The sequence below is a fragment of the Musa acuminata genome, chromosome BXJ2-10 (assembly GCF_036884655.1).
Source record: "Musa acuminata AAA Group cultivar baxijiao chromosome BXJ2-10, Cavendish_Baxijiao_AAA, whole genome shotgun sequence".
In the NCBI taxonomy this organism is placed as follows: Eukaryota; Viridiplantae; Streptophyta; class Magnoliopsida; order Zingiberales; family Musaceae; genus Musa; species Musa acuminata.
The window spans coordinates 21372310-21511248 of NC_088347.1; the positions used below are offsets into that span (position 1 = coordinate 21372310).

General features: G+C 42.5%; 16 protein-coding genes, 1 long non-coding RNA gene, 1 other non-coding gene and 3 pseudogenes across 23 annotated transcripts in view; 12 read left to right on the plus strand and 9 right to left on the minus strand.

The window, feature by feature from the left end:
* The first annotated feature begins 16701 nt into the window (after nucleotides 1-16701).
* On the plus strand, nucleotides 16702-19093 carry LOC104000133 (pentatricopeptide repeat-containing protein At5g66631). Its single transcript, XM_009422094.3, has one exon. The coding sequence runs from the start codon at nucleotides 16750-16752 to the stop codon at nucleotides 18751-18753; it is 2004 nt and encodes a 667-aa protein (XP_009420369.2). The 5' UTR covers nucleotides 16702-16749; the 3' UTR covers nucleotides 18754-19093.
* Nucleotides 19094-19107: 14 nt separating this feature from the next.
* Nucleotides 19108-23046, minus strand: LOC135626043 (homogentisate geranylgeranyltransferase, chloroplastic-like). Its single transcript, XM_065131232.1, has 14 exons — nucleotides 22974-23046; nucleotides 22788-22869; nucleotides 22652-22696; nucleotides 21530-21746; nucleotides 21359-21442; nucleotides 21200-21274; nucleotides 20980-21063; nucleotides 20747-20836; nucleotides 20234-20335; nucleotides 20027-20122; nucleotides 19626-19697; nucleotides 19460-19555; nucleotides 19259-19363; nucleotides 19108-19149 (listed from the first exon to the last, which is right to left on the minus strand). Exons 1-14 carry the CDS (start codon nucleotides 23044-23046, stop codon nucleotides 19108-19110), a joined length of 1263 nt encoding a protein of 420 aa, XP_064987304.1.
* Nucleotides 23047-23429: 383 nt separating this feature from the next.
* On the plus strand, nucleotides 23430-26592 carry LOC135625832 (uncharacterized). Of its 3 annotated transcripts, none has more exons than XM_065130923.1 (4): nucleotides 23430-23603; nucleotides 23702-24042; nucleotides 24130-24312; nucleotides 26250-26592. In XM_065130923.1, the coding sequence occupies exons 1-3, from the start codon at nucleotides 23457-23459 to the stop codon at nucleotides 24287-24289; spliced, it is 648 nt and encodes a 215-aa protein (XP_064986995.1). In that variant the 5' UTR covers nucleotides 23430-23456; the 3' UTR covers nucleotides 24290-24312; nucleotides 26250-26592. The 3 variants fall into 3 exon arrangements, with proteins under 3 accessions (XP_064986995.1, XP_064986996.1, XP_064986994.1); XM_065130924.1 differs by having other exon boundaries at nucleotides 24130-24293; XM_065130922.1 differs by lacking the exon at nucleotides 26250-26592 and having other exon boundaries at nucleotides 24130-24426.
* A 6567-nt stretch (nucleotides 26593-33159) lies between these two features.
* On the minus strand, nucleotides 33160-35527 carry LOC135624459 (aquaporin PIP1-2-like). 2 transcript variants are annotated; one of them, XM_065128084.1, is made up of 5 exons: nucleotides 34564-35303; nucleotides 34444-34486; nucleotides 33867-34155; nucleotides 33525-33665; nucleotides 33160-33424 (listed from the first exon to the last, which is right to left on the minus strand). In XM_065128084.1, exons 1-5 carry the CDS (start codon nucleotides 34892-34894, stop codon nucleotides 33329-33331), a joined length of 900 nt encoding a protein of 299 aa, XP_064984156.1. In that variant the 5' UTR covers nucleotides 34895-35303; the 3' UTR covers nucleotides 33160-33328. The 2 variants fall into 2 exon arrangements, with proteins under 2 accessions (XP_064984156.1, XP_064984155.1); XM_065128083.1 differs by lacking the exons at nucleotides 33160-33424; nucleotides 33525-33665 and having other exon boundaries at nucleotides 33873-34162; nucleotides 34240-34486; nucleotides 34564-35527.
* On the minus strand, nucleotides 33539-43924 carry LOC135624458 (signal peptide peptidase-like 4; annotated as a pseudogene).
* A 5053-nt stretch (nucleotides 43925-48977) lies between these two features.
* Nucleotides 48978-54244, plus strand: LOC135624460 (two-component response regulator ORR24-like). Of its 2 annotated transcripts, none has more exons than XM_065128086.1 (6): nucleotides 48978-49699; nucleotides 50012-50164; nucleotides 50419-50817; nucleotides 50966-51042; nucleotides 51408-52655; nucleotides 53140-53970. In XM_065128086.1, the coding sequence occupies exons 1-6, from the start codon at nucleotides 49573-49575 to the stop codon at nucleotides 53167-53169; spliced, it is 2034 nt and encodes a 677-aa protein (XP_064984158.1). In that variant the 5' UTR covers nucleotides 48978-49572; the 3' UTR covers nucleotides 53170-53970. The 2 variants fall into 2 exon arrangements, with proteins under 2 accessions (XP_064984158.1, XP_064984157.1); XM_065128085.1 differs by lacking the exon at nucleotides 53140-53970 and adding an exon at nucleotides 53987-54244 and having other exon boundaries at nucleotides 48979-49699.
* An 873-nt stretch (nucleotides 54245-55117) lies between these two features.
* Nucleotides 55118-56530, minus strand: LOC104000137 (WRKY transcription factor WRKY71-like). 2 transcript variants are annotated; one of them, XM_009422104.3, is made up of 4 exons: nucleotides 56229-56512; nucleotides 55794-56156; nucleotides 55601-55717; nucleotides 55118-55514 (listed from the first exon to the last, which is right to left on the minus strand). In XM_009422104.3, the coding sequence occupies exons 1-4, from the start codon at nucleotides 56322-56324 to the stop codon at nucleotides 55224-55226; spliced, it is 867 nt and encodes a 288-aa protein (XP_009420379.2). In that variant the 5' UTR covers nucleotides 56325-56512; the 3' UTR covers nucleotides 55118-55223. The 2 variants fall into 2 exon arrangements, with proteins under 2 accessions (XP_009420379.2, XP_064984161.1); XM_065128089.1 differs by having other exon boundaries at nucleotides 55794-56530.
* A 2620-nt stretch (nucleotides 56531-59150) lies between these two features.
* LOC135624462 (cytochrome b561, DM13 and DOMON domain-containing protein At5g54830-like) lies at nucleotides 59151-60192 on the plus strand (annotated as a pseudogene).
* A 2053-nt stretch (nucleotides 60193-62245) lies between these two features.
* Nucleotides 62246-67561, plus strand: LOC135582037 (probable WRKY transcription factor 4). The gene is made up of 5 exons (XM_065128087.1): nucleotides 62246-62638; nucleotides 63917-64093; nucleotides 64169-64593; nucleotides 64669-64821; nucleotides 66744-67561. Exons 1-5 carry the CDS (start codon nucleotides 62342-62344, stop codon nucleotides 67186-67188), a joined length of 1497 nt encoding a protein of 498 aa, XP_064984159.1. The 5' UTR covers nucleotides 62246-62341; the 3' UTR covers nucleotides 67189-67561.
* Nucleotides 67562-68590: 1029 nt separating this feature from the next.
* On the minus strand, nucleotides 68591-71952 carry LOC135624461 (uncharacterized). The gene is made up of 6 exons (XM_065128088.1): nucleotides 71799-71952; nucleotides 70847-71408; nucleotides 69815-69872; nucleotides 69633-69716; nucleotides 69411-69552; nucleotides 68591-69123 (listed from the first exon to the last, which is right to left on the minus strand). The coding sequence occupies exons 2-6, from the start codon at nucleotides 71343-71345 to the stop codon at nucleotides 68740-68742; spliced, it is 1167 nt and encodes a 388-aa protein (XP_064984160.1). The 5' UTR covers nucleotides 71346-71408; nucleotides 71799-71952; the 3' UTR covers nucleotides 68591-68739.
* Nucleotides 71953-75731: 3779 nt separating this feature from the next.
* On the plus strand, nucleotides 75732-79241 carry LOC135624464 (transmembrane 9 superfamily member 8-like). The gene is made up of 7 exons (XM_065128092.1): nucleotides 75732-75963; nucleotides 76669-76833; nucleotides 76920-77029; nucleotides 77121-77229; nucleotides 77317-77429; nucleotides 77513-77666; nucleotides 77824-79241. The coding sequence occupies exons 1-7, from the start codon at nucleotides 75862-75864 to the stop codon at nucleotides 78979-78981; spliced, it is 1911 nt and encodes a 636-aa protein (XP_064984164.1). The 5' UTR covers nucleotides 75732-75861; the 3' UTR covers nucleotides 78982-79241.
* Nucleotides 79242-80191: 950 nt separating this feature from the next.
* On the plus strand, nucleotides 80192-82426 carry LOC135624463 (putative receptor-like protein kinase At1g80870). Its single transcript, XM_065128090.1, has one exon. The coding sequence runs from the start codon at nucleotides 80321-80323 to the stop codon at nucleotides 82328-82330; it is 2010 nt and encodes a 669-aa protein (XP_064984162.1). The 5' UTR covers nucleotides 80192-80320; the 3' UTR covers nucleotides 82331-82426.
* Nucleotides 82427-87403: 4977 nt separating this feature from the next.
* On the plus strand, nucleotides 87404-89411 carry LOC135624465 (uncharacterized). The gene is made up of 2 exons (XM_065128093.1): nucleotides 87404-87709; nucleotides 87832-89411. Exon 2 carries the CDS (start codon nucleotides 87851-87853, stop codon nucleotides 89156-89158), a length of 1308 nt encoding a protein of 435 aa, XP_064984165.1. The 5' UTR covers nucleotides 87404-87709; nucleotides 87832-87850; the 3' UTR covers nucleotides 89159-89411.
* Nucleotides 89412-91340: 1929 nt separating this feature from the next.
* On the minus strand, nucleotides 91341-92992 carry LOC135624466 (uncharacterized). The gene is made up of 5 exons (XM_065128094.1): nucleotides 92655-92992; nucleotides 92336-92553; nucleotides 91887-92015; nucleotides 91664-91795; nucleotides 91341-91577 (listed from the first exon to the last, which is right to left on the minus strand). The coding sequence occupies exons 1-5, from the start codon at nucleotides 92950-92952 to the stop codon at nucleotides 91464-91466; spliced, it is 891 nt and encodes a 296-aa protein (XP_064984166.1). The 5' UTR covers nucleotides 92953-92992; the 3' UTR covers nucleotides 91341-91463.
* Nucleotides 92993-102795: 9803 nt separating this feature from the next.
* LOC104000152 (probable GDP-L-fucose synthase 1) lies at nucleotides 102796-103948 on the minus strand (annotated as a pseudogene).
* Nucleotides 103949-104996: 1048 nt separating this feature from the next.
* On the plus strand, nucleotides 104997-105069 carry TRNAE-CUC (transfer RNA glutamic acid (anticodon CUC)). The gene has a single exon. It is a non-coding gene; the product is annotated as a tRNA-Glu (tRNA).
* Nucleotides 105070-105485: 416 nt separating this feature from the next.
* LOC104000146 (transcription factor IBH1-like 1) lies at nucleotides 105486-107030 on the minus strand. Its single transcript, XM_009422116.3, has 2 exons — nucleotides 105964-107030; nucleotides 105486-105873 (listed from the first exon to the last, which is right to left on the minus strand). Exons 1-2 carry the CDS (start codon nucleotides 106590-106592, stop codon nucleotides 105819-105821), a joined length of 684 nt encoding a protein of 227 aa, XP_009420391.2. The 5' UTR covers nucleotides 106593-107030; the 3' UTR covers nucleotides 105486-105818.
* Nucleotides 107031-113520: 6490 nt separating this feature from the next.
* LOC135625658 (RING-H2 finger protein ATL56-like) lies at nucleotides 113521-114099 on the plus strand. The gene has a single exon (XM_065130739.1). The coding sequence runs from the start codon at nucleotides 113521-113523 to the stop codon at nucleotides 114097-114099; it is 579 nt and encodes a 192-aa protein (XP_064986811.1).
* A 2618-nt stretch (nucleotides 114100-116717) lies between these two features.
* LOC108951516 (uncharacterized) lies at nucleotides 116718-117990 on the plus strand. The gene is made up of 3 exons (XR_001975952.2): nucleotides 116718-116868; nucleotides 116976-117038; nucleotides 117902-117990. It is a non-coding gene; the product is annotated as an uncharacterized LOC108951516 (long non-coding RNA).
* Nucleotides 117991-132718: 14728 nt separating this feature from the next.
* On the plus strand, nucleotides 132719-133268 carry LOC135624269 (protein GLUTAMINE DUMPER 3-like). Its single transcript, XM_065127699.1, has one exon. It carries the CDS (start codon nucleotides 132773-132775, stop codon nucleotides 133202-133204), a length of 432 nt encoding a protein of 143 aa, XP_064983771.1. The 5' UTR covers nucleotides 132719-132772; the 3' UTR covers nucleotides 133205-133268.
* A 1142-nt stretch (nucleotides 133269-134410) lies between these two features.
* Nucleotides 134411-138939, minus strand: part of LOC104000148 (ADP-ribosylation factor 1) — a 7217-nt gene continuing 2688 nt past the window's right edge. The window contains exons 4-8 of the mRNA XM_009422118.3: nucleotides 138810-138828; nucleotides 136837-136948; nucleotides 135966-136013; nucleotides 135353-135483; nucleotides 134411-134795 (exon numbers count right to left, since the gene is read on the minus strand). Coding sequence (XP_009420393.1) covers nucleotides 134762-134795; nucleotides 135353-135483; nucleotides 135966-136013; nucleotides 136837-136948; nucleotides 138810-138828 — 344 coding nt within the window. The 3' untranslated portion in view covers nucleotides 134411-134761. The remainder of the gene's footprint in view (nucleotides 134796-135352; nucleotides 135484-135965; nucleotides 136014-136836; nucleotides 136949-138809; nucleotides 138829-138939) is intronic.

The following is a 138939-nucleotide window of genomic DNA, read 5'->3' on the forward strand; positions in this document are numbered from 1 at the left end:
AGTGGTAGTCGACCTTACGAGGGCTATTGAGTGTCGATAGAGGATCATCCACTCTCGGTATCATGAGAGGAATATCCCATGTGTTCTTGCTCAGACAAATCCCTGGCCAGGGTCATTCGGGTTGAGAGAGAAAGAGTTCTCCGGGAGAATCCGATTAGAGCGAGACTCGAGTAGAAACCGTATGGGTCTGACAGCACCATGCTCGATATACGGTCTCTGGGATATTAGATGGATGAGGGACTATAGGTACATGGTAACTGAGGACAGACAGGTCCAATGGATTGGATTCCCCTGTATCGTCTGGGGACTACGGCGTAGTGGCCTAGTACTTCCGTAGTCGATGAGTCGAGTGAATTATTACAGAGATAATAATTCACTGAGTTAGAAGGAGTTCTGACAGGTATGACTCACGGCCAGCTCGATATTGGGCCTAGAGGGTCACACACATATGGTAGGCATTGCGATGAGTAGAGGTTCGGATATGAGATATCCGACGGAGCCCTTGTCTTATTGGATGCAGATCCAATACCCACTAGGGAAGGACCCATTAGGGTTTTGACACGGGATCTCTATAAATAGGAGGGATTCACAACCTCATAGGCTAGAGTCTTTGCTTGCCCTTCCTATTCTCCTCTCCCTCTCCACCTCAGAGTAGGCCTGGAGTTTTGAGGAGCGTCGTCGCAACCCTGCTGTGTGGATCACCGCTAGAGAGGAGGACGCTTGACCTCCTTCACCCTCTCCTAAGGATCTGCAAGGAAACAGGGATATACGATCTCCCTAGGTAACACAATCTCTATACGCAGTTTTGTGTTTTGCGGATTTTTGCGCACCAATCTTCGCACGACGATGAACATCTTTTTGGGAATCGGGGATTTTTGTTTTCTTGTTCTTCCGCTGCGCATATGATGTCGCCCCCCCTATGATTTCCCAACAGTGGTATCAGAGCCAGGTTGTTCGTGCGAATGATTGGTTTTGAACTGCGTGTATTGTGTTTAGGAAGAATTTTGACGTCAAAATCGTTGACGCAAAAGCGAGGAAGGGCAGCAACAGTTGCTGCCCTCGATCTGCATGCCTGCAGCCACCTGCAGCGGCAGCCGCAGTCGCAGCCAGGCAGCACAGCGCCGGCGCATGCGCAAGCGCTGTGTCTGCAGCAGCCGGCCGGCGGCCTGCTTGCAGCAGGCTTGCTGCCGGCGGGGCTGGCAGCTCGCGGGTAGAGGCGCCTGCAGCCGCTGAGCCCGCGGGCAGAGGCGCCGCGGGGCAGCAGCGAGGGCTGAGGCACCGCAGGGCAGCGGCGCCTGTGGCCGCTGCTCCCACTGGCAAAAACCCCGCAGGGGCGGCCGCCAGCAAGGCAGCACCTCCTGCGGGCGCTGCCTCGCGGGCAGAACCGCCCGCGGGGGCGCCCACCTGCAGCGGCAGCGCCCCCAGCGGGCGTGCCGCCTGCAGGCGAGGGCAGTGCCCTCGCCCCGCCGCACAGGCCGCCGCCGGCAGGGTGGCGGCGGCGGCAGCAGCGAAAGGAGAAAGGGCATTAGGGTTTTCTGATCAAAAGACAGTTTTGCCCCTCGGAATTTGAGAAATTCTAGTTTCTGTCTTTTGTCTAAATTACGAAAATACCCCTATAAATTCAGAAATTCCCTACATGTCCCTGATTTCAGAAAATATTAATTAATTAAAAGGTTTAGTTGATTATTATTTTTATTATTATCTAGTAGTCCTACATGATGATGATTATTTATACATGTGATGTATGATGTGTGGACGGATGATCATGGACCGTGTGATGTGTGTACTTGTGATTATTATTATTGAGGTCTGCGAACCTCCATTATATTTCTCGTTTATTGTCGGGCCTGCGTGCCTATGATTAAGTTGTAATCACATGAGGAGGCGCAGCGGGAGCGTGGATGCCATAGCGGGACCCACGAGACGGACGATCGTGATGCATGGAGATGCATCAAGATGTCGACGGAACCGACGAGGACGAGATGGACGATCACAAGGCATGGAGATGCACCGTTGCACACATAGATCTTGATGTGAGTGATTAGGCCTACTGGCTCGGGCCTAATCATATTAGGTTGTGGTCCATGATCATCTGGTGTGATTGCTTATACACATACTAGATATGTATATATATTTGCATGCGATGTAGATATATATTAAATATGCATATGTGTGACATGTCATATTAGGAGACCAAATCATAGAAACATCTCTCGATAATATTAAGTCGGTAAACGTGAGGCAATTAGATTGACCCACGTGGCCTTCCATCGTTATGAGTAGGAACCGAATCCCGGTGTAGGTTGAGTTGGTCGAGTCCCTCGAGACTCACCTATATCGCGATTCGCTATCTTGCTTACGACATAGAGATGTCACCGGTGACCTAAGGGCATGATATGCTTGGTCGAGTCCCTCGAGGGTATATCATCAAATCAGACTCATCTTGTAACGAAGGTGTTGACTTAACCGAGCATCATGGTTGGTCGAGTCCCTCGAGGCCATGGTGATTCGGAGGCCGAACAGGACGGGAATCACAAGGAGTTGTGATCGACAAGAGTTGTCTACCTTTTAGGCTTAGTGTGATTGGTCGAGTCCCTCGAGGTTACACTAAGACGCTGATTGGATCCTGATCCCCACTAGAAGTCTGCCGGAGACTTCCGTTTCACGTGCTGAGGGTGTCGCGTGACTCGTTAGTAAAATAGTGGGAGCATATTAAGATAGAAGTCCATATCTTGATAGTTTATTTCTTGCAAAATCTGCATGTTATTCATTTTTGCTACATCTTTATTTTCAGAAAATGTCGTTTTCAAATCCCTTACGTGGCATACTTGATGTCAACCGCCTCACTGGTCCAAATTATACGGATTGGCTCCGTAACTTGAGAATTGTTCTCACAGCGGAGAAAATCGTGTACGTCCTTGATACAGTGATGCCTACGCCCGAAGAAGGGGCAAGCGAGGATGAGATCGCTCGCTACGTGAAGTACATTGATGACTCCACTCTTGCTCAGTGCTATATGTTGGGCTCTATGACTTCAGAGTTACAGAGACAACATGAAAAGATGGATGCCAGATCCATTCTCCTACATGTCCGAAAATTGTTTGAGGAACAGGGAAGGACTCAACGATATGAGATATCCAAGAGCCTTTTCCGCGCTAGGATGACTGAGGGGACACCGGTTCAGAACCATGTCCTAAAGATGATTGAGTGGATAGAGAAACTCACAGGTCTAGGAATGGTCCTAGAGGATAACTTGTGTGTGGACATTGTGCTTCAGTCCCTACCAGATTCCTTTTCACAGTTCATAATGAATTTTAATATGAACAAGCTTGAGGTGACTCTCCCAGAGCTCCTCAATATGTTGAGGGAGGCAGAGAGTACTATTAAGAAAGAGAAGCCAGTTCTCTACACTGGTAAGACCAGAAAGAAAAGAAAAGCAGAAAGGTCCCTTAAGAAGGGAAAGAGCAAGGGCAAACAAGGTAAAGCAAAGGTTGCTAAGAAAGACCCAACAAAGGAAAAAGGCCAGTGCTTCCACTGTGGTAAAGATGGGCACTGGAAGAGAAACTGCAAAGAGTACCTTGCAGAAAGGGCGAAACAAAAGCTTGATGAAGCTTCAGGTACATTCATGATCAGTCTCCATTTGTCAGACTCTTATGATAACACATGGGTATTAGATACCGGTAGTGCTTATCATATATGCAATTCGTTGCAGGTTCTGGCAAGGCCTAGGAGACTAGAGAGAGGCGAGATGGACCTAAAGATGGGTAATGGAGCAAAAGTTGCTGTATTAGCTGTTGGCGAGGTCGCTCTACATCTGCCTAGTGGAGCTTTTATTGCATTAGATGCATGTTATTTTGTTCCTTCTATTATCAAAGACATTATTTCCATTTCATAGTGGATATAAATTTGTTTTTGAGAACAATGGTTGTTCGATATTATTAGATGATAAGATCATCACCAAAGGAACATTGCATAATGGTTTATTTATGTTAGACACCACTCCACATATCATGAATGTAAATGTGTCCAAAAGGAAACGAGATGAGTTGAACAGTGCATACCTGTGGCATTGTAGGCTAGGTCACATCCATGAAAGAAGGATTCAAAAGTTGCTAAATGATGGATATCTAGATCCATTCGACTATGTGTCATATGCAACTTGTGAGCCTTGCATTCGTGGAAAACTGACCAACTCTCCATTTAGTGGAACTGGAGAGAGAGCCACTGAGTTGTTGGAACTGATACATAGTGATGTATGTGGACCCATGTCAACTCATGCCATTGGAGGTTACTCCTACTTCATTACATTTACTGATGATTTCTCAAGGTATGGATATGTGTACTTAATGAAGTACAAGTCCGAGGCCTTTGAGAAATTCAGAGAGTATAAGAATGAGGTGGAGAACCAGACTGGAAAGAGTATCAAAACTCTTCGATCAGATCGAGGAGGTGAGTACTTAAGTACAGAGTTTACTCACTTCCTCAAGGACCATGGGACATTATCCCAATGGACACCTCCTTATACACCTCAGCTCAATGGTGTCTCTGAAAGGAGAAATCGTACATTATTAGATATGGTACGGTCCATGATGAGTTTCGCTGACCTACCCATCTCATTCTGGGGATATGCCCTAGAAACCGTAGCTTACCTTCTGAACAGAGTTCCAACTAAGTCGGTGGTGTCTACACCATATGAGATATGGAAAGGGAAGAAGCCTAATCTTAAGGTTGTTAAGATTTGGGGCTGCTCTGCCCATGTTAAAAGACACAACCCCGATAAGTTAGAATCAAGGACAGGGCGATGTAAATTTGTGGGATACCCCAAGGAAACTTGTGGGTATTACTTCTATCATCTCGAGGACCAAAAGGTCTTTGTAGCTAAGAGAGCAGTGTTCCTTGAGAAGGAACACATTCTTGACAGAGATAGTGGGAGAATGATAGAATTGAGCGAGGTTGGAGAACCAAGCTCAAGCACCACTCTACAGCCCGAGTCTGTTCAGGTATCTAATACACAAGTTTCAACTTTACGCAGGTCTGATAGAGTATCCCATCCTCCTGAGAGATATGTGGGACATATTAGAGCAGAGGATGTAGAGGATATTGATCCTCAGACCTACGAGGAGGCTATTATGAGTATAGACTCCGGGAAGTGGAAAGAAGCCATGAATTCTGAGATGGATTCTATGTACTCCAATAAGGTTTGGAACCTAGTTGATGCACCCGAAGGTATTGTACCCATCGGTTGCAAGTGGATCTTTAAGAAAAAGATCGGAGTAGATGGAAAGGTAGAGACCTATAAAGCAAGGCTAGTGGCTAAGGGGTATCGTCAAAGGCAAGGTGTTGACTACGACGAAACTTTCTCACCCGTAGCAATGCTAAAATCCATCAGAATTCTATTGGCTATTGCAGCACACTATGATTGTGAGATCTGGCAGATGGATGTGAAAACTGCATTCCTCAATGGGAACCTCGAGGAGGAGGTGTATATGATGCAACCTGAGGGATTCGTGTCCAAGAATTGCCCAGATAAGGTGTGTAGGTTGCTTAGATCCATTTATGGACTAAAGCAAGCTTCCCGAAGTTGGAACATAAGATTTGATGAGGCAATCAGATCTTATGACTTCGTTAAGAACGAAGATGAGCCTTGTGTATACAGAAAGGTAAGTGGGAGCGCTATTAGCTTTTTGGTGTTATATGTGGATGACATCCTCATCATTGGGAATGACATAGGAATGCTATCCACAGTAAAGGCTTGGTTATCTAGACACTTCTCCATAAAGGACTTAGGGGAAGCATCCTATATCTTGGGGATTAGAATCTATAGAGATAGATCCAAGAGGATGCTTGGCTTGTCCCAGTCCAGGTACATAGAAACCATTGTCAAAAGGTTTGGCATGGAAAATTCCAAGAGAGGTCTCATACCGATGAGACATGGGATATCGCTTTCTACGAGTATGTCCCCAAAGACTCCAGAAGAAAGGGCGAACATGGATATGATACCTTATGCCTCAGCAATAGGGTCTATCATGTATGCCATGCTATGTACTAGGCCTGATATAGCGCATGCTCTGAGTGTCACGAGCAGGTATCAGGCGGATCCAGGCTTGGAGCACTGAAAAGCAGTAAAGTGTATCCTTAAGTACTTGAGAAGGACTAAGGATCTTTTACTAGTATATGGAGGTAATAGCCTTAAGGTTGAAGGCTACACTGACTCAAGTTTTCAGTCTGATATCGATGATAGCAAGTCGAATTCAGGGTATGTGTACACCTTGAATGGAGGAGCAGTGTGCTGGAAGAGTTCCAAGCAAGATACCACTGCTGACTCGACCACAGAGGCGGAGTACATTGCTGCATCAGATGCAGCAAAGGAGGGAGTCTGAGTGAAGAAGTTCATCACAGATTTGGGAGTCGATACAGATAGCGACAAGTCGACTTCCTTATATTGCGACAACTATGGGGTGATTACTCAAATAAGGGAACCCGGGTCTCATCAGAAGTGTTCTGAGGAGGTTCCAGCTTATAAGAGAGATTGTAACCCGAGGAGATGTAGTAGTGGAAAGAGTTCCATCCGAAGATAACATTGCAGATCCACTGACAAAGCCGTTGTCTCAGATTGTCTATGAGCGTCACAAGAGTCTGATGGGGATCAGACACATAGGTGATTGGCTTTAGGTCAAGTGGGAGATTGCTAGTCATAGGTGCCCAGCAAGCCAATCACGTGAGTGATGGCACGTGTGACTTGATATATAATCTTTTTGCTTATTATATTTTGGCGTATATCACTTTATAACTATTGCATAAATGCATATATATTGTGATGTCCTTGGATTTGTGCAATGGGAATCGGATCGTGATGAGATCACGATAATGAGATCGATTCACCTTTAAACACATATCCTAAATAATCCCGGTCATAGGTTACTCGAGAGAGACATCGTGATAACCGGATAGACTGGTGTGCTGTATACCCGTTCATATGATGGATGCAGCTGATCTCATAGCTGCTCGTGTAGGGACACTAGGGATACAGTACAAGTGCTCATTGGAGAATGAGTTCACTGATTGATCTGCTTACGGAATACTGGATGGTTGATGATGCCTTAGTGTCAGACAACGATTCCGTAGTCCTAGTGGTGTATCTGGTTCTTAGACTTGAGACACCAAGGATGTCCTGTATGAGTGCTCCACTCTTTGATACCAGACTTATAGGTTTGGCTATTCCCAGATCTAGTACAGTTGGTCATTGGGAGTGGTAGTCGACCTTACGAGGGCTATTGAGTGTCGATAGAGGATCATCCACTCTCGGTATCATGAGAGGAATATCCCATGTGTTCTTGCTCAGACAAATCCCTGGCCAGGGTCATTCGGGTTGAGAGAGAAAGAGTTCTCCGGGAGAATCCGATTAGAGCGAGACTCGAGTAGAAACCGTATGGGTCTGACAGCACCATGCTCGATATACGGTCTCTGGGATATTAGATGGATGAGGGACTATAGGTACATGGTAACTGAGGACAGACAGGTCCAATGGATTGGATTCCCCTGTATCGTCTGGGGACTACGGCGTAGTGGCCTAGTACTTCCGTAGTCGATGAGTCGAGTGAATTATTACAGAGATAATAATTCACTGAGTTAGAAGGAGTTCTGACAGGTATGACTCACGGCCAGCTCGATATTGGGCCTAGAGGGTCACACACATATGGTAGGCATTGTGATGAGTAGAGGTTCGGATATGAGATATCCGACGGAGCCCTTGTCTTATTGGATGCAGATCCAATACCCACTAGGGAAGGACCCATTAGGGTTTTGACACGGGATCTCTATAAATAGGAGGGATTCACAGCCTCATAGGCTAGAGTCTTTGCTTGCCCTTCCTATTCTCCTCTCCCTCTCCACCTCAGAGTAGGCCTGGAGTTTTGAGGAGCGTCGTCGCAACCCTGCTGTGTGGATCACCGCTAGAGAGGAGGACGCTTGACCTCCTTCACCTTCTCCTAAGGATCTGCAAGGAAACAGGGATATACGATCTCCCTAGGTAACACAATCTCTATACGCAGTTTTGTGTTTTGCGGATTTTTGCGCACCAATCTTCGCACGACGATGAACATCTTTTTGGGAATCGGGGATTTTTGTTTTCTTGTTCTTCCGCTGCGCATATGATGTCGCCCCCCCTATGATTTCCCAACACCTGGGTGGTGCCATCGCTTGGCAAGGCTCCAAGTGGCCGAGTGGGCCTTCCATCCGACCCAACTCAGTCCTGTCTTGGGCCTAGTTGGCCCTTAATTGAGTTAGTAGGATTTCTCCCAAACCTAACTCAAATTAAACCCCTAACTACGATAATTAAAGGTATAGATAATTAAAACGTAAGTAATCTTCATTGTTTGTCATGTCAATTGTTCATCTGAACTCTCGATGAGACTTTTGGTGAACTTCCAACAATCTTCCGGCGAACTTCTATCGATCTTCCGGTGAGCTTTTGTTGCATCATCCGATCCTTCGGTGTATCTCCTGATTTATCCGGCTCGATGCTTAATCATTAACTCCGACCCAATTTCAATTCTTCTTTAATTACTTTACATTTCTCACAATCTTAGTTAGTTCTGCATCACTTATCTCAACATATGGATTAGATCATTAATTTACTAATTGATGTCATCATCAAAATTCGAGATTCAACAATCTCCTCATTTTTTATGATGACAACTAATTGATGACGGAGTTAACCTTAACTCCCCCTATCTATATGTCATATTGAGATAAAGCAAACTTGAATTCAAAAGAAATCATAACCTTTGAATATAAGTTAAACACTTTCAATCATGGTGATCAAATGTAATATATCATATCAAAATTTTAATATGTTGTGCATTATTAGAATATGCACAATTTTGAAACTGTACATTTCATCCCCACTTCATGCATGATACCAAAAATAAATCAACATTACTTTGGGCATATCATACATGATACTATGATACCAAAATTAACATTATTTTGGTCATGACATTCATGATGCTAAGATATTCATGATATATCATTTTGGGTATATCATATATGATACTAAAGCATTCATGATACATCATTCATACATGATGCGAAGACATTAAAATTACATGCATTAAATCAATATTTTGAACATGATACCATTCATCATTTCATGATACCCAACATTCATCATTTTCATAACATGCATGATGCTAAAACTTCATGCATTAAATGAACATTTTGATTATGATATCATTTATCATTTCATGATACCAAATATTCATCATTTCTCCCCCTTTGTCATCAATAAAAAGGAAAATCATTCAACAATACAAGTGTTTTAAACTAAGTAAGTTTTATACTAATTTATCTAAGCTAGTAAGAAAAATAAGAAGTTAAGCAAAAACTTTGCATGATAAAGTAAGGTGTATAAGTTTCTTCCTTTGTCATAAAAATAAGAAGAAGAGGAAGAAGAGTAAGGGAGGAATTCATTCAAAAAAAAAAAATCAAGAACCAAATTCATGAAAGGATTTGAACCAAGTCAAATCCATAATAAATAAGTTTCATTGTATCACGCTTCTATTTTAGCAAAGAGAAAGAATTCATTAAAAGAATCAAGATATCCATACAAAAAAACAATCAAATCCCTATTCTTGCAAATGATCATCACATACTAGGTCCATGAATAAAAATTCTTCTTTCGTGAGAGAATTCATGGGGAAGGATCATTAAATGAAGGATAAAAAATCCATGAATAAAACTTCATAAATCAAATCCCTTTTCTTGTAAATAGAAGGAAGAATGATTCATAGAAATTGATAAAAGATCAAGTCATTAATCCAAAAATCCATGAATCAAGACTCTTCTTTTGCAAATAGAAAGATAATCTCAATTTAAAATAAAATTTTAAGTTATGAAAAACCTAGAAATCTAAAAAATGAATTCATGCATTTGGAAGATTTAATATGCCTAATTCTCTTCTAATGAAATCAAATTGTTCCTCATTCAATGGTTTTGTAAAAATATCTGCTAATTGATGTTTTGTATTAATAAAGTCTAAAGATATATCATGATTATTAATATGATCTCTAATAAAATGATGTCTAATGTCAATATATTTAGTTCTAGAGTGTTGTATGAGATTCTTGGTTAAACATATTGCACTAATGTTATTGCATTTTATAGGAATATTTTTTAAATAAATTTCATAATTTTTTAAAGTATTTTTCATCCATATAGCTTGTGCACAACATGCATCTACTATTATATACTCAGCTTCGATTGTAGATAATGCAACTAAGTTTTATTTCTTAGAAGATCAAAAGACAAGTGCATGACCTAAGAGTTGACATGTTCCATATATAAATTTTCTATCTATTCTACATCCACCAAAGCCAACATCGGCATAAGCCATTAATTTAAAATTTTTTGATTTTGGATACCATAATCCTATATTAGAAGTTCCTTTTAAATGTCTTAAAATTCTCTTTATAGCTTTTAGGTGAGATTGCTTGGGTTTTGATTAAAATCTAGCACATAGTCCAATACTAAACATGATATCGGATCTAGTTGCTATGAGGTATAATAATAAACTACCTATCATACCCCTATGTCTTTTGATCAAAACGTTCTCCATTAATATCCATATTTAATTTTGTAGAAGTACTAATTGGTGTATTAATAGCTTTAGTACTATCCATATTAAATCATTTTAAGAAATCTAACGCGCACTTAGTTTGAGTAACAAATGTTCCATCACTAAGTTATTTGATTTGTAAACCTAGAAAAAAAGGTTAATTCTTCTATTAAACTCATTTTGAACTCTTGGCTCATACATTTGGCAAAAGACTCACATAAAGACTCATTTGAAGAACAAAAAATGATATCATCAACATAAATTTGAACTATAAGAAAATTATTTTAAAAATATTTAATAAACAATATAGTATCGACCTTGCCTTTTATAAAATTATTCTTAATTGGAAAGAAACTAAGTCGCTCGTACCAAGCTCTTGAACTTATTTCAACCCATAAAGAGCCTTAGATAATTTAAAAACATGATTCGAAAACGTAATATTCTCAAATACGGGTGGTTATTCAATATAAACTTCTTTGAAAATAAAATCATTAAGAAAAGTCTTTTTAACATTCATTTGAAATAACTTAAATTATTACAATTAGTATGACAAGAAGAATCCTTATGACTTCAAGTCTAACCATAAGAGTGAAGGTTTCTTTATAATCGATGCCTTCTTCTTGGTTGAAATCTTTGGCCACTAATCTAGCCTTGTTTCTTATCATGATACAAAGTTTATCTTGCTTGTTTCTAAAGACCCATTTAGTACCAATTACCAAATGGTCATTTTGTCTAGTTACAAGCTTTCATACCTTATTTCTCTCAAATTGATTTAATTCCTTATATAATGTGATAACCCATGAATCATTTTTCAAAGCTTCGTCAATACATTTAAATTCAATTTGAGATAAAAAAAAGTTATATTCGCATAAAAAATTTTAAAAGAAGAACAAGTTTGAACACTTTTTGAAATGTCTCCAATGATTAGCTCCTTAGAATGAGTATCTAAATACTTTCAATCCTTAAGTAAGAGTTATTTGGAAGAAGTTGCATCCAAGTTGCTAGTGGGGGGAGATGGTTTATTCAAATTTAAACTATCAAAATCAAAATCATCATTAAAATCATTTTTCTTGGATTCGGAAACCTCATTAAAAACAACATGAATAGATTCTTCTATAACTAAAGTTCTTTTATTAAACACATGAAATAATTTAGAAGTAGAAAAAAAACTAAGAAAAATACCTTTATCGGATTTTACATCAAAATTTTCTAAGGCATCTTTTTTGTTTAAAATAAAATATTGACAACCGAAAACTTTAAAATACGAAACATTAGATTTTTTGTTATTCCACAACTCATAAGTAGTTTTGGAAAGTAATGATCTTACTAGAACTCTATTCATGACATAGCATGCCGTGTTAACGGCTTTGACCCAAAAATATTTGGGTAGATTATATTCGTTTAACATGGTTCTTGTCATTTTTTTGTAAGTTTCTATTTTTTTTTTCAACTACTCTATTTCGTTGTGGGTTCCTTGGAGTAGAAAAATTATGATTGTACCTATTTGATTTACAAAAGCTTTGAAAATCATAGTTTAGAAACTCATCACCATGATCACTATGTATAGATGCAATCATAAAGCCTTTTTCATTTTGAACAAGTTTATAAAATTTAAAAAATACTTAAAACAATCACTTTTGTGTGTCAAAAAGTATGTCCAAGTGTATCTACTATAATCATCAACAATTATAAAGGTGTATTTACTACCTCCTAGGCTTGTTGTATCAATTAGTCCAAATAAATCTATATGGATCAACTGTAATGGCCTAGATGTGCTTATTGACTTGAAACTACCTTTTATTTATTTTTCTAGTTGATATGCATCGTACACTTTGTGATAAACTTGATGTTAGAGATTCCTCTTACAAGTTTTCTCGATGAAATTTAGGAGATTAGTTTCATGCTAGCAAGACCTAACCTCATATGCCAAAGCCAAGCATCATTATTTAAAATCTAAAATCAAGTTTCATTACAAAACTCATCAAGATCAATGGTATAGACATTGTTAGTCTCTAAGGTAATCAAAGATCTATTTATGTATGGTAGTTTTATAATGCAAATATTAGATTCAAATTTGATATTGTAACCTTTATCACATAATTAATTAATGCTTAACAAGTTATGCTTTAAACCATTTACTAATAAAATATTTTCAATTAAAAGGTTTGATTTGTTGCCTATATTTCTTTTTTCAAAAAAATTTCCTTTGTCGTTGTCTCCGAAGGTGACAAATCCTTCGTGTTTGCTAGTGAGCTTAGAGAAGTATGTTGGATCTCCGATCATGTGCCTTGAGCATCCACTATCAAGATACCATCTTTTACTGCTAGCTTATGGTTGTAGACATATCTACAAGAAATGAGGTTTTCATTTAGGTACATATTTAACCTTGGGTTCCTTATAAATAGATCTACCTAACTTATCATTTTACATTGAGTCATTTAAGATTCCTTTAGGGACCCAAATTAACTTACGTGGACTATACCTCTTAAATGGACATTTATGAGCATAATGTCTAAATTTGTAACAAAAATTATATTTATTTCGGGGTGAAACATAAGTTGGGCCTTTAACAAAGATAATTAGCTTTTGGTGAGTGTTACTCAAAAAGTCAATTCCATCTCTTCTACAAACATGATCCCTTTTTGCAACGATCATGTTTAAGGATTTGTTTCTTATTTTAATTTTTTCTAAAATTTCATATAGTAGCAAATTCTCCTTTTTAAGCATCTCCAATTCTTCACATTTTATACAAGGAGACAGTATTACACTATCATGCTCAATGTTCAATCTATTGAATTCACTAACGCATGCTCTTTTTTTAATAATTTATACTTTTTACTAACTATTTTGTATTCATCAAATAAATCATGAAAATCATTTAACAATTCATTAAAGGATAAATGAGCTTCGATTGAGTTACTTAACTTGTTGTCAAGTGTCATTAAAGTGTAGTTAGCAACTTCTTTGTTGATTGGCTCCTCGGATGCGCTCGATTTATCCCAAGTAGCTTTTAGCGTCTTCTTTTTCTTCGATTGCTTCTTCACTTGAGGGTATTCATTTTTGAAGTGTTCTGACTTTTTACATTCATAGTAAAGTATTGATCCTTTTTAAATTTATTTTTATTTTTAAAGTCATGTTTAGTTTTGTCTCTTTTATATTTTTTTTTCTTTTTTTGTTAGAAGTGTCAAGTCATCGTCGTCATCATCATCATCATCATCATTATCATCATCATCGCCACTTGTGTTTTCTCTCAAGTGGTCTTCTTGAGTTCTAAGTGTCAAATCCTTCATGTTCTTTGGAAGGTTATTCTCAAGTTCTTTATGTGCATTGCATGTTATTTCGTATGTCATTAAAGACCTAATAAGTTCTTCGAGTGGAAAGTTATTCAATTCCTTAGCTTCATGAATTATGGTTACTTTAGGATCTCAATTCTTTGGAAGGGATCTCAATATCTTGTTAACAAGTTTAAAATTAGAAAAACTTTTACCAAGTGCTTTTAGACCATTAACGACAACCGTAAATTAGGTGTACATATATCCAATGGTCTCGCTTGGTTTCATACGAAACAATTCATAACTATAAACTAAAAGATTGATTTTTGACTCCTTTAACTCTTCTTGTATCTTCGTGCGTGATTTCAGGTGTATGTCAAATATCATAAGTCGTTTCATAAATAGAAACTGGATTGAATTCATTTTTATCCAAAGCACAAGATAAAGCATTCATAGCTTTGGCGTTCAAAGAGAAAGTCTTCTCCAAATCATTTCAATCGTTTATTAGAAGAGAAGACTTTTGAAATCTATTTTCGACGATATTCCATAACTCGAAATCCATAGAAATTAAGAAAATCCTCATTCTAGTTTTTCAATAAGTGTAATCTGTTCCATTGAACATGGGAGGACGTGTGATAGAATGACCCTCATGATTGTCGGCAAAAGTCATCTCTCTTGTGTTTTAAACCAAATTGAGAGTAATCTTGCTCTGAAACCAATTGTTAGGATCAATACGACACTAAGAGGGGAGAGAGAGAGAGAGGGGGGGGGGGTGGGTGAATTAGTGCTTACTTAAAATTACGTCAGTTTTAAAAACTTCGTATGATGAAAATGTATCGGAAAGACACTTGACTTGAAAGCGTATTCGTAAGCGTAGTGAAAGCAATAAGAAAGTAAATCTATTTGTAATATAAATAAAAAGAATGAAATAAATGCCAATATTTATAGGCCTCAAAGGTCTTAGAATTGGAGTAAAAAAGTGTCTCTTCCTGGATTTTCGAGGTACTAGCAGTTCCACCATTATTATTGGCTGATACTACTGCTTGATACTCTAACACTAGGCGGTACCACTGCCCAGTCTAGCGGTATTATCATCTAATAAAGCCTCGAAGACTAGGCTCTAGCGGTACCACCGCCTGATAGGATTTTATCATAGTCTGACAGCATTAATTGTTGGCGATACCATCGTCCAGACCACCTGTGAGATTGAGCCTCAAGCGGTTCCACCACCTAGCAAGACTCCAAGTGGTTGAGTGAGTCTTCCATCTGGCCTAACTCTGCCTTATCTTGCGCTCAGTTGGCTTCTAATTAAGTTAGTAGGATTTCTCTCAAACCTAACTCAAATTGAACCCCTAACTACGATAATTAAAGGCATAGACAATTAAAACGTAAGCAATCTTCATTGTTCGTCATGTCAATTATTCATCCGAACTCTCAGCGAGACTTTTAGTGAACTTCCGACAATCTTTCGACGAACTCCTGTTGATCTTCCGACAAGCTCCCAATCTTCCGACAAGCTTTCGTTGCATTGTCCGATCCTTTGGTGTATCTCTCGATTCATCCGGGCTGATGCTTAATCATTGACTCCGGCCCAACTTCGATTCTTCTTTAATCGTTATACCTTTATCACAATCATAGTTAGTCATGCAGCACTTATCTCAACATAATATATGGATTAATCATTAATTCACTAATTGATGTCATCGTTAAAATTCGAGATTCAATAGAATATGACATTGTATTAAATATCTTGGAGTTTTAATTTGATCTCAGTCCAAATATGTTTACTCATTAGTCATTATAGATATTACTTATCGGATTTTTTTTTTTTTACTAACTTTCTTTTCTGTATTTTTCGTGTTACAGGCTGGTTTTGTTTTATTGCAACCTTATAAATCTCAGTATGTCAAATATCTTGGAAGTTTTAAGTTGATCTCAGTCCCTTCTTACGTTTATCGATGTCAAATACGTTCACTCATTATACATATTGATCTTTTGTTACTAACTCTTTTTTTTTTCCGTATTTTTCGTGTTAAAGTTTCAAGCTAGTTTTGTTTTACTGCAACCTTGGATATCTCACCGGCAAGAACCAGTTCATGGTCTTTGGGTTCCTTTGCATCGGATTCTTCTAGTTTGGGATTGTATTCTACCTTATCTTCTTTTTGTTCTGTTATTTATCAAAATAGAGGTGTATGTTTTATCCAAAAATTATTCCACAACCTGCACTTATGATTGAATCTTTTTCTGGTAAATCTCATCTTCTGTTCTTCCTCCTCAGATTGGCACTTCCTTTCTTTTCCATTGCTTTGGGTGAATTAATCTTTAGCTGGCACTACTTTACTGTAACTTGGTTTCCTAAGTACTGCATTGCATTACAGTATTTGTGGAAGCGCTGATTAACTTATCTGATATAAAATTTGACATATTATCTTTCAAATTTTGTTTTCATCACTTATTTTTTTTAAAAATAAATTTTTTAATTTTATCTTAGTGGAAGTATGTGACCACATTTATTCACTACCTATAATTTTTTTAATTAGATTTAGAATATATTAAAAGATGATAAGGGATAATTTTCGTTGGTGTGCCCGTAAGCTGTTGATAAGCTGGTGAGGAATTGTTCGTTTTGGACGACGAACGTACTCACAAGGGAGACCCGACGAACTTATGAGCCCTTAGTTCCTATACTCCTCGACCGATAAGCTCATCACTAATATTTTAAACATAAATAATTAATATAAGATATAATTATATAATATGTTATCTTAAAAATCAAAAATAATATTTAGTATGCATAGAACCACAAAGTACAGGGGATCTCAACTATGCATAAATCCGTTAATAGATCCTTAGCCGCCGGCGATGAAAGAGCGGAGAGTGGGAGCGATGCGTTGCTTCCGCCGCCTCTTGTCTTCATGTCAACCCCATCAGACCATAACCCTAACCTCCTCCTTTTCGGCTGCGATCCTTCGCCGCCCCTTTTCTTCCTCGGATGAACCATCAGAAGGCGGCCGAGTGGCCCTCTACTTCCGCCGCGCCCGCCTCATCGACGCCTTGCGACTCCGTCTACGCTCGGCCGACCCTTCTCCGCCTCCCCTCCCCCCTGACTCCTTCGTTGCTGTCCAGGCCCTCCGGTCCGCCCCCTCGCCGGACTCCGCTCTCTCCCTCTTCCGCTCCCTCCGCTCCCCCTCCACCCCGCTCCTCCACGCCCTCGCCAAGCGCCTTGCTCTCGCTCGCCGCCTCCCCGACCTCCGCTCCCTCCTTGACGCCGCCGACGCCGGCTCGTACCCCTCCTCCATCCCCCCGTCCCCCTTCGACCGTCTCCGCTGGTTCGCAGCCGCCGGCGACCTCCCCTCCGCCCTTCAAATCTGGTCCTCCATCCGCTCCTCGGCCGACCCCAACCGCCATTCCCGCCGCCGAAGCCACCCGTCGACCGAGTCATACAACCTCGTCATGAGCCTCCACGCCGATGCCGGCGCCCACTCCGCTGCCGTCGCGACCTTCTCCCAGATGATCCAGGAAGGAGCCAATCCCAACTCCCGCACCTACACTGTCATCATCCGCCACCTCGTTCGCTCCGGGCATCTCGACGCGGCCACCGAGATCTTCCATCTCCTGCCGTCTATGAGGACCCCCCACACGTCGAAGCAGTACGAGGTGCTCGCCGAGGCGTACTCGTCGGCCGGACTGTTCGATGAGCTCGGGCGGCTAGTAAAGGAGATGAATTCCGACGGAATTCTCCCAGGCCCTGCAATGCGGGCTGCCATGGCAAAGATGCGGGCGGCGGGGCATATCGTGGGTACCGAAGAGTTCGTCCAAGAACTGTTCCCTAATGATCGAATCGCAGACATCGTTTCCGATTCTGGTGATGAAGAAGGTTGCGAGGAGGAAGACAGTCGCGACAAAGACGATGACATCGAAGGCGACCGAATCCGGTTGAAGCCCTGGCTGGAACCGACCGCTCTCGCGAGAGCACTGGAGGATTGGGACCCTAACGAGGTAGCCGAACTGGAGGCGGCGAGGCTGGTTTGGACCCCGCGGCTGGTATGCAAACTCTTGAGGGCCTTCAAGAAAGCCGAGACGGCGTGGGCCTTCTTCTGCTGGGTGGCGCATCAGCCGGGCGACTTCGTGCACGACCGCCGGACCGTGTCAAGGATGATCTCGATCCTCGCTCGGCAGGGTCACGCCGAATTGGTTGGCCGCCTCTTGTCCAAGGTCAGGTCGGAGGGCATCTCTCTCCCTTTCGCCACTGTCCGACTAGTGATCGACTTCCACGGCCTGTCGAAGAAAGCCACCGTGGCCTTCGAGGTCTACCGCGAGGCGGACTCGATCTGCGGCGCGTTGTCGGGGTCGCAGCGCTTGTTGCTCTGCTCGTCGTTGCTCCGCGCCATGGTCAAGTGTAAGAGAGGCAGCGACGCCTTGGATCTCCTGGAAGAGACGATGTTGGAGGGCGTTCTCCCCGACATACAGACCTTCTCTGGTTTGATGCAGCACTTCGCCGGAGCAGGGGATCTGAGGAGCGTGCACAAGCTGTTCGGGATGGTGAGGCAGTGCGGGCTGGCGCCCGATGCCTACATGTACAAGATCCTGATCCAGGCCCACTGCAAGCAGGAGAGGGCGGCTCTCGCGCTGAGGCTGTTCGATGAAATGACGAGCTCAGGTCTCGCGCCGGACCGAGCCACCAAAACTTTGCTCATGAAGAGCCTGTGGAATGAAGGGAAGCACCGGGAGGCAGCGCTGGTGGAGGAGCGGTGTGGTGATGAGGCCGACACAAGGCTTCCGGTGGCTTCGCCGGGCCATGAGTGGACCGTGAGCGCCGCGGATTTTCGACGGGTTTATGATATCTATTCTGCCTGTTTTGCTTAAAACGAAGGAGCTCATGGTGTTTGTAGAAATGCCTCGAAGATGGAATCTGACCGAAAAGAAGCATTTCTCGTAGTAATCGATGGCGACAAACGATCGGAGCGAAGTGCACTTTGAAGAAAACCACGGATGGGCAATTAAGTGAACACATTGTCCGCAAACTATTGTTTCCGACAGAGATCAGCACATCCACACAGAATAGTTGGAAGTTTGCAAGAACACCAATTCCGTTTCAGTACACAGCATAGCAGGAAAATTAGGAGCGAACTAAGCTTCAGTTTTGGGATCTACCATCTTCTGATGTATATGTATAAGGAGCTGCAAACATTGTATATGTTTTCTTCCTGAGGTCCATACTTACTGCATGAAAGGAATTAACAAGTATTCCGCATAGAAAAGCTGCAGAAGCAATTGCGAAAACTCATTAGATCGACGATGGTTCTGCTGATGAACTTCTTAACGAGATCTATGCTATGCGAATCATAGTAAGCACGAGTCCTCAACTTGCCTTCCAGATGAACATGTAGAATGAGGTAACGGATACCTTGTTCTCGACATCGAGTGATTGTGCGCGAAACCAAAGGATGAAAGCAAGGAAACCATGGCCAATCACCTACGTCGATACGAAAAATCGGCGATATTTAAACTTCTCGACGAAAAGCAAACCTTGTGATGATAGATAGATAGAAATGGGAGCTACAGAACTCACAGTTACTATTTTCCGGTATGTGTTTGATGATGAAGCTCCTACCGCAAGGGCTGTGGTATATGCTGTTAGAAGTAACTTGATGCACAGCCAAAACACCTGTTTTAGAAGCATTAGAACGCAGTGTGCTGAATCTTCAAGCAAACCATTGCTTGTTCATCTGACTTACTTTCTCTTGGCCCAGACGAACGCTGAAAGAATGGATGCCAAAATCTCTATCCCCATCGACATCCGGGATATCCTATTAATGTATAGCCTGCAGGTTAATACAGACACCAAAGCTACTCTAACAACTTGGATGATAAGAAATTCGAGTTCTACAATCGCGAATAAGAAAGAGTATGCCAGGATAGATTTTTTTTTCCTTAGGTTAAAAAAAAAAAGAGTCAAAGAGTGATCTTTGCAAAATTTTAGCTGCACAAAACTATATAGATTCCAAAGTAGAGTCAATTTATCTGATGGCTATTTGCTTACTGTAAGCAATTTGACCTCAAGTGAAGTCCAGAAGCTCAACCATAGGAAACTAGCAAACCTTGAGCTTTCTATGCCAAGAGAAGATGATGGCATTACCTTGAACAAAGCTATGACAGCTGAGAAGAAACACATGAAGGCCGTCGCGAAGACCACTGATTTTGTTAGAGCGATCGGCCTTCCTAATACATATCTCTGTAGAAATTATTGCAGAAATAGTTAAACAAGGTAAACATGTGAATTAAAAGCATGTTCATGATGAACAATTCAAACTCTATACACAAGTAAATAATCACTGCTTATTACCTGCATGTGTATGAAGAAGGCTAGCTGGACCACAATGGCCCTGACACACAGAATGCAAGAAGCAGCAAGAAAGGCATGCTGTTTCCATCTAAGAAATGGAAGCTAAGTAAATGATAGAAATCAGATGGTTAGTCAGAAAGCAGGGAATCATAGATTTAGCAGCTTCAAAGCCTAGATTACAGTTCTACTCCAACTCCCGGTTGCTAGGAAGTCGATCTTTACTATGTCGGTTAAGAATTTTATTCTGAAGATCCAAAATAAGAAGAAGAAAACAAATACTAATTATGCCTATGGTCATGTAACTACTGGAGGCCATCACAGTACAATGCAAGATCACTCCAAAAACATCGAAAATATTCAGCAAATAGAATGCTGTATCTAATCTCTGCCGGTCTAATTGTCTCGAATATTAAGTAGAGTTGACTAAGTTTAACAGCCAATGGACCAAGCTTTATGATAACATTGTTATTTTATCCCTTTTTTTTTGGCATTTTTGATCATTTGAGATCTTACATTGATGGAATATGCACTTCCAAGGAAAAAGCTGATGAGCAAGGCACTTAGTATGGCAGGGGACTGAGACTTCACTCCCAAAACAAAACTCTGTTAAGAAAGAATGAATTTTATAAAAGTATGTCAATTTGATACAATAAAACACAAATTAGTACTTCTATGAATTTTTTGAATATTCATAGTTTAATTTAAAGGAAAAATCCACTAAAATAAAATATTAAGAAATAGCATACCAGGACACAGCAAAGAGCTACTATCGCTATTCCAATTTCCAGGGAGAATTCCCCAGAAGCTAGCGGAAGTCTTGGTTTATTAACCTGAATCGATGAACGTAAATGAATATGTAAGTCGTAAAGTATTATATGGTGTTCAATTATTTTTATGCTAGACAAAATTAAATTAGTCTAAAAAAGCTCTAAATAAACTGAGAAATCTTCAAAATCTGTGCTCGACCTTATCGATTTCAATGTCGAACAACTGATTCAGCCCCACAACATAAATATTCATGAAGATAGCTGGAAGCAATGCCTGAATTATCCAAAAACCAACAATATCAGGAGACAACTATATTTAGTGATCGAAGATGGAAGTCTGATACATCCCCTGGATTACCTTCAGCAGTCCATCAAAAAATATCAGAGATATATCAGAGATACTTTCTACTGGAAGAAGAGAGACTGATACTATACCTAGGACCTGGAGATGAAAAGCAGACATCTTTAAGATTCTTGAAGCCTAAATAGTCATCTATAAGGAAGATGATAAAAGCAAATTTCAGCTTACCGTGCCAATCACAGTATGGGGTCTAGAAAATCGACAAAAGGCGTCGACATGCTTAGAAACTGCATTCAAGAGGCCTTCACACTGACCAGCCTCATTTTCAGGTACACATGCATTGCTAAGAGCAGCAAAAGTGAAGCTGTTCTTTGTCACACCAATGTGGACATAAGTCCTGGATCCGATGTCGGGGGCACTAGCTGATTGTTCTTGTGATCTACATCTGATTATCAAGTTTGCGCAGGAGCTCTGAGTTCTGCAATTAGAGTTCTTTTTTACTAATGTCATAGTGAAATATACACATATTTTAAGAAAATGTACGAATAATTGTAGGATTTGAGGATCTCTGTATAAGCCAACTTGTTTTCATGGCATATATTTATGAATGATGAACTAAGATTTTGTGAGTGATAACCTTTACTCTGTATTGAGTAAGAATTGGATGTAACCAACTACCTGTTTTTGAATCTCTATAGAACAATTCAAGACATTTCAGCCTTTCCATACCATGGTGCAGGAATTGCTTGAACACATCAGGACTATTGAATCCATATAAAGAAAATATATAAGGAATGATGGCTGTGCGATGTCTGTATTATCCTTTTATGAAACAGAGAGGACTTTGAACAGGATTTGATTGGCTTGATGAGCATGAGAAGTGCTTAGATTAGAACATGATCAAGATTATACCGATTAACATATGTCGGAGGTCCAATAATCCCTTAGATTTCGGGATCAGAAAAGATTTTGGACGGAAAATCTGCAACAAATTCCTATATATCCAACAACAATTTGGTATTCGAATCAAAGATAATTAACTCAGTTCACAGAGAGCGAGCGAGAGAGAGAGAGAGAGTACTGGGTTTCTGACACAAGGGCTTTAGAAATCGTGCTTGACCAATATCTACATGGGAATGTGTATATTGGACGATCTGCATGCCTTTTTATCTTAGCTTCGAGTGTTCTTCCTCTCTCTCCACCTGCAATTTAACCAAAGAAAACTTAGTTAATCAAACTTCCTCTCTTTCTCTGTCTCTCTTCTCACCAGAAAGGAAGAAATTTGGAGAAAGATCTCTCTCTCTCTCTCTCTCTCTCTCTCTCTCTCTCTCTCTCCCTCTCTCCTCTTACCTGTCCCTCGTGCATGACTCACAAATCTTCTTCTTCCTATCCCCTCTACAATACAGAACAAAATGTTTGAACATTGTTGAAACTTCTCTTCTTCTTGTCCAAGATAGGAAGAGGAGAACATGAGCACAGTACATACCTGAAGACATGAATGCCAACCTCGAAGAGTGCCTGGGAGGAATCGCCTGGCTGTAGATCATCTTTCTTCTCTCGTCTTATGCCTTCAGGGAACAGAACAGGGAGGTAAGAGGAGGAGCAGGAACAGAGGAATAAATCTGCCTACGTAAATGATCTGCGACCAAGGATGGAAACCAATTATGATCACTTGTGTTGCCTATGAACCGAAAGAATCCAACAAATAAAGCCCATGCAACGGAAATCAAGCTGTCGTTTGCCATTTCAAGCACCCTCGCGCATCCTCCATTGGTTGCCGGAGCACAGAGACCCTGTGTGCTGCCATTTATCTTGCATCAGTGGGCGGGCCGGGCCTTACACGGCCCAAATTAATATCACCAATTTGCCATTCTGTATATTATCTTGACAACCTTTTTTTTTTTCCCCTTCAATATAATAAAATTGATTTAATCTATTTAAATCATATATAAATTATTAATGATTTTATTATTAGTAATTATGATTTCCAAATGATTTATTTATTTTTTTTATTGGTGGTTAATAAAAAAAATAGTATCATAAAATAATAATGGTAAATATGATAATTAGATAAACTACAAGGCTAGATATGTCAAAATGCCACTAACGCACAGCACAAAACCCACACCCTAACAAACACCGACGCCCACGCGAAATGGCTCGCTTCCTTAAACCCTTACCCCTTCTTCGCCGCTCCTTCCTTTCCGTTCCCGGCAGCCACCCCTCCGCCTTCGACGAGAACCTCCTCCGCCTCCTACGCAACGAGATCTCCTACCTCTCCGCCTACCTCCGCCCTCGCCCGGTATCTCAATTCCGTCCCCCTTTCTTCACTTGCGTAGCTCTCCCTTTTTGATCCTTTGATCTGACCGATTCACCTGTTACTCTGTCGCTTCTACATAGCCGCCGCAGCGCTTCAGGTCGTTCTCCATCGAGGACCGCCCCGGCGAGCAGTGGATCCGCCTCCGGAGCAAGCACGGTGATGAGGACGTCAAGGTCGACGTCACCATGTTCGACGGCGCCGCGCCCGTCCCCTCCGCTCCGATCGCCGAGAAGGTGAAGGCTTTGGAGCGTGGTCCCCGCCTCCACATCAGCCTCATCGTTGAGGTCTCCCGGGGCGAGGCCTCCGACTCCGTCCTCGAACTCATCTGCTCCGCTTGGCCCGATTCGCTCGTCGTTGAGACGCTCTTCCCTCTGCACCGGAAGGTCGCTGTCTTTCGCCCATACTTTGGTCGCAACTTCAAGTACCCCTCTGATTCCAAGATTCGATTTTTCTCTCTTTTCCCTCTACATATATTGCGGTGATTATGCTGTTGGGACCGATTCGGCAGGAATTTGGAGAAGGAGGTGCGGAGGCAGGTGATCTCGTATCTGGAGGAGCGGGGGGTGGACGACGATCTCGCGGAGTTCTTGCATGAGTATATGACCAACAAGGACAAAGTGGAGCTCCTTCGATGGTTGAGGATCGTCGAGTCTTATGTCCTGAAGTAGAGAGGTTGAACACCTATTTATTGGTCCGAACTCTTTTCCCTCCTGTTAATTAATACTTTACTCTGATTCCTGATTTTTTCTCATAGTTTTCTTCGTGTAGACGACTCATACCATTTAATGATATTATTATTTGATCTCTTACAGTGTAATCTCTGTAAAATTATGTTTACATTAGAGGTGATTTATTTGTGTCTGATATTGGATCGTGTGAATAACCTACCACAGTTTCATCTCCTATGTCATTTCAAAGAACGTTATTGAATGTTCCAGTCCTGAACCAGTAGTGGCACGACAAGAATAGGACTACATTTCTGGTTTAACTTATAGGAATTTTGTTTACTTACTGACTTCTAAATGTTAAGCATGCATATAAGTTCTTCGATGGTAGTCTCCAGTTTTCAGCCCTTGAGTAAATTAGTTCGGTACTAAAAAGGATATGGCTTGGTTGCAGATTTAAGCAGGTTCCATTTTTTTAGCAGTGGAAATGTAGTGTATAATGATAATAGATCTTTACCAGCAGCAGTTTGATAAATTAAGGTTGTTTTGCAGATATGCTAAAACATGTGATCTAATAAAGAACGGCGTGCAACTTCAATATCAGAAACGTTAATTAGTATCATGAACTTAAAGTACATCACATGGTCACCTTTTATTCCAATTTACATCATGCGATGCCATAGAACCATACAATTAGATAATAAGGTTGTTTGATAAATAGAACTGTATAGTGATAATATATCTTTACCAGCAGCAGTTTGATAAATTAAGGTCATTTTGCAGATATGCTAAGACATGTGATCTAATAAAGAACGGCGTGCAACTTCATTATCAGAAACGTTAATTAGTATTATGAACTTAAGTACATCGCATGGACACCTATTATTCCAATTTACATCATGCGATGCCATAGAACCATACAATTAGATAATAAGCAGGTATGAAGAATTAATTTTAGAGTGATATTGTTCAGAATTCAGATGAACAATACTCCATTCTTTTCGGTTCTGTTTTAGGGTTAGTTCGACAAAGCTTGGATTAGGGGCTTGAAGAAGCAAGGGCCCATGTCTTTGCCACATAAATTACAGTATCATGGCAAAAAAATACCAGGCCCTATTATTTATCTTAAAAGTTTCAGAAGAATTGAGTCAAGGTTTATCATATTCTTAAAGAAAGGTCTTGGTTGAGCTACCAGAAGTGACTTTTTGCAACTGAGCACAACATAACAAACTGAATTTATCTTTTCTTAACCGATACTATGAACAATTATGGCCTGTTAATATATTAAGCCAATGTGACTTCTCTCTGATTGTAATCACTTTTAAGGGCAATTCTTATGCTATGAATTCATTTTGTGCTAATTTTGCCTGAAAACATATTTCTTTTCTATATGCATGACTTTTTCATAAATTTATTTCAGTCAGGCTCCTACTAGGTTGGTCTCTTTACCATTTCTCTGTCTTCATCTATTTTCCTTGTGAAAATAGAGCAAGCATTGCTCACTTATAATGTTAAGACTACTTCCTATTTCTTCAGATGATTGTTATGAATCATATGATTTGTCTGCTAAATTTATCTCAATCTATTAGGAGATCTAATCCACCAATTTGTGAAAATAGATCACATCTTTTCATGATACATTATCACCTTGCTGCATAATATAACATCTTGTTGATCCCATCTTCTGATTTCTTCTAACAAAAAATAAGTATTTTTTGAATGGAAGTTACATGGAACCAATCGAGATTGACACAAATGATCTGGTCCTGCAATTTTTATTTTTCATATTGGCATGGTGGTACCTGTGAAACTTAGATTGCAAACTTGGTCGATGCTAACCACTTCATGCACTTGTCTTACTGATAGCAATAAACTTTATACTTTTGAAGAGGTAGTTTTTGCGCTTGAATCAAATTCTTTGTGGCCACATGAGATCTACTTCAGCATTTGTCACATTTTGCAGATCTTCTTCTTGCGACTGCACCTAACAATTACCTCTATTATTCTGTACAAAATCTCACTGGCCTATGTTAACCAGTTAAAGAAGTTGTCTTGAGACACCATTCCATGGGTGAGTTTGTCTTTTGGATCACTAAGTTGCTCAGAGGGACTGAAGTACTTTAAATAATGTTGAAGATTATGTTATTGTCTTGACTCTGGGATTTTGGTGAGTAGAATGATCCATGTCAAACATTTGTTTCTGCCCTTGTCAAGTGGGACTCCAGTTCTGTATGCATGTTTAGGAAGTGTACATTTTGCTATATGCTTAATAAATGTTGGGCGTTTTGGTCATAAGCAATTACAAAGGACTAACCACACATCTCATAGAGAATTCAGTAGTTGGGGGATTATAATATCTCTCACAACTCTTCTTCCTAACCAAATCTAAGTGGTTTTGTGAAAGGATAGAAAGAAAAAAAAATATCTAATTCTCTTTGTAGATTGACAGCGATCTCGGATATAAAGATGATGCCTTTTTAGATAGCATCTAAAGGTACGTATCATAAAATCAGATCTAATTTTATTTAATTTCAATCATGACATAAAAGATTATTTTTGTATTTAATACAGCATATTACATATTTTATGTTAACATTATTCTCGTAGGACAACCTCTAGCATCCTCGCCTTCGTCGTTACTTGTTTAAGGTTTGAAAACTGGATGGATTTACTTTTTGTCATTGTTTGTTCATTAGTAGTTAAGAGTGTCGATGTAGAGTCAGAAGTATTGTTACTGTAGATTGAGTCTATCCTATGCTTCGATGGATTCAATTCAAAGAGGAGAGTGATTAATAAAGTTATGCTGTTGTTTAATCATTTGTAAGGAGGCGAATCCCAATTTGAGTTAGTTTCTTTTGATAGAATGGAATGGAATTTCTAGAATCTAGATAGTTACTATAGTATCGAATGTCGTAATAGGAGAGGAGTAGCAAGTAATCAAACTTGAAAGATGTTAATTCCCTGGTAGCTTAGATATTCCCCCCTGCTTGCTTGTTTCTCCCAACTCACTAAAGCACCCCCTTGCTTTAAGATATGGGGTATGTATTAAGAATGGAGTGTGCACCTCCTCTTGTGTCATTTAGTAATTGAACTCCTGACTCTATAGCCTTTCCCCATAAAATGCATTGCTATTACCATCACTAGTGTTACGGTGAGTAACTTTTTAAGCCGTTGCCTCGGGGCCGATGTGGCTCGGTTCTGGGGTCCGGATGTCGGGGATCTCGGGAGACGTCCCTCGGGGTCTTCTGGCGGTCGAGCGCTGTGGTTCGGGTCGGCAGGTCGGGTCGGGATGAAGCTCCGCCGCAGCGCCGGGAAGAGGCGACACCGTCTCGCACCTGCACACAGGTCGGGCCGGGGGCTCGGCCCGACCCCTCCGACGATCAAGTTAGAGAAAGATGTGGAGGGGGTTTAGGAGGAGGAGAAACCTCCGTGTGCTGAGTGTGTCCTCCCCTTTGCTTAGGACTCAGGGGTATTTATAGAGGAGGTTTGATGTTACCTAACGTAGCTGTCTGTAGGGCAGGACTGTACCTTTGGTGGCGTCTGACATTGCCACTGGGGCTGCGTGGGAGGCCGAGCTGCTGCAGGGTATGGCGAGCCTCGGTCAACGTGCTTCTTTGCCTCGGTCAAGTGCACGGAGTCAAAGCTGAGGTGGTTGGTTGAGGGCTGGTGATGTCGGCGTACGTCGAGTCGGCGTCAATGCTTGCCTCCTCGGGCAGTGTGTTCACTTGGCGTGCTGACGTGGCACGCTGCCATTTTTGCCCCTATCATATGCCCCCCCCCCCCGAAAGGAGCTATGCGTCGGTTTTTGCATGCAGGGAGTCCGATGCATGGCTTCTTACTTCAGGTAGGTTGTTCATGCGAATCCGAGGGGCATGACGCAGACGAGCTGGTCGCGCGAACGCGTCTCAAGCAGCACGAGGTCGAGGTGCGCAACTTAGTCAGGAAGCCGAGCAGAGTTGGACTCGGGGGCAATGGAGCCGAGGAGCACAGCGCAGGCGGGGTGACCGCGCAGGTGTGGTTTCGGGAGTCGTAGAGCGGACGCATTTCGGGGAGAACGGAGTCGCGAGGGCGAGGAGCACGACGCAGGCGGGCTAGCCACGCAGGCGTGTCCTGGGTGGCGCAGAGTCGAAGAGCCGAGGAGCACGACGCAGGCTGGCTGGCCGCGCAGGCATGTCCTGGGTGGCGTAGAGCCGAAGAGCCGAGGAGCACGACGCAGGCGGGCTGGCCGCGCAGGCGTGTCCTGGGTGGCGTAGAGCCGAAGAGCCGAGGAGTGGCCAAGTATGTCTTGGGTGCCGTAAAGCCGAAGAGCCGAGGGCCGAGGAGCACAATGCAGGCGGGTGAACCGCGCAGGTGTGATCTCGGGAGTCGTAAGGCCGAGGGCCGAGGGTCGAGGGGCACAACACAGGCGGGTGAACCGTGCAGGTGTGATCTCGGGAGGCGTAAGGCCGAGGGCCGAGGGCCGAGGAGCACAACGCAGGCGGGTGAACCGTGCAGGTGTGATCTCGGGAGGCGTAAGGCCGAGGGCCGAGGGCCGAGGGGCACAACACAGGCGGGGTGACCGCACAGGTGTGATCTCGGGAGGCGTAAAGCCGAGGGCCGAGGAGCACAACGCAGGCGGGTGGACCGTGAAGGTGTGATCTCGGGAGGCGTAAGGCCGAGGGCCGAGGGCCGAGGGGCACAACACAGGCGGGGTGACCGCGCAGGTGTGATCCCGGGAGGCGTAACGCCGAGGGCCGAGGAGCACAACGCAGGCGGGTGAACCGTGCAGGTGTGATCTCGGGAGGCGTAAGGCCGAGGGCCGAGGAGCACAACACAGGCGGGGTGACCGCGCAGGTGTGGTCTTGGGATGGCGCAGAGCCGAGGGCCGAGGAGCACAACGCAGGCGGGGTGACCGCGCAGGTGTGGTCTCGGGATGGCGTGGAGCCGAGGGCCGAGGAGCACAATGCAGGCGGGGTGACCGCGCATGTGTGGTCTCGGGATGGCGCAGAGCCGAGGGCCGAGGAGCACAACGCAGGCGGGGTGACCGCGCGTGTGGTCTCGGGATGGCGTGGAGCCGAGGGCCGAGGAGCACAATGCCGGCGGGGTGACCGCGCATGTGTGGTCTCGGGATGGCGCAGAGCCGAGGGCCGAGGAGCACAACGCAAGCGGGGTGACCGCGCGTGTGGTCTCGGGATGGCGTGGAGCCGAGGGCCGAGGAGCACAATGCAGGCGGGGTGACCGCGAATGTGTGGTCTCGAGATGGCGCAGAGCCGAGGGCCGAGGAGCACAGCGCAGGCGGGGTGACCGCGCGTGTGGTCTCGGGATGGCATGGAGCCGAGGGCCGAGGAGCACAATGCAGGTGGGGTGACCGCGCATGTGTGGTCTCGGGATGGCGCAGAGCCGAGGGCCGAGGAGCACAACGCAGGCAGGACGCGAGGACGCGACCTCGGGCACCACGCGGCCGAGGAACACGACAGGCGGTCGGGCCGCGCCGAGGTGGATCTTGGCAACGAGCGGCAGAGGTGCTCGGTGCAGGCAGGCTGCGACCGAGGGGCGAGACCCAGGTGGGTAAGCTGCCCTGAGACAGACTCGACAGTGAATATGGCCGAGTAGCTCGGCGTAGGCAGGCTGGCCGCGCAGATGTGTCTCGGGGTTTATGGAGTCGAGGGGCACGATGCGGGCGTACTGGCGGCACTGGTCTGTCTCGGGAACATGGAGCCAAGGAGCACGACGCAGGCGGGGTGACCGCGCAGGCGTGGTCGCGAGGGCCACGCGACCGAGTAGCACGACACAAGCGGGCAGGACACGAGGACGTGGTCTCGGGCACCATGCGGCCGAGGTACACGACTGAGGCGGACAGGCCGCGCCGAGGTAGATCTCGGCAGCAAGTGACTGAGGTGCTCGTCGCAGGCAAGCTGCGACCGAGGGGCACAGCTCAGGCGCGGGAGCCGCGCTGAGGTAGGCTCGGCGCAAGCAGGCTGCGACCAAGCGGGTGCTGCACAGGCGGGCAGGACACGAGGACGTGGTCTCGGGCACCATGCGGCCGAGGTACACGACAGAGGCGGACAGCCCGCTCGCGTCGGCGCCCCGCGCGCGGTCGAACCGCCCGCGTCGGCCCCACGCGCGCGAACAGCCCGCCCGCGTCGGCACCCCGCACGCGAACAGCCCGCCCGCGTCGGCGCCCCGCGCGCGAAAAGCCAGCGCAGCTTGCTGCCTCGGCCCCGTGCGCAGCCACACGTTGCCTCGGCCCCCCGGCCCGACCTGTGTGCAGGTGCGAGACGGTGTCGCCTCTTCCCGACGCTGCGGCGGAGCTTCATCCCGACCCGACCAGCCGACCCGACCTGCCTACCCGAACCACAGCGCTCGGCCGCCAGAAGACCCCGAGGGACGTCTCCCGAGATCCCCGACATCCGGACCCCAGAACCGAGCCGCGTCGGCCCCGAGGCCACGGCTTAAAAAGTTACTCACCGTAACAACTATTACACTACCTTAATTCTTGTCCGTCCCCTATGAGACCCCCTAACAATTATCCCAACTTCTTTTATATATTATAGTTAAGAAGCATCTTTATTATCTCTAACCTTAAAAACAAACGCTTTAAAGGAAGAAGACAAGCCTTGCGTTCTTCCTCGTGCACATCAACCAGTCGTATAGAATAAACCTAATAAATGAGAACGGTTACCTTTCAAATTTAATGATATCGGTTACTCGTATAGAAGAAGACGAGCCCCGGCGACAAGCCTTGCGTTGTTCCTCGTGCACACCAACCCTTCATGACAAATCCCCCCCCCCACAGTCACTCCGGAGCTCACTCGGACTCGCCATGGCTCGGTTGAACGAGGAACGTGGAAGCGCGGCGCTACCATCGAAGGATGACGAGGAGGCGTTCCGCACGCCGACCTCCGAAGAGAGTAAGCTCCCGTCTGTTGCATCAAGCTGCCCGCCCGCGCCGAGGAAGACGAGGCGGGTGTTGCAGTGCAAGCGGAAGCTATGGCCGGGACCGGAGTCGGTGGTTGCAGGAGAAGCGCAGCTGCTCGGAAAGAAGAGGTGTGTTAGCATCACAGCTGACTGATGTGTTTCTGTTCATAGTCATCTCTTGTTTCTTCCTTCTGCAGCGGTTGTGCTTTGGTAATGTGTTTAAGTTGCAGCATTGAGATGATTTTAAGTATGTCATAAGTTATCTATCACATGATAATTTTAGAACATTTTTAAATTTATTTTTTATATTGATTATGAGAATGAAAAAGAAAATAAATAAATAAATAAATAAAAGATGGAATGAACCATTTAGTTACAAGAAAAGAAAATTATCAAGTGAAAAAAAATAAGAGTATTTGACAAGACTAATTTGGAAAATTCTCTTCTCCATAGGAAAAATAATAATATATTTGATTATCTTAATATGATTGTATTTTCTTTCTTATTACTTTTCCCCAATCTCAAAAGATTATAATTTGTTAAGTTTGTTTACTATACATATTATGTATATCATGTGGAAGATGTCTAAGATCACATATCTTTTGTCTATGATATGATTCCAAAGTCTACGAATCAATGGAGGTTCGAGAGTCCGAGTATTTTATTTTTTTTTAGTATCTTTGTGGTTGTTACCTTATTGCTATAAATATAAAAGACTTAACCAAAGCAATACGGTCTCTAATGGTTCTCTAAAACATGAAATTATATTCTTAATAGCATATAATAATGATAATAACAAATTATAATGCCTCGATCATCCTGAATCAACTATATAAATCTTTTACCATTATAATAGCACACAATAACAACAATAAGATATTATGTTCCAGATATTATGTTCCAATTATTTGAGATCAATTATATGAATCTTTTAACGCTTAATGATCTGAACCTTATTCTTAATAACATACTATGCACATAGTTTTTGTTACAAATGCTTCATGAAAACTCACATTTGAGTTCAAAAGTCTACCTTAACATTTCTAATCTTTCTTATGAGCTCCTTTATGAAAGCAAAATTTGAGATTTGGATTTGCTAGCCTTATACTTACATCTGTATCAAAAGAAATAACATTAGATGTGCTATGCTATATCAATAGGGTCTCTCTCTCTCTCTCTCTCTCTCTCTCTCTCTCTCTCTCTTTATCAATTCATCTATCTCAATAGTGTTCTATTCTTCTTCACAAGCAACAGGAGGGTTTCACTGTATCTACTTTCTAGATAATAGGTGAGATCAAACTACATTATTGTAGCCAAATTAATCTCTGGGTAGAACCAAATCATATTTAGACTAACTAACCAATCAGCTCCTCAGAAAAGAGATAACCCAACAAGATGGATCAATGAACTCTCACCATCTTGCCATATGAATCATCTTCTCCCACACATTGTTAGATGTTATTACTTCACCCCACCTTCTCTGGATTAGGTTTCCATGGATCAATTGGCTTATCATAATGTTACACTATTATTGACTTGCAGTGCATGAAATAGCATATTATTAATTAGCCTTAGCATACAAGAAAAAAAATGGCATGTATATTTTCAACTCTGAATTATTTTATCATGACCCACCCAGTGGATGTCACTATATCACTTCCACTCTCAAGAGAGACAAACAAAAACGACTATTGAATGACTCCAAGAGATATAATAAAAGTGTGCTCATCAACCTTCTTTCGAGTAGATGGGGTGAGGATGACAGCTTACAAAGTTTGCAGAGAAGTGCAATGCCAGGCTGCAAAAGAATCATAAAAAGTTCTCATTGTTCTTCCACTCCACCATCAACTGCCACAATTGTTTTGGATTTATTTCTTTCTTTACCAAAACTTCCCCATGATAATGCTGAAGAACCTGGAGATATATATATATATATATATATATATAACAACATTTCAAGTGATGAAGGATGAATATTCTAAGAGAAGAATATGCTTCAGAAGTAGGAATCTGCCAGAAATACACTGAGTACAGCAACAACAATAAAGCAATGTCCAGTTCACACATTTAAGACAACCACAGTGCTGCAACACATTGACAGAGACAGAGAGACATGACAGAAACCACAGCATCTTTTCAGGAAGCTCATGACCTGCTCTTGAATGGGATTGCCCTGATGACTACCTGGTGGTACAAGGCAGCAAGAGCAGCTCCAATGAATGGCCCAACCCAGAATATCCACTGAGGATAAGGAATCATAATTTAGTCAAATAAGTGAAAGATTAAAGAAGATAATGTGAAGGGAGATGAGAGCACTTGATCACTTCCTCCTTAGACTTACATGGTCATCCCAAGCATGGCCCTTGTTGTAGATGATTGCAGCTCCAAGACTCCTGGCAGGATTGATACCTGTGCCAGTGATGGGGATGGTAGCCAGGTGAACCAGGAACACTGCAAAGCCAATAGGCAGCGGAGCAAGGATCTGCACGGATTCACAGGAGTCTTTAGCGCAAAACCTCAAGAACTCTCTTACAGACAGGAAAATGGCAGCCGTGGAGGAATTGTGGAAGTTGATCAACACATTAAGCACAACATCAAGCTCGAACATACAAATTTAGCACAGGAGAGAGAGAGAGAGATTATTGTTTGACAGGTGATATAGTCATAAACAAGAACAGCTTACAGGCACATGAGAGTCCCGAGCACTCCTCTTGGCATCAGTGGCAGAGAAGACAGTGTAGACGAGGATGAAGGTGACCACGATCTCAGCACCCAAGCCATCACCCTTGGTGTAGCCAGGAGCCACCACGTTTGCCCCACCACCGTTGTTCTCATAGAGCCCCTTTTGGAACCCCTTGACCACACCAGCCCCGCAGATGGCACCCAGGCACTGCATCACCATGTAGAACAGAGCCCTGGTGAGGGAAAGCTTCCTCGCCAGGAACAACCCGAAGGTCACCGCCGGGTTGATATGACCACCTGACACGGGTCACACAAAACTCGGTTACCGCTGCGAACCGAAGCCAAGCTCTTGACACAGGGATCGGGTGGTTTACCTGAGATCCCAGCGGTGCAGTAGACCAGGGCAAAGATCATGCCGCCAAAGGCCCAGGCGATACCCTGAATGCCCACGGTCGAGCACCAGGGCGTTGTTCTCATAGAGCCCCTTTTGGAACCCCTTGACCACACCAGCCCCGCAGATGGCACCCAGGCACTGCATCACCATGTAGAACAGAGCCCTGGTGAGGGAGAGCTTCCTCGCCAGGAACAACCCGAAGGTCACCGCCGGGTTGATATGACCACCTGACACGGGTCACACAAAACTCGGTTACCGCTGCGAACCGAAGCCAAGCTCTTGACACAGGGATCGGGTGGTTCACCTGAGATCCCAGCGGTGCAGTAGACCAGGGCAAAGATCATGCCGCCAAAGGCCCAGGCGATACCCTGGATACCCACGGTCGAGCACTTGGTGCTGGACTTGACCACCCCCATGACGGTGAGGATGGTGATGTAGAGGAAGAGGAAGGTGGCCATGAACTCCGCTATCCCAGCCCTGTAGAAGGACCAGGAGCTGAGCTCGCCTGGCTCAAACAGTGGAGCCGGTGGTGGCTCCTTGTAGTCCTTGTCCTGGCTCTGCGCGGCTGTCCCTATCGGCTGCCGCTCCGTGAACTTGTTTGCTCCAAGCCTCACATCCTCCTCTTTCCCCTCCATCTCTCTCACTCTCTCTCTCCCCTCTCACAGGCACACTGATCTCCAAAGATCTCAACCCAGTCAGTGTTCGTGCCTTGAGGAAGCAGGGAAAGGTTGCATTTTTATAGATAGAGATAGAAGATAAAGGTGTTTTGGGTCTATGATGATTCAAATGCCATACCATATCATGGCACATACAATTATGCACTGATACAGATGGTTCTGGAAATGTCAAGAGTTATGGATAGGTGTCGTCGTCTCTTTCTTTGATTCGTTCTGTAACCATTTCTAACCTTTCACTAATATAAAATTCCTAAGAGAACTAAAGTCACATTAGATAATTAGAGCAATTAATGCACCTATAATTATTATGATTATATAACTATATCTCCACTATTATTAAAATTACACCAAGGTTTTTTTTATTTAATTTAGAAAATCAACTCTTAGTTTCATAAAAAATAATTAATATATGAGACGCATAGCCTAAACGATTGCCGATGCCATGTGTGACTGCTGTGTGACACATTAATATATGCATGATATAAACTGCAAACAACCTTGGCGAATCATTCGCGTACTCGCAAGCTGAACCATAAGTCACCATTGACTAGAGAAAGTAACCGGCTTGAAGGTTCTTCCTTGCAGCCCAATCGTACCTGATAACATTTTCAGGAAAAGATAAATTATCGATTTATCAAGAGTAAAAACATGGATTTCGTAAAGAGGATGTAACGACCGACCTTAATGAAAAGGCAATTAACAGCCCAGGAAGAAGGATATCACCAAAACCTATAATGTTGTATCCACCCCAGGGATCAAACATGCGTGGGATCTTAAGAAGCATAGGAACACCATCCTCTGCGGTCCTATCCCCTCGAACGACTACGAAGAAAACATGAGAAAATTAGTCCTTTGTATTTCAGACTAAATCCAACAAAGTGATAATTATGTAATACATACCACAATCATTACGCTTTCATGAAACCACCTTTTTGATACAAAAACCCAAAAGATATCGTACAGGAAGGCGGCGTAACTAAGGAGAACCATGCCCACCTAATTAACATCAGAAGTTTAAAATGAAAATTTTGTGGCTTATGCAAGTAGATAACCAACGAAATTAGATGATATATGTGGAATTGAGACAACATAAATTTACAAACGAAATATCTATGGAAAAGATAATGCAAGTACAATATAATACAATTTGTAAACAGATTTCTATTGCATTGACAATAAGGTAGAGTATCATAAGTAAATTTCAACAAATGTTCACAATTATGCCAAATGAAATAATTTGATGAAATTATGCCCATCTTTTACATTGTTCACAGTAAAAGGTAGCACCGACTCTGAAGCATGGAATGATTGTTTAACGTGATGTACGAGAGCACCACAAAGAAAGGTCAGTCAGTTGTAGAAGTGCAACATAGATATTGAATTGACACAAAATGGATGATAAATGGCAGTTTATGAAAAGCATGACCCTTCATGGAGAGAAATGGTAAGAAATGATTTCTTGGCAGACTAAAGAATCAATTATATGCTCTGCTTCTGAGCCACTAATGACCACTGACTTCTTACTCGTGCATAAATAAAAAAGCTGCTTTACTGAGAGAAGCTGACGTTTTCTCTTGACTGTCAAATTTCAAAGAAAAAAAAAAGAGCAATGTCTTTTTTTGGATCCACAGACAACACATCCATAGACCTTCAAATACGAGGCTAATTCTGCACAGGTTAGATATAAAACATTTCTTAGACCTGTTTAGCACCAGAAAAAGCCAAACATTAACATGGATATGGCAAAATTTTGTATTTAGTAATTGTTCTGTAACTGCATCATATTAGCCTCTAAAGATGCAACCCCATGATGTAGCATGAAAAGATATGTGATATAACCCAGTACATATTATGAGAGAACAAGAGATTACTGCACTCTGACATAAAATTATACAGGACAAGATCATCACCGTAGCAAGTGCAACAGTGCCAACGCTGTCAAAAAGTCCAAACTTAGGTTTAAGCTGAATAGTTATCATGCTATACCACTTTCAGACCTAACAACGCCACAACAACCTAACAGATCATTTTAAATCCAATAGCTGTTCTGCCACCTAAAAACCAGAGAGCATGAGCACTAGTTATTACCCACTAAGTAACTTCTGAAAGAATATTATCTTCATTACAATTGACGAAATATTTAAACAACATATCTTCTTCCACAATGCACACCAACAAGGTAGTAAGTTCTTGATAAATCTTGCACTGTCTAGTGATTTATACAAACATCAATATCCTTTAAGTTCAGATTGCTCCAGACAAACATTTAAACACTGAACTTTTACTTATTAGTTGATGCTTCAAATACTGTCTTGCAGCCAAGTCCATCAAAGTCACCTTTCAAACCGCATTTCTAGTATAAGCATTATTCAACTCATCTCATCAACTCTAAACTACTGCAGCTACTTAGGCACATACTTTTTTGTCGTATTACCATTTTTTCCATCTCACCTTTTCATTGATGGCTTTGGTGGCAGAACAGATCTGTCTAACACAATCGTGGCATATACAACTTTTATTCACCATATCAGGCACAGATGGCCACCGGCAGAATCCAAGAGCCTTGAATCTGATCAACCATAAGGTATCAACCGCCAATTTTACTTGTACAAACAGGAAAGTTTAGTTTCATTAACTTGGTTTCATTTTGATGTGGCTGCAGAAAAGAATAATTACAATAAAATTTGAGAGCTGGTTCCAACAGTGGCAGGTGCACCTTGACAAAAGGTGGACCTATGTTTTAAATGTATCCTTTGTATAAAGCAAGAAGCTTATATCCAAAATTTCTAGTCAGTTATACAGAGATCGCATGATCATAGACAAAAAAAAGTTACAATAAAACGACACAAGTTAAATCAATTTCTAGACTATTGATTATGACCTTGGTATAAGTCTTCCAGCAAAATGAAGTGATATAAAGTGTTTTTGATGATATCACAGACATTTAGAAATGGCTTGTAAAAATGTGCCTCGCTCAATATGTCAATTGTTGGACAAAAAATCCAGTCATAGCCTGGAAACCCAGTGCACTCAAATGTGAAGTCTTACCTTAAGATTGGGTACTCGGACAATTTGGAGAACTGTAATAATCAACGCAATGCCCTAAGAAAGAAAACGAAAACGTTAATGCACATTAATTCAAATTCTAACTAAGATGTACATCATAAACCTGTTATTTGCAGGCACCAACGTGAAAGCAGGAACTGACAATGTTAAAAAAAACAAGTATATAAGTTATTGCCTTCTGAATATGGTAATTAATTGGCTCAACATCATTTATTCAGTATGACTTGCACTGAATGAGTTCAGTCTTGTTCAGCGTAACTGAAGAAAGATTGTAATATTGACAAATGCTAGTACAAAAACAAGAAGTAACCAGAATCAAAGATATGAACAGAACCCGAATAGGATCTTATTTGCACTGTCCTCTATTCAACATCAAAGGATCCTTGTGAAGTTTCAAGCATTGGATCCCAATAGGAATTCAACTTTGCACTACAACTTACAATTTCAAGGACAAAGAAGAGGCAAGTGATGTGATAATGCCTTCACTTTTGTATGTGTGTGTGCCTTTCTCCCTCCTTTTTTTGGTAGGACAAGGCACCAGATTTAGAAGAATATTTAGGTAGAGAATGTCAAATGTATTAGTGAAGTTTCAGCTTCAACAGGTACCAGCAGCTTAAACACCTAAGCTGTTTGATAAATAATGTTCAAAACAGTTGTCTCAATATTTGAAGGTATCATCTAGCCTAGCTGGTTAAAAGTTTGACAGCTTATCACACGGTCGTGGCTCGAATTCCGCCCTTGCCACTTACCCTTTGCAAAGAAAAAAAAGAAGAGTTAATATTGGGCATCAACTCCATTTCCTTTTCTTTTCACTGTAAGGTTTGCTGGTTACATGTCTCTTTTCTGCCTTCATATGAAATTGTGATGTTCGTGTTGTTTCCATTTAGTGTATTTCCAAGAACTTTGGTCTTCTGAACTTTATAAGGTGAAGGTCTCAAACTTCTAATGAATCATGGTGCCAGCATATTCAAATTTAATATGACTTGGTCTGTTCTTTTTGTTAACTTAACATCGTAAGCATGCAACAATATGATGCCTGCCTTTGATTTTGTTAAAAGTACTAGATGTTAAACTAAATAAAGCTAAATATGAAACAAGTATCCAGACAGTTGCAAGTTGCATGTGAGTGAAGAAGAAGAGTGATCTCAATTAATATATTGTTTGACTTAATTAAAAATTGTACATCAACACCATGATTAAGCTGAAATTAGTAAATTTACTATCTGCTAAACTTTGAAGATAGAACTAACCACGACCAATTGATTCACGGCTGATAAGATATTTCAACAAGCTAGAAAATCAAATGGTCACGATAATAAACGTTATTACATGAACACGATAATAAATATCTTATCACGGCTGATAAGATATTTCAACAAGCTACATTAGAACAACGATCTTGTGCCATATAATCAACAACAGTAGGTTCGTACCAGGACATCTTGGCCAATCCAGGCAAAGGATACGCGTCGGTACACAGCCCAAAGGACGGCAAAAGCAACACAAAATGGAGAGACGGCCAGTGTAAGATACGAGACAGCTCCAAAGAAGGGCACTTTGATGAAAGTTTCTCCAGCATGTTTGAACCAACTAGGCCAATCATATGATAGTTAGTAGAGCTTTATAATAAGAACCATGACTCAAATATTCACTGTTGAGAGTTAAAGATTTCAAACACTCTTTAGCTTTATAACTAATTAAGAACCACAACAGTAACTGCAGAAAAGTGGGCATGAAAATCTTGTGGTACCGTGATAACATAGCCACCAAGCAAGTTTGTAGGCCCTGAAGAAATAAAAGGAACACAATTAAATTAAATAGAAAACAAGAAACCATGTAAGTAGCCTAAAACATCTGCTGAACATTTTAAGGACAAAGTTGATATATGGTATACTTCTGTTACCAAATGTCTACAGCTTCTACATAATTTTTCTTAAACAGTAACCAATATCGTAAAGACATGAATAGAAGAAGCCACTGGACTAAGATAACACCGCCAATGCATGTGAAAGACAGTGCATATTGTGTTACAGCAAAATCCAACAACTTTATGTAACTAAAGATTAAATAATAAAGTAAACATCTTCCAGAGTGACTAGAATACAAAAACATTATGCAAACAGGAGAAAGCAAAAAACAGCGTTGAGATTTGTGCTGCTTTTAGAGTGGGTTCAACCACAGGGATCAGACATTATTATTTTTTCACTTGTATAAAGGTCCAACTATTAGTTAAATGGCACAAGCCAGGTCAGGTGTATCAGTCATAAATAAGTCTTCCTAAATTTCAGGTAGGCCAAACTTTTATCCACAAACACATTTATGGTACAAGTAGTTGGATACTGTTGCTTTTAGAAGTCTTGCATTAGAAGAAACAACTATAAAAGAAATAAGGAGCCAAGACATAAGGTAATGGTTTGCACCTCCACTCCACCAATGGCAAATAGAACCACCAAAAGCTCCACAAACCAGAATGACATGAGTTTGTATAGTAAGATCAAGAAACAAGAAGCAATCACAACGAACAAAATTGCTGATGTTGTGTTGATGTCCACCACACTGCCAGAACCAGTGGTTTCCATCTTGAGAAACTCATCTGGTGCATCCTACGAGTAATTAAGTATTCTTTTTATCAGTTAAATATAAAATATTTGAGAAGTTCCAAATCTACAAGATGATAAAACACCAAATAATCAAGAACATCAAGAAAAGATGCAGACTTTTAACAACTTTTCTTGCTCAATAGATGCTTCTCTAGCACTCCATGCTGACCAATATGAAGCACATAAGATGGTTCCAACTGCCATAAGCCACAGAAAAACCTCTGCTGTGTCTACAAGAGGACGATCTGGGGAGTACAACTGCACAGAAACTGAAGAAGATGTGAACAATTAGGACTCCTTGAAATTAAAAAAAAAAAATCCAAAACAGCTACTGCCAAATCAAATGTCAGAAAATGAGATTTTGTATATTACAATGTCTCCAGATGGAACAAAGAGATGGTAAAAATAATTTTACAAAAAACATTATCTCTATATGTCACGGCCTTGCACAGGTGACCAAAAAGGAGTAGAAACAAACAAACATGTTCATCTGTGCCTTGTAAGAGTAGCTGAAGGGGACAGAAAGGCGAGGCACATGCATTACACTCTGAGCAGACATGTACATTCATTGGAGTAAACAATCATGAGAAGAGCTTAAAAAAATACTGGGATTTTGTATCTCATGTTATCAGAAAAACTTACGTGAAGCGCCACTCTTAAGACCTCTCCAGACTTACACCTGCGTCATGTGGTAGCATAACTGCAGGTATATTTATATCTAAATCCGTCTCATTTCGTTCACAAACCATCTTGTATGGTTCTGCACAGAAAGAGACACATAAAAAACAGAAAGATTTACAAAAAAACTTAAAAGGTGATATTCCATAAAGATGTAATGAGCCTTATCTAGCATGCATATGGATCTATCCTTACGATGCCATGACAAAGAATATAAGAGTCAGATAAAGAAAGCAAAAAGATTGATGAATCAAGTATATCTTTGTACTGTAAAGAATAATTTGAAAGTTCTTATTACCAAGTTGGTATAATCATTAGAACAAAAGGAACGTTGGCAAAATGGATCGCTCATGGATGTAAGCAATACCAAGTGCAGACTTCCTCTGTTTTGGCAGTTCTAGCCACAGTTCAAATTCAAACTTATCAATCTATTTCTATATATCACAAAAGCTAAGAACTTGTTTCTTTTAGCTTTGCTAATGACTCAGAAAACAAGGCCCATGTAGCATTGACAAAATGAAAGTTGTTGATTAACATGTAACCTCCAAGTAGGTGAATCTATGTTCTATAATGTGCATGACTGGGATTGCATCTCCCTATGAAGGCCAAGTTTAGGAATCCCCAGTCAAGGTTTTAGCCTTTAAATAATACTAGTTTGGACACCCTATTGGTTTGGTTAGCGACCGAGACACCAGTAACTGACCAGTACTACCTGACATTTAAGAAGGTTAAGAGAAGGAAAAAGAGTGGTATGCCAAGTGACACTGAGTGGTATGGTCCATCATCGGTGCTTGGTCGAACTGGTAAACAATGATCAGTATGTAATGTTCTATCAATATTTGGAAGTTGAAATCATCTTCTCCAGCTTGTCTCACGAGTATAGATAGAAGGGATTCACTTAAACAACTACAAGATGGTGGCTTATGGAAGGCATCTATTTGGGTCTTACTTTAAACATGATGAGGAAAATAAATGGAGATATTCATAAAGAGGAACTATGAACCAAAATGAAGGTGAAAGACTAGAAGAAGAATACCATAAGGAGTTGATGAGCATAAAGTTTCACACAGGAGATGGAATGACTATGTAACTGAAATAGAACAGATTGCTAAAAGATAACAGAGTCCCCTGACTTGTCTCTTCACATCTTATTTATTAGACCACTCAAAATTAATGGCAAAAACAGCAATGTAGAGAATAGGAAAGGTGACCTTTACTTACGGTTATTTATGATCAACAAAGCAGAAGCACCAGCAGCTTCAGCAACCTTTGCCTTTGTTGTAAATTTGCACCTTCCACGATGCACCAAAAGAATGTCTCCAGCAATCTAACATGAGAAACAAACAAATAATAGCTGCAATAGAGATGAAGCTTGTTAACTGTATGAACAACTTCAAATATGACTGAATAACAAACCTTTTCCTTAGGTGCAGTGCAGCAATCAGACGGATCCGAAAGAGAGAGGGGAGTCCGGCTTGCGCATTTCTCCTTAGTCTGTATAGTTGTGCCAAATCGAGCACCAACTCCAACAAACTCACTATCTTCTTCATTGTTAATCCAAGTTTGCACTTTTACCTAATCAGAAGCCGACAACCAATGGTAAATTAAAATACAAAAACAGAATCTAAATTTTATAAAGTACACACTGATCATTAATAAGAGGAATTTTTTTGTATTTTGGGACTAAGAACTAAAACTGAAATAATACATCGAGCCGATAAAACATGGCAAAAAATTAGTTAGAGATGCAAAACGCGACATCATAAATGAAAGAGACAAAAAAAAAATCTAGAATTTAGTTATAAATGCAAAGAACTTAAGATATGAGCCTCCTAGAGCTCATGATTTAGTAAATACGAAAAGCCACCTCTTTCAGTTGCAGATTATTAACTATGTTGTTTTGTTTCAATTATAATGCCAACAATACGTGAAAGATTCCCTATTTCTTCCCTTTTCTTTTTCCATTTTCAAGCGGTCTCTTTTCATGTCAAACATGCCAAGCTGCTATTCTCGTCATTCTCAACCATATGTCTCACTTCTTTTCAGACTAGCCAACCAAAGCAAGAAACTAACCCCAATTCAAGGGAAGATGGGCTACTTACTGATGCCCTTTTGTGTTCCGCGAGGGCCTCAGAACCACATTGCAATCTTTCTAACACACAAATCAAGGACAAAGTAGAAGGCCTATAACACCCCGCCTCTAATATCGACCTCAGGTAACAAAAAACGTCACATTGTCCACCAGCATTGTAAGAACCAAGAGTCCCTCAGATCAAGAACGGAGGAACCAGAAGGGAATCCTCACCAAAATGAAGTGATTGGAGCATCCCGGCAACTTCGGGGCCTTGTCGTCCTCGTGCACGATGTCGCCGGCGTACGTCAGTCCGGGGATGAGCCACAGCAGCATCAAAGCCCTCAGAGCCCTGCTCCGATCCATCACCCTAGTCTTAGCTCACCGAGAACGAGAGAAGCGGAAGGAGGAGATTTCAATGGACGGTAATCGGGGGAAGCATGGAAAACGGGTGAGAGGAGTAGAAGAAGGAAGAAGGAAGAGGTAGATCGCCACTGCTGCTTTCGTGTATTATTGTGTACTACTACCCACCAAAGGCGCGTCGTCTCGTCCACTTCGTTGCGGTCAGTGCGGCTGGTCCACCGTCCGCGCGGTTTGGCGGTGAGGCAAGAGGAAGATGCTTCGAGATTCGTGCTCAAGTGAATCTTGACAAGGATCAACGGTTTACGATTTCCCCGCACCGTGCGCGACGGCACATGGAAGGACGGTTGCGTGCGCCCCTCGGGCCGGGGGAACCGACGGTGGCGGCCGATACGGCGGAACACCGTTGCGGGGTTTCGCTCTGCTGTTTCCGTTGACAGTTTGCCGTCTCCCATTTACCTCAATAATTAATTATCTATAACATTTCGATTTTTATATTTTTTTTTAAATTATATTAATTTTTTTATACTTAAAATTATATATTTATATTAATATTGTTAAAAAAAACATTCTTACTCCATTCTTTCTAATGAAAAGTTCATCATGTTGCTTTACTATTCTTACCACTTGATCGAGATGGTTCCTTATAGCTTTGCAGAGAACTGTTCCTGTCCCTGTGGTGCCAAATGAACAAGTTGGCAGCGACATTAAGGTACCATTCAGCGATAACTATTTGTTCACCAAGAATTCTACTCTTTCATCTTTTGAGGCCAATAGGGATTAAGAAGATAGTAAAAGTCACAGCTTCTCGTCTCTCCTATTCCCTATTCCCTATTCTGTGAAGGGAGATTTCCTTCCTTGTGATACAAAGGCATGAGATGGTAGGAGATTTATTGCTGTCTGCATGCATGGCCTGCTCTCATAGTCTCAATGGAGTTACAGACAAGGAAAGAGTAGATCGAATTGCTCACTGCTATATATATATATATATATATATTATGGTTAATAAGTATATTAAGTCTTTAAGTTGACTGATTAAAGGAATCGAGATTTTATAATCTTTTTGTAAATTATACAATGATAAAATATTTGAAGAAGAGTGCATTTCTTACGAAAAATACATTTGAATATTTTAAATTGAGCGTGGCAGCATTTATTGCTTATATGTTGTTAAGTATGCATATGAGAGATCCGACTCACATGAGATATCCACTCGTAATCCCGACTAGGAAAATTGAGCTTTCAGCTTATCATTGTAAGGACACATTTTTAGTGTAATTAGATAATTTCTTTGGGGTCAAAGAGTTAATTTTGATGTAGATAATCCAGTTAATTTAATTGGAATACCTAATATTTCAATCTGTTTTTTAGCTTCGAATCCAAAAACATAGGACCATAATAGACCAAAAAGAAAAAAGAAAGAAAAATTTCTTCTTTATCTAAAAAAAATTCCAGATAAGAATGCCATGGTATTTCCTATATCAAGTTAAAAACATAGTATAAATCATGCATGTTGATATCAGAGATGTGGATTTTTTGGTGAGCACTGTTCTTCATGGGATGCATTTTGATAAGTTGTTCATTTGCAGCATGCTGTCTCAACAAATCCAAAAGAACATCATATCTACATTCTTTGGCCAAACTGTGCAGAGTGAATTGATTCTATGAGGAAAAAATATACAAGAAATTGGCAACTTCTCTTCAGCCAAAATTTTTCTCTTCAGCCAAACTTTTACCAGATTGGAACTATATGACCAAATCAGAATGCATATTTAGATTAGTGCAAATGCTTTTGTTATTAGCTATATATATATATATATGTATATGTATATATGTATATGTATATGTATATATATATGTAGAGTAATCATTGACAGTCAGCAATGGAAACTAGAATAAGAAAAACTATTCAGATCACCTAAACATCATGTGATGATTTATGTTGATTGAATGATTTCTAGTACATGTGACTGACAACTAGATACATACTGAGAACACCTCATGAACCAAAAATCTATTGACTTCAAGTGATTTTAGTACAATATGTAACAGCTCTTTCTGTGTAAACAGGTGTCTTTTGTTGTGTGGAGAAGAAGACATACATAAAATTAATCCACCTTAGCTAGGGAGAATCTTATATTGGGATATCAGTGTCCAAAGTTTGCTCCCCATGCACATCAAGTTTAGAGAAGTCAACAGGTCCTCCATCAGCTGGTGTGGATGATGACAAGAAGACCATCAACCTGTAACAATGCCTGCTGCCCACTTGCTGCTGTCTTCCATCAGCTGACATGGATGAAAGAACAATGCCAACAAACTGTGCAGGTCCAATGCCAGCTAACTCTCTTCACCATCTCAACAGCTGAGGTAGAAAGTTGACAAGGCATGGCCATGTTGAACACACAACATCAACTCTGTTCAAAGAGTGGTAGCCATAGGCTACTTTCTTTTTCCTTTTCTTTTGGATAAATTCTGGTCTATCTCGATTAACACAAGAAAACAAATATCGAGAAAATTAAGTTTAAAGAAGGTATATAATTCAAAGAAAATTTAAAGTTTAGTCTCATGTTCTTGCGTCGTAAATAATATCTTACCGTCAAAGATTTATCCCTCCCTCCGAGACATCTTTTGGGATTAAAATCGATAATTCCTCATGAATTCAAATGACAACTGATCTTATGATATCTATGATGAAATCTAAATTATCTTAATATTTAGTCTCATATCGATCAAATATTATACCTGAGTCAAGAGTCGTCTCTATCCTTAGAGAATTTTTTTTTTAATACATCAAAAAAGATGACACCCTAAAAACTTTGCTATGTTCATCTCAAAATAGATAATTTCTTATATATAATTGGCCCATATGAAAAAGATAAATGATGATCTGTAAGGAAAAGAAAAACTTGCAGGGATATATATATAATCTGTATCTCAATCTATATATATATATATATATATATATATATATATATATATATATATATATATATATATATATATATATATATATATGTGTGTGTACTTTTAAGCTGTTGTCGGAGGACAACTCTGACAAGCACAACACACAAAAGACATGCGCATTTCCATGGAACAGCTAAGCACATGAAGAGAGCAGAAGAGACCGGCAACATCACGCACTGTGAAAGCCTTTGACAGAGGTTGAGCACAAGACAACTCATCGATGTTCCTCAGAGAAAGAAGAAGGATCGATGCTGTTCCACCACACCTCAGATGATTGATGCAAGGCAACTTTGCATGGCTGTGAAGGAATAACGTGATTGCCGAGTCATCCCAAACATTGAGGTATCGCAACCTGAATTATACTCCGTGAGACCTTAATTTGCAGAGAGGCCAAACTTCTTCTTCTTCTTCTTCTTCTTCTTAGACCTGCAAATATCACACGAGCACTCACTCCCCCTTAGTATGTCTCAGCGAGAGGGAGAGGCATAGACTTGGCCTCCTCACGCTAAGTTTGCCACATGGAATAAAGAAGGCTGGAGAAGATCCTCCTCCCACCCATTCCAAAGATTTCAAGGCTTTTTATATTGAGAGAGAGAGAGAGAGAGAGAGAGATTCGATGCACGCAGCCACCATTATGGTAATGCCAAGATCATGATCATGCCATCATCACCTTATCAAACAAACTCAACCATGCAAAGGTGTGCGAGAGGAATAAATACTTGAAATGGATTGAAAGGCAAAACAATCCTCATAGATTCCTTAATAAATTCTTAAATTAACAAACAATTTCTCAAAAATATTAGGATTATTTACCCAAAAAAACCCCTCGATTTTTATGCTCATCTATTCAGAATTTTATTTTTATAATTGGATAAATATATCATTAATCTTTTCGATTTATTATACGATTTAGTGTTAAATCTAATCGGTTTGATTTGTTCCTTTTTTACTTTCATCTATCTTTTCGTCTTTCCTTCATCATTACCTCTTTTCTCTTCACTGAGAAAGCGACACATAATTGACGTTTCTAGTGAACCATTTCATTAATCCGAATCAATTTAATTTTTTTATAAAAAATAATTAAAATAGAGGGTAAATTTTAGGATTTTTAAATTTAAAATATACGCTCGGGTAATTATTCTTTTCTTGATAAATTATTCTAATAATCATGCTTAATTATTCATGAGTGAAAATATTTTAATTTATATCATTCTGAATATCTCCACATATGTACCTCAAAATATCATTCTTGCATAAAATAAAAAAATTGCTAATATTATCCATATATCCTCAAAAAAGCAGGAAGAAATTTTAAATAAATCCATAAATTATTTTAAAGAAAAAAAAAAAAAACAGGTAGCCTGCCAATGGAATTTTGGGAATACGCGGACTCGTTCGGACGCCACCCACTCGGTTACCCGAGCGTCCACGGCACATTAGCCACAACCTCGGAGCGGGCCCCAGCGCGACCCGGTCGCCGAACCCTCGTCCCTGACCGGAGTGACGAAGACGCCACGTCACTTCCACCTCACGCGGGACCCACCTCCGATTCCCCCCACCCTTGAGACCAACGGGGCGGGGCGTCACGCGTCGTCACGGGGTTGTGTTTTGGGAAGAGGGCGTTGGGCTGTCACTCGCGTACCCGTGAAAGGGACGTTCGACCGTCGGATCTCCCCGCCGAGCCATCTCGCCCGTACAAAACCCGCATCGGCCTTTCGGACTCACGTTGGCTCGCCAAGAAATGCCACCACAAGCTCACAATAATTACGATTCCGGCCCCCCACCCTCCCCCCGCGCCAGTCCAAAAACCCGCAAGCTCAGTCTCGGATTCTTTGTCGGGTATGGATTCTCAACGCATATTCCGATCCGACATCTTATCGGATCCCCACTCGACCGTGATGCCATCCTTGTCGTGCCCTCTATTGGCCAACCCAAGAAGAAGACATGCGTAGGTTTTTTAGCATGGAGTTGGTGGCGATGATGTGGACAACATAACATAACTACGAAGCGGTAGACATGACATGAACCTACCCAAGTAGATGAGGCAGCAGCTGAGACCTCGGAGCTTCCACTGCTGCCATGGGAGCCACGAACAGGGAGAGACCCTCCGAGCATGGCTTCTCTGTGGTCGGTGGGTCCCCGCTGCAGGGCTGGTGGGATGCTTCACCAGTCGAGAAAGCTCGGTGGGCGTCAGATGGGAAGAAGACAAAGCCATGCATGGATGCTTGCCGTGCTGTGTTTTACCGAGTGAAAAGTTTGTCGCCCGTAAGAAAGTTGCTGATGATTGCGAGACAAAGCTTGCATTAAATATTGGTTGATGATGAACGGAGGGCAAGATTGATGGTGAGGACAAAGGCCTAAACCTAAACCCCATGGATCGGGTCCTCCCTTTGCTCCTTCTGCAATAGCTCCCTGGATTCCAGCTTTCCGAGATTTTACCGATGGCTATCGCCTGTGCTCATTGATGGCAAAGTGGAAATAACGCAAAAAGGAGGCTGAAAAGGAGGAAGAGAGGAAAGTTTCCATTTTGATGGGGTGCATGAATTGAGGCCTCACGGCTCACACCCTTCTCCTTCATCCAATTCCCACCCCCAATCCCAGCCTCTGTTATTGCTTCTTGCCCTATTTGACCTCCGCTCCTCATTTATATTCTCTCTTCTTCCAGCCTTCATCCTCGCCCCCCGCCTCTCTCTCTCTCTGTCGCTATTCCGTCCAAAGTTTTCATCTTTGTATCTGTTTCATCCAAAGTTTACATCTTGGCCTCTCCCTGCACCGTGGTGTTCGCTTTTCGACCCTCTCCGGGTTCTTTGGCCGTCCCCCGCAAGTTCTCCGACAAGCTTTGGTCGTCTTGGTATGCTTTGACTTGTTGCGGGGTGGTAGAGGTTTGCTTCGAGACCATGACGGTGGAGGAGAGGAAGGGGAGCAGAGACCAGTTCCCGGTGGGCATGCGTGTTCTTGCGGTGGATGATGATCCCATCTGTCTCAAGTTGTTGGAGGCCCTGCTCGTCCGTTGCCAGTACAGTGGTCTGTGCCAAATTTTGGATTTTTGCTCCTTGATTCCAGTTTTTTTTCCCCTTCATTCAATCAAGTTGGAAACTGGAAAAGCAAATATGTTGTCTTTTTTGAGATTTGCTCTTTTATTTCTGTCATTTAACCGCATTTTAGTTGCTTTTTCTTTGAGCAAGGCATATCATGTTACTTTTTGATGCCTTTTTTTCCCCCTCCTTAATTGATTATTTGCATTGCCTAGAAGAATAATTGAGTCATCATATCTTCCTCTGAGAACATGATCTTGAACTTAGCAACTGTGGTTGTTGGTTTGTCTGTGTTCTTCAGTTACGACCACTGATAAAGCAATCACGGCACTGAAGCTGTTAAGAGAGAACAAAGACAAATTTGATCTGGTTATCAGCGACGTTCATATGCCGGATATGGATGGCTTCAAGCTCTTAGAGCTCATAGGCCTCGAGATGGACCTGCCGGTTATTAGTAAGTCTCCGAAACCTCTTCACTCATTTGTCACGACCAATTTTTCATCGTCAAGCAATTTCTTTTCATAACTAGATTTGTTGCTTCGAAATTAAAGAACAAAAAAGTTCTCTTCAACGGGAATCCGAGTTGTTTGGTTCGCGTGTCTTGTACATGTGTTATTGGACAAAATTGTTTCTGTCGAATCAGATTTAGAATAATGATTGATGAGTCACTGATGATATGCTGGTGAATGAACCGACCGTATGATGCAGTGTTGTCTGCAAATGGTGAAACCCAAACTGTGATGAAGGGAATCACTCATGGTGCTTGTGACTACCTGCTGAAGCCTGTGCGGATCGAGGAGCTGAGGAACATATGGCAGCATGTCATCAGGAGGAGGAAGTTTGAAAGAAGATGCGACAACGATCCCGACAGTAGGGAAGATGGTCAAAAGGCTCATATTGGAAGTTCTGAAGATGGTCAGGGGGTCGCTGATCATAATGGACAAAGTAACAAGAAGAGGAAGGATCAGATTGAATTCGACGAAGATGATAGTGAAGACAACATGCAAGAGAACGAAGACCCATCTACCCAGAAGAAGCCTAGGGTTGTTTGGACTGTTGAGCTGCACAGGAAATTTGTTGCTGCTGTCAACCAACTGGGTATCGACAGTAAGTATCATCGTAGTTCATGAGTTTGCTTTTCCCCAGTAGAGGTGAAGACAAGGAAAGCATTCGTCTCCAAAAATGCTTTGTTGATTTTTCTCTTGACTTGATAATTACTGAAACAAAAATTTTCTGCTTGTTCCTTCTGATCCAGAGGCTGTGCCTAAGAAAATACTTGATCTTATGAATGTTGAAAAGCTGACAAGGGAGAATGTTGCAAGCCATCTACAGGCAAGTTTCTCGCTTTAAATCTTTACAAATTAGACTATGATACAAGTGTTATGAAGTCATGATCAAGTAAAAGTTCACCTATACTAAGTTTTACTCCTCATTTAGTCCATCATGAACTCTTTATGATCCAAGGTCTCTGAGAACAGGAGATGGCCGTACCAATGTTTTTTACAACCTGGTCCGATTATCTATTAGATAGTTTGCCTTAAATGACTTAAATAGTCATGGATTACAATTTTAACTTACTTTACTCTGCAATCAAGCTCATGGTCAGACTACTGATCAATAAAGTCACACCTCCACAAAGCTGTTCCTTTTTCTTTGGTAAAGCTGGCAGCTAACTCTTCCATTTTTTATGCTTCCAGAAGTACAGACTCTATCTGAAAAGGCTCAGTGCAGTGGCAGGCCACCAAGCTAGCTTGGTTGCAGCTGTTGGATGTAGAAACCCTTCCTATCTTCATATGTCTTCTTTAAGTGGTCTCAGAAATTACTCTACGCTGGGTGGATCAAGACAACTGCCGACCCTCGGATCTCTTCAACTGAATGGGCTCGGTAGAATAAATGGTCCATCGACACTTGGAATGCATGGCCTGCTGCCTTCTCAGACAGTTCAGCTTGTTGGTTTGCACAAAAATGCAAGCAATCCATGTGATGATATAGGGAAGATCCAAAGGATCGCTTTACCTGGAAATCATCAAGTGAATTTGCATCAGGGGATGCCCAGGAATTCAGAGTTAGAGCAATTTCAACAACCTTTGTTAATGCAGGAATCAAAAGACCATTTGCCTGCGAGCTTATATGGCAATGGGCTTGCATCTGGTCCTTGCAGTGGTTCTTTTCCTAATGTTCCTGACAACGCTCTGTTACTGCAAGAAAATAAGCAGCGCAATCAACCTGGAGGATTAGGCAAACCTTCATCAGTTAGAATGTCTTCCTCAAGCTCAGAGCTTTATACGATTGATCTTCCAGATGTTTCACAGTTTCCTAATATCACTGATAGATGCAATGACTCATGGCAGGGTGCTGTTGGATCAACCGAGTATTCTACGAATACACTGCATATCTCTCTTAGTCATAATGATTTTTCTCCTGGTAATATTGGAGGAAAATTTTCTTCAATGAATTCACATGCAGCCACCAAAGCTCTTGATGAATCTCCAAGAGTCGCAGCTGGTAGTGGTGGACAAAACCGAGTTCGTCCACTTAATGAGAACACAATAGCTATGCCTGCAGGTGTTAACAAGGATCCCAAGTTCTCAAACTTCAATGTAATAGGCAACTCTGGACAGAAATGGGATTATACCTTTAATTCAAATGTCATTTCAAGTACTTCATCAAATTCTTTGTTGCCCAATCTTCGGATTACTGATGCAGCTACTCAGTGTCAGACACCAGGAAGTGTCTTTTCCAACAAAAGGTTGGATGTTGATGCAATAGGCCAAGTACATTTTGGTCCTCCACTGGTCACACAGAATTGCATCATTGATAAGTCAACTGGTGATAGTCAGCTGAACTTTAGGAGTGAATATGCACTGGAGACGACGAGTCTGCAGAGTGGTCTAAATTCTGACGGTTGCAGTTTTGATGATCTTGTGAATGCTATGATTAAGACAGTATGGCTCTTTCCCCTTTCTCCTTTCAGTCAATCTTTTATGTTACTCTTTGTTCATCTTTCTGATATTGCTACTACAACAGTTAGATTAATTAGGTGAAAGGATCTTTATGGTCAGGTCAAGCCCTAGAATATCTCAACTCTATAAAAAAGAATAGCAAACTGATGCTGAAGCACCCTCTTTATAACAATTTCTAATCTTGTGGTTATGAAATTTGGGTTCTGTCGTTTTGCATGCCTACTCTTATGATGTAAACTATATCTAAAGTATTCTTAATCTTAAAATTTGCTCATTGGAATTTGGCAGTAATGACATTGAGAAGTCCTGTGCTATCTCTATTGCCTGTTCACAATGTTTCTCTCCGTTTTCTATCTTATTCCTTTCGTATTCATATTTTTAAACCTAGAGAACTAGCTTTCAATAAAAGTTGCCTTATTCTTTGCTTTGTTTGTGATACTGATCGATTGATATCTGTGACCAAAAGGTGGATGTTGCTCATTATTCTTTGGGTTAAATGACCATGTTGGCACACCTCTTCCACGGCTTTGTCATTCCGCTACCCATTCTCGTGATAGATATGCAATAATATGTGGTCACTGTGTGGTTACTTTCAAGGACATTGAGACAAAGGCAATTATTACATTGAACATTATGATATCTGAATAATTAGATATTCAAAATTGGAATATGGTGTGGAATGATAGGTCAATATTATTGAAGGCCGATTTCCAGATGGATTTGTGTTCTTTATCAAAAAGGGTACCGGCATCACTAGGGTCAATTCTGATGTCAAATGAGGCAAATTGCTTATTCTGTATCTACCAGAATACTAAACATTGCAAATGAGGCAAATGCTGCTCTACCTTCCTAAATTAAGGTCACTTCTCATCTGTTGAGAAAAACAGCTGCAGATACATCCTGACCACTTTCTCATACTGCAGTACCTGCTGCACCGCACGATTGGGGGATTAAAATATAAGCTTTGTTGACATAGAAACTTAGTCATGTTCTGCGATTTTGATTCTTAATAACATTGTTCCGGCTGTAAGTATCTTGATTGAACAGTTGTTGCTACTGGGTGCTAATCCATGTTTTTCTTCTTATGCATCAAACTTTATGATAAAAGAAAACGAGCGACTCTATAGACATGGTATGACTATGCTCTTCATGTTGTTCATCAACACCAATTTCATCGTTATTTTTTTTCCTTTGAAACCTTTTTTATGTTTGACTTATGGATAACTACGGATTGTGTAGCGCATTGTATCCATGTTATTTTCAGTGTTAAGATCCTCCCGCTTGTCTAATTTCGTTGTTATGTCGACTGTCAGGAGCATGAGGAGGTTGCTTTCACCGACATGGACTTGGGGTGTGATGCCTACTCTTTAGGCACTTGCATGTGAAAATTTGGGCAAACTGGCTTCATCGGTCGGACTCAAAATTAGCATTATAATGCTTTTCGCCCTCGACCTTGTTTGTTTTTGCTAGAATGATGAACAAGAGTGTAGACTAGACTAGGAATGGTGGAATGGGTGATTTATCATGTAGAATTTTGCACTATACAAAGCTTTATTCTGGCTTTGGCTTCATGATGCTTTGAAGTCTCATCTGTTTGAGCTGATTGATCCCCATTGTGGCCTATCCAATGGGCATGAAATCAAAGTACAGGCACCGAGTACTGAAGACCTCCCTCCCTGCTGCAGGTATGCGTTCATGGCAGATGAACATGTTTGGGATTGTGCTCTTCACTCTCATCACTTGCGTTTTTCATCATCTGGCTTGACCAATGCTGATCGTAGCGTTGAATATCTTTTGTCTTGAATTGGTAAACGCGGATTCAAATTCTAATTTTTAATAGAAAAATTCAAAGAAAAAAAAGGTTTTGATGTTTTGGTTTTAATTGCTCATCTGTCAATATCCATAAAAGTAATTATTCTAGAAATTTAAATGTATCGCTAAATTGTACTAACATTGAATATAATATAATATAATATCGGTATTGCTTAATCATTTTGTAGTAATTTGTTGACTTATATCCATTTTCCTCGTTATTATTCTTTTATTATTGATAAAAGAATAGAAGATCGTTAAGGTCTATCTTCTTCTTATTGTCGATACGAATCACCTCGAATTCTCTTCTACCCTCGATATTGAAATCATCTCAGAATCACCTCCAATACTCTTCCACCCTCGGGTTTGGATCACATTAAAGAGATTGAGTATAATATTAATAAAAGATTTAATAATAAATTTTAATTCCTAAGAAAAATTTCACACGACAATCTCAAATCTTGACCGTTGACCATAGACCAACCCGCACGTGGTTTGACTCGGTTTCTTTTGTCGTATCTATGTCAAATAAGAGTGACGATTCCATGTTCGAACGCAGGAATCGGTCTCATTTGCTGCTTAATCTTTATCTTTTTCTGTGTATGGATGTATAAGATTGAGCTTAAATTCGGTTGATCTGGAACTCGAATCTTTGATTATCGACTCGACAACATCAATCTCAGAATCAAACTTCTTCTCCTGCTAACAAAAGATTCCTATTTACAGGAACAAGGGCTGTTACTTGGGAGGAGATGACCGGAGCATCCTGCCGGAGATGGCAGCGGCCAGAGCAGCCTTGAAGCCCGGATCGTTCGTCAGCGTCGCAGCCATTTGCTCCACCAGTCCCGCATGCAGATCCGGCGACTCGGCCTCCTGCGGTCGCCTCGTCGACGGTGCGGGAGATTGGCTGGTGACCGAGCTGCTGCGGCCCGACGCTTGTTGAGCTCGAGGATGAGGAGCCCGGCCATGGTTGTGCTCGCCCTCGTAGGTGGCAACCAACAACGACGGGTCCTCTGCGCTTCGTTGGACCTGCGGGACAATAGATAGCAAGAAGCTGGATCAGTTCGTGGGTTCCGTGGATGAAGGAGCTGTTGCTCGATCGGTGGTTCGGTTACCTTCTTCTTGACAGGGCAAGCTGGAGCAAAAGAGCATCTGAAGTACGCTCTCGGGCATGGGTTATCTCTGGTAATCTTCTGGCCATATTTCCTCCACTGATACCCATCTTTCACGATCTGAGAACAGCACAGAGATCTGTCAATAACTCGTGATTTGGGCAGGAATCGAAGGAAAAGATCGTGGTGAACTCACGAGGCTCGAATCGGACGGATCAGTGCGAACGTGCAGCTTCGAAACTTTGGGCTTACTCTCTTCCTTGACTCGCTTGAACGAATCCTCACTCGACGTGCTCTCCGCCTCGTTCCTGATGCAGTTCGTGCCAAGACTAGCGGCGGCGGCGGCGGGGGGGGCGGGGGCGGGGGAGAAGGAATCGAGGGTGTGTCTATTCCTCTTCGTCCCGGGCGAGACGGACGCGCCCTCGGACGAGGCCTTGGATATCAGATCAGCCATCTGGCTGCGGAGGGTGCCGTAGCTCGCCGCCATGGCCGCGAGCTTCTCCTTGAGCCGCTTGTTCTCCTGGGTCACGCGGTCCAGCTCGGCCTCCAGCGCCCTCACCTGGTCCAAGACAGTCGACATCAGATCTCTACGCACCACATACCGTAATCGTGGCCGAGGTCGCAAGCTCACCTCTTTCCCGTCGTCTTCTTCGACGGAGAGCTTGCCGTCGCCGACGTGGAGACCGAGATCGAGGGAAGGAGCATTGAGCCATGCGGCCAGGTCCATGCTCAGCTTAAAGGCCGCTGCGAGGAGGAAGAGGTGTATGAGGGGAAGGGGAGGAGTCGAGACCGGAGGCTATGTAAAGAGGGAGGAAGGAGAAGCACACGGTCAGAGACCGGAGGGAGTTGGGAATGTCGGCCGCCGTCAGGAGAAGTCAAGGTGGCATGCAGCCCTCAAAAGTTGACATTTTGGGCGACTTGTTGACCTCCCCGACCGGGTGGGTGCTTCCTATGTGGTGCTGCGTGACAGGGCCGTTGGGTTTGGAATCCAATCGTATTCCCAATTGAAAGCTGGACACTTAGGGGGCCCGTTTCCGCCTTCTTATGCAACTTGTCGGGCCCACAAAGAGACAGCGTTGGGTGGTCCATCGGAGTCTCTCATCGACCAGATAATGCTGACACGTAGATTACTATTGTTGTTTCCACAAAAATGCACCAACACTTCGCGTCACGCGGAGGCATTCGGTGGGCCCGTGTGACCGATCGTCACACGTGTTACACGAAATGTGAGTAAAGAAAGATAACGTAGTCGGTGTAGGACTGTCACGTGCTGCTTCGCTTCTTTTCCCTCGTTCCTTTATTGTTATTATTAATATATATATACTTTGTGGGTGGCGGTGGAACACTGGACAAAGTCAAGGAGAAGTTGGTGGAAAAAAAGACACGTGGTTGAAGGTCAGCAGCCGGTCAAAATTAAGGACATGTGGATTAGGGCACGTGCGGATTGATGGTTTGTCAGCAATGAGGGGGGGGGGCAAAGGAGAGATGTGGATTCTTTCCCACTTTAGGATTGTCTAATGTTTTAGCCTTTTTTTTTTTTGGAAAAAAAAGAGAGAAAACATTATTATTGCATGAATTAGGAGTTTTTCCTCACATAATTTGAATTATTATTTCAATAATATCTTTTAAAAATTTAAATGATATTCGAATGTTTTAATATCAAATTTGATCATAAAGTTTGATGCGTTAACCTAATTTATTTTTTCGAATTCAATCCTGAAATCTTAAATCGATCTCCCTGAGAGAGTTTACTAAAAAATTTATGAGATAGTTTAAAATGAATATAAAAGAATTTCACGAATCAACTATCATATTTGGGAATATAAGCAATATTATTGGTCATATAAATCAACTATAACCAGTTGACATGTATGCTATGCTGAATGTCAAATTTAGACATAGTTTGAACATAAGAGACTTCTTTCTTCCTTTTTGTCTCACGAGGAAAACGTGTTTCGCTAAAAATGAGTGTGTTTATGGAATAAGTTATTTTTGATCGAATCATCAACAGACTTTTGATTCATTCATTCACATACATTCATTCACTATAAAAGAGGATGAAATATATATATATATATATATATATATATATATATATATATTATCTATTCAAAATAACATTTTGAGTATCCAATATAATGTTTGAGAAATACAAAAAATGTTTTTTTAGAAAAATCGTTTTTTAGTAATGTAAAGGAAAGAAAAAAGCATAAATACGGTAATATTCATAACGGAGAAGCGAAGCACGGACGTCCACCAAACCCTAATCGGAATCCTAATAATGGATCTCGATCGAGCTCAATCCGTGGCGTCCTCGCCACTGCTGTTCCTTCTCATCCTCCTTCCGGTCGCCGCCTGGGATGAGGCCACCGCCTCCGATTTTGATCATGTCTACCGTCGCCCCCCTTCGCCAGCTCCCGGGTCTCCGGTCCAGCAGGAGGAGGAAGAACCGGATCCACCGCCAGGCAACCATGTTAAGCAATTGGCTGATGCTATTTCCAAGGTTTCAACTGAATCTGATTCCGTTGATATTAGCCTGGTTCATCATCATCGCCTGTGCTCAATGCGGATGTGACTGTCACCGGGTTCGCAGGAGAAGGTATTCCCTTTTTCTGGAGACGCCTTCGTTAGTGAATGAAGGTGTCTGTCCTGATACCGTATATGAGGGATCGGATCCGGTTGGACTAGTCAACGCTACCAAATTGGTCTATGACCGCCGGAGAAATGGAGTGGCATTCATCCGGTACAAGCTCCCGCTAGTTTTGTTGATCACAAGTATGATGTGCCGGCGAACATGGCAGAGAAAATGATGGTGATTCGGACGGCGAACAACGCTTCCTCAGAATCTTGGCAACCCACGAGGAACAGCTGAAGGTAGTCACTATTTGTTGGAGGAGGTGGATAATTTGGGCCTCTGGATGCTGAAGATAAGGAGTCTCAGGATCTCATCATTGCTGACCCTCCAAATCCCTTGAAGGGTGCTTTGTATAGGCAAGAAAGAAGCTCCATTGCTGAAAGCTGAAAAGGGTGTGCCAGTGACCTTAATTCAAGCTGGGCATGATGCAAAATTTTGCAATCACAACATTGTGGAACATTACCAAGGCTATCTACACTGGTGGACGACAGAGTTACTATGGTTGTGTGAATAACACACACCAGATCAAGTTTACTACCAGTCTTTGTTCCAGCAGAAAACAGGTTGGCAATCTCAGATGGTCGATTGTGGTCTTTCGGACGTAACAGCATTCTCTTGATCGATCAACTGGTTTCCGTTTTCTGGATCTTATCTGAAGGTCTGCTATCTATTGCAACTCTACCTGAGAAGTGGATATCTTGCAATCAGATTGGGGAGTGGAATGGCAAAACAATGTTGCATGTGTTGGTTGGATAGTGACAATGGGAGACTTGACGAGTGTGCACTGAACTTTTGAAAATTTGACCTTTGTGAGATTTATACAAGAAAATGGAATCATAACGTTTGAGTTTACTTGTCCATTGGCACCTTCATGTGGAATGGCAAAACAATGTTGCATATGTTGGTTGGATAGTGACAATGGGAGACTTGATGAGTGTGCACTGAACTTTTGAAAATTTGACCTTTGTGAGATTTATACAAGAAAATGGAATCATAACGTTTGGGTTTACTCGTCCATTGGCACCTTCATGCAGCAGAAAGAATATTATCAATCCAGCTACTTCTCTAAGAGTTATCTGGATGATGGTTGCCCAATTGTTAGAAGATGATTTAAGAGGAGTATGCATTCTGTCACAAGCAATAGGCCTGTTCTGGGCTGTGCATGACTTAATGACGTTTGTGGCTCAGGAGATTTTGCTACCTGGGGGAATTTTGGCTGCAAGGTACTTGAGGCATGTAAAGGGTGATGGCTAGTACCAATTACATGTCTACTTACAGTACTCTGAAATAGCTAGTATTTGGTGTTTTTTTTGCAGCTGCTGAAATTCGTGGTTTTTATTCAAGTTTAGTGCATCTGAAATTTGGTGTAACTGCCATACTCTTGGCATGTGCACAGCCAATAAATGCATACGTACAAGCCAAAAGACCAGATGAAGGAGAGATATCTTCAATACAGATAATTTGGGAGTCTTTTTGTGTTATTGTAGGAAGGTCTGCTATCATAGCTGCAGTTGCTGTGCTTATTAGTGGAATGAAGCATTTTGGACATAGGTATGGCAGTGAGAATGTTCAAGGACTAACTTTGTCATTAACAAACTTTTTGGTTCCGTACTTGGAATACATGGAGGCTAAGCGAAGAAGAATAGGTAGGAGCTCTTTTAAAGGCAATTGTTTGCTGTGAAGCACTGACGAAGATGACCTGGTGGATCAGTTTCATTTGGAAAGGACAGTTACTGAAAAGGTCTCAGCCATCTGGAATAATGGTACTGCAGCTTGAATCTCTTAGCTGATAAGGTACAATTTTTTATACTTCAAAGCAAAGTCAAAATACTTCTGCATTGGGTTTCTTTTTCATGTATAGAGAAGATGAAGCCATAATGATTGACTTTGTCTGAGAAGATTATTTCAACGTAAAAACACGTTTGGTTACAACTTATGAAGCAGGTTAGAAATGATTTAATTTTGTCTTTATTGGTGTTATTGTTTGCACAATGAGAAGGGTTCATGTATCCGATGGAGGATGCCAGCACCTGAGCTAATTTGTTTGCACTCAACCGGTTACATGTTTTTTTTTTATCCTGGTTCTCTGCATAGAATTTCTTCAAGCCTATTTGTTTTGCTTATGCATTTCTTGTGATATACAAAAGTTTGAGTACAAATTCTCAATTAAATGCATCATTATTAGCTAATTCTACAAGTAGTTGCAACTTAAGATTTTTTTTTTGTTTTTGGTGAGAATAAAATTTAATTATTTTAACATGTTATATTCCAAAGCCAATGTTGCTGCATGGGCGAAACAATTTCTAAACACCATGACCGTACCTATTGAGTTCGTTAATGATAAGAACACAGATCGTTCATTTAATCTTTAACTATTTATCATCAATTTTGTACTGTTTAAATTACAGTGGCCCTTTGTTTACCACCGATAGATCACTGTATCTATGGATTGTGGGGGATAGATATGTAGCTACTTTGACTTGGTGCTCAGTATGAGAAACTCAAGCAAAAGTTGTGGCTTTCCTCGTATATGTTGCTTAATTAGCAAAGAAACAACAACAATAACCATGTTTATATCTACATTTAAGTTTGCCACTTCATTAATGAAAAACCTAACTTTTGTTATCATTCAGTAGAAAATATCGTTTGATATGCTGATTCATTTAATGCAAGGAGCTTGAATGTCATAATTGATTTTTTTTTCTATGTTTGGAGGTTTTATGAGTCAAGTTTGTCTATAGTAAGCTTTCTGTCCAATAACGATGGTGTTCTACACCAATAACAATAACGTGATCATGTTTTATTTTTGGCTATCAAAATGAGAGATAATATCGTTACTTGGTACCTTTGGGTAGGATTTGTTTGTGTGTATATACATCTTGGCAAGCCTTGTGGTCTAAGACCAATTGGAAGAGAAAAAACATGTACTGTTTGTTGTTCCATTTGAGTGAAGAGCTCTACTATTTGTGGTTTATCTACTTGTAATTCTTGTATTCCTTTTTTATGTGATTGCTTAGAATAACACCTAGCATCATGCATGAGTTCCTTTATATGCTATTAGAAGTTCTTGATTTTGTCTTTTTGGTCTGGTAGCATTTTTCTGAAAAACTGTAAGGCAAAATGGTTCTACTCCATTCTTGACAGGTTGATACTCCTCTATGGATTTATTATTTGCTTTGCTTGATTATACTCCATTCCATTATCAACAGGTATGCACTTCTTTTCAGGTTGGAAGTATAATAACACACATTTTATTTCTATAGATTTTTTTATTAGTACCAGATGGTTTTTTTAATAATAATTTCATCTTCCAAAAATGCATAGTCTTATATGGTTATTATGATTGTGACTAAAATATTGATTTTTTTTTTAGTTAATTCAAAACCCTTGAGAAATTTTAAATGTGCTTTGTCGAAAATATGGTATAATTAGAAAACAATATAAGGAATTTCTTTCATAATTTCATTCCTAGGCAGCTACAAGTCTATCTATACATAAGGTTGGTGCATCTAAGCCCACTCCAACATCACATAGTTTGAGCGAGAAGGAGAGACTCAGCAAGCAACACATGGGAGTCATGCAGAAGAGCAGAGCTTCTCATGCTTTACTGCTCGAAAGGCAACACGCAAAAGGGGTCGACAACTGGTAACAACCCGCGTGAAGCTGTTGACCAGCCTTCCGAGTTCTTCAAGTGCAGGTCAACAACCCAACGGAAAGAGAGTTCTAAGCATACCAAATTAAGAGAAGAGGGTGAACGAGATAACAGCTTCGCTTCACCACACTTCAATGACCAACTAATCCTCTCCCAAACCTATGCTAATTAAATCCAACCCCTCCTGTTAGTAAAAAGTCACCGTCCGTGGTCAAACTCCCAACCTCCAACGTCCGTCACTGCCCGCGTCTAATTGCCTGACTTTTTCGCAACGGCGGCTTCACGCCGTCAAATTTCATGCCGTCAAGTCTAGTCAAAAAGACCAAAAGGGACCCTTTCTCTCCTCTTGAAAACGCCTCTCTCTCTCTCTCTCTCTCTCCTCTTCCTCCCGTTACCCACACACACACCCCTCCGAGGCTTCGGAGATCGAAACCCTAGGAAGGATCTCGAAGCTTCCATGGCGGAGGAGAAGGCGAGCTTGGCCGGGACGGGGTCGGCCCCGGCGTCGTCGTCCTCCGTTGAGGAGGAACATTCGCTCGCCGATCCTGTGGCCGCGGTGGAAGGGGGTGGCCCTGAGGCGTCTCCGTCTCCGTCCCCGGCCAACGCCGACGGCCGGTCGTTCTCGCAGCTCCTCGCGGGGGCCATGGCCTCGCCGGCGGCGAGCCCCCGTCCTGCGCCGATCGTGACTGTCCCGGTTGTCGCCGTCCCGTGCTTCCTGGCCCCGGCCGCGTTGGTCGAGTCGCAGGGATTCTCGGTCGGTGGCTCTGATCTTTTCATTCTCTTCATCTTGCACACTTTTTTTTGGGGGGGGGGGGGGGGGGGGGGGGGGGGTTATTCGGGTTTATAGCGGAATTACGCTCCTTTCGGGTATCTTGCTGTGGATTTTGCTGAATCCGCTGCTTTCTTGATTGTAGCTCTTTGCTTGGTTCCCTTTTGTTATTTAGAATGGGACACTTGACTCCTTTGATACTTTGTATTACATATTTTTCACCTCCTTTTGTTTTCTAGCTCTTATTTAGGTGAAAAGATCTGATTTTATTGCTGTAGGCTGACAAGAATCTGGGTCTGGTCCAAGAACATAAAAGTTTAAGTTATTTAAATATTACGTTTTGATGGATAGATTCGCAACGTGATAAAGTTCAGTGGAGATGCAAAGGGAAACGTCAGGAGAGGGAATTTTTATATGTTGATTGTAGATCTAGGTATTCTTTTGATAAATGAGTGAAGACATGAATCCTTTGGTAGATCTAAGAAGAGTTGGCGTCACAATTACATCCAGCAACATCAGCCATGTGATATTGACTTTCATGCCATATTTGGACACAAAAATTGAAGAAAAAATTTACCATCTGGAATCTGCCAAATCTTGAGCTTACTGCTTGGTAAGTGCTGGAGCATTTAGTCAAAGTAATTCCCTACAAGGATTCACTTAAATTAAGGCTTGGCTGGCTAGATGATATTTAGTTTAAATGATGAGAAAAATGCAATTAAGATCCTAGTGCAGGATTATTGACTAGTTGATCAATTTTCCAATTTGCTATTCTCTCACTTTGAACCTTTTCAATGTAATACTGATTAAGATAGACTAATATTTTTAACGTGACATTTTTAAAGTAAAACGATACTAAACAAAGTTAGGCTTTAAGAAAAAGAAGAAAATACAACTTCTAGCAACTTATTTGATTAAAATATACACGAGAGAAATCATTATGCTCAAAGCCAAGAGCTGAGGAGGGTAAGAAGCTCTTAGAAGCATAATAAATGCCACTGCTTCTACGCATTTTAGTGTGCCAATCAGCTCAATAGGATGTGAACCTTGCTAAGATAGGTTCATTTCATGAATGAGTTCTATGAGTTCCATTTATAATCTTTCTTGTATGGTCTTCCACAATTCTATCATCTGTTCTTAATAGGTTCTCAAGCAGTCAATAAAACTTTGGAGTATTTTTAGCACAAGTTTTACTACAATTTGTCATTGTGTCTATTGATACGTGCTTACCTTGATCTTTTTTTAATTCATCATTGATTATAGGGGCAGTTTGCAATGACCCATCAAGCTGTTTTGGCAACTGTCACAGCTCAGGCACAGATGCAGGCACAAGCTGCATGCCCGTCTTCATCGAATTCAGTGACAAATTCATTTCCGCAGCCTTTGCTGTCTACTGTCAGTCCTATGCCATTGCAACAACTGCCACCACAAACTCCCAAAGTATATTTTTGTTCACCAAAAGGTTAGTTTATTCCTCAATTTTGCCCAAAATCTGAATATGTTTATGGTGTGCAGAAAACACCTGGTGATGTTTACAACTGGCGAAAATATGGGCAGAAGCAAGTGAAGAGCAGTGATAATGCACGAAGCTACTATAGATGCACAGATTCCAATTGTTCAGCTAAGAAAAAAGTTGAGCACTGTCCTGATGGCACTGTTGTCGAAGTAATCTATAGAGGTAAACACAACCATGACCCACCTCAAAAACATAGATACACAAGGGACAGAGGAGCCCAGTCTAGTGGACCCCCTGTAGAGAATGAAAGTTTAGACAATCCGAGCACTGAGCCCGATGAATCAGATCCTTCAACATGTAAGGCTGAACAGAACTCTAACAATGAAACTCCTAAACAACAGTTGTACTGCTCAAGCGATTGTGAATTTGATGCTGGGGCCAAGAGTGAAGAAGATATTGCCGAGGAACCAGATCCAAAACGAAGGCAAGTAGCTAAGCTGCATTAATGTGTTTCCTTTTTTCTGTTGGCTGTATATCATTTTTTAACTCTATTTTGCAGGCTTAGTGAAAACTCAAAAAGTTCTTCAGCGCCAATTCTTAAAACAATTAGGGAATACATCGTACAGACTGAAATTGATGTAAGACATTTGAGTGATGGCTACAAGTGGCGCAAATATGGACAAAAAATGGTGAAGGGAAATCATAATCCAAGGTATGCACATGTCACCGTAGTCTAAAACTATAATAATATTTGAGGCTCTAGCATAAGAAGGTTACTTATGAACATCTGGAAGTCACAGTCATTATTCCATTTGGACATTCTGTGTCAGTCACACAAATCTCTAACTCACATCTTAGTTTTCCTTAAAGGTAGATTTTCAGTGCTTATCAGAGTATCAATTCATCTTATCACGTGAAGTTGTGTCTGTTATGTTATAACAGCAATGAGGCCCTATTAGTCTTCTGTTGGGAGATGATGGTGGCTGGATTGCTATATAGACTGACTGGCCTACAAGTGGTAACTGGGTCTAAGGCATTCTAGACTAGATGATGGTGGCTGGATTGCTATATAGACTGACTGGCCTGCAAGTAGTAACTGGGTCTAAGGCATTCTAGACCTGTAATTAAAGCCACTTAATACAAATTGTTTGGCAAATTAGGGTTGTCTCTTTGTAATGATTAGTGTTCAAGCAATTCCTTGAATTTTCAAGTGGGCTAATATATATGGACATGGTGCATTTCAGGTTGCTCTATATCAGAACCACCCTTAGGTTTGGACTCTAGCCTACAGACAATGATGGATAGGAAATTTCAAACTGTTGAGGATGTAAGGCCTTTGAGTGAAAGAAATTGTGATACCATAACATTCCCACATTGGAAGATTACTAATGATTGAATTGGCTATGAGTAGATGGATCTATTACTAATAACTTCAAACATTGTGACATTTGGCTTATTTCATTTAACATGTCATTTAATATGCCATTTAATACATCATTATTCTAGTATATCTATCAGCTCATTTCCACAAAAAGGTTCATACATTAAGATTTGTTAATAAGGTTTTTGTAACTAGTGGTCCAATGAAATATTATAAAGAGCAGTTTGTCTTTTAAAATTCATTGGATGAAGACAGAGCATCACTGTTGGAAAGAGCTTCGCTGGACCTAAAAGGCCAAGATGACATGAGATGGAAAGAGATGGTATGTACGCTAAAGCAAAAGACTTCAGATCTGGGTTTGACGTGGGCTTGGTACCTTTGTGGAATGATACAGAACTAATACATCAGGCCATATATCGACCCAATATGCACAACATCAGTGAAAAAATGATAGGAAAATGAATACTAGCCATGCTAAGCGATATGGTCCTTGATCAGACCGGATAAATATTAGACAGTACGCACCAATTGGACATGTACGTGCAACCTTGTTTAAGTTGACTCATTTTTCATTTTCTTTTGTAGGGTGATGATAGGCTGTAAATTTACAAGAACCGTACTTGAATAGAACCGAACAAACATCATAAACGTATTCACCATGGACTATATGCTTTAGGAACTAGAATGCATATGATAGTGCTACAAATGGTTTGTTTCCAAAAGTTACTAAGACTTGAAGCCTTTGAGATGACACTCGTAAAGCCTTATGGATTTGGACATGTGATGGGCATTCAATTACTAATTGGACACAACTAATGCTCCTTTTTGGTATGTAGATTTTTTAAACTGTCATCTAATGATGAGCCAAATTCATGATTGTTAACAGAAGTTGTGGTGAAGGCCAGATCCTAAAATGTTTAAGATCTTGGATTGAACTGCAAATAATCTTTTGAATGAGTGACGTGATTAACAAATATGACTTGTTGGCCAAAATAGACTGTTCAATCCTGTTTCAAGCTTTGCAGCTAGCATCAGGTGTGTAAACAATAGTCAAGCTTGCACTTCATGCTGAGTTGTAACTAGTAGACAATCTTATTCTGGAAGGAGCATGGCATTGAGCTTAACTCCATGGATAAATGTCATAAATATATAGACATTAGTAGTTGATGCATTAAATTCTTCTTTTTTTTTTGCAGTTTGATGCTACTGTCCAGCTTTAATTCGTTTGAACCATTGCCTTTGATTTATTGCAGAAGCTACTATAGATGCACACACAATGGGTGCCCCGTTCGTAAGCATGTTGAGAGAGTCTCGCATGATGCAAAAGCTCTTCTTATCACTTATGAGGGTGAGCATAATCATGACCAGCCAACCTCCAAGCCTGCCGGTGATCCACCATTAACCACTTCACAAAGTAATGTTGCGGCAGGCATGTCTAGTGAACAACTCAGTACATCCAATTCTTTGTCTGTCGAACAATCCTCAAAGGAATCATGCCAGAATATTGTAGTTGAGGAAGTAGCTGGTGATAAGAAACTTGAACTTGGAGGTGATGGAGCATTGGAATCTGCTCAGGCTCTTCTAAGCATTGGATTCAGTTCATCATCCACGGAGGGCACCGGCAGAAATAATTCCGAGAGCATGAAAAGCCCTATTTTGACTGAAAATAGAGCTGCGGCCTCGGTCCAGAACACTTGATCGACAGGTTCCCTGCAATTTTGGTGCATGTTGTAGTTTACTTGCTTGCATTGCGAGCTCTTCCATTACTGTGTTTGCATCTGTATAGCCTTTGTAGTGGCATCGGTGATGCAACATCACAGCAGAAAAATCATCTTAGGATCGCGGTATCCATCTGGGGAGAGAAGAAACTGATTTCAGCTATGAAACATGATGATATAATCTCTGCTTAGTGAAATATTTAGCTCCCTGAATAACTGACCCATCAACATCATTTGATTGTTTGTTTGTGAGGTTGCTTGTAGTTGTCTCGGTGAGGAAGGCTTCAAGAAATCTGGCAGATCTGCCCACTTTTGTCACTTCTTTTTTAGTGCAAAGAAAAGCATCACCACCACCTTTATGTTGTGGAAGCTACAGAGCGCAGTTATGGCAGCCTCAATCACCGGGAGCAAAGGTAAGAGCACGAGAAGTCTACCTTTTCATGGTGTGTGCATGTAGTTTCAGCTTCTTTTTGCCTGTGATGGCCATCTCTTCCTGCTGTGGTGGACTTGAGCTCTCTTTTGTTTTGCCGTCTTTAAACGGGGGACATGTGGCCCGGAGGTCATATCGCACCTATGCTCTGCACTCATGTTCATGTTGTGTGATTTGTGATCAACTTGGATGTCTATGGATTAAGTAGTTTCAGAGAGAAAGGGTTTGACTTTGAACCACCTGCGCTTACCTGCATTGTGGTATTGACATCCAATAATGTCATGTTAGGTTTTATTTTGGACTACGCTAGTGTTCACGAGAATTTAAATGAGGAAGATTGTAATATCTTCAATTGCGACAACAATTGAATTGATTTGATGTATAAAGACTTGATATGTAGAATACAGAAGAGGCACATAACGATGATGATTCATGAAGACTCATCTTTAGATTGAGAATGCAAGACATGAGAGAAGGTACATTACGGCCTGTGCATAAGTAATGGTTGCTACTAACCAGTAGCATTTGCTGCAGTTGGCAATTTTGCATGTCTTTGTATCCAAACACAAAGTAATCAAGTAGGTAATTGTAGATATAGTCTAAATAAATAATCACCTGGTAACATCATCCATAGACTGCTTCATACTTCACACAGATAGAAATCCCTAAGCAGAGCCAATTCAATGCTCTGTATTTACCATGAAGCTATTTATTACTGCATGCCTTTGTATTGAAGTACAAACCAGCATTTTCCATGTTCCAAAACCTGATTTTGAGCTGGTCAATGATATCACAGCAATAATTTGTTCACTACCAACTTTAATGTGCCCGCCGCCACGGACCTCCTCCGCAAACCTCTATTGCTGTCTGTCGGGACCTGCAAATAATTGTTAGCATACGTCGGGAGCGAGCCCTACATTTTCCTCTGACAGAAACGGTTGGCCTCTGAGTATGATTTACAAACCAAGGAGTGCATTAATTTCACAAACATTTTATTTACAAAGAGCTTCTACCTTCACTTCTGCAAGGGGTAACCCAGCAGAAGCAGTATGAATGGTGCACATAAGATAACTCACCCATCTAAAACAACTAGGAAATGTTCTACTCATCCATAGCTCTTGATAATTCCAAATCAATTCCTACTGTCAGTTCCTGACCTGTATCGGTTTTCTCTTCTACTTTGGTGTTAATATTTCTCTTGGCATCATTTGCCTCATCTGCGCTTGATGACGCAGCTGCTACACACTCCTGGAACCGGAAGCAGCTGATGAGGTGGTCATTCGTCAGTCCGGAAGACTGCATGAAGGAGTATATGACTGTCGGACCCACGCTGCGAAAACCCCTTTTAACGAGGTCTTTGCTGATGACATCTGCTTTTGGGGTCTTCACGGGAACCTGACGTGGATAGCGAAATTTGCTGACAATGGGTTTGTAGTTCACAAAGCTCCAGCAGTATTTATCGAATGATCCAAACTCATCTGTTATCTGTACCAATACATGACAACAAGCATAGCTAACACAGTGAGATAAGTGGTACGTGACTCGGATCATGGCACAGATTAGTCTAGTCAGTCCATTGGAAAACATTTCCATTTTATTCATGTTTTACCATGAAAATTTTCTAAAATAGCCAGATTTCCTACAGTTTCTAAAACTCAATTTGGTCAAGTGCACATGCAATAACTATCTCAAAAGAAGAAATGTGGATGTCTAACTTATGTCAATTATGGAGAGAAATGATGGAAAACCGACAGGAAAATAAGCGGATCAACCTTGAGTATCTGGCGTGCATTCTCAATGATGGCTCGGAGCTTTGGCTCTGACAAAAGGGAGCTAGAAGTGCTTCCAGGCACTAAAATCTTCTTCTCATTCAATTTGGAGACTGCATCAGGGTCGAAGTCCAGAAAAACTTCCCTGAAAAGGTGCAGCATCTCTAAGTGTTAAGTTAATGATTGGCATTCTATTCTTTTTTTCCAAATTGTTCCAAGGAGTACCTAAAAATGTGCCTTTTGCTGAGGATAACGGGCCATGTAAGCTCAGCTAATGCACCTGATAGTACAAGAAGTTCAAATAATTTCCTGTAGAGTGTTCAGAAAACCAAAAACCATAAAAATTCAATGAGAAAAACTTTGGCCTGTCTATAAAATTGAGAAAAAGAAAGGTCAATGTTGCATACCTATCATCATGGACAGGAATTCCCCATTCTTCATCATGAAAAGAAGCATAACATGGCTCTGTTGCAACGAAATAAAACTATGTTTAGGTTTACTGCAAATGAGCGTAAAGCAAACAATACATGAATATCAAACAAAATTGTTTTACAAAATAAAAAAGATGAAGAACGCCATAAATTGAATGCAACAATTTATGATACGATCAGACAAAATAATCAGTCTTTGAAATGAATGGAAATTCAACATAACCAGCTTATCAGCAATATCATCAGATTAGTTCAATATCACTCATAGACGATCAAAAAACTTCTGAAGATTATAATCGGCAAGTTGTTTTCAGCTCAAACATGGCAGGAAAAGAAAATTTCTTCTTTAATAAACAAAAAAGCCATCATGATGAGTTACATCACAAGAACATGCAAACAATAACTCATCAAAAATACATTCTAGCACCACAGTTCTGAGGTTAGAACGTGAAGGAAGAATATGTGTGAACTTGTAAGCAATTGATAGAGGCCAACAGATCTCTTCAGAGAAGCTGAAGTGCAGCAGAATGGCAGCTGCAGCTCTCTCTCTCTCTCTCTCTCTCACATATATATATAAATATATATATGTATACATATGTATATATGTATGTGTATGTATACATACATATATGTGTATGTATACATATGTATATATGTATGTGTATTTGTATATGTGTATATATATGTATGTATATATATGTGTGTATATGTATGTATATATATGTATATATATATGTATATATATATATATATATATATATATATGTATATATATATAAATTCTTCTATTTTAAGAGTTAAAGGTATATTATTATTATTATTATTATTATTATTATTATTATTATTATTATTATTATTATTAACAAAAAAAATACCACCTTGTCCATGAACAAGTAATCCTATCAAAGATCAACCATTTACTTAGCTCCACGGATGGAGAAACAGACCAAGGCATAATAAACAATAAAAACTGTGAATCCAAGATGCAGGGGAAACAAACAGACTCACCTGTATTGGGTGTCACCCATGCACACTTCTTCTTTCCCTGCACAACTTCTGGTGGAGGTACGGCTGAATCATCTGAAACATTCTTTTCTGCCTTGTCCAGAGTCTTGCCAATCCTTGGAGTGCTCTGCCTCCGTTTGTTGGTTAAGCTTGTCCTGCCAATTTTTCCTATGGAGGCTCGGCTGCAAAATGAATCCGTTGATGCATCAGAGGAGCAAGAAGCATTGAGCGACAGGTTAGACTGCAGCAGCATCTCATGCCTCCTAATCACCGAGGGAGCACTGAAACTAGATCTAAAATGTGGCAGGTCAGCTGAAGGACTCGAAGCCTTCTTTTTCCCCTCAGCTGCTACAATCTCTGTGCTCTCAGTTTTACTCGGAGGCTTCGAAGCTGGTTTCCGAGCAGTCGCCATTGATCTGGCCTTGTTCCCACCGGGCACAAGGACGGGCCTTGCCTCAGAATCGCTGACATTGAGGGAACGGACTTTAGGAGCTCCCGACATGTCTCCAAAATCCAATCTTTTCAAGAGATCTCAGCACTTTTTTTGCCAAAATCGACCAAAATCCTGCACTTGTACAGAAGAATCAAATCAAAGATGGAATTTTTGAGCGACAATCTCAAGGCACCTCGACCCTCGGCACATTTAAAAACCGACAGCAAGCTAAATCAAAAGCCGCTAACTCCAACTGCAGCTTGGCCAAAAACATGCGCCAAAAGAAGCCCTTTTTAGTCCACAAGACCCAACAGTAGCGCCGGTTCCGAACCAACCTAGGGTTTCCAAGGCAGCCATTCTCTCTCAACCCACCCACCAAACCCGACAAAGCTCAAAATCGATGCCACATTGCCGAGACCGGTGCATATCGACACCGAAACCCTTGACCGAGGGACCCACCCGGAGCTCGGGAGCCCTAAAATCGCCACCTAGAGCCAGGGAAGCAGCTGCGGATCGACTCACCGGAGACCTGATCGAAGACGAGGAGCCCCAGAGGGCTCCGAGAAGCAGCCGATCGGGTGGCAAGCAGCCGCCAGAGTCGGGAGACGGAGGGGCGTTTGCAGACTGAGAGAACGAGACAAGAGGGCGAAGACTGTGCGTTACGGTCGCGAGAGACGAGAAGGGTGGGTTTGGCGTCTCATATGCGGAGACCGGAAGATACCGGTGGGGAGCTGGTATACGACCGGGTGCAGCCGGTAGCCGGTATAACCTTCCTACATGAAAATACTAGAAAGCTCACAATGCCTCATGTTATTACGGCCATTGCCATTGCCCTCCCAACGGGGACTTCGATTCCATTTGCTTTGTGAACTCCAACTTTCTCCTTTTGTGATTAAAAGAAAAAGGAAATAAAAATTTTAATATTATTTCTTCTCTTCTTAACTTTAAATTAATATTTAAATATTTTAAGATTATTTTTTTCTTTCAAAATTTATTTAAGAGGTTGTCAGAATTGAGGTTGGGTTTAGATTGAGTCAAATGAAAAATTGTGTCCCATATACTTCATAGTTTTTTTTTTTTTTTTGACATAAGTAAGAAATATTTAAATTTATTGTTTTCTTCTTTATGTCTGATAGTTAATCTCTAATTTGTATTTGTGTTTTTTTTTTATAGTTTTTAGATCTTCAACATAGCTTCTTAAGATGACAAAACATTCGTGATTAACTAAGATGAAGCATAATTAGAAGTTTTTCAAGCTTAAGCTTTGAAGTGGTCAAGCACAAAGTACAACTTTAAGAACTTAATTTATGAACTGGAGCTGCTGATATTTCAATTCAATCTTTGCAAGTGAAAACAACATGACAACCAATGTGTGATGTCATTTCCACATTGCCATGTTCACTGGGTAGGTGTGAGATTTATCTGATGTCTTCATCTTCCTATTGAAGTAAGGAGTGTTTAGTACTCCAATGACTCAGATGAACTATATTATGTAGAGAGAGAGAGAGAGTGCAGCAGAAGTCCATTCATGGCTAGAGGAGTGCTGCAACAGCCTCAAAATCTCACTCAATAACCTTATAGCAGATGGATCTTTCCTCCATTTTGTCATTGTTTCCATTGGTGTTTCTGTGTGTTTGGATGAGAAACTTGTTGAGTCCAAGCTAAAAAACAATTTTGGTAGCAGGTGTTTTGTTTTATGTTCTTGGCATTGCTTTCACTGCATTCCTTCATATTATCTAAAAGGAGAAACCTTTTTTTCTGAGTACAACAATAACTTTTTCTTTTCACTTCTTCTGTTTACTATAGTTTAGGGATTGATTTTTTACCCTACACAGAGATGATGCATCAACATTGACTTGATGAAAGATTATGAAATTAATTTTATGGATCCCTCATGCCAACATCGATAATAATAAAAAAAAATTTTGAATCAATAATAATTTTAAAAAAATATTTATTTATCTACATGAGGATCAACATGCCACGAATAAAAAATCATTTGATGATCGATGATGATACAAGTTTTTTCTTATAATCCTCTTCGTAGGATCTGACAAAGATATATTTTAATTCTCAACTCTTTCTTACACATTTTAAATCACGAAGATACAAATTAAAATCTTGATTTTTTTTCTAGTTTTGGAAGAGAGAGATTTAGATTTAATTATCCATTTCCAAAGCAGACCAGATTGTTATCCCAATCCTTTTGCATCAATTGACATAACTGTGTCGTTATTACAAAAATGTTTCTGATGCAGCTGTTCATGAAGAAGATTACTGCTTTTATAGCATTAAATGTTTTGGAGCATGTGGATTGTACACATTAAAAGTGTTCATGGATTCAATCACTGACACAAAAGGAAACATGAGAGTGTTCAAGCTTTATGATGAGAGAGACACTGTCTACCCACCCAACATCATTGACAGACAGTCTCATCAGTAATGATCTATCTAATATAATAGCTTTTAATGGCATCAATTACCACCTGAGGAATCACCAACTTCCTTTCTTTTTTCTTACATTTATCTTACTCTACTCCATAAGACCTCATTTACAACAAATGCTGATGGATCATCTCTCCTCTATCTACTTTATCTCTCCTTGTTTAGGCTTATATATATACATATACATATACATATATATATATATATACATATATATATATATGTATGTATATATATATGTATGTATATATATGTATATATATATACATACATATATATATATACATACATATATGTATATATACATACATATATACATATATACATACATATATATATATATGTATATATATATATATGTATATATATATATATATATATGCACCAAACTTTTACTAATGTGAAGTCTAAAGAAGATTAATATACACAATCTTACATTTAAATATTTAAATAAATTATTTTTTAACTCAAATTCTAGTCTCTCATGTTGCAAAGGAGTAATTTTACTTATATCAAGCTCTCTCTAAAATTGATATTACTTTCATCTAAACATGCTTAACTTCAAAGTGGATATGATGTTTTAGTACTCATATATATATATATATACTCACCAAAATTAATAAATAATATTACCAATAACCATACCAATAATATCATTATCAATACTAGTTTCAATATCAATACTAGGATCAGAACCATTAACAATACCAATACAATTATCACTATCAATACTAATACCAATACAACTAAGGTACAATACCAATACCGATACTTTTAATATTACCATTATTTTATCATTATTGATAAAAATATCATTACCATTACGATTTTCAATACCAATGGTAATATCAATACCATTATTATTACTAATATTATTATCATAAAAAATATAAAATATTTATTAATATTAATATCATTACTAATTCAAGCATCAATATCATTATTAATACCAACTTCATTCATTATCATGGTTATTCCAATGACAATACCGCTAATATTATCCAATACCAATGCCACTATCATTATGGGTATCATTACTACGTAATCGGAGTTTTCTTTACAATGAGTTGAAACGATGTAAGATGTATGTGATTATCACTTAATTTAATATTTTTTTATATTATTACTATATTCATATTATATTTGTTATGAACTATTAATTAATTATTTAAAACACCATTATAATTAGATCATCGTCGATTAATTTTCAAATATTGTTTACTTATTTCAAAGTTATATTATTTTATTTAGAAACATACTATCAACAATGTGCTTATCAAAATCATGATACGAATGTTATTTTTTGTTTTTTTACTAATTCTTAATGTTTTGTTATTTTTGAATGAACATCTTAGACATTTTTATTAATTTAACTATATTTTATTTTATTTATTTATTAATTTATTAATTTATTATATCTTATTGTATATATATATATATATATATATATATATATATATATATATATATATATATATATATATATATATATATATATGGTTTATTTCATAATTTGGTTATTTTATTAAAAATATACAATTATTATTATGGATTTATATATTATCGTATTATTATATATTTTATTAAATAATTTTATATTTTTACATGATAATTTTATTTTATTTTTATAAAATTTAATATATAATAATAAATAAATAATAATGTATTATTGGATAAAATTGATTGAGGTTCAATTGGCGGAGAAAGATTGCGAAACATTACTTTCAAACTTCGTTAAAAAAAAAGGTTTTCTTTTTTTTAAAAAGAGAATTTGCCATTTTCTTTTCCCTCTCTAAAATCTCTAATTCGTGCCTTTTTCTTTTTCTTTTTTTTAAACGCTTAAACGCAACAACCCAACTATCGAAAATGAGTTGACGTCCTTTGTGGGTCCCATATTGGGCCCATGAGTTGTTGTCAACTTTGTCGAATAAACACGCGGGTGAGGAAGCGGGTAGATATGCTGCGGATAGGGAAAGGCCCAATTCTCAGCCACTAAACAAAATCACACAACGAGAGAGAGAGAGAGAGAGAGAGAGAGAGAGGGGTTGCAGATCTCGGCATCAGATCTGGCGTTGGGCTCGCACGCACGAACCCTAGCTCTGCTCTCCTTCGATCCCGTTTCTGGAGATCTCGCGATCCCATGGCGGTCGCTCCCTGGATAGCTGTCGTCCTGCTCCTCTCCGCCGTCGTCGGGAGCCGAGGGTTCTACCTCCCCGGCGTCGCCCCTGCCGATTTCCAAAAGGTGAGATCTTTCTGTCCGCTGCTCGATCTCCTTCCCGAGCTTACCTCCGATCGAGTCGGTGGTCTCATCCCTCCAGATACGGAGCAGGTCCTGATATCTTTGGCTTGATTCGGGTTTTAGGGTTTTAGGGGGACTGCGAGATAATAGGCGGTGCTTGGTTTTGTTGGGTTGGCGTAAAACTGACTGAGATTTTTGGGTTTAAATGGAAGAGTTGTAGGAATGGAAGCGTAGATCTACTCAACTATGCTCTTTCATTATGTCTTATTGTTTGGACAATGATGTGAATGATGGAGGTATCACCTATTAGGGCTTGGATCTCATGCTTCAGTTTCTCCTTATCCGAGGATAGTATGAGACATCTGCATTTCAAGTTAATGTAGCTTTTCCTCCTTGCTAATTGTTGCATCAAAAGGCCATTTTTTTTATTCAGAAAACATAGCAATATTGAGGAGGAGGAGAAGAAGAAGAAGAAGAAGCATTGTCTATATCTTTTCATTTTTGGATGTATTTGTCTGCATGTGCGTACTTAGAGGTTTGGTGTGTGTATTTTTGTCTTCAATTATCGAAATGCTATGATCCATAATTGCCATTGTCTTTCCATCTCTTTTCCTCCCTTTTTGCCAGACAGCTTCAGATATTGGCTTATTGTGATCAAGTAGGGTTTTTTATCCCTCTTTATGAATGAGTTGATGTTTCTGACTGCAGAAAGATCCACTTCCGGTGAAAGTCAACAAACTAACCTCGACAAAAACACAACTGCCATATTCCTTTTATTCTCTTCCGTATTGTCGACCAGATACTATACTTGACAGTGCAGAAAATCTAGGGGAAGTTCTTCGTGGTGATCGTATTGAGAATTCTCCGTATGTGGTTAGTTGATCTTCGTTATGACAGAGTTTCTTCTTCTGCTAACTCCTTCTGGATTTTTCTCTTACAACATTTTATTTTGTGCTCAGTTTGAAATGAAGGAACCCCAGATGTGTAAGATTGTTTGCAAGGTTACACTCAACGACAAAGATGTGAAGGATCTTAAGGAAAAGATAGAGAATGAATATCGTGTCAACATGTAAGGCAAACGTAGTGTGCAGTCACCTTGCAATCTGTGTTGACGATTTTGCGTGATATAGTTGATGACTGAACAAGTTGTTGTTTTGCAGGATTCTTGACAATCTGCCACTGGTTGTTCCTATTAGAAGGCTGGATCAGGTTGCTCCAATGGTCTATCAGCTTGGCTTTTATGTTGGTGCCAAAGGCCAACCTACTGGAGTAAATACATCTGACAGTAAAAAAAATCACATATTGTCAGCTTCTTATGAAATATGCATTAATGAAATGCTCTTTATGTTTCTGCAGAACAAGGATGTGAAGTACTATATCCACAACCATTTGTCATTTCTAGTTAGGTATCACAAGGATACACAAATGGACCTTGCAAGAATTGTGGGATTTGAGGTCAAACCATTCAGGTTAGGGTTGTCTGAGAGCTCTCTCTTTTTTGTCTGCCTATGCTTTTACCCTGTATTATGATTTATTATCTGCTCTGTTACAGCGTTAAACATGAGTATGAAGGTCAGTGGAATGGGAATAAGACTCGCTTGAGCACCTGTGATCCTCATGCCAAGCGCTCCGTCCTGAACTCAGATTCCCCACAAGAGGTCTCAGCAAACAATGATATTATATTCACATATGATATTGAATTTGAGGTGAGATTTTGATCATTGCCTAAATTTTGATCTAGAGAAACATGTCCTCTCTACTTGCATTTTTCAAGAGTATACATTGGAGCTGAAGAAACAATTTGTAGTGTTGAGCCTGGTGTACATTAGTTTTAATCTCATTTCTCATTTTTCTTTGGTGCAGGAGAGCACTGTGAAGTGGGCATCCCGATGGGATACCTATCTCCTGATGTCAGATGACCAAATCCACTGGTTTTCTATTGTCAATTCTTTGATGATCGTCCTCTTCCTTTCTGGCATGGTTGCCATGATTATGCTTCGGACACTTTACCGTGATATATCCAAGTACAACCAGCTGGAAACTGAAGAAGAAGCCCAAGAAGAGACAGGATGGAAGCTGGTCCATGGGGATGTTTTCAGGCCTCCATCTAACTCAGATTTGTTGTGTGTATATGTCGGGACGGGTATTCAGTTCTTCGGCATGTTACTGGTGACTATGATTTTTGCAGTCCTTGGCTTCCTATCTCCGTCAAACAGAGGAGGATTAATGACCGCGATGCTCCTACTTTGGGTCTTCATGGGTTTGTTTGCTGGTTATTCTTCTGCCCGTCTCTACAAGCTGTTCAAGGGGACTGAATGGAAGAAAATTACACTGAAGACAGCATTCACATTCCCAGGAATTGTGTTTGCGATCTTCTTCGTCTTAAATGCTCTCATCTGGGGGGAGAAGTCATCTGGTGCAGTGCCATTCACCACAATGTTTGCCCTTGTATTGCTCTGGTTTGGTATTTCAGTGCCGCTCGTGTTTGTTGGCAGTTATCTGGGGTTCAAGAAACCTGCACCAGAGGATCCCGTTAAGACCAACAAGATCCCCAGGCAGATACCGGAGCAGGCTTGGTACATGAACCCAGTTTTCTCAATACTAATCGGAGGCATTCTTCCATTTGGAGCTGTTTTCATCGAGCTCTTCTTCATCCTTACTTCGATCTGGCTGCATCAGTTTTACTACATATTTGGGTTCCTCTTCCTCGTCTTCCTCATACTTATCGTCACATGTGCCGAGATCACAATCGTGCTCTGCTATTTCCAGCTGTGCAGCGAGGACTACTTGTGGTGGTGGAGGTCCTATTTGACATCAGGGTCTTCGGCGCTGTATCTCTTCCTTTATGCAACCTTTTACTTCTTCACCAAGTTGGAAATCACCAAGCTGGTGTCAGGACTTCTGTACTTTGGCTACATGCTGATTGCCTCCTACGCCTTCTTCGTGCTGACCGGCACGATCGGGTTCTGTGCATGCTTCTGGTTTACAAGGTTGATCTACTCATCAGTGAAGGTTGATTGAGAGGTAAGTTAGGTCATATAAATTGTCAGATATGAAGCAGCCGCCTTGCGACCACCTAGCTTAATGGGTGTTTCATCAACAAGATTCAAGAGCAGGGATTCATGTTAGTAGGATGAAGGATCCAGGCTGTCTTTTTTGCGCTGTCTTTTCATGTTTTCAGTGATCAAAGGAGGATTCCTTTTGTTTTTTTTTTTCTTCATGTTCTGCAAATATTTTGTTATATTGGAACAATTTCGTCAGTCAAGTAACCTATTTAATTATTTGGGGTTGGCATTGTGCACATTGTATCTGAGCCACAGCTGATGATGCAAGTTGTCTGGTGAACCCTCTGTATCTACCCTGGGCAGGCACCCTTGTTCTTGATCAAAGGCAAGTAATAAAGCAATTGATTATAATGATGATTATTATTATTATGCTGCAAAGGATAAGTTGTGTAGATAAGATTTAATTTTAATTTCTTAAATAGATTTGATACATCACTATTATAATGTTTTAAAACATTAGTAAATAGATATCGTAGACCATCATCATTAATATTTTAGTTGTTATTTGATTATTAGTTATAGTTATTGCATTATAGCCTTACTTGTTTTCCTATAATGAAATTTCAATTAGAATGAAGGTCATATTAGTATTTACAAAATTAATTTGTTCAATGAAATTATCACTGAATAAACTAACATCCTCTGCCTCGGTCAACGACCAACCCAAATGATAAGAACTTGGTGTAAATCACACGAAATCCGTATCATATACCTCGAGAATACGTTATATAATCTACTAGATTTTCGAGGATAACTCCATGTCAACGATCCTTTTAAGAACGCAGAGTCAAACTTTGGCAGGGATATACTACTGTTGCCTTGTGAGTTAGGTTGACGTGCTCCAGTGAATCAATCCATCCACTGTCGGCCAATCAACTCTACCATAAATCCCCCCTTTTCTCTCTCTCTCTCTCTCTCTCTCTCTCTATATATATATATATATATGTCTCTCTCATTCCTTTCATCTTTGTTCCTTTATATGTATATATATATATGACTTCCTTATCTCTCTCTCTCTCTCTCTCTCTCTCTCTCTCCACAGAGTGTGCCCTGTAAACATCAAGCCAATTTGACTCCTCTTTTGAAACCCCAATCGACAACTGTAAACCACGTTCCTCTTCGCCTTTTTTCTCTGCAACATAATATTTATACCTACATTTCTTCTCTTTGCTGTTGTTATTACCACCCTCCATCTCCACCACCGTCACTCCTCTCTCTCTCTCTCTCTCTCTCTTGCACCGAGCGTTCTGCTGCTCGCTCTTCTTCTTGTCCGAAGACCTGCAACTCCCATCCCAATGCCTTCCCGCCACCTCTCGTCTCCTTCGCCTCCACCCATCGCCGCCGCCCACCGCCATCGCATCCTCCTCCTCGCCGTCGCCGTGTCCGCCTCCTCCCTAATCCTCCTCGCTCTCTTCCTCCTCCTCTTTCTCTTCTACCTCTACCTCCGCCGCTCCCCGACGCTCCCTTTCCTCTCCTCTGCCGCCGCCGCCGATAACCCCCTATGCCTACGCCGCTTCTCCTACCGCACCCTCCGCTCGGCCACTGCCTCCTTCGATCCGGCCCGCTCCCTCGGCCGGGGCGCCTCCGCCGCCGTCTTCCGTGGCCTCCTCCCCGACGGCAAGTCCGTCGCCGTCAAGCGCCTTCTCTCCTCCCCTTCCTCCCCCACCCGCGCCGCCTCCTCCGACCGCGAGTTCCACAACGAGCTACAAGTCCTCGCCGCCCTCCGCCCCTCCCCCTTCGTCGTCTCCCTCCTCGGCTACTGCCTTGAGGGCCGCCGACGACGCCTCCTCGTCTACGAGTACATGCCGAACGGGAGCCTACAGGAAGCCCTCTTCGGCTCCAGCTCCCCTCTCAGCTGGGACCGCCGCTTCTCCATCATCCTCGACGTCGCCCGAGCCCTCGCCTTTCTCCACCTCGAGTGCGATCCCCCGGTCGTCCACGGTGACATCAAGCCCAGCAATGTGCTCCTCGGCTTCGATTTCCAGGCGAAAATTTCCGATTTTGGCTTGTCTCGGGTGAAGACCGAGGCCGATCTCGGCCCCGAGTTCTTCAGCCAGGATCTCGGCCCGAGCCAGGAGCTCTTCAAGAGCCAGGACCTCGTTCCAGAGAGCCCACAGGTAGACCTCCCCGTCCCCCTTCATGCCTCTTCATCCATTTCCTGCAAGAACTCCGACACCAGGCCGAATCCCGCCGGTAGTCACAGGGGGAAGGAGGCAACGGCACTCAGCTGCCCTGTCCAAGATGAGATTTTTAGCTTCGAGCATAGAACAGAGTCGGGTGCGACGCTGGATGATGGCAGAACAGAGTCGAATGGTCAATGGGGGAAGCACTGGTGGTGGAAGCAGGAAGGCAGCGGGGAATTGAGCAGCAAAGACTATGTCAGGGAGTGGATTGGGACCCAAATTTGCCCCTCAGGCAATCCCGATTGGGAAGACGAGAAGAGGATTTCTCCCGAGAAGTGTTTTGATTTCAGGAACTCAAGCCGGGTGGAGAATCTGGACGTCGGGGACGACACCCTCTTCGGCGACGCCCGTGATAAGAACACAGAGAAGAAACAGGGGAGGAAGAAAGGCATTCTCGCCAGTGACAGGAAGGACAGGAAGATGAGGGAGTGGTGGAAGGAGGAGTACTTCGCAGAAATCAGCAAGAAGAGTCATCACAAGAAAGAGAGGAAGTGGTTCCGAACAATTAGTAGCCGAGAGCATACCGGTAGCGCCGTCGACGACGATGCTCGACGCGGCCGAGATCTGAACGTGGACATAAGCTTCAGGAAGGGCTGGAAGAAGAAGAGGAGCCGATCGGCTGGCAGCGACATGTTCAGCGGCGACATGTTCAGCAGGGAGCTCAGTAGCACGACGAGCATGAGAGGCACAGTGTGCTATGTTGCTCCCGAGTGCCATGGATGCGAGCAGTTGATGGAGAAGGCAGATATCTACAGCTTCGGGGTTCTGATCCTTGTCATCGTGTCGGGAAGAAGACCCCTTCATGTGCTGTCGTCGCCGGTGAGGTTGGAGAAGGCAAACCTTGTGAGCTGGTGCAGGCAGCTGGCTCAGATGGGGAATCTCCTGGAGCTGGTGGACGAAAGGTTGAAGAGCTCATACAACAAGGAGCAGGCAGGCCTCTGCATCAACTTAGCTCTCTTGTGCTTGCAGAGGATCCCCGAGTTGAGGCCCGATAGCGGGGATGTCGTCAAGATCCTCAAGGGGGAAATGGAGCTTCCGGTAGTGCCATGTGAGTTCTCTCCATCTCCTAACGCTAGACACATGAGTAGGTCACGAAGAAAAGCTTCCATGGAAGCAGTGTAGATCATTTGCCACTGCAACATCGAAACACAGAAATAATAAAGATAACCCTCGAAAGAAGAAGAAAAAAAAATCGATCGAGGGTAAGTAATTTCAGCTTCTTGATGTTGTTTCATCCTGTTTGTTCCTTGTGTAAATATGATTTAACTTGCTATGGATTGAAGCTTCTTATCATACTACTACTACTGCTACTACCATCAAAAGAATGTTTTCTTAGAAACCAATACATGCTTATCAATGAGCTAAAGGTTTATTGATTTGCTGGTAATACAGTAGTGTAGAACTGCTGTCAATGTTCAGCTGTGGATTAGGATCTTGGAATCTTATAATGTTGTCAAGACAAGGCTAAAATACATGCAACACACAAGGTGATGTGATGTGGACTGCTGATCCTTTGTATACTCTATTATTTCAGAGATCAGGTCATTAACAACTTGGAGCTGGATGATTGACATCCAGAATCCATTGGTTGCTTAGACTATCAAGCATCAACCTGGACACACCTGAAGCAATCACATTATATGACCTTTGTTTATAAGCTTAATTAGCTGTTCATATAAGATAGGAACTCAAAATAATTGGATGGTCCAAAGGTGTCAATTTGGCAGTTGTCACACACCAACTCTTCATAGCTTCTATGGCGTTTATAACTTCTGCCCAGTTAAGCTATCTTGTGCAGTGACCAAACCACTTGTGATCAATCACATGCATATGCTGTCTTATTTTAGGAATGGTGGCACCAACTTGAAACATTGTACCAGCAAAATGCAAGTTGTTCCCTTTTAAAAGGAGGTAGAATATGTACTAGTGGATTGGGCAAATCTCTGCAATGGATGTCTTTTAGACAATACAATTCCTTTTCTTTCATAGAATTGACTTGTTGCTTTTCCTTAAAGCCATTTGAATTAAGGGTCACCTTTGTTCTATCTTTTTGTCTATGTTTCCACCTACTACCTCCAGTCATGTTCTATTTTTGTCACTCATACTAGTCAGGTTGTGTCCACACGGTTTAACTAGTGTTTTATGGTGGTGGACTGACCTTTTTATTCCTTACTGTTTATTTGGTAGCATGAAGGACTAGTATCATATGGATCATCAAACAGCACATAAGGGAAAGTGCTATCACCAACAATGACAAAAGAAGTGATCATGATGTTAACCACTTGGAAAAGAAGCAAGAGAAAAGTAGCATGCACTAGTAGCTTTTTTTTCCCCAAAAGCTAAAAACTATATTACAAAAATCTAGTACAACCAAAACCTTGCTAGCAAAAAATAGATTTCAAGTCCCGAGATTAACTAATTCTCTAGGCCTGATCAACACCAAAATTAATTTTTAGCATGTATGGCCAATCTATGAACACTAGTAATTTGCTAAGCAAATAGGAAACTTTTACCATGCACTGGTAGCTTTTATCTCATCACTAAGCAAATGCTTGACTGAAACTTGTTTCTAGGCTTGGGAGGCTTCCTTATTTTTCTTCTCTTTACCATTGATGGAAAAATACTTAAAAAGTACTGATACCCTCAAAATATGTTCTTAATTAGCCATAGAAAACTATATTTTTGACAGTTGATTTCACAAGCTTGCTAGTAAACCAATCAAGGTGGGGTTCTAATCTGGTGGTGTCCTTAATTTACTTATCTTAGATTGAGGATTTCTCAATTCGAATTATGTCTTCACCCCTTAACCTTTGCATAAAAAAAATCAGAACAGGGATGCCTTTAGGCTTCAGCAACTTTTGGAGATTTTGTCACAAGAGCTTGTCCTGAGTTGTTGAATCCTTACTAACCACTTGAGCAAGATTATGAAGGATTCATGGACAAGCATGTCTCCTTGCCACTTGAAACAGCAGAGCTACCCTAAATTTGGACTGGAGCAAGGACACAGGGGTCCACCTAACATGGCTTGTGGCTTTTGCACCCAACCTTGTGGGACAGATAGAACATGACTCATCAATCAGATGATGGGAACATGTGATAGTCACAGACAGATGGAAATGAGCTCATCCTCTATACCACTGTTAACATTCAGCTAAAAGATTCAGGTTAATCACCTCTAGTGATTAGTATTAGTTAATTCAAATCATAAAATTTATCAAATCATAACAAGCTTGTAAGGGAAATCAATATCAATTTTAATTCAACCAATGGATAAATGACAGTTAACTGAGAGAGATTATGTTTTTAGGTTTTAATAGAGATGTTTACACCAAACTTGAATATAGAGGGATAAATATGAAATGAAATCACTTTGTGGTGATATATGTTTAATGTTCTTAAGGCATCCTGTAAATGATATTGATCTCAATTTTTATTTAATTGTTGGACAAATAATAATCAGCTGATAGAGAATTCTTTTTAGGTTCCATAGAGGATTTTAATGCTAAACCTAAATTTAGAGGGATACATATGAAACCACTGCAAGGGTGTATATCTGATTTTTACATTTTCCTTGTTGGTGCAAAGAAAGTATATAATAACAGGTCATAATATCTAGTCGATTACATGGCTTTTCTAGCCCCAGTGGAACACACACACATTTGCAAGTTTCATGAGTGCTATTTTGGTCAAGAGTTTATGCAAACACTTTTAATCCGTTTCCTATTCCTAATGAACTCTAGTCATGAAGTGGACAGAAAAAGCACTTACATTCTTCCTTGTTAATGATTATGCTCGAGCATAACAAGGTAAAATAAATATCTTACCAAATTAGACATAATTAACGGAGCAGTAAATTAACACCTTGACCAAATAATTATAACTTATTTTCAGTAGCATTTGCAGCATGCATCTACAAACATGATAGCTAATCTATGTCTAGGAAAATAAACTTTACTCTGCATGTCTTTATCTTTAAATACTCTTTCTGCCATTGATTAATAAAAAAGGTTGAGGAATATACCATTTTAAAGTGATCAGATTCAAGGAAAAAGGTTGGTGCGGTTAATCCTGAGTTGGTTTTGATTGAAATCCTGTAACAAGGATGAAGTGATTAAGAAAAAGATCTGTTCGTCACTCTTTCACTAAAAGAAGTGTTATGTATTCGTTTAGTAATGCATAAATGGAAGGAATGCTTCACACTCTTTAAGTCTAAGCATTGATGGAAGCCTTCATCACAGTAGAGAGGAACAGCTCACTGAAAGCAACAAGCATTGAATCACAACTTTGATAATGGAGACCTTCACAATGGATAAGATGATGAGACTTTACTAACCGAAGTAATATGCATCTTAACAGCTCAGTGAAAGTAACAGAGCATTACATCCCAATTACTCAGGATCAAACTACACTTCTTTCAAATCAAAACTAGAAATGGTTGCATATAGAAAAAAAGGTTAATGTGTGAAACATGTATCATCAGCATCAAATGAAACTTCTCTCATTTGTGAGAGTGATGCTAAGAAAGTACAAAAGAATAATAAGAATTACATGAAAAGGCTTGAGCTGATCAGGTTACTGGATATCTTGTCAGACTGGTATGCCAAATGATCAGATCATAATATTAATAACAAATATAAAAATAATGACACGCTTAATGTAAACATAAAAAAAATAAAATAGTTTCTTTTTTTTTCCTTTTTTCCCCCTTTATTTCTTCTCTAGTTCTCTTTTTCATGTCCCTGACCTCCTATTGTTTATTCCACTTAGTTTTTTTTCATTAATGTAGTGGCTTCCTCCTTTTCCTCTCTCTCTCTTTTTCTTCTTCCACATTCCTCATCGTGTGTGTGGTATAGAAAGCAAGAAAGGATGAGGTGAAGCAACAAGAAAGGGAGAGGCAAAGGGCTCTGTAACATATGATTCAAGGTTCGTGAGAGTTAGTGGTTAGTGTCATGAAGTTAGTGGTATATGGAGTTAGTGGCCAATGTAATTAGTGCTCATGTGACATACAATGGACCTTGTACTAAGCAACTTATGTTGCAAGTAAAGCGTCATGTAGTTAATTAGTGTTCATGACATTGTTAGTGTGTCATATAGTAACATAATTTAGGGAAAAATTGTTAGTGCATGTGCATTTCTCAGTGTTTATGCCTTGTGAATGAAAATGCAATAAAGAAGTTTCCTTTTGTTCTTAGTTTTTATCTAAAAACACTAATTTTATTATTGCAATTGATTAATACTTTATCCTCAATTTGGAGGGGGAAAAAAAACTCTCTCTAATCTCTTTCCTTCAATAATTTCTAAGGTGGGAAAGTGAAACTCTCTAGGTAAGTTCAAGGCAATCCATCCAATTCATGGGTATCACACAAACTCTTATTCCTATTTCTAAAGGTGATAATATAAATTTGAAGCATGAACATAAAAGCCTTAGAATCTGATTGAGATGAACATATAAATCCAGATGATAATAAAAATTATTGAGAGAAAACTGTAAAAAAATTGAGAGGCACATGGAGGACACGCGGCCAGCAATGAACAGTGGTTGACTATTGATTGACATTAATCCAACAAAATTTTTAATTGTTGGACTTTTCGATTCATTTCATCGTGGAAGAGAAGCACGTCAACGTACCAAGAACAGTCCGGCAATGTAGCCAGTGGGATCCTTGCTCAAATCAGAGCAAAAGATGAAGTGGAGAATGCAATCATGTTGCCCTTTTACCTTTGAACTTCCCCTTTTTACTAGATCTTTATCCACGAACAGTAGAAAAATCACATCGCATATGAATCCATACCCTAAATAATCTCAGCGAAGACGAGCGGAAAAAGAAGAGGAACAAGAAGAATTCGAGACGAGGGGGAACCTTGACGACCCGGGAGAGGAACCACATCCAGTTGCGGGCAATTCGAGGGGGTGACGGTGGTCGAAGGAAGACGGCGTCACAGACTTCCAGGCATTGAAGGCGCGGAAGAGAGAGAGAGAGGGAGTGTAAATGGGAAACTTATAACGAAGACTTGGGGCTTTTTATCCCCGCCGTTAGAGCAACATCACGGAACGAGATCAAGCGTTTTTGGTGATACCAACGATCGTATATAGGTAGGTATTAAGTGATTTCTCGGAAGACTTGGGTTTGTTTCCATACCGTATGTTGATTTTATCATTTTTCTTATTTTTTTTATGCACATAAATTGGTATCCAGGAAAACAAAGACAAACTGAAATACACGTGGGATGTTCTCATTGGATGGCGGGTGCGAGCATGTAGAGGCCAAGAATGCACAACAGCCTATATAAATGCGTTTCCTTCGATGCAACGCAGCGGTCCCGCACGTTACGAGCCTGGAGACGGATTCATCAACCACGATGTGGTTCTTCCGATCGGTGGGAGTTGAATCGGATCCCAAGCTCTTTTAATTATAAGATGAATGCAGCTTCTACGAGAATAATCCTTCGCTTTTCTCCGCATCCGAAGCCAGTGTTCTTCGATCCAGAGTTGTTGATCCGGTAAATTTCCATCGCTTGCTGATTTATTGGTCGTCTTCCATGATTTAGGGGCGAAAAAATCCGGTTTTTGTTCCCCTTTTTCCTTCGGTTTGATCTGTTGGAGATCCCATTGTGGGTGGCAGGAATTAGGGATTTCTGGTGATGGCGGAACCCGAAGTCATTGCTTTGAGAGAAGCTCTTCGGAGTCGATCTACAACTCTGGAGAAACTTTATGGAGAGCTGGAGGAGGAACGGGAAGCTGCGGCATCTGGAGCGGACGAAGCTCTATCCATGATCGTGCGCCTGCAGGAAGAGAAGGCCGCCGAGAAGATGAAGGCGAGCCAGTACAAGAGATTGGCGGAGGAGAAGCTGCGGCACGCCAAGGAGTCGTCGACGATTCTGAAAGACGTCATATTTCAGAAGGAGATGGAGATTGCATCCCTCGTGTATCAAGTGCAGGCCTACAAGCACAGGCTGTTAAGTTTGGGTCTCAGAAATATGGATGATGATGTTATGATGAGGAATGGCAACCGGTGCAGGACAAGCTTGGTTAGGAACATCTCTTTACCTGCGCTTCTCCTGGAAGAACTATCATCAGGGCTTCATGTTACTGAAAATTTGTATTGTGGCATTGCTGACAACATGGAGTTCGGTGAAGAGTACGATGCAGCCAAATTGCATGAGTTTATGAAGTTGGCTAGATCAGAAACAGCAGAAGCACACAGAAGAGCAACAGAGTGGCAGCAAAAACTCGAGTATCATGATAAATTTCACATGAATTCTAGGATGGTGCCTGTGAAAATGAGACAGAATCCTGGTTGTTCATGGTATCTACAACTAGCAGCGAGCGACGACAACAAATTCGACAATTCAACATCGAACATAAAGTCAGACGAGGGCAGCATTTATCAAACAAAATCAGTCAATTTGCAAGACTTCCATGATGTTCAGGAGAATCACAATCGTCCAAGCGGGTCTAGAACATGCAGCCAACTTTCGCAAGAACGTTTCGAAACCAAATGCATGAACAGAGTGCCAATTGCAAGACAGGAAGAAGCTATGTGCAACCTCCCGAAAGATCAGCACAACAATTTTTTCTCGCATGCCCATCATAAGAACAAATTGTACCAACCATGGGAAGAGGCAACGATGGATTGTCCTCCAACACCTGGAAATTCTCATGATGCAGTTTCTTCATCTCACAGTGATCTTGAGCAACTAAGAATGCTGATGCAGAAATTTAAAGACGACATGAGAGATACGAAGCAGGAAAATCTCGAGCGAGGCAGAAAACAGTTGCAGTCATTAAGGAGAATAATCAAGCATCTTGATTCTATAGAATCACAAGTTAACAACACAGAGTTTGAGCACGATCAAGAGGATGATTCTCAATTTACGTACCTTGTGGAGGTAATGTTATGTTACTTTCTCTGCACTGGTGCTTTGCTTGTTTCTCAGACTAGGCACTGAAACTCATCAGTTAGGATATTAATGTATCAGGAGTACCCTTAGAAACATCTAGAAAGACAAGGCCTTCACTATACACAGATATGAAGAAGAACACTTTGAGATCAACTAAGACTCACCTGGAGCTTTTACAACTATACTGTCAACCATATTTCCACCCTAAACAAGATACATTAGCCTCTTATCTTGAAAGAAACTGGTGCCATAGATTTTAACCATAGACACACAGTTCATATTTAGTAAGAAAAAAGAAAAATCATGCATGAAGCTAAGTCTAGATATGACCAACATAAATTTTGCCTGTGCAGATTTGCTTTCTTATATTTTTTGATCTATGCCATTCAGCTGCATACAGAATATTAGCCAGTCTATGCTTTTTTCTTGCTGTTATTATAGAACTTTTTTTTTAGCAAAAGCTGTTTTAGAGCTTGACATAGTGTAATTCATAAACAGGCAATGCTACATTTCTGGCTTTAGTCTTGTCAAATTGGACCTTTGGCATTGAGAGGCTCGTCTTCATCCAAGGTTCATTCTAAAAGTGCTGATAAATCACCATTGAGATTCTAAAAAAGTAACCTTCTGGCTCCAGCAATGTTTGTAAAGTGAACAGCTGGTGACTTCGGACTTCTTCTTTCTGTTGGTCGATCAATTGTACCATGTTTAAGTCATAAGAAAACTTTTTATACACCATGAGTACATATTTGTTTCTGTGGTAAAATACTGGATAGAATTCCTCAAGAAAGAGAAACACAACATGTTAAGCTGCATTATCATGAATTTAATCTTTTCTTGCTTTACTTGCTCTTAAAGGTAGACAATTTTGACTTACAGAGGAAAAAAGGAATAGAAGACTTAAAGTAGTAACAGATTAACATAAGGCATCATCTTTCTGAAGTTGCATTCTAAAACAAATCTTCACGGGTAAATATGCAGAGAGAACAAAACAGAAGAGCACATTAAAAAATGATAACATCTTAGCACATTGCATGGGGACAGTTCCATCTGTTAGTACATACTAATCATGGGTCCAAAATAATGCTTCATTCGCTTGAAGCTGCATGGAGATCACCGAGTTCAATGTTTTGAAATTAAGGCTCCAGTTTTTTTTTTCCCCAAGAAAACACTAAATTAAATTAAGGCTGTTGTTTATCAGACATTACAGTGTATCTCTCTGAAAACTGTTTTGATTTATATCAGATTGATCTCTTCTGTTAAAGGACTCCAGGTTTCAATAAGGGCATCTTTGACATTAATTTTATCTTTTATGCTTTAGGAAAATAAAAAAAATAGTTTTAAGTTTGATCGTTAGTGTTCACAAACCTATTTGATGATCATAATGTAGCTTATTCAAAGAGTGGATTAGACTGTGAACTCACTGGAAAATCAATATAGGATAAATTGATGTAAAGTTACGGGCTACGGAAAAGACTAAATGACACTCACTGCACAAGATGCGAGAAGTTAATTCTCAAAAAAGAGAGTGCCTCTGTCCAAACAAAATGAATTTCTTTTCTTTTTTGAGGCTTATTTTCAAAAATTTTATGCCAAATATACAGATCAAGATGACATTTATGAGTTTACATGCATTGAACTTTGATCTTTATAGGTCGAAAAATACTTGAAACATTTATACTTAAAAACATTCAATAAACATGTATTGAAGATTCTTTCCCATATTTCAGTACTTGACAAAGTTCATCGCTTAGCCTAGGTTGGGATACCAGTTACCTCTAAAAACTGATTTTAGAAATCAGATTTAACTACTCATTGACTTCTATATGCTTGATAAGAAGTTCCTATATCAAGAACCAAATAAGTATCCTTTTAGGGACAACCTAATTTTATTTTAAAATCAGAAATTGGTTTAATAAATGCAAAATGGTTCCTTTGACACTTTTCCATAGACAACGCTCTTTCATGTATCCAAAAGTTTCAATTTTTAAAGACAAAAACTGTCCTGATGGCATTCCCATGTCTCCATTTATCATAGAAAACACAGGTATTTGCTAGCTTTAGTGGGCACACCAGCAGAGCCACCTTTCTAGATTCTGAGTGTGATAACTAATTCTCACAATTTTCCTTTTCATCATATCTACTGCCAGATTAGTCTCAAATATACCAGTCGTGATGTACAATGGGGCATAAAATAGAAACAAAAACCGCTGGGGACATTGCATATTTGATATACAAAATTCTTCTCTGATGATCATAATTACCGAGAAAGATGGCGACAGTGACATGAATCAAATGTGGTTTCATGTTTAGATAAGCCAACAGAGATATAGATGAAAAGCCACTATATGGAACCTCAAATGATCCTGAGTTCCTTGAGCCAAGCTGTATGCAGAGGGCATGGGTCTGACCTTCCTCCTGCAAGTGCCTTTTCTGAGAGAGAGTAAAAGTAGCCATTCCTCCACTTGAACTGTACATAGGTCACATTACGAATGTCAAATACCATGTCAAGATATTGTTTACAAGTTAACATAGCTTTGTCATATATATGCTCACCTCCTTAACAGCAGTCGGGAAGTGTGCAACAGCCCTGGAATAAGCACATAGCCTATCCTCCATGCCTTCTTCGAACGTTAGTTGTTTCTCTGCAGCAGCTGCAGATGCTAACTCTGCAATGAGGCTCGCTACCTATGACCAACATTTTGTAAGCCTTAACTTATGCTGTTTCACATAAAAATATGCGAACCACATTCATCTCACACCAAATGAATATGCTTACTTCAGATCGATATTCCTTTTCCACAACACCAACGGTAGCCCCCGGATGGCGGGCTCCGACCAGCATGAAAGCTGAGATCCATATGAGCTTCTCCAACATTTGCTTCTGAAAAGCTTCCTTTTCAAGGACCTGAATCAAATAAACATCATCATTTGAGCATAAATGTCAGATTTGACCATCAATGCTGCTAAAACGCGATAATTGGCATTTCAAACAATGACAAGCTCCTAACATAAGATCTGGAAGACTAATACCAACATGATGAGGTACTGCAAGATACTTCCATAGACCTACCATTACATTATCCAACAATGTCTTCATTTTGATGGAAGAAAACTTGCAATACATATGAACAATTAAGGCGAGGTGATAACATATAAGCTTCAGGTAGTGGGTGGGGTTATCATATACTTGAACAGGAAGACAAGCCAGAGCTTGAGAGCACAAACCTTGCAAGAAAGGCCTCCACCATGGAGACGTGCGGCTACTGCTGATGCCCATTTCCCATACGCTGCTGTCAGTCCTTCAGGATTCGTGTCGGTCTTGCCATCGATCGGATCCTCCCCCAGTTTCGACACAGCAAAATAAGCCAAGACTTGATCCGCATCACCCAACCCTTTGCTCTCAAGCCACGGTTCGAGCATCCCATTCTGGAAGAACACCAGATCTGCCACCACGTTGAGATCCCAAACCTTTAATCCAGCTTAAAGAAAACGGGGAAACCATCAAACGACCAGGGTTTTTATGCTTCCGTAGGAGATTGGATACCGTTCCACCGCGAGGGAGGAGTGGAGGCAAGGACGGCCTCAAGGTCGTCGTTGCGAGTGCAAACGAGGATGGGGCCTTCGAACTCGGCGGGCACCGGCTGACCCCTCCCGACGAGGACGTCACGGCCGTCGCCCAGTGACTGCAGCATCCGACCGACTCTCCCGCCGCCCACGATCACCGCCGGCGTCAAGGTGATGGTTGTCATCACCGCGGAAGCCCTAATCCTACCTGCGGAGTGGGAGGAGAGGTGGGCGATGGCGGCGACTGGAGCGAGGGAAAGCCTAACGGCGGTAGCCATCTCGGTGGCGGGGGCACGTCATCTTAGTCGACCTCGCACTCCGCTCGATTTGTTGGTAACCAACGGTGCGTGAGGGCCATTCATTCTGTGCCGTTATCTGATCCGGTTCATCAAGGGATTGAACCGGACCAAATTAGTAAGGTTAGAAAGGGATTGAACCGGCTCAAATTATTAAGGTTTTAAAAATAAAATAAATGTAGTTTTACCTTTGATAATGCACTTGATGGTAATAATTCTGGAAATTTTGCAAGGTTCAATAATTTGGCAATTTATTGTATGTACATAAACTATTCCAAATAAAAAAATATTTTCATATTACTCTAATTACTAATATGATATAGGTAATTGATGTTTATTAACACCTTAAGTTCATTGTAAACCTAAATATTATGTTAACATTATAGTGAATGATATTTATTAGTTCAATAACCTATTAATACATGACATTACGGACTAATCCATATTATGAGTCATTGTGAATATTTTTTCAATCCTTTTTAAGATTTTTATTTTTTTTCAAAACTCGATAGATATCAATATAACGATACTTATAATGATAAGACCCGTATCAATCCAGGCTAGGATCGATACGAATTCGATATCCGAAATCCGAAATGAAAAACCTTTCTCTTGCTAACCAATATGGACAAGTCTTGTAGTTGCTTCAAGCTAGTGAGCCATAAGTGCCATTACCTTACCTCAATACTGTGCCAAATTCCTATATACCAAGAAGTTGTTTCCGAGGAAAACATATGAAAGATTTAGTGTCAACAATGCAGAGAATCCAGACATATATATCCTTCCTGAGGATGACCACTCAAAAGTCCTGTGAACAAACATTTTACTGATATGAAGAATGGACATGTCAACAAGAATTCTCAATCAGGGACTGAAGAATGTGACTCTCTATGAACAGAGCAACAAGAAGAAGATCCATTTTTATCTAGGAATATCATGTTCTACAAATGAAGAACACCCTTATCATAGCCAACACATCAACCACAAACTGTGTCACCAGAAACACACACATACTCTTCAACAAGACAAATGAAACATTATGAATTGTTTATGGATTTTAGAGGCATCCCTTTCATGGATGCTCCAAAACCACATGCTAGTCCAAAGAATTTCAATTTCCCCTTGTGCAAAGAAGCTTTGGCCTGACAAAGTGCCTTTTCGGCCGCTGACATTCCTGGGCATGAACCTGCAGCCCCCAATGTAACTGCAAAGTACAGATAGATGGTGCATAGGACTGCCAGTAGAGCTATTATCGTCAAGAGGAACTTGTGCCGCTCCAAAAGAATAAACCAGCTACCAAGCTTCTTGGAAGAGGATGTCAGAAAAACCAAGTTCTGTGATCTCCTATGAGGAGATGATAGAGAATCCAGAACCATCATTTTGCAGAAGATTTAATCTGTCCAAAGTCCTGCATCAAACAGAAAAATAGTTACTAATTGGTTGTGATATGGAATTTCACAAATATATAAAACATGAGAGAAAGGTACATGCCCATACAAGAATATGAAGCCATACATTAGCAATTAGAGAAGCTTCCAAATAAAAATAATTTGACAGAACCTATTTCTTTTTTAACATGGAAAATGCTGAATACACAACAAAGAACGATAGTAATGTATAATAAAACCAAGGTCTGTCGTACCGTACCGGCGTTTCGACCTGGACTCGGTACTGGTACGATACGGTATACCGCTCGGTACACCCAGGTGTACCGAGCTGTAACGGACAAACTTCTAAACAAGATGTTGGATGTAATGCTTATGTCTGTCCGTTGTCTTTTGGCATGTTCATACCTTGTACAGCAGGTAGAGGGGCGGCCGAAGGCTAAATAGTCCCATGTTAGTTGGGTTGGTGGTCTCTTTAGGCTTGTAAATAAAGGTTGTGTCATGTGGACACGAGCGAGAGCTTTTCGGTCTGTAATGGACCATTTTACCCTTTGTTGTGCAACTATTCAGAGCTTGTAAAGTCTGTTTGTAATTTGCATTGTCTATAAAGTGTTTTTCGGACATGTTTGCTTGTGGATCCCGATTGAGGCGTTCTCTTTAACCCGTTCTCTCTTTTGTTGGTCCTAAGGGACAATGGGAGGCTTCGGGGAGGCTGACCTTTGCGGACGGACGCGTGAGGGTGCCGCACGCCTTAGGCAAAACCAGCTAAGGTCGTGACATTATGGTATCAGAGCGGGACAAGCACTCATAGAAACACTTGACATGCAAATGTGGGGGACCTAGCGGGGCTGCGTTGAGGGCAGTCAGCACACGCGCGACCGTTTGAGGGAAAACGGGCATGGAGATGTAGGGAAAAGAGTCGCTCAGAGGAGCGAGCATATGAGATTGGCATTCAGAGGAATGACCAACCCTTCGCGCAAGAGGCACCACGAGAACAGGCAAGCTTGGTTGAATTTGAAGCGCACAAAGGTTGGGATGGCTGAGTTTGAGCTACGGCTCAACGTTGGCAACTTGACTTGATGGTGCTCAAGGCAAGCAAGGCGCTTGGCAAAGGATGAGACCATGCAAAGTGGAATGAGTTGCTCAGCGACCGAAAGAGTTGTGCAAAGCTCACAGAGGTGAGGGGAATTGCTAACTCGAAGAATTTGGTACTCATGCATGGGCTTGTATGCGGACGATAGAATGTTCGTGGCCATCCCAAGGCGGCCGAGACTCGGCGCCATAGAGCATTAAAACTTTCTCTTCGGCATGCAAAGGATACGTCCGGAAGAGGCTGAAGTGTGCAACGAGTTCAGCATATTGCTAGGCCTTGAGGGGTACAGCGGTGGCTGTATTGACGTGGAGGCGCAATCTAGTAAGTGTGTTTGCAGGAGGCAAGACATTGCACAGTTTGTTCAGCAGATCGGAGTAGTCCAAGGGGATGGTGGTCTCCGAAACGAAGAGAGATGTTGCTCCAACGGGACAGTTATCCAGGAGGGATAAGTCTCGGCACTCCAGAGGGAGAATCATGTAAGACGGACTTCACATGTTGAGGAGGAGTACCTCACAAACAACAACTCCACGAAGCTCAATGGACCGAGCAAGCGGCGAGGAGTTGTCGCATGATCTCGCTCGAGAGAATGCATTGGTGGATGCATTGCGAGATCAAGTGGGGGAGCGACCTGAAGCAACTTAAATGAAGGCACACTTAGAGTCGATATGAAGATCGGACTCAAGGGAGGGCTGGCCCGTGGAATGGTGGGCGCGAGGGCCACCATCGACTCAATGCAAGAACGAGGAGCGGAGCAACTTGGGTGTAACTTGGCGAAGTACCCAAGCCGCATGAAGGGAGCCAGCAGTGAAGTTGGAACATGGAACAGAAGCACAGTGCTTTCCTTAGACAGAGGTCAAAGACATGAACTCTTGCAGAGGCAAGGGTAGGATCATGTTGTTCCATGGGTCCTTCATTCCGACGGAGCGGACTCCTCTTGCATGGTGCCAAAGACGAAGGGAGCTTCTGGGCACATGCACCTTAACTCGGAGAAGCATTTGATGGAGGAACTAAGGCGACTCAATTTGCGGAGGCGAAGTTGGGTTCAGAAGGGCCTTAGCACGGGGCAAGAGGACGCAGAGGCGGGTACTCTTGAAGAATATGCCATAGTGTTGCCATTTGAGTTGCTATGAAGGAAGCAGTGCGCAGTGGAGATTGTGCTGGTAGGGGCAGAGGCCCAGGATCCAGACAATGGTGCACAGATTACAGTGAAGTCGGTGGACTTCGAGAGCTACTAGGCGACGGACTGTCCTAGAGCGGTGCTTCATCTAGGTGTGACCCAGGAGTGGGTGGATGAAGGTCGATTGGCAGAGGCCACACATGGAGGGTTCACAATTCGAGTTTATTCCACAAGGATCAGAATGCAATGGAGATGTCACCAGGAGGCGACATGGTGCAGCGGATCGTGGTGGAACAGTTCGCGGCAATGCGATACACACAATCAGTCCCGTGAGGGATGAGATCATATGAAGGTATGATCGGGAGCTACTGGGAGCTCCGCTTTGGTTAACAACACGACGGCAAGAAGGGCTATGGATTCAAGGAGTGAAGGCCATGGTACCGCAAAGGCGGGTCTTTCGGGCGTGCACCGAATTTTGCATCGGATGAAAACCTTGGTCATTAGCATATGGGGGCTGGGTTCCACCAAGGGAAAAGTTCGAATGCAAGTACCAATGAGTTCCATGGGAGGGACTTGATCATGCAGAGGTATGATCGAAGCAGCTGGAGAGTTGGACTGCTCTAGAGCTCATATTCGCTTAAGGGAGCCCGACAAGTCAGAGGACAAGGTCGAGTAAGTGAACGTTGCTACCAAGGAAGCTAAGGAGAACAGAATCGGTGCAAACTCTACAACGTGATGGCAGAGGCCATGCATGGGAGTTGCAGTCTGTCTTTCCATCGACCAAACGGACTGCTTGGAGAACACAGAGGTGTTGAAGCAAGGGGTTGAAAGGGGCGAGGAAGCGACGACGAGTCCAGAGGGACTTAGCTACCCAAAATCAAGCATCAGTGAGAATGGAGGTGGACTCAGAGGAGTGCCACGGAGACATCTCTACTGATTGTGAAGAAAAGGGATACAGAGGCGAGGCGACGGATAGTAGGGCCATGGGCATGGCAGCGCCATGGTACCGCAGAGGCGGGACTTCCGTGCAAGTCATTGATCCCTTGCTCTCACGGAGGGAGAGCACTTGGTCGTGAAAGGGGCCGAGGAGGTGGAGCATGCAGAGGCAATCTCTAAGTACCGAGACAAGGCTGAAGGGCAGAGGCCAAGAAACTTCGTAAGACCGGTGTCAACAAGTTTCTCATCAAGATAGCCGTAAGTGAAAGACTTCGGGTCATGCAAGAGTGCACGACCAAGGAACGAAGCAGGCAGTACGCGGTGCTGTACCTTTGCTACTCAGTGGAGTAGGCGGCAGGGTTGATGGAGAAGACGGTACAATCCCAGAGGCGACCTCATCTATCAGAGAATTACTCCAAGTTGGGGTGAAAACTTCCTGCATTCCAGAAGTTCAATGGCATTGAGAAGGTGAATCACAGTAGCTAACTCAACGCAAGGAGTGCAAACACTTCAAGTGCTTCAGAAGTGTGAGCAAAGAGCAGGCGAAGACTAGTAACCAGCTCGATGCATGAAGTACAACCTCGAGGAGGCGGGCGAAGTCAAAGTAACCTTTGCCTTCTCAACTCTTAAGAGAATGGGCGAAACCGAGTACCCCAGTTCTCTTATCTATCCAGCAGAGGAGCTCTGCACAAGTTCAAAGACCCTTCGAAGATAATGGAAGACAATAGTTGTCAAATCCTCACCAACGGTGATCAGTGCTACTGAGAGTAGATTGTCCGCTTCATTTCCCAACGAAATGCCAATCGAAAGCGGAAGTGATGCGAACCTACTTGGATGTGACAACTAACTAAAAGAAGAGTCAATGAGCAGATTTTGTGGAGGAAGGACCCAAAACTTCAGAAGTTTGCGAGACGATGCTCGTTAAAGCTCCAACAAGCATCCACCCAGTTCAAGCAGCATGTGAAATTTTTAAGAGACTGGCGTAGTAAGGATGGTCTTTTCCTTCATTTGGCGGATCTGCAAGAATCAACGAGGATCAATACAACTCAGCCAACCCCACACCAGAGTCAGAGTCATTGGCGAGTTGAAGCAGCATGGCGGATCAAAGGTTCGACTACTCAGAAACAGAAGCGGAGAGCAACTGGGAGCTAGGAGGCGCATTGCAGCTGGAGCAGAAGATTGAAGACTCAGCAAAGGCGAAGAGTTGCAGTGTTCACAAAGGCTTCGACGAGGACGTCGAAGGGATAAGTGGGAGAGAATGTAACGGACAAACTTCTAAACAAGATGTTGGATGTAATGCTTATGTCTGTCCGTTGTCTTTTGGCATGTTCATGCCTTGTACAGCAGGTAGAGGGGCGGCCGAAGGCTAAATAGTCCCATGTTAGTTGGGTTGGTGGCCTCTTTAGGCTTGTAAATAAAGGTTGTGTCATGTGGACACGAGCGAGAGCTTTTCGGTCTGTAATGGACCATTTTACCCTTTGTTGTGCAACTATTCAGAGCTTGTAAAGTCTGTTTGTAATTTGCATTGTCTATGAAGTGTTTTTCGGACATGTTTGCTTGTGGATCCCGATTGAGGCGTTCTCTTTAACCCGTTCTCTCTTTTGTTGGTCCTAAGGGACAATGGGAGGCTTCGGGGAGGCTGACCTTTGCGGACGGACGCGTGAGGGTGCCGCACGCCTTAGGCAAAACCAGCTAAGGTCGTGACATTATGGTATCAGAGCGGGACAAGCACTCATAGAAACACTTGACATGCAAATGTGGGGGACCTAGCGGGGCTGCGTTGAGGGCAGTCAGCACACGCGCGACCGTTTGAGGGAAAACGGGCATGGAGATGTAGGGAAAAGAGTCGCTCAGAGGAGCGAGCATATGAGATTGGCATTCAGAGGAATGACCAACCCTTCGCGCAAGAGGCACCACGAGAACAGGCAAGCTTGGTTGAATTTGAAGCGCACAAAGGTTGGGATGGCTGAGTTTGAGCTACGGCTCAACGTTGGCAATTTGACTTGATGGTGCTCAAGGCAAGCAAGGCGCTTGGCAAAGGATGAGACCATGCAAAGTGGAATGAGTTGCTCAGCGACCGAAAGAGTTGTGCAAAGCTCACAGAGGTGAGGGGAATTGCTAACTCGAAGAATTTGGTACTCATGCATGGGCTTGTATGCGGACGATAGAATGTTCGTGGCCATCCCAAGGCGGCCGAGACTCGGCGCCATAGAGCATTGAAACTTTCTACAGTGTGTACTGCTACAGTGTACTGCTACAGTGTGGACCGATACAGGACGGTCCGCGTACCGCTGACCTATCGGACCGGTACGTACCGTCCAGTACGGCAGACCTTGAATAAAACAACATTCTAAGTGACAAATTTAAAAATAAAGTCATCATGATTTTCAACAATCTCTCGTTACTCTGTCTGGTGGCTAGCGTAAATTTGTGAGAATTTTTAACTTAATAATTTGATGGTTATGGACTGAAACTTTAGTATAGAATAACTAACAAACGTACAAATATCGATGAGCTTTAAAGAGCCAAGAATCAACTTAAACTTCCATCCTCTTTTCAGCAAGGGCAAATAGCAAGTAGATAGTAAAAGTAATGATGTCCACCAAAAATTTACGATATCATACATGTAAATATCTATATAAACATATACATCAACACACTTGGCTTTAGTATACTTTTGACAATAACAAGATAATGCTTGTCACATCATAGATCTTGATAATGGCTCTTTACAGACTCCGTGACTGCTTTTGGTCCAGGCTATAGAAGCTTTGACCTCAATTATTCCGGAAAAGATTTACCCCTCGCTCGTCTTCTTTCTATCCTTCATCCTTCTGACCTACATAGCAGGCAGTGGCCGGTTCCAAGAAACAGCTCTAAAAGGAAGGATGGGACTATTGCTGGTGGATTGATGGATCAAAAACATCTAGGCAAAACTATTAACAAATGAGATTCTATTCATATATTTCCACATTCATTCTTGCTTGTCATATGCATATCAACTTAACCTTCATAAACCTGGGTACAAGGGACACATTCTGAACTTGTAACCTGAACAAAAATTTGCTATATAAATCCTTCTTGATAGGTCAATGTATATTGATAACTATGATCTTGAGAATAATGCTCATTTTTCTCAAATTTCTAAGGATGGATGAGAATTTTCGAAAAGAGCACGCAAGACCAAGAAATGGAAGATGAGTAGGAAGAAGAATAAACACAAATTCAAAGAGCAAAACACAAGCAAGTTTGGTAAAAGAAGGCGTAATATATGTTTGAGTTAAGATGCATGGAAGCAACATTTTGACAGAAGAAGAAGATATAGTGACAGAGAAAAAAAACAGAGCGGTCGATTTGGAAAGTGTGCAGGTTATGACACTCAAGATTCTTAATAAATAAGACCACAAACGTCATCTGAGAGAACAACTTACCAAGTGATGATGAAAAACAGAACTTCCAATTTTGCAAAATGGGGTTGTTTAGAAACCTTGCCCTAATATCTGGACCCTTCAAATGTGTATCAAAATAGTGACTGGTATTGATAAATGGGATGAGTGCATCCATTAACATCCAAGGTCTACACTACCTAAAGTTTATAGTACTCTCTTTGACCCATTGCTTTTCTACCATCAACCGACATCATAGTACTCTCTCAAAGGATACTTAAATTAATGAGCGTAATTTAATCCTAACAAGCATATGTCTGGTCCATCCTATCAAATATGTTATCACTTTGACTATATTGTAAAAAATTGTATAAATCAAACAGCTGCTAATATGTATTTTTGGTGTATGTGTTATAACTCTTATCTGTTTGCAATCAAGAGAGCGTGAATAGATGACACCATTTGCATCTGCTCGAAAGTTGTTGAGAAGGAATTTGGCTGGTAAAACTATTTGTTAATAGGAAAGAACAAAAGGTGTTTCCTTTTCTAGAAAGTAGTCATCAGACATAGAATTGATTGTCAAGAAGAAACCCAAGTCAACTATAACTAAAATGCACCTTACTAGCTTGGAGCCAACAAGATGGCAGAAGAATTTACAATTTGGCGGACTGGTTTGCATTCACATAGATCCTCACATTTACATTTTGATTTCATTGATGGGACACAACAACTTTCTAACCCCAGTCAAAGACAAAGTTTTCAAGATGTGGAGGTTCTAAATGTTCTTTTATAAAAGAAGTGAAATTGCAGGATCTATCGCCTATCTGTCCAAATAAGATCATTAGAAATGCAACAAATGTTGACAAATGATAGAAACAAGCCGAGAAGGACAACAAATGCTCCTCCATCGAGAGCTGAAATAGGAAGCCCATAACAAAAGTTTCAATTGGAGCATCGAAACTCCAAGAACAACGAAAACGACGTCAATAATTAGCCCAATACGATAAAAGAATAAACAAGGAAACACGTCGCATCGGCTGGATCTCTTATGACACTCCAAGAAGCGAACTTTTTCGCACTCCTCGGATCTCACATGGATCAGGTAACTCCATTATAACAGAGAACCGTACGACAAGGGAACAGGATCGAAGAAGCAAACCAAACATAGAAGAAGGCTCAACCGACGGCATCAGTTCCAAACAGAGGGATCTATCAAGAAGAGGTGAAATCCTATTCGGTAAAGTGATTAGGGATTCTTACACGCGGTCGCGACCGAGGAAGGAAGGAAGTAAGGATCATGAATCCAACGAACGGTCAGCGCAGCTGCCGGCTCTACCAAATCGGCATCACGATTGGGATTTGGGAGGAGTCGGAGTTCCTCATCACTGGATGGAGGGCGGAAAGCTGCCTCAAGGAAGAAGACGCAGCCCATGAGAGTGACACTCGAACGTGCTTTTGGAGTGCGTGCGCCTTCAATTAAAATTAAATCCACTTTATCGAACAAAATTATATATATATATATATATATATATATATATATATATATATATACATATATATATATATATACATATATATATATATGTATAAATATATGTATATATATATATATGTATAAATATATGTATATATATATATGTATAAATATATGTATATATATATATATGTATAAATATATGTATATATATATGTATATATATACATGTATATATATGTATATACATATATATACATGTATATATATATGTATATATATATATATATTAAAATTGATATTGAAAATAGAAAATTCAGATCCAATTATGCCTTATATTAGTAAATGCTCGATTTCACACCACATTGAATGGCAACTATGTTTTCTTATTTTTCTATTGAGCAAGAAAATTAACATAAATATGGGGAGGGGAACAATTACAACTGCATGCATGCTGTGGAGACCAAGCAATAAGAATTGACCAAAGCAATAGCAACAAGGCAGAAACCGACAGCAGAGTCCACAGGAGCAGGTGATGAGCACAGGACTCGAGCGAGTCTTGTGCATGGATCATCTACTCCATCTGCTCCACCACATTCTCCGAGTACCACTTGTAGCTCTCCGCCAGCCCTTCCCTGAGAGAGACCTTGGGTCTCCACCCCATCGCCGCCAGCTTTGAGCCGTCGACGAGCTTCCGCGGCGTGCCCGCCTCCCTTATGCTCACCTCCCTCCCGCTCCCCACGTTGACGATCTCCACCCCCGAGTAGCGGTCCATCAGAAACACCGACGAGGTCGTCGACGTGGAGGAGCTTGGCTTCATGCCCCACACCACCACCTGCTTTGCTCCCGAGGCCTTGGCTTCGTGGAAACGACGGAGCAGCGCCGGGAGCACGTGGGAGTTCTCCGGGTGGAAGTTGTCGTGGGGACCGTAGAGGCTGGTCGGCATTGCCCAGATGGCGTCGAGGCCGTGCTGGATCCGGTACGCCTGGCACATCTCGATGCCGGCGATCTTGGCCACCGCGTACCACTCGTTGGTGGGCTCGATGGGGCCGGAGAGCAGGGCCGAATCCGGTATCGGTTAGGGCGAATACTTGGGGTAGAGGCAGGAGGAGCCGAGGAAGGGGAGCTTGCGGACGGAGCCGCCTCAGGCGCGGAGGCCGGCGCCGATGATGTTGGCCTGGATCTTGAGGTTAGTGGCGATGAAGTCGGCCGGAAGGTGTCGTTAGCGTGGATGCCGCCGACCTTGGCGGCCTCCACGATCACGTAGCTGGGCAGCTCCGCGGCGAAGAGGCCCTTCACGTCCGACTGGCGGGTGAGGTCGAGCTTGGCGTGGGTGCGGGGGAGGAGATTGGTGAAGCCCAGGGAAACGAGCTTGCGGTGGACGGCGGAGCTCACGAGGCCACGGTGCCCCACGACGAACACTTTCGCCGTCCGGTCCGACAGGAAAGATCCAAACAACCCCGAGTCCGCGAAGAAGACAAAGAGATAGATTAGAGTTTGCATGATAAGCAAGATCGATCATGTAGGAGAGCGAAGAGGGTTTGCCTGAGTCGTCGAGACTTCCCATGTCAGCCAAAGCAGGTGGCGCAAATGGAGACCGCGGAGGGTGATGGTGCGGAGACCGGAGAGAGAGTCGGGCATATATTGACAGATAAAGAGAGACATGAGGAGGAGGAAGGCGGGAAGAACAACAAAAGCAAGCCTCCCAAGAAGTCAAACTGCACTCTTAGTCAAACCTTATCTAATCATAACTATTGCAATGCAAGGGATCTTTTGCTGACCAAACATGCAAATGTATGTTCTTTCCATCAGTACACTGACGGATGAACATTCCATGTCTTGTACAAGCTCGCTGTACTATTGACCATGAGCAAAGGATTAAGACTTGATTTGCTTGTAAGATCGAAATCCAGCTGCATGGATGCACAAACTCAATGGATTGAGAGTAGTTAGCATATGGGAGGGTCAAGAATTCACATGCTATGTGATTCCAACTCTGGTCTGTTCCTGTGGGAGTCACGAACTGCTGGCCATTGCATGAGACTAAGATATCAGCAGTTGACTTGTTCATAGGGTATCATCAACAGGTTCAAGAAGAGAAGAAAACCAGGTGCTTCAGCATCATGTGATTTAGGAACTGATGCATGCTCGACGATGGAAGAGATGACGGTCATCAGGTAGGTCTTGAGTTGGTGCGAAGCTTCTACAAAGAAGAAGAGAACATGGCCGTACCATTAGAATCCGACATCAGCATCAGATCGAACACCCTGAAGGCGGCATCCAAATCGTGGCACCTCCTCGAGCACACGTCGCGGCCGCTGCGTTCACTGCGCAGCGAGCGTGAATCGGTCTTCCCATGACGCAGACCGAGATGGCGCTGCAGCCTCCGGAGTGCATCACTGCGTGCCAAGTGTCTGTGAGTCTCAGGGGGATTTTGTAGAACCGTAAGCCTGCGTAGTGGATCTGGGAGTTCTTGCAACACATGGCGAGGAAGGACTTGGCTGTGAGGAAGTCAGAGGCACGGCCAGCCTTGAGGAGGACTCAGTGGAGCTGGAACGTGAAGAAGGAGACAGGAAAGAAGGATTTGACGAAGCTAATCAAGATCTTATATTTAAGAGATAGAGAACACAACGAATCCGTTGTAGTCTAGTTGGTTAGGATACTCGGCTCTCACCCGAGAGACCCGGGTTCGAGTCCCGGCAACGGAAAATAATCTTTTTGTTTTTCTTAATTTCTTTTATATATGCTATTTATTTTTTTTATTATAAATACTATTAAATTTATTTTTTTATATCAATTTCCTTTGTAAACCCATTTTTCATACCATTTATTTATTTATTATATAAACATTATTTTTTGTCTTTACATTCCATTAATTTGTTTCCCATTTCTCCTTTGACAAATCAGATATGATTTCATTTTTTATATACCATTAAATCCTTTCTTTTTTCTCAGTTTATTTTGTACACCTTTTTTATATTCCATTTATTTATTTATTTATATATTCTACAAATGCTAATTGTTGTCTTTATACACAATTAATTTGTTTTCCCTTCTCCTTTCAACAAAGCATATATATATATATATAATGAACAAAATATTTGTAGAGTAAACCATATGGTTGTGTGCATCTTAAGAAAAGAATGCTTAATTTGAGGAGTTCTTGGATATAATTATAAGCAACTTACACTAATTAACAAGCGAAAGAAACATCACTCCCTTAATGTCTCTCTCCTCCTGCAGTACAAACCGACAGAGCCATGCAAGCATATGATCATGGGTTCAATTGAGATCTCCTTCCATCTTCACCACTCTTAGAAGAGTGAACAGTACAAGGAAGCTGACACAGGCATCACCTTCTTCTCATGTACTTCCTCCAGAGAACATGTTCTTCCCATTCCACTACAGTATAAGCTTTGGCCTTCCCACAGCCTTTCAGCCTCCAACCACATCGACCTCATTTGCCAACGTATGAAGCTTTTCTTTCAGGCAGCGTGCGTTTACTGTGAGATCTGCGTGCAGAAAAGGGTGAGCACTGCAAGGTGGTGAAGCTTTTGAGGAGTAGCAGTGTTCATAGAGTGGATCGATGATGCTCCATTTACCTGAGCTTTGAGGATTCGACGGTCGTGAGAAGGCTTTGCATCAGATCAACCTGAGCTCGAAGAGAGAGCACGTAGTCTAAGGTTTCATCCAACAAGGAGAACCCATCCATGGACTCACCCCCGGGCACAAGTCTTTTGAGCTGTTGAGTTCTCTTCTCCACCAACGTCCTCGCAAGAACACCACTTTGGTTCTTCTTCTTCTTTTGCCTCCTACAGAAAACCCTAAGGCTCCTCCGCACGATCTTCCTGCATCTTGGGATCTTCCACGAGCTATAGCATGGCTTCATCAGCCTCCTCTCGTACTGCTCTCCCAGGATAAGCTGAAGGAAGGACCGGTTCTGCTGCTCCTCGGAGATGCCTGCGATGAGACCACGAGTCCATTTCCTGCTGCCCCTGGCGACGGCCATGGCGACGTCGGCCGAGAGCTTGATGGCGTTCTTCCTCTCTTGGATTCCCATGCTATTGGTCGACACCGCAGATGCCTGGAAGCCAAGCAGCATTTGCTTGAGGAAAGCATGCTTGAATGCTTCTGTGACTTGCATGGCTGCGACACTGAAAGACAAAAGGCAGGAGGGAGAGAAGGCAGCTACACACGCTGAGATGTATATGAAGTGGGTTCTTGAAAGCATTGCATGTGGCACTAGCAGATCATGGTACTCCTCTTTTGTTTGCTTCCTCTCTCTCTCTCTCTCACATTCAATATCTTTCCCTTAGTCAAGGGGAAGAAGAAGAACACAGAAAAATAGCTGTCTTTTGGGATAAGAGCCTCCTATGCTGAGGTCTACAGTGGTGAGTAACAAGTGGCTCTTCACATATGGATGCACATGGGGAGATCATGTGAAAGATTGTGTAGGTATCAGAGTTAGGAAACAGCTACCAAGTGATCAGAGTGCAGAGAAGAGAAATGAACCAGCAAGAAGAAGATGTTGCACCTTCATGGAGAAGTAAGTGTGGGATGTATCATGGTGAAGCATTGGAGCAGAGGGGGTCTACTTGGAGGAGACACACCACATGCAATCACATGGTGACAAGCCCCACTGCTACAAACATTACCCACCTGTAGATTCCAACACCACAAAGAACCATGTGAAAGAAGAGCCATAGGGTGTTCATTGCTGGATCTCCCTGGCTAATCTCTAATGTAGCTTGATCACAGATCCTGTTCAGAATGCAGTAAGCTTGAAGATTGCATTAGGAAAGAGAAACATATGTGTGAAGGCATGAAATGTTTGCAACATTTATTTTCCAGACTGCTGTGGTCGAGTATTACTTGGCTTGTAAGAGATGATGCATTTGCAGGTGAAGAAGGAGGGGGATTAAGGCTTTAAGACAATATACTGCTTCTTCAACCTTTTTACTTTGAAGAGAAAAAGAAAAGAGTTCATGATGTGGCTGCTCAACCTTTCCAAAAGAAAATGAAATCTCACATGGCATCCACATTCTGGCTTCTCATCTTTGGAGCTTCATATGGAGGGAAGGAAAAGAACCATGCATCATTAATTTATGCATGTCACTTGAGTACCCCATACTGTTCCTTAGGGCCAGCAATGGATTTAAAGAATCCATATGTCTGAAACTTTCTTCTTCTACTTGAAACAATGAAGAGACTGGGAGCAGTGTGTTTCCAGTCCTCTTAATCCCAAGACTGCTCTTGTTCTGTGTGTTGTCATCATGTGTTTGCTTGCTTCTCTTTACTACATACACATCATATCAGTATCAACATTTTCCAGAAGACTCAAATCTCTCTGTATCATCTTTCATCAAATTCTCTGCAAGCTAGTAGTTTATTTAGTGACTAAGCCAAAGAACTAATACTACAGCAGATGCTGATATCAGCTGAATTCCTATTAATGATCTCCATGTAAAATCTTCTCAGATTAACAGCTGAAATAGCAATCAAAGATTCTCCAGGATTAGCTATATATGAACCACTGGGGCTTTGTTTCATCCCATTTAATTACATATTGAGAACACAAGGGGATGGTAGAGTCAAAACTAATGGAAGGTTTACTGTGTGCTTAGGGAGTGCCCTAAACCACAGTGTTCTTAACACATGGATGGGCTCCCCCTGTCCCAACAAAGGCATGCATCCTTCCAGGTTCAAATTTGCTCCTACATTGAGTCACTTTTTGGAAGATTTGCCAAACTAATGAATCATGGATTGTGTAAATACACTAGCTATATTTTTTCTAATGACATCAAGAGCCAAACTATCCAGCCATTTGATTGCTCCCTTGGTGTTTCTATTTCCCCTTGAAACATGGGAAGGTCTGTCAGATGCAGCAGAGTGCAATACAAAGAATAGGACTTTGTCCTCAGTGCTTGTTTCTAAGGAGTTGTGTTTATTCCAATGCAAAATGTAAAGTAATTCCTTTTTCTTTTTCTCCTTTTGTACCTTTTCTTCTTATTTGGGGCACTATCTTAGACTAAAATTCTTCTTATATTTTTCAGAAGAATCATGTATTTACCAAATACAAGAAATTATTTCAATGCCATAAATTAAACAAAACAAAAAAGGTAAAAAAATCTCTTATAATATTCATCACAAACATTAGCATTTTTCAGTTAGGTCAGTGAAGCTTTCAAGAGCTTCTCTATGCACATTATCATATGATAGTTGAATAATCCAGTGAGTGCAGGATTCATTATGACATATCTTCATCACTAAGATGCCAAAAGCATAATAAATATGCATGTTTGGGACCATATAAAGTTGCTTTAGAATGTAATTGGTGAGATGCATTGATAGCATACGTAATGAATTCCAAACAATCTATGCCAAGTTAAGCTTGATATATACTATATCTGTACGAAATTACTGTCACTGAAGAACACCAAAAGCCTCCTTCCCTGTCTAACACAACCTGCATGCTCACGACACAAGATGAAGTCTTTCCAAAGAACCTTTAATTCACTGTACTGGTGATCTGTGGTAGCGAGCAAATGGGCCATGCAAGAGTACCAGAGGAATCTACTCGGTTCCTTCTTGGACTCTACAATGGTGACGAAGGACACTCATATTTTGGTTACACACAAGTATAATGTCTCATTGAAATCACATCAATACAGTCTGATTCACATGCATGGATCGGAATACAGGTGGTTTTATCATAGCTATATATGAGCATAAAATTTTGAGCACTGCAATGCACTGTGTTCTTGAGAACCCAAGCAAACACTCTGAGCTCACTTCATCTTTGCCACTGCCGTACAGTTTTAGATTAAGATTCTCCTCCAGACAAGCCATAGAACCCTTCTGACACAGGGGACTTCGGGTGCAGGTCACGAAGCATGTTGAATGAAGTCATGTGAAAGTGAGAACGGAGTCTCACTCACTGATACTGCTGCAAGAGGAGTGCCATGCATGAAGACAGGATGTGTCATGTCTGCAAATACCTACACCTTTGTCTACTGAGCTGCAAGGCTTACTCTCCTCTCTTGTGATGTGGTCCAAATGATATGAACAAGACCTGACTTGCTTGCAGAAACAGGCCAGACTGCAACGGACATGGAGTGGATCAAGTTACCTTACAGCACAAAAGCTTCCGACTTCCCTCTAATGACTTAGCATTAGAAGGCCAGGAAAGACACGCAGAAAGTGTTTAACATTTAATTCATAGTTATCTAGGTAATTATTATGATTCAATAGTTATAAGGTGATCTCAATAACTATCTCATGATCTAGTAATTATAGGATGGTTACCACTAGGTTTTATAAATAGGATCATAGTTCATGAAGCAATGGATATAGAAAGTGTATATACTTGGGAATATCTTGTAAGTATTTTTGTCAATCCTCCTGTTTTTAATACTACGATAGTATTCTGTTTTTTTTCTTACTCCTCCATCCCTAACATTTATGGTATCATAGCATAGTTTCAATATGAACTGAGCATTATGATTTTCAATGACAATTTCATGTCTCAACCCTTTACTCTCATCTTCTCGGGCAAATGCTATGAATTTTGGAGTCTCAAGATAAAGACTCTATTCAAGTCTCAAGATTTTTGGGACTTAATAGAGAATGGATATACAGATCCAGACGACGAAATCAGGCTGAGGGAGAATAGAAAGGACTTAAAGGCATTATTCTTCATTCAACAAGATGTACATGAGACAATCTTCTCAAGAATTGCAACAACGACAACCTCAAAACAAGCTTGGTTGATACTTCAAAATGAATTTAAAGGCTCATCAAGGGTGATTACGGTAAAACTTCAAACCCTTCGTCGTGAGTTTGAAATTTTGTTTATGAAAAGTAATGAATCGGTATAATATTTTCTTTCTCGAGTGACTGAAATTGTTAGTCAAATGAAATCTTATGATGAACATCTTTCTGATCATATAATTGTTGCAAAAGTTATAAGAAGTTTAACTCAGAAATTTGATCATATTGTTGTCACAATTGAGGAGTCAAAAGATTTATTTACATATTCATTCGATGAACTAATGGGTTCCTTGCAAGCACATAAAACAAGGTTGAACAGGTCACTTGAAAAAAATGAAGAAAGTACATTTCAGGTTAAGGGGTAGTCTTCTACTTCAAAAGAAGAAAAAAAATCAACAAGAAGATAACGTGACAGAGGAGGATTTCGTGGTAGAGGAAATGGAAGAGGCAAAGGAAGAGGACACTTTGATGGGCATGATGAACAAGACAATCAAATTATGATCAAAAAATTATAGGAGTAGAATTTAATGTCAATATTATAAAAAGTTTGGTCATACGAAGGCAAATTGTTGGAAAAGAGAAGCAAGCAAGCTATATAGAGGAAAATGAAGAAAATAGTAAGTTGTTTATGACTCATTCACAAGTTTATAATATCTCAAATGATATTTGGTTTCTGGATAGTGGATGCTCTAATCATATATCAAGCATAAAATCAATATTTAGAGATTTTGATTAAATTCATAAATTGAATGTTAGACTTAGAAATAACAAGCAAATCCAAGTAGAAGAAAAATGAATAATTGAGGTGAAGACAAATCAAGGGAAGGTAAAATACCTTAATAATGTTTTCTTTGTTCCTACTTTATCACATAATTTGTTGAGTGTTGGACAATTGATAGATGATGGATATTCAGTCATATTTGATGATGGTTCATGCACTATTAAAGATAAAAAATCTGGTTTGATTATAGTAAATGTTCATAATGCAAAACAAGATGTTTCCACTTGATGTGTCAAATATTGAGAGGCATACGCTTGTTGCAATTCAAAAGAATGAGTCTAGTTTATGACATTTAAGATATGGACACCTTAACATTAAGAGTTTAAGGTTGTCAAGTAAAAAAAGAATGGTTTTCAGATTGCTTAAAATTAATACACTTGATGTATGTGAATGATGTATTTATGGTAAACAAAGTAAAAAATTATTTTCTATTGGAAAAACATGGAGAGCATTTAATTATCTTGAATTAATTCATATTGACTTATGTAGATCTATGAATACAAAATCATTTGGTGTAAGTCAATATTTTCTATTGTTTACTGATAATTATAGCTGCATGAGTTTGGTATATTTTCTGAAACTGAAATATGAAACATTTGATAATTTTCGAAAGTGTAAGGCACTTGTAGAAAGGCAAAGTGGTAGATATATAAAGACACTTCAGACAGATAGAGGTGATGATTTTTTATCTAATGAGTTTAGTTCTTTTTGTGAATAAAATAATATTTACAGAGAATTAACAGCACCATATACACGGAGCAAAATGGTGTAGCTGAGCGTAAGAATTGGACTGTCGTTGAAATGGCAAGAAGTTTGCTTAAAGAAAACAAATTTCAAATCAGTTTTGGGTAGAACCAGTTGCAACAGTAGTTTATTTATTGAATATTTCACCAACAAATGTTGTTATGAATCAAACTCCTTTTGAGACTTGGTATGATATGAAACCAAGTGTTAGACATTTAAGAATTTTTTGTTGTATTGCTTATGCTTTGGTGAATTCATAAAATCATCACAAGCTTGATGAAAAATCTGAAAAATGCATCTTAATTAGTTATTTCTTACAATCGAAAGCATATCGATTATATAACAAAAAGTTATGTTTGATGAAATGATAAGTTGGAATTGGAAGACCAATAAAGGTGAAACACAAATACAGATTCCAATAGAATTAGACACTCTGCAGAATCAAATGACAGATCCTGCTCCAACAAGTTCATCGTCAACCTCACCCAATAGCAATTCAAATTCTGATTCCTCAGATGAAACCCCTCCAAGAAATTTCAGATCACTAATAGAAATTTATGACTCAACATTTGTTTTGTTTATTTCAGATCCAACAACTTTTGAGGAAGCAATTGAAAAAGAGGAATGAAGAAAAGCAATGAAGGAGAAATCAATTCAATTGAGAAGAATGAAACTTGGGAGCTAATGGATCTACCAAAAGAAAAGAAAGCTATTGGATTAAAATGGGTGTTCAAAATAAAGTTTAAATGTAAATTATTTGGTTTCAGTGATAGTGATTGGGCAAGAGCTTTAGATGATCGAAAAAGTACTTCAGACAATGTTTTTAGCCTCGGATCAAGAGCTATATCTTGGAGTTCTAAAAAGCAAACAACAACTGCGTTATTGATATCGGAAGCATAATATGTAGCAGCAATATCAGCAGCTTGTCAAGCAATATGGCTTAGAAGACATCTGAAAGCCACAATTGCAATGATGAAGAATCCAACATTTCATGGAAGAACGAAGCATATAGAGATACGCTATCATTTCATTCGAGATCTTATAGCAAGTGGAGCCATAACGATGAAGTATTATGGAATAGATGAACAAGTTGCGAATATCTTCACAAGTCGCTTCCAGTTCAAAAGCATATTTATTTCATGTCGCATTTCGGTGTATATAACTATGAATCAAGGGGGAGTGTTGAGATTTGATTCATAATTATCTAGGTAATTATCATTGATCTAGTAGTTACAGGGTAATCTCAATAACTACCTCAATCATGATCTAGTAGTTATATGATGGTTACCACTGGATCCTATAAATAGTACCATAGTTCATGAAATGCCGAGGGAATCTCGATGACGTCCATCCAGATGTAGCGCCGAGGGAATCTCGATGATGTCCATCAAGATGTAGCGCGAATTTTGAAACATCAACAATCATCTGGGCCCATGGGCCTTGTTGTGGGAATTCGACGGTGCTCATCATGATCAAGCACAAATCTTGAGATGTCGATAATCTTGATGCAGCGTCGCTCTTTCGTTTGACGTGCTGATGACGACGGCTAGACGACAAGAGAAAACCAGCGGCGGCAGGATGAGGCCGCCACCTCCGCCCACCTAAATATCGTGGACTCATCGTCAACGAAAAGGACACGTTTCCACTCCGGTGGTCTCACTCGAGATGTGTGAGACGAACGGTGAGCCGCGCCATCCGCTATTAAAAGCCAACGGTCCCGATTGATAGATGGATTCTATATGATCCTCCGCGGAGCATCGCACCGTCCCAGTATTCCCGCATTCCAAGAATATCCCGAGCGGCGAGATCGCTTCTTCGTCTTCCTCCTCTCCGTCGTCCGTCCTCACCGCGTACGCGAAAGCCAATGGCCCGAATCGATCACGACCGTCCGCTCCTCGCCCCCGACCCCCCGACGCCGCTCTCCGATGCCATTTCCGCGAAGCCCAGGGGCGGGGCCCGGGTGCTCTGCTTCATCCTCCAGACCTTCGTCATGGCCGTCGCCCTCGCGCTCTTCTTCCTATTCGCTGGGGTCGCCGCCGTCGTCCTCCTCCACCTGTGCGTCGCTGGACGCGCCTTCCGTCGCCGCCGTAGCGGCCGCCTTTATTCGGTCGCGGTCTACGACGCCCCCGACGCTGCCCCTGTGCCCGCCGGCCTCTCGGCCGCCGAGATGAAGGGGCTCCCGATGTTCGAGTACTCCGTCATGTCGGCGTCCTCCCCGTTGCGTCCGCCTATTTGCGCGGTGTGTTTGGAGGGGTTCAATGAGGGGGAGAGGTGCCGAGCTCTGCCCCCGTGCGGGCACGTGTTCCATGCCCCCTGCGTCGACGGGTGGCTCGTGAGGTCGCCGGGTTGCCCGATCTGCCGCGCTCGCATTGGCGCGACAGCGTCGGAGCCTTCGATCGGCCGGACGGCCGGTGGGGTGGGTTCGATCGGTGGATTTTTGTAAGTAATTTCTGTTCGCTCGTGTTAGGGTTTCGTCATCCTTGTGCAAAAAAAAGGTTCCTTTCTCTCTTAACTTAGCTTCTTCTGAAACCAATGTCCTTGTGAAGCTGACAACTCCTGCAATTTAGATCTTTTGGTGCATTTGATGAGTTGCTTTCTCTCTTAATTTGAGTTTCTGTCCCAACAAAAAAAAAAGATTTGGAAGATGGAATCAGTGATGTTGTTAAAAGCAATATTTTTTCTGCCAAGTGCAGGTTTTTGTGAGCAATCAAAAAGTAAGCCTCCTTTGCCATTTATCATTGTTGTAAATGATGAATAGAAGAAAAAGGTTCCTTTCTCTCTTAATTTAGCTTCTTCTGAAACCATTGTCCTTGTGAAGCTGACAACTCCTGCAATTTAGATCTTTTGGTGCATTTGATGAGTTCCTTTCTCTCTTAATTTGAGTTTCTGTCCCAAACAAAAAAAAAAAGATTTGGAAGATGGAATCAGTGATGTTGTTAAAAGCAATAATTTTTCTGTCAAGAGCAGGTTTTTGTGAGCAATCAAAAAGTAAGCCTCATTTGCCATTTATCATTGTTGTAAATGATGAATAGAAGAAAAAGGTTCCTTTCTCTCTTAATTTAGCTTCTTCTGAAACCATTGTCCTTGTGAAGCTGACAACTCCTCCAATTTAGATCTTTTGGTGCATTTGATGAGTTCCTTTCTCTCTTAATTTGAGTTTCTGGCAAAAAGAAAAAAGATTTGGAAGATGGAATCAGTGATGTTGTTAAAAGCAATGATTTTTCTGTCAAGAGCAGGTTTTTGTGAGCAATCAAAAAGTAAGCCTCATTTGCCATTTATCATTGTTGTAAATGATGAATAGAAACTTGAATCTCTCACCCTTCTGTTGCATGTTGATGTGTGAATTGAAATTGAGAAGATATGTCATAAATATGTGTTCTGATGTGGTGAAATATTCTTGTAATTTGGTTCTTTTCCTTGATCTAATGAGCAATAACCATTGAAGAAGGTTACCTGAGGAAGTATTATACATCAAAAGAGAGATTTGGTGACCAAAAAAAGGGTAAGTTTCTGATTGCTCTTTTCAGATGCTGTAGAACAATCAATGAGCTGAAAGTTGAATTTTTTGAATACATAAATGCAACTGTCTATGTTTTTTTATCCACCTATACTTTTATCATGTTAAAGTGAAACTGTAGTCAACTGAGATATTGTAAGATATGCCTGAAACTAAAGTAGTCATGAATGTGTTTTTGATGAGAGCTGTTGGTTATTCATTTTGGGTTCAGTATTTAAAATCTCATTTCTTTTAGAAGCTTACTGATCTCTTTTTTACTATTGACAACCTTCTTGTAATTGATAATTCTTAACTATTATTTTACTATTTATAATCATAATATTATTAATTTTATTTTTTTCTTCCTCATAGTATTAGAAATATTTATAATCATATTATTATTATTCTTCTTCTAAGATAAAACCCTTCTATTATGCTATACTCATATGGTGTTTGCTTGAAAGGCAAAAATGCAACATACTGCATAAAAACTCTATGTAGATGTTTGATTCAAAAGGTTGTGAGACACATTATTTACGAGTGCAGCGTGTCATTTGCGTCCGCCGTTGGTATCTTTTGCTGTGATTGGGGCTCTGTCGTCCGTCTATGTTTTGATTGGGCCGGCCCAGATCACGTCTCGGTCCAAGTCGGAGCAAGAGGGATCTTCAACGGTGATAAGACATATTTTGGTCCCCAGATGAGTTATCACCGACGTCACATGCCACATCCCCACCAATATTAGAATCCCACGCCGTACGCTATCAGAACCCCGTGATGCACGTCAAGCCAGGTTCCGTACCGACACACTATGCGACACAACTGTCCCGAGGGCTCGGGGCGGTGCCGTCTGACGTCGCTCAGGCACCCCCCAAGACGCCAGCTCGTCAGAAAAGTCGTCCCATCCCACAAGGGTTAGCGGCCACACCGAACTAAGGTGCAACCAATCCTCGCATAATAGTATATAAACCCTTGGCCGATGCCCGACTAAGGGGGAGAAAAAACTCGATATGAAATACTCCATTGACTTGCTCGTCGGAGGGGCCAAAGTCGAGAAGCACCCGACGAAGGCCATTTTGTAGGAAGGCGGATACCTCCAAACGGCGAGCGCCTCAACCCGGGAATTGTCATCCAGTACATAAGGACGCGTTGTCATTCATCCCGGAGTCGAAGAGACGTATCCCACCACAAACGACGCCTGGGTCGACAAATTGAGAAACACTGATCAACATCCTCCCACAAGGGCCCAGTCGACTCCACCAGCCTGACTCTTACCCGAGTCACTCCAAAACGATCACCCCCGAGCGACGAGCGTCCCAACCCAGGAGAGCGGCGAGCGTCCCAACCCAGGAGATACCTTCCATCGCACAAAGGAGAGCAGTGAGTCAGCCCGGATCCCGACCAACGCCGACCAACATTCCTTCTCGAGCCTGCGATCACCTCATCATCCTACTCATCCCGCTAGAAGCTCCCGGCATCGACCCGCGTACTTAACCTACTCGTATACTTTTGTTTACTAATAAACAGAGAATCAACGATGGCGTCCACCAAAAGTCCAGCGGATCATGACACAGCCCATCGTACTCTCTCTCTCGCTTTTTCTCTTGGAAACCTTAATTTCCAGTCTTCTAATTGGTTCCTTCTGTGGTGCTTTTGATTTGATACGGGCGGGTGTTGGTGATCTTGTTGCAGAATCTAATTTTCAGGCTCCTCCAAAGCGTAAGTTCTGATGCGTATCTCTGATTTCTTTCCTTTTATTTCGTTTCCCTGTTGTTTTCGTATGTTGGAATTGCTTATTTCGTTGGTGTTTTTAGTGGATGCTTCAGAAAGCTCGCATCTAAATGTGGCTTTACGAGCAGAAGGATTTGAGGATTGAGGGGCGCATCATTGTAAGTAGTTCGCCTTTCTTTTGCCCCATTCTTTGACGTTGGGGATTAAGGTTATCAGTTCTTGCTTCTGATTTAGGCTTACCTCTGTGAACTTGTAGCATTGCCCTTTTGCACTGGCACAAGTTGCTAAAACGAAGTATTTCTTTTTTCTTCTTATTTTTGTATTGTAAGCTATGCATATTGATGTATTAAGGAATCTAAGAGGAGTTTGTTGTTCTTCATTTAAGTTTGAATGCATAAATATATAATTTATTAAGGAATTTTGGAAGGAGTATTCTATTCTTCGATTATGTGGAGACTGAGAACTTCTTATAGCTGAAGCATAGAAGCTTTCTGAGTGTTGCTAAATGCAACTTCATTTGTAGTGTGAATGTTGAGCTTTATCTTGGAGTAATATCCTCCTGGTAATGGGTTTTAGACAGTCCCAACTAAATAATCTTTGTACCATCTTAGATTTTTTTGATCAGCACACATATCACATGAGAAACCCATTCAATTGTCATGCTCTTCTGTCAGGCAAACTACTCGTAAGTACGTTGTTGTCTGGCTAATGTATCCTTTCTGCACTTTAATGTTTGATATTGAAGTATAAATTAATGCTTGTTGGTTGTTGTTTTGGGTCCACTGGTTTTCTCTGATTACATTGATGCACATATATGTGCATGTTTGGCATGCTGTGTTAATCTGCTTTAGCAGTCAACAGATCATTCCACATAGTGAATAATGCAAATCATAATCCTAATGAAAAAAGTTTATTGGGATAAGAGGCTATTTTCTGCACTCTGCAATATAGGAAAATATATTTATAATGTAACGCATTATAAATATATTATAATGTATTATTTCTCACGACTGTTGTGCAGGGTTTTGATGAATACATGAATTTGGTCTAGGATGAAGCTGAAGAACTCAATGTCAACCGGAAAAAAAAGAAAAGCCAGAGAACCATTGGGTTAGTCATGTTATTTGATACTTTTGATTTGTTGCTCTGTGTGTTCTCTGTTCCTTTTTATTTGTCCATCAGACCTATGCTTCTTTATAGGGAGAATTCTGTTGAAAGGTGACAACATAACCTTGATGATGAACACTGATATGGCAAAAAACGGTAAACTCCACTCCCGGCGACGCCCCCCGCACGTGGACAGGCGCGACGCCCCAGGGAGAGCAACTAGGGCAACGGTCTGCGTCCGGACGTTAGCCTCACTGAGCCCGCAGCCCCTTCAGTTGACCCAGCACAGTAGGACGAGACAGAAGTGGGTAGCGGTTGAAGCTCGCCCATACCCTGCGATCCCCCGTTCCCATACGCAACGTCCTCAGCGATGTCGGACGCCATCAGAGATACGACCCCGACCGACGGGATGGCGCACCCGAGAATGCCGGGTTCCCCTATAAACGTCCTCAAGCCAGAAGGAAAAGGGAAGGCTGAATTCCCCAAACAACCGCCATCGCATCTCTCTAACTTGATCGTCGGAGGGGTCGGGTCGAGCGGACCCGACCATTGTGCAGGTATCAAGCCGAGGTCTCCCGTCCGGGACGCGCCGGCGATCCCCGCCCGGGAAGAGTCGTCGCATCGCCCCGAGTCCGAGGCCGCACCCGACCACCCCGGTGGAGACGAGTACCGCCCCAGGGAGATCCCCGCCATTCGGACCCCCGAACGAGCCGAGACGGCCTCCCGGGTCACGGCTAAGAAAAAAAGGGTGTTTACACTAACTAAAAAAAGGTGTTTACACTAACATAATGGCGCTAGAAGGAGGGTCGGTCCGAATGTCAAGCGATCCACAGGCTCACTCCGACGAACCCCCAGCCATCCGGTCGCACACGACCGACGCGACGGAGGAACACCCCCGACAGGAGGGAATTCGGGACGAGCGCCCCGCCGCGACCTCGGAGCGCTATTGGCGATTATTCAACGATCCGGGCCTATCGCCTCCCGTCGCCAATCCCGGTGGCCCGTCACCCGTGCCACCCGAAGCCTTCTACGACCTCACGCACCAGGTTCGGGCCCTTACGGGAGTAATGCAGACCATCATCCCGCTGGTCTCTCCCCCGACGTCTTCACACTCAACCTTACCCCCACCGCGGCAACGGCCCGCCGCTCAAAACGCCGCACCGCTCCCCGAGTCTCCCGCTTCGCCTCCGCGCCGATCGACTCAACCCGGGAGCCGAGGAGCGGAGGAACCAGCGGCGCACCCAACGCCCGTAGCCCCACTTTCAGACTCGGCGGAGGGCCTGTGGGCCCAGCTACGCCTCGTAGGCCGCCGGCTGGACGAGGTGCAGCGCGAGGTTCGCCGGACCAGGGGAGACCCGGGGGCCGAACAACACCAGGGGTCCCCCTTCATCCCCGAGATTCAAGAGCAGGCCATCCCGCCGCATTTTCGGCTCCCGTCATTAGATGCCTATGAAGGTGCCACCGATCCGGCAGACCACGTGGCTGCTTTCCGCGCCCAAATGGCGCTATACGGGACGTCCGATGCCCTGATGTGCAGGGCGTTCCCGACAACCCTACGGGGCCCAGCCCGAGCGTGGTACAGCAATCTGAAGACCGCGACCATCGCCTCTTTCGACCAGTTGGCCAGGGACTTTGAGCTTAACTTCCTGGCTCATGCTAAGCCGAAACCGTCGGTGGCGATGCTCCTCGGGCTCAACCAGAGGGAGGATGAGCCCCTTTCTCACTTTGTGAACCGCTTCACCACACAAATCCGCGGGCTATCTGATGCTCACCCTTCTTTGATGATGCAGGCATTCATGATGGGCCTGCGCCCTACCCGATTCTTTTGGTCTCTGGTGGAGCGACCCCCTACTTCGGTTCCCGAAATGTTGCAGCGTGCGAACCAGTACATCGCTGCCGAGGCATGGATGGTCGGGAAGCGTGACGAGCGCAAAAGGGTCAAGCCAGAGCAGTCCCAACAGCAACAGCCCGCCACCTCCCGACGCAGGGCTGGCGGCCTCAACGATGCGGTACCTAGGTCCCCTCCTCCGGGCCTGAACTCCTCTCGGACCGAGATATTTCTCCATATTAAGGAGAAAGGCCTTCTCAAAGACCCCTACCCGATGAGGAGTCCGCGCGAGCTCGCGGACCGCTCTAAATACTGCCGTTTCCACCGGCAGCCCGGTCACGACACCGAGGAGTGTCGAGAATTAAAAAGGCAAATTGAGGAGCTCATCCGCCGAGGGCACCTCGGTTCATACCTCCGACCAGACAAGGAGCTCTCGCCACGCCCGGAGGGCCCCATCGAGCGACACATAGATGTCATAACCGGCGGGCCGGCGTCCGGAGGGAGTTCCACGGCGGGTGGAAGGGCATACGCCAGGGCCTCCCGGGCTGAGGATTCCAAACCTGAAAAAGGCCCCGAAGTCACCTTCCCGACTGAGGGATCTGAACTAGCCGAGCATGACGACGCACTGGTGATATCAGCCAGAATCGCCAACGCGCAAGTGAGAAGAATCATGGTCGACACTGGAAGCTCGGCCGATATACTTTATTTGGACGCCTTCCAAAAGCTCGGCCTGGTAAAGGAGAATATGAAGCCGGTATGCTCAACACTCACGGGGTTCACCGGCGCCTCAATCTCGTCACTAGGGGTCATCACCCTGCCCCTAACTTTGGGAGCCTTCCCGAAGGCAAAAACTGTGATGACCTCCTTTCTGGTGGTCGACCTCCCCACGGCATACAACGCCATCCTAGGACGGCCAACCCTCAACAAGACCCGAGCCGTCATCTCAACTTACTATCAAACCATCAAGTTCCCGACCCACGATGGGGTCGGGGAAGTGGCGGGGAACTCCTGGGAGTCCAGGCGCTGCTACTTGACCGCTGTGTCATTAAACAAGAGAGCAAGGATCCAACCCCCGCTGGAAGACCCCCGGGAGGGAAAAAAACCAACCCCCCGCCCCGAGCCGAAGGAATCCACTGTCGACTTGCCACTGGTCGAAGGAAGGCCCGATCAAACAGTCAAAATCGGGTCGGGACTCCCCGAAAAAGAGCAACAGCTGCTCGTCGGCCTTCTGCGAGTCAACTCCGACATCTTCGCTTGGACGCCAGCCGACCTAGCAGGAGTCCACCCGGAAGTCGTGCTGCACCACCTGAACATCTCGTCCGACGCCCGACCGGTGAAACAGAGGCCCAGGCGGCAGGCCCCGGATCGGCAACTGGCCATCCAAGAAGAAGTAAACCGGCTTCTGGCGGCCGGTTTCATAGAAGAGGCAAGGTACCCACAATGGCTCTCCAATGTAGTCCTTGTCAAAAAACCTAATGGAAGCTGGCGGGTGTGCGTTGACTACACCAGTCTCAACAATGCTTGCCCAAAAGATTGCTACCCCCTGCCGAAGATCGACCAGCTGGTCGACGCCACGGCCGGCCACGCCCGACTCTCGTTTATGGACGCCTTCTCCGGGTACAACCAGATCAGGATGGCACCCGAAGATCAAAAACATACAGCCTTCCTCACCGAGCAAGGGATATATTTTTACAAAGTTATGTCGTTCGGGTTGAAAAACGCCGAGGCAACCTACCAGAGGACGGTGAACAAGATGTTCGCCCGCCAGATCGGACGAAACATGGAGGTATATGTCGACGACATGATCGTAAAGAGCCGAACGGCGGAGGCTCATCCCTTCGACCTGGCAGAAACATTCGACACTCTGCGGAGGTTCGGCCTGCGCCTCAACCCCACCAAGTGCGCCTTCGGCGTGACCTCGGGAAAATTCCTCGGATTCATCATACACGAGAGAGGGATTGACGCCAACCCGGAAAAGATACAGGCCATCATTGACATGCGGCCTCCTCGGACGATCAGAGACCTGCAGCGCCTTAACGGGAGGCTAGTCGCTTTATCGCGTTTCCTCTCCCGATCGGGAGATCGCTGCCACTCTTTTTTCCGGGCCCTGAAGGATCCGAAGAACTTCCGATGGACGGCGGAATGCGAGACGGCCTTCGAGCAGATGAAGCTACACCTGGCCAGCCTCCCTCGACTCGCTTCGGTCTCCCCAGGGGAGAAGCTGAGTCTCTACCTTGCCGTCTCTCGGCACGCGGTCAGCTCGGTTCTAGTCAAAGAAATTTCTAGCGATCAACTACCGGTCTACTACGTCAGCCACATGCTGGGCGGGCCAGAAGAACGCTACCCGCCGATCGAAAAGCTGGCGCTGGCGCTCGTCCTGTCGGCGCGGAAACTCCGCCCCTACTTCCAGGCCCACCCGATAGAGGTAATAACCGATCAGCCGCTTCGGCTTGTCCTGTCCAAATTCGATGTTGCAGGGCGTCTCCTCAAATGGGCAGTGGAGCTCGGCGAGCACGACATACAATACGTACCTCGGACCGCCATCAAAGCCCAGTCCGTGGCAGACTTCATCGCGGAGCTGACCCCGAATACCGGCGAAGAACTCGAGCTGCTGCGCGACACCTGGACCCTCCACGTAGATGGCTCGGCCAACGCGAAAGGCGCCGGTGCGGGTCTGGTACTGACAACACCTGACGGCTGCTCGATCGAGCGCTCCTTCCGCTTCGGGTTCAGAGCCACCAACAACGAGGCAGAATACGAGGCTCTCCTGGTGGGGCTCCAGTTGGCACTGGAAATGCAGGTGACCGACATACGCATCATCACCGACTCACAGCTGGTGGCTAGGCAGCTCGACGGCGAATACGAGGCCCGGGACCCAACTATGGCGAAATACCTAGCACAGGTAAGAAGCCTGGCCGCCAAGTTCGCCCATTTTGAACTGTCGAATGTTCCCAGGAGCGAGAACCAGCGAGCCGACACCCTGGCTAAACTAGCGTCCGGCCCGTCCCCCTGGGCTCGACCCGAGACCGAAGAACTCCCCCGCCGAGCCATAGAGGTCGTCGCCACCGTCGCTCACGGCGCGCCGGCCACTTGGGTACAGGAGATGTTACGCTTCAAGCAGGACGGGACCCTGCCCGACAATACAACTACAGCTCGGCGCTTGCGTCGGACGCAGGCGTGGTACACCGAGGAAGGAGGACGGCTGTACAAACGGTCTTTCTCGCGCCCCCTGTTGCGCTGCCTGGAGCCGAGCGAAGCCTGGACGGTTCTGTCCGACATGCACGAAGGGGCTTGCGGGGAACACATAGGCGAGCGAGCCCTGGCGCACAAGGTACTCCGACAGGGGTACTACTGGCCGACCATGCGCCAGGACGCAAAAGCTCTCGTGCGGCGATGCAGCTCATGCCAGGAGCACGCCCGTACCGCCCGACGGCCGGCGATCCTGTTCACCCCCGTCGACTGTGCCTGGCCATTCGCGCAATGGGGACTGGACATACTCGGGCCTCTCCCGCCCGCCTCCGGCCAGCGGAAGTACATCATCGTGGGAGTGGACTACTTTACCAGATGGGTCGAAGCCGAGCCCCTAGCAACCATCACGGAGTCGCAAGTGAAAAGGTTCGTATGGAGAAACCTCATAACCCGTTTCGGCCTGCCCCAGTCCATCGTCGCCGACAATGGACCTCAGTTCGCCGGCAGGAAATTCCAAGAGTTTTGCGCCAAGCACAAAATTCAACTGAGGTTCAGCTCGGTGGCTTACCCCCAGGCGAATGGGCTAGCTGAAGTAACCAACCGGGCCATCGTCGACGGACTCAAGAGAAGGGTATCCGCTACCCGATCGGCTTGGATCGACGAGCTCCCGAGCGTCCTGTGGGCGCTTCGCACTACCCCCAAGACCCCGACCGGGGAGTCTCCCTATAGCCTCACGTTCGGGACCGAGGCCGTGTTGCCACCCGAGGTAGCCTTCCCGACTCCGCGGACGGCAGACTACAGCGAAGAAGCCTCGGGCGAAGGGCTCCGATCAAACCTGGACCTGCTCGAGGAAAGACGGGCCGACGCACACCAGAAAGCCCTTTCTTACAAAAGAGCCGTAGCGAGGGTCTACAACCCGAGCGTGCGACCCCGGTCGATAAAGTTAGAGGACCTGGTCCTGCGCAAAATCGAGGTCAGCCACCCCACCCGAGTAAGGGGGAAACTGGCCCCAAAGTGGGAGGGACCCTATCGGGTCATCGGAGTATCCCGACCGGGGACATTCAGGCTCGCAACAATGGATGGCGACCCCGTGCCCCGGACTTGGAACATACAGAACCTTAGGAAATATTTTGTCTGAAGACATAGACACTACGCAAACACAGAAAATCGGAGGAAAAGATCATCTTATTAAAAAGGAGGGGATACAGAAGCCAAAACCCATACACAAAACCCTCACACGCTCGACCCCGACATACAAAAACGACCCTCACTCCTCTCCCGGAGTCTTTGGGCGGTCGTCGAACGGCACGTCCTCCGGCATGTCCACCTCCAGGTCCACGGGGTGAGAGGCGAACGGATCCCTTTCCACCTCGGAGCCGGGAGGGCACGAACCGAAGCGACCCAGGGCTATTCTGTATCCATACTCATAGGATACTCGCCCCATTCGGGTCAGTCCGAGCTCAAAGTTCTCGGACTTCTTGTAGGCTTCGATCGCCTCCTTGTCCTTTGACGGGCGGAGGCGAACCTCCTCAGCCAACGCCTCGGAAGCAGCGCGGGCTTCAGCCTCGGCCTTCTCCGCCCTCTTGGAGAGACCAAGCGCCTCTGACTTCGACTGGCGGAGCTCGGCCCGATCCAAACGGAGGAACTCCTGGAGCTCCTTGACCGAATCGCCCGACCGCTCGAGCTCTGCTCGTAAACGCGCCACTTCTTCCTCGGAATCGGTCGCGCGTTTTTCCGCAGCCGCTACCGCCTCGGGGCCCGACCCAGTCCGAATCTCCTCTAGCTGACGACACAACTCGGAGTTGCGCTCGCTGAAGTCCCAGATTATCTGGCCAGTGTCGCGCACTCGGTCCATCAGCGCCGTCGAATAATGGAGGCCCTGCCACAAGAAAATAAGGGTCGGCGCACAGTCGCAGGGATGCCCGGAGTTAGCGAAATGCTTACCAATGTCAGAAACCTCCCCGCCTTGCTGAGCATGGTCTCCGAAGGCAGGGTGTACAGGTCCCGAGCCAGGTCGGGGTGGAGCACGCCTCGAAGGAAGGCGGCCGAGGGATCTCCCCCGGCCCATACCTGGTCCCCTCGGGACAACCCCTTCCATCGGGCGACCAGCGGGTCGGAAGCCTCCCCTGTCGGAAGCTCGCCCATCACCGCTGCCCATAGGGGCTCGTCGGCCCCCGTGCGTAGCCCGCACAGATCATCCACCGTGGGCAGGTTCGCCCTCTTCCCGGCCGCCCCCTGGCTAGGCCCTTCAAATCGGGAAGGCCCCTCCTCCCGAGTGGTCCGCTTGGCGCCCACGATTGTTGGAGGAGTGGTCCCCGTCTTGGTTTTCCCCGGGCCCGTCGTCCTCGCCTTCTTTGACGGACGTCCCTCGGGGATCTCCAATGGGGCACCCGCCGAACCGGGCAACGGGTCGGCTGGGGAACGCGGAGGGGAAGCAGCGGACTGGTGCGGGGAAGAAGCCGACGAAGAGCGACCACCACGGAGGGACAGGAGCTTCATTCCTGCGAAGAAGACAAGCAAAACCGTCACAAACTGTGGAAACAAATAAAACGTGGAGAACACCCTCTATAAACATACCCCCGAAAGCCAGGCTAAGACCCGCCTCGGCTAGCCACTCCTCGGTCATAGCTCGGATGGCCTGAGAACCGGGAAGGATTGCCCGAATCCTCTTCAAATCCCGACGCTCCTCGTCGTTCAAGTCCGGGACTGTGTTATCTATCACCCTCACCGCCCACCGAACCCCGAAGCCCCAATCCCTCGGCCGCATTTTTCCCGAGACCACCTCCTCGGCGCGGCCAGCCCGTCCGAGACGTGCTCCTCGGCCGCATGTTTCCCGAGACCACCTCCTCGGCGCGGCCAGCCCGCCCGAGACGTGCTCCTCGGCCGCATGTTTCCCGAGACCACCTCCTCGGCGCGGCCAGCCCGCCCGAGACGTGCTCCTCGGCCGCATGTTTCCCGAGACCACCTCCTCGGCGCGGCCAGCCCATCCGAGACATGCTCCTCGGCCGCCTATTTCCCGAGACCACCTCCTCGGCGCGGCCAGCCCGTCCGAGACGTGCTCCTCGGCCACATGTTTCCCGAGACCACCTCCTCGGCGCGGCCAGCCCGTCCGAGACGTGCTCCTCGGCCGCATGTTTCCCGAGACCACCTCGGCGCGGCTAGCCCGCCCGAGACGTGCTCCTCGGCCGCATGTTTCCCGAGACCACCTCCTCGGCGCGGCCAGCCCGTCCGAGACGTGCTCCTCGGCCGCATGTTTTCCCGAGACCACCTCCTCGGCGCGGCCAGCCCGCCCGAGACGTGCTCCTCGGCCGCATGTTTCCCGAGACCACCTCCTCGGCGCGGCCAGCCCGTCCGAGACGTGCTCCTCGGCCGCATGTTTTCCCGAGACCACCTCCTTGGCGCGGCCAGCCCGCCCGAGACGTGCTCCTCGGCCGCATGTTTTCCCGAGACCACCTCCTCGGCGCGGCCAGCCCGCCCGAGACGTGCTCCTCGGCCGCATGTTTTCTCGAGACCACCTCCTCGGCGCGGCCAGCCCGCCCGAGACGTGCTCCTCGGCCGCATATTTCCCGAGACCACCTCCTCGGCGCGGCCAGCCCGTCCGAGACGTGCTCCTCGGCCGCATGTTTCCCGAGACCACCTCCTCGGCGCGGCCAGCCCACCCGAGACGTGCTCCTCGGCCGCATGTTTCCCGAGACCACCTCCTCGGCGCGGCCAGCCCGTCCGAGACGTGCTCCTCGGCCGCATGTTTTCCCGAGACCACCTCCTCGGCGCGGCCAGCCCGCCCGAGACGTGCTCCTCGGCTGCATGTTTCCCGAGACCACCTCCTCGGCGCGGCCAGCCCGTCCGAGACGTGCTCCTCGGCCGCATGTTTTCCCGAGACCACCTCCTCGGCGCAGCCAGCCCGCCCGAGACGTGCTCCTCGGCCGCATGTTTTCCCGAGACCACCTCCTCGGCGCGGCCAGCCCGCCCGAGACGTGCTCCTCGGCCGCATGTTTCCCGAGACCACCTCCTCGGCGCGGCCAGCCCGTCCGAGACGTGCTCCTCGGCCGCCTATTTCCCGAGACCACCTCCTCGGCGCGGCCAGCCCGTCCGAGACGTGCTCCTCGGCCACATGTTTCCCGAGACCACCTCCTCGGCGCGGCCAGCCCGTCCGAGACGTGCTCCTCGGCCGCATATTTCCCGAGACCACCTCCTCGGCGCGGCCAGCCCGCCCGAGACGTGCTCCTCGGCCGCATATTTCCCGAGACCACCTCCTCGGCGCGGCCAGCCCGCCCGAGACGTGCTCCCCGACCAAAGCACCTACGCTGCGCGGCCTGCTCGCCCCGGACATGAGTCCCAATCGCGACCCACGAAAAGAACCGCCGCTTACCGATCAAAAGCCATGCCTCGAATCCCCACCGTCCGATGCCGAGTCATGGCTTCCTTTGGGGGGGGGGGGATATGATATGGCAAAAAATGGTAAACCCCACTCCCGGCGACGCCCCCCGCACGTGGACAGGCGCGGCGCCCTAGGGAGAGCAACTAGGGCAACGGTCTGCGTCCGGACGTTAGCCTCACTGAGCCCGCAGCCCCTTCAGTTGACCCAGCACAGTAGGACGAGACAGAAGTGGGTAGCGGTTGAAGCTCGCCCATACCCTGCGATCCCTCGTTCCCATACGCAACGTCCTCAGCGATGTCAGATGCCATCAGAGATACGACCCCGACCGACGGGATGGCGCACCCGAGAATGCCGGGTTCCCCTATAAACGTCCTCAAGCCAGATGGAAGAGGGAAGGCTGAATTCCCCAAACAACCGCCATCGCATCTCTCTAACTTGATCGTCGGAGGGGTCGGGTCGAGCGGACCCGACCATTGTGCAGGTATCAAGCCGAGGTCTCCCGTCCGGGACGCGCCGGCGATCCCCGCCCGGGAAGAGTCGCCGCATCGCCCCGAGTCCGAGGCCGCACCCGACCACCCCGGTGGAGACGAGTACCGCCCCAGGGAGATCCCCGCCATTCGGACCCCCGAACGAGCAGAGACGGCCTCCCGGGTCACGGCTAAGAAAAAAAGGGTGTTTACACTAACTAAAAAAAGGTGTTTACACTAACAAACACACAACTATAAATCATAGCTTCTCCATATTTTGGAATCATCCAATCCCATGGTGTCTCTGAGATTAGTGTTCTAGTTTACTTTTCAGGGGTAAATGATTGTTCCACAATACTCAGGTTGTTTGGCCGGATCGATCAGTATAGCTTTTCCTTCAGAGGCCATTATATCCACTGATCAAACTTTTTTGATGATAAAAAGTTTCTATGATATATGCAATTGCATCACATCAAAGATGTGTTAAGTGTCTGTTTCAGTAACCAGATTGAGGAACCACTTATGTGACATAACATAATTCGCTGTAGCTTTGCAAGAGATTAACCGTGAAAGACTAAGGAACCCCTGGTGCTAACCATGAGAAGTGACTGTATAGCTTATGTGACTGTATCATAACATAATTGGCAGTAGCTTTGCAAGAGATTAACCATGAAAGACTATCTTTCTAAAGATCTCATAGTGGCTGTGCTCATGAAGACAGAAAAAGAACATGAGCCTTTGAATCATTTGTTTGGATTTGGAATTTTATTAGTGAGACAACCACTTCTTATTCCTACAGCTTATGTGACTGCATCATAACATAATTGGCAGTAGCTTTGCAAGAGATTAACCATGAAAGACTTCATCTTTCTAAGGATCTCATAGTGGCTGTGCTCATGAAGACAGATAAAGAACATGAGCCTTTGAATCATTTGTTTGGATTTGGAATTTTATTAGTGAGACAACCACTTCTTATTCCTACAGCTTATGATTCCTTTTTGTTCTAGTCATTATTATTTGCAGCTTCCATTGTTCCTACTCCATAAAATCATTCTATCCCTTATTTCTTTTAACTAGTAGAGCATTTAGAGAGTAGATTTATATGTTGTAATGATGTTTGATAAGATGGGGGAGAGAACTAATTTGAGTTGTTCACCAACCATAGGGCCCTCCTGTTGGAGCTGATGAGATCTAAGGTGGTGGTCATATATATATATAGATAGTGATGGGAACATGTTTGCCAGCAAAGTTCATTCAATTTGCATATTGTTCACTATTGTGTATGACCATAGAATAGTCCCCAATGAGCTAATTGTGCACAGAATCATATACCCATAAAATGACTTGCACAAAAATCTGTGCCACTGTAATGCAAATCTCGACGATTACACTGCACTCCTAATGTCTTTGGCATCTCTCAACTTGCTTCTCCATGGATGCAGGGAATCATGGAGTCAATAACAGCAGCAGCCATGGATGGTTAAAGCACTTGAGATGAGACCTCCAAATATATTGTGTCTTCTTCTTGTGCTTCTCGTGACAGTGGGAGGAAATATTCCAACTTCGTTGTCGAAAACAAAGATTCATCACAATATATTCCACCAAATATAATGGTTTATCCTCTGGTGCTATTTTTATTATATTTTTTATTTTTGGGGGAGTGGAAATGTTAGAAGAAGAATATTTTGATACCAAAAGAATAATTGAGTGAATCAACAGCAAAAAAATAATAATTTTGAATTAATGCATATAAGATCTACCTTTTGTCATAAATCTTTTTGGTAGGGGAAATATTTGCACCAATAAAAGCGACATAGAAGATAAGACTCATCTCTTTCTGTTTGCTCGACGTAAATCTGATAGCTATCGACTGTCCTCTTATAGAACTTTGTAGAGGTAGTCGACTAGGATATCACTCCAGTTTCCCTTAACACCTTTACAAATATAAGAAAAATAAATAAAAATATTTGGATTAATTTTTAGGAAACATTTTTTTTTTGCATTTCTTTGAGAGAATATTTAGAGCATCTCTTATTTTTCATGAAACATCTTAACAAGATAATTAAAGCAATACTTTGGTACCAGTTGGATGAATCAGTTTAATTTCTCAGATTATAGTGTACTATTAATATACTTACATAGAAGTCTTATGTTTGATTATTATTATTCCTAAATCAATAAGTACACCTATTTGAAATCATATATTCATATATTCCTAAATCAATAAGTAGACGAACGTCTTGGACTTTCGACGAACCCTCAAACTCTCGACGAAGTCTCGATCTTGACTCCAGCCCAACATCTATTTTATGCCTTGATCACTATCGTAGTTAATTCTACACAATTAAAATATACTCGATCTAGACAATTATTACAAACCTTGAATCATGTTGTTCGATATGTTATTGGTTCATCGACGTTTCGTCCGATTCTTCGATGCATTGTCCTCTCTTGCGGCCTATTGTCCAATCGGTTAGTTGACCGGATGCTCAAACTCATGGCCCGAAGCCTTTTGTCAATACGTTGATCGATCTTTCGGCTCGATGGCCAATCTTTTGATATGTTTTTCTCCGGGCCAATATGATTCTTCCTGATTTAATTGTCTCTCCTTGATCGAAGCTTCTCGCATCACTCAAAACACTATCAATTGGTTTCATCATCAAAATCCGAGATTCAATAGTTTTTAATTAAATGTTGACTTCGTTTATTTCGTAAAATAGTTTTTTTAATTAGGTTTACAAGGTCACCCTAGAGATTGATCCGTAGAGTATAAGTACATCAATTATTAGTGTCGTTTAGAAAATACGAAAAGAGACATCTATTTTTTTCTCTTTAGCCTCTTCTTACGTACCATTTTTTGTTTTTTACTAAAGAAGCTTCTTTATATTTGTCATCAAAGTAAGTAATTGAATTTAGCATCGATTAATAAGCATAAAAAAATACTTTTAACTTGTACATTGTTGAAACAATACCAACTCTAAGAAGAGGGGAAGACAGAATGAGATGAACAACAATCATTGCTGTGCATCAATTACACTTCCTTCGATGCATGCATCAATTATCGGCTATTCTGATGCATGTACGCTGGATGGCATCCCGGCTTACCGATGACCAATGGTGGATTCCAAGTACCTCTCCCCAATCACCATCGCAGCAGTCTTCCCCGTCCTCCACAGGAAAGGAATACATACTCCGCACGGCTGAGCAACACTCGTCTTTCTGCGTGTGTCTGCGTGTGTATGTATGCGTGAGAGAGTGAGAGAGAGAGAGAGAGAGAGAGAAGATGGGGGACTGGTCATGCATTATGAGAGTGGTCGACTAGTGTTCTATCCGTGACTCCCTCGCTGACTTCAAACACTCTGCCTCTTTCCTTCTTCTTTTTATGTGTCGTGTTCATTGCTTTGCCTCACCACTTTATGTCATGCCTTTGATTGATACAAGTAGCTTACGTAGGGAAAGCGGCTTCATGGTTTCTCTGATCCAACTGGTCCATCGGTTTGTTTGATTTCAAATCGAATCAAAATTACTTACTTTGATTTCTAGTCTTAAAAAATCATAACCCACCTACAACTTGTGTGCAGATGAATCCTCCGCGAAAGGTGTTCTGATATATCCCAACAACGAAAGAACAAAGAAGTGAAAGCTTCAAAGAGGAATGAAGCGTTGAGTTGACTGACTTCAGGGTCGGTAGAAACCATGGAAGCACTACTAATGGAGTCATCAACAACATGGAGTTGCAGTGTTGCCTTTTTTTGATTTCCAGCCACCATCATCTGGAGATCCGATTGATTACCGAGGGGGAGCGGGGGTGATGATGGGATGGTCGAAGTGGAAACGTAGCTAACAGTATCATATGCTCGGCATTCATGAACATGGGAATCTCGAGCTGCTGCAGCACTCGACATGGAGCAGCCGAAGCTGGATGGCCAAATGATTCATTTCCCTTTTTTCCATCACCTCGTATCATGTTTGTAAAGAGCCATCAATAACCCAACCCATAAGCATTGATGATCGATGCATTTGGAGAGAGAGATGAAACTCGAGACTTCCATGGTGGCCCCCATGGCAAATATAATGTCAGGGAAGAGGTAGTAAGTAATATGCTTGATTCCGACTGCACTCCCTCCTCCCTTGGTATCAATCAAATCACAAAGGAGAAGAGAGCCCACCACCTTTGTTTACCTCACTCACCACACCCCGTTCCTTGAATCATATTGATGTAGCTTTCGAGAGTTGTGTGTTCCTTCCATCTTCGTTTTGCTAGTGCGGTCCTCCTCATGGGCTGGGGAGTGTGTGTAGAAGTGGGACCTCCTCCTTGGTTAAGCAACACATGCTTCATCTAATGGGAGGCACCCCACTACGCAACCGCATCCACAAGTATTGATTCTTCGCCAAGCGGAGAGATACTTTTTGCGGGAAATCTTTGGAGTATATGTGTGTGTGTGTGTTGGGATCATGACATTTCCATTTCGTAGAATGAATGCATCCATCATTCATTCAATTATGCTTATGAAAAATGAGTATTTTTCTTTATTTTTATATCATACATAATCTTTGCTTTGCATACGAGGCTGGTACCATTGATTGATATCTTGAATCTTCAACACACTCATGTTTTGGGTGCATCTTTTCTTAACAATCCAATCGCAAGTACTTCCAACTTATGCAAATGAGTAAGGGTTTTTTAACCCTATGAGATTAATATTTTAGATGTTAAACCTACTTTTTTTTTTTTTTGTATAGCTCAAATCTGAAAACTCTTTAATATTGACATAAAATGCTATAAGCTTAATATAATTTACTTCCGTACAAAACCCACCGTTATAAATATCCCTTCGTTTCCTCGCCATGGTGACACTCCAAGGACAACTTCAACTCTCCTCTCTCTCTCTCTCTCTCTTGAAGGAGTGAGTACATAGGCAGATGACGAGGCCCGGAGTCGGGTCGAACACAAGCAACACCGCCGCCTCGGCCGTGCCGCACTCGGCATGGCGCTCTCCGGTCACCTACCTCTTCGGCGGGCTGGCGGCGATGCTGGGCCTCGTCGCCTTCGCCCTTCTCATCCTCGCCTGCTCCTATTGGAAGCTCTCCGACTACCTGAGCACCGACGGCGCCGACGCTGACGGGGGGGAGGCCTCGGGAGACGCCGCGAAGCCTCCGCCCCTCTGCGAGAAGAGCGTCGTCGTCGTCATGGCCGGCGATTGCAAGCCCAGCTTCCTTGCCACTCCCGTCGCCTGGCACGCCGCAGCGAGTGGGAGGAAGATGGAAGCCGCGGTGAGCTCACCCAAGCGTGACGCGATCCCAATCCAACGTGAATTGGACCGCAACAGAGAAGAACGCGGAAACCCGCAGTAGTAGTCTCGTTCTTCTTTGTTTCTTGTACTTTTAGAGGAAAAGAAGGGTCTTAACTATAAATTCATATCACAACAAGTAACAATTTGAGATGTTTGACCCAAAATCAAGAAGAGGGAAAAACTGAGTACGAGGATGAGGAGAAGGGAAGGAAGGCGTAGAAGAATAGAGTAAGACGCGTGTGTCAGCACTCGGTTTCTTGATGAGCTACAAGACACACTTCCCTTCAACGGTTGAGCTCATCAAAAAGCTTTGGAAGTGAGATGATGATGAGCTCTTGACATTTATGTTTACGGTACAGACTTGCATGAACAGTGTGTGAGAACAAAAGTCTCATGCAGTTATCTAACCACCAGATAACACGTCGACAAGGGATTCATATATCCCACGCGCAATCGCTCCAAGATCAGGAACGCTCCAGAAATGCCTTTCGGGAATCTCAAAGCCGACCGTCAAAGATTTTCTTTTTTAAAAAATAAATATTCTTAATTTGAATAAAGATATCGTTTTAGAGAAAACTTGATTGTTATAATGAATCACAATAGGATTTCAAAAGTTACTCTGTTCACACATCATTGAAAGGAGATTTTCTCTTTGACTTTTTTTCAAAAAAAAAAAAAAGTAATAGTATTACCTATAAATAAAAAGTAAATCCTGCGGTGATCTGTTGAGTACTAATTAGTAACTCTACTTTCTTCATTGAATGCATGAAAAATTTAAAGATAGGTGGTGAAAAGGAAGGGTGCCGTCAAAGGGATAAAAAGGGGGAAGAGCAGATAAGAAAAGAAGTCAGATGAATTAAAAGCTTAAAAAAAGGTAGTTTAACCAAGAGTGGGTCAAACATAAAAAGACAAAGAATTGGGACTTATATCCAAAGAAAGCAACAAAATAGAAAAAAAAAAAAAAAAAAAAAGGTTGGCAGGCCCACAGGAATGCTTGCTTGGAAAGTAGGAACTCAACAGCCGAGGGAAAAAAAAAAAGTTGAGGTTAAATAAAGGAAACGATATTATTATTGAAGCAGAGTTCAAAACATAGAAAACTAAAGAGAAATTTAATTTATGAGAGACCTATTGAAGTTTTTCTAAGATAAATATCATCAAAACCATAATAAATCACGAGGATTTCCGACCTTCTATGTAGGTCACCATCCAACGATGCGTAAATCGAACACTCTCAGGTTACACGTGTTGTTCAAATTTTGTGCTATGCTAAAAAAGGAAAGGCCTTGAAGAGAAAGAGGTATTATTAGCCTTTTTGTCTCGCGTGTATAAAGAAAGGGGAAACTAAAGAACGAAGAAGTTGACACATCTCTTACGAAAATCCTACACCTCCAGCTTACAATAATAAAACCTAAAAGAATCATGATCCAGTCATTGAACCACTACTCTACATGTAGATATGAATAATCAAACTTCAGGACAACGAGAGATTAAACTGGGCATGTTATAGCATCAAATGTGTGAGAAGAAAGAAAAGAAAAAAAGCTCACGTTTAATCCTTTCCTCGAGTTGTAGTTCACGTGTCCCCGAACCTGGGTCCCAGTTATGCTCGTCCCAAAGCTTAGCTTCCACCTGGCTTAAGCGTGTTACTGAGCCTGCAACATGCAACATGAAACATTGGTTCCTATGAAGGTTATATCTATACAATAAATCATATCCATATTTATGGAGTAAATAATATCCTATGCTAAAATCAAACATACGAGATAAGTTCCGATGGCCTATGCCAAAGTGCGCTTCTAAATCAAACAATTAGGACGAACTGAAGCACTCGCTATAAGCATGAATAGGCCAATGAATTATCCTAAGATCAGCAAAGTAATGACCAACGAGGAGCAAGGTTGATGAGAAAATAAGAAAGATCTACACTTCTGCTGCATCAGTCTACTACAATTTGGTAATTATCAGAAGATTGATCAATGATCAGTTAGCCAAAGATGGATGATATGGCTCAAAGTTCAAAATGATGTTGGACATAAAATTCCTTGGTACTGGACAAAACTAGGCCTTTTAACCACTTAAGATTCGAGCTTTGTGTTGCAATTTTTGTTGTAGTTGCATATAGGCAATGTACATTAGGAAAAGTGTGGTGATTCAGTCCTCAAGTTAAAAATTTCGGGGAGGGAGTCTTAAAACCATAAGTTGAACTTACCAATCCAGCCCCTCAAAAAGCCCTTCTCCTTTAATTGCTGAGGTTTTAAAAATTGCCCACTGACGGCTTTTTATCTTATGTAGTTCTAAGGCTTCGGTTATTGCAGCATCATCAAGTGCACCAGGGAGATCCTGCAAGGAAAAATGACCAAGATTGAAGAAGAAGCAAGGAAAATTATGATTTAAAATAAAGCAACAAAAATATTTTTCATCCTTAAACAACTATCTATATTTCGTGTTTAAGATTCTCATAACAAATATAATTTCACAAACATGCCATCCTATATCTTTTTGCCATCTTTTGGCAACTTCTAATCCCTCGAGAGAAGAGATTCTAGTTTTCACAATTTAAAAAGTTCTAACATCTTTTATAAATTTGTGTGTATCAATTGCATAGACAAGACTGATGGTGTCTAACACATTCAATCACAGAAGCCGCCAAATCAAAATATTACGAGACCAGGAAAAGTTAAGCCAAGTTTCAGCCTTCCAACAATGAACATTTTCGGATTTAACAGTAAATCATACTTAGATATGCATGACTAAGATAGTTGCCAAATTCACATGAAGGGAACTTGCTTAAACAGTCTAATTTAGTGGCCTAGAAGCTTCACCTGCTTGTTTGCAAATACGAGGACAACAGCACCCTTCAGCTCCTCCTCCTGCCATAGATATAGAAATAGCAGTAGTTAATATGAAATTATGTAAAATGCTGGACAACTTTATGTGTTACGTTTTGCATCACAAACATACATTCCATTAATGATTACCGTTGAATGCAAAACTCCAAAAAATTTAGTAGCTAAATTTAGATGAAATGTGCTGTCTTAAATTTACATAAACTTATTTTGGAATCTGCTGAACCGAACTGAGAGCATTTTGCTTTACAGTATTGTTAGAGCATATATCTTTATTCCTAAAGATTTTTTTCTAAACCCGTTGCTTCCTGCAGACCTACTATGCAAGGATAGAAGATTATGTCCAAATTTTAACTATCATAATTAATCCCCCGTTTAATGTTTGTTATAGGACAAGTAATTAACAGGGAAGACAATTATCTGGTGGCATTTCCTACATGAAAAAGACAATCCTTCTACCATGTTCCACTACATCCTTTAAAATTTGTTGTATGGATTAAATTGATAAAGATTGATAGGATGTCATCCACATCAAGCTACCCAATCACCCAAATCTATAACCATAGGCACAAAAAAAAAACGAACATTGAGATCTTCGATGTTGTGAGATATTGGAACATACTACTAATTGAAAAGGGAACTTGCTCATACAGAACACAACCAACAGACAACAAGCAATGAGTTAGTCAATATGTGCAAAGATCAGCAAAAGGATGAAGTTCAAAAAAAAAAATGTGACACTCAACATTTCAGCAGACTTCTAGATCTTACTTTCAGACAGAGAACAAATATGCCTAAGAATAACATAATATAAGAGAAATAGATGCACACATATTGTGCAACATACCTCCAGGATAGCATGAAATTCATCCTTAGCAGTTACAAGTCTATCTGTGTCACTGGAATCAACAACATATATTACTGCTTGAGTGTTTGGAAAGTAGCACCGCCAGTATGGTCTGCAGAAAACACAGATTGCTGAAATGGTTTGTTCAAAAATTATTTCTTTTATTAAAAGAAAAATGATACACAAAAGGGGAGAAAAAAAGAACTAAATTTGCACTTTGTAAAGTAGAAGGTTTTCATAACCATCCCAGTAGTTAAGATAATCATGACTCTCCTATACTATATTTCCCATGCATCTACTGCCCATATCATCTTAAAATTACTGCTTCAACCTTCTCCACGAATAGTTGAATCACGCTTTGTAAAGGTCTTGGTTTCAATTTTGACCTTGTCGTTGGAGATGGCTGCTTTTGACTGAGTCTTCATGGTTTCAGCCAAAGAGATTAATGCCAAAAGAATAAAATATAGAAAACATTAAAGAATAGGCATGTTGTTCTAAAGAATATTACAATGGTTTTAGGCTGGACAGATAAAAAATATAAAAAAGATAAAGAGTTGAACAAATAACTATATATTTTTTTATAAAATCATCTTAGTTATACCGCCAGAAAATACATATTCTACAACCATGCATTCCTATGGTAATATGCGTATATTTTGGTTTTCAAAATAGAGTACAAAAGCTTTTCTTACATTTACTTATTTACTTTCATATATCCTTAAGTTGCTAAACAAAGGTTCAGATTCACTAAATCTCTTGCCCACAGACCCAATTGGCAAAAAACTTAAAAGTAAAGCCTTGTAACGATTTAAACATATACTAGTCAGAAACAGAAAAAGCGAATATAAAATAATAGCTTAATATTCTACAGTTACCGAATAAAAAAAAACTACTTTCGGCTGAACTGAGAGAATCGGTTTAAATAAGTCAAATTAAATTGAAACTTAAATTGGTCTCAGCCAAACATAACCAGAACTGGCAGAAACTAGCAAACCGATTGAACTTCAACACTCATTTAAGTCTTGAATAGATCAATTCTTTTACACCAGAATGTCAAATTATGGTTCAAACAAGTATTACAGTAAGTCAGTAACATTATGTGGTTCACTTATTAATTAAGTTGAAAATTTCCTCAGACTTTCTATATATTACTAAGCTGTTCTTAATGCCATTCATCCCCTTATACAAAAAATAGTAGTTGTTTCATAAGGCATCATAATGGAAGAAAATATAAAGAACTTTGTACATATGCTTCTTAATAGTTTACTGTTTGAACATATGACTTGTACTGGCATGTATATTCTCAAAATGTAGAACACTCACATTCTATCATCTCAGTTAGCATATATTTAAGAGCCTCGTACTTTTATGCGTCTATATGCAAATGTTTATTGGGGAGTATAGGAAAACAGTAGTAGATAAAAGAAAGTTGTATGCAAATACAGAAGTCACTATTGCCAACTAAATGTTTCCTGTAATTTGAGTTTATTCTTGCTGCACCATCAAATGTTAATACAAAATTAGGTTCTTTTATAACCTTACTCAAGTGAGGTGCATATTAGGTTATTGATTACAGATAGTTTTTCTCATAAACAGAGTCTAGAAACTTTGGCTATAACCATCACCCTTTTGGGTTTATAACAGCTTTAAATACATATATCATTTTAATTTTGATCTTTCCCTTCTCTTATGCCATGTCACATATTAAATTCAAAAGAAGAGAGAAATTTTCAAAAGGAATGGAGTTCCACTTATTTACAATGAAAGGGTCTAATATTTTAAAAACTTTTTTAAATTGACCTACCAAAATGCCATAGATAAGAAATCTAAGTTATCGTCTAAAAGTTAAGATACCAAAACAAAGCTAGCCCTTTATAACATGAAGATTAACATCTTGCATGAAATCTATTCATGTAAGTGAATAAAGAAATCCAAGGTATAATGCAATAATAAATTAAGAAATAGAGAAGTACCGAATGCTTGTCTGCCCACCTGTTTCAGCAAACATAGGGCTTGTATCAGACAGAGAATATTAAGTCAAGTGATGCAACAAACAAAATCAGCAGAAATTACAAAAAAAAAAAAGCTGGTAAATATAAAGTT

What these genes read in the sequence shown, in the direction of transcription:
- LOC104000133 (XM_009422094.3), top strand. Translation starts at nt 16,750, where the DNA reads ATGAAAGAGCGGAGAGTGGGAGCGATGCGTTGCTTCCGCCGCCTCTTG.
- LOC135626043 (XM_065131232.1), bottom strand. Translation starts at nt 23,046, where the DNA reads ATGGCAAACGACAGCTTGATTTCCGTTGCATGGGCTTTATTTGTTGGA. An exon ending in CCCATACTGTGATTGGCACG is followed by an intron (nt 21,443 to 21,529) that starts GTAAGCTGAAAT and finishes TTTCATCTCCAG; the next exon opens with GTCCTAGGTATAGTATCAGT. An exon ending in TAGCTCTTTGCTGTGTCCTG is followed by an intron (nt 20,837 to 20,979) that starts GTATGCTATTTC and finishes CTTTCTTAACAG; the next exon opens with AGTTTTGTTTTGGGAGTGAA.
- LOC135625832 (XM_065130923.1), top strand. Translation starts at nt 23,457, where the DNA reads ATGGCTCGCTTCCTTAAACCCTTACCCCTTCTTCGCCGCTCCTTCCTT. An exon ending in CCTACCTCCGCCCTCGCCCG is followed by an intron (nt 23,604 to 23,701) that starts GTATCTCAATTC and finishes GCTTCTACATAG; the next exon opens with CCGCCGCAGCGCTTCAGGTC. An exon ending in TACTTTGGTCGCAACTTCAA is followed by an intron (nt 24,043 to 24,129) that starts GTACCCCTCTGA and finishes CCGATTCGGCAG; the next exon opens with GAATTTGGAGAAGGAGGTGC.
- LOC135624459 (XM_065128084.1), bottom strand. Translation starts at nt 34,894, where the DNA reads ATGGAGGGGAAAGAGGAGGATGTGAGGCTTGGAGCAAACAAGTTCACG. An exon ending in CTGCACCGCTGGGATCTCAG is followed by an intron (nt 34,487 to 34,563) that starts GTGAACCACCCG and finishes GACCCGTGTCAG; the next exon opens with GTGGTCATATCAACCCGGCG. An exon ending in CTCGGGACTCTCATGTGCCT is followed by an intron (nt 33,666 to 33,866) that starts GTAAGCTGTTCT and finishes GAATCCGTGCAG; the next exon opens with ATCCTTGCTCCGCTGCCTAT.
- LOC135624460 (XM_065128085.1), top strand. Translation starts at nt 49,573, where the DNA reads ATGACGGTGGAGGAGAGGAAGGGGAGCAGAGACCAGTTCCCGGTGGGC. An exon ending in CAACCAACTGGGTATCGACA is followed by an intron (nt 50,818 to 50,965) that starts GTAAGTATCATC and finishes CTTCTGATCCAG; the next exon opens with AGGCTGTGCCTAAGAAAATA. An exon ending in ATGTTGCAAGCCATCTACAG is followed by an intron (nt 51,043 to 51,407) that starts GCAAGTTTCTCG and finishes TTATGCTTCCAG; the next exon opens with AAGTACAGACTCTATCTGAA.
- LOC104000137 (XM_065128089.1), bottom strand. Translation starts at nt 56,324, where the DNA reads ATGGACCTGGCCGCATGGCTCAATGCTCCTTCCCTCGATCTCGGTCTC. An exon ending in ATCCGTCCGATTCGAGCCTC is followed by an intron (nt 55,718 to 55,793) that starts GTGAGTTCACCA and finishes TGCTGTTCTCAG; the next exon opens with ATCGTGAAAGATGGGTATCA. An exon ending in CTTGCCCTGTCAAGAAGAAG is followed by an intron (nt 55,515 to 55,600) that starts GTAACCGAACCA and finishes ATTGTCCCGCAG; the next exon opens with GTCCAACGAAGCGCAGAGGA.
- LOC135582037 (XM_065128087.1), top strand. Translation starts at nt 62,342, where the DNA reads ATGGCGGAGGAGAAGGCGAGCTTGGCCGGGACGGGGTCGGCCCCGGCG. An exon ending in TGCCACCACAAACTCCCAAA is followed by an intron (nt 64,094 to 64,168) that starts GTATATTTTTGT and finishes TATGGTGTGCAG; the next exon opens with AAAACACCTGGTGATGTTTA. An exon ending in GAACCAGATCCAAAACGAAG is followed by an intron (nt 64,594 to 64,668) that starts GCAAGTAGCTAA and finishes TCTATTTTGCAG; the next exon opens with GCTTAGTGAAAACTCAAAAA.
- LOC135624461 (XM_065128088.1), bottom strand. Translation starts at nt 71,345, where the DNA reads ATGTCGGGAGCTCCTAAAGTCCGTTCCCTCAATGTCAGCGATTCTGAG. An exon ending in ATTCCTGTCCATGATGATAG is followed by an intron (nt 69,717 to 69,814) that starts GTATGCAACATT and finishes AACACTCTACAG; the next exon opens with GAAATTATTTGAACTTCTTG. An exon ending in ATGCACGCCAGATACTCAAG is followed by an intron (nt 69,124 to 69,410) that starts GTTGATCCGCTT and finishes GTATTGGTACAG; the next exon opens with ATAACAGATGAGTTTGGATC.
- LOC135624464 (XM_065128092.1), top strand. Translation starts at nt 75,862, where the DNA reads ATGGCGGTCGCTCCCTGGATAGCTGTCGTCCTGCTCCTCTCCGCCGTC. An exon ending in CCAAAGGCCAACCTACTGGA is followed by an intron (nt 77,230 to 77,316) that starts GTAAATACATCT and finishes ATGTTTCTGCAG; the next exon opens with AACAAGGATGTGAAGTACTA. An exon ending in CATATGATATTGAATTTGAG is followed by an intron (nt 77,667 to 77,823) that starts GTGAGATTTTGA and finishes TCTTTGGTGCAG; the next exon opens with GAGAGCACTGTGAAGTGGGC.
- LOC135624463 (XM_065128090.1), top strand. Translation starts at nt 80,321, where the DNA reads ATGCCTTCCCGCCACCTCTCGTCTCCTTCGCCTCCACCCATCGCCGCC.
- LOC135624465 (XM_065128093.1), top strand. Translation starts at nt 87,851, where the DNA reads ATGGCGGAACCCGAAGTCATTGCTTTGAGAGAAGCTCTTCGGAGTCGA.
- LOC135624466 (XM_065128094.1), bottom strand. Translation starts at nt 92,952, where the DNA reads ATGGCTACCGCCGTTAGGCTTTCCCTCGCTCCAGTCGCCGCCATCGCC. An exon ending in GTGGAGGCCTTTCTTGCAAG is followed by an intron (nt 92,016 to 92,335) that starts GTTTGTGCTCTC and finishes TATTTGATTCAG; the next exon opens with GTCCTTGAAAAGGAAGCTTT. An exon ending in AAAAGGAATATCGATCTGAA is followed by an intron (nt 91,796 to 91,886) that starts GTAAGCATATTC and finishes TGTTGGTCATAG; the next exon opens with GTAGCGAGCCTCATTGCAGA.
- LOC104000146 (XM_009422116.3), bottom strand. Translation starts at nt 106,592, where the DNA reads ATGCTTTCAAGAACCCACTTCATATACATCTCAGCGTGTGTAGCTGCC. An exon ending in GTCGAATCCTCAAAGCTCAG is followed by an intron (nt 105,874 to 105,963) that starts GTAAATGGAGCA and finishes TTCTGCACGCAG; the next exon opens with ATCTCACAGTAAACGCACGC.
- LOC135625658 (XM_065130739.1), top strand. Translation starts at nt 113,521, where the DNA reads ATGGCCCGAATCGATCACGACCGTCCGCTCCTCGCCCCCGACCCCCCG.
- LOC135624269 (XM_065127699.1), top strand. Translation starts at nt 132,773, where the DNA reads ATGACGAGGCCCGGAGTCGGGTCGAACACAAGCAACACCGCCGCCTCG.